Source organism: Sorex fumeus, unplaced genomic scaffold (genome assembly GCF_029834395.1).
Source record: "Sorex fumeus unplaced genomic scaffold, SorFum_2.1 ptg000265l, whole genome shotgun sequence".
NCBI classification, from domain to species: domain Eukaryota; kingdom Metazoa; phylum Chordata; class Mammalia; order Eulipotyphla; family Soricidae; genus Sorex; species Sorex fumeus.
In genome coordinates, this window is record NW_026606322.1 from 16,511,657 (window position 1) to 16,655,835 (window position 144,179).

Sequence of the window (144,179 nt, forward strand, 5' to 3'; positions counted from 1 at the left end):
TCATTCTTGTGTCAAATTTAAAGAACAGTCTAGGACTTTAGCCCTCAGACAGGGGTCAGAGATGTAGGTTTCTCAGCATTCAAAGTTTGCGGGGGGGGGGAAAAAAATGAAAGGATTAAGAGCTGGCCACAGGGCACAGGCTTGTGCCTGGAGTTTGATTTTTACCATCATAGGCATTTGATAACTCAAGTGCTCCAAGACCAGCAATTGACAAACTTCGTCTTTGCAAGGGCAGGAATTAAACCCAGATTTCATGCATTCAAGATGTGTTCTTCATCATTGCGGCACATCCCCAGACCAACAGGAAATCACTTCAATAACATTTTTCACTGCCCTTTTAGGATATGCCCATTTCACTGTGAACAGATTGCAATAATAATAAGAACTAATATTTGTTTACTGTGCAACAAACATACTGCTCTATGTAGCTGCGAAAGTGTAACTAATTAAATTATCAAACAATGTGGAGTTAATTTCCATTATTTGTCTTATCCCTTTTTACAAATGAGAAAATTGGGGCTTGGAAATGTTAGTTACTTGCTCGAGATTAACTGGTAGCTACTCGTGGCTGAAGCAATAACTTGCCCCTAGTTCAAAGTGTTCCTATACCGCATTTCCACACTGCACTTTCTCTTGATTGATTCAATACATATTAAGCCCTTAACACTGCGATAACTCCTGGAGATACAAATATACCCAGGGAAAAATTCATTTTCTTTTAGATAACATGACAGAAGGGAAGACAGCTTTGTCGAAAGAAAATGATATATTTTGTTAGCAGCATGAACAAAGTGTAATAGAAAAGGTAATTAGACGAGCAATGTGGTAGAGGGTTGTAATAAAGAGACGTAGGGTTCAAAAAGGCTTTGTGGAGGAGGTTAATTTTTATCTTGGCCTCAAAGGATGAATTAGAATTCTCTGGGCTGAGGAGAGAAGAAAACGTGGGGGAAGACCATACCATGCTGAGGGAACTGCGGGACGGAAGCATGGAGGTTTGGGGCGGAACATGCCTTAGATGAACTCCGTAGTGGCTGTTATGCCAAAGTTCCTCCTAACTCAGTGATCCATTACGGGACGAGGACAGAAGTTTATTTCACCACAATGGGTTGTGGGACTCACACAGATGATTCAAAGATAGTTGCATTTAGTCTCTAAAACTACATTCCAAAGGGTCAATTAAGATCATGCAAGATTAATTACAGTTTTACTTATGTTTAAAACAAAATGTGGCTTACAGATAAACAATAAGGCCTGACTTCAGTTACTCCCATACCCCCAACAAACAGGAGCACATTGTCTCTTTACCTAGCTCAGGGTCAGGTCATCCTCTCTGCCATCACTTATCAGCTCTGTAGCACTGTCCCCCCATTGTTCATCGATTTTCTCAAGCAGGTACCAGTAACGTCTCCATTGTGAGACTTGTTACTCTTTTTTGGCATAACAAATATGCCAAGGGGAGCTTGCCAGGCTCTGCCATGCGGGTGGGATACTCTTGGTAGCTTGCCGGGCTCCCCGAGAGGGATGGAGGAATTGAACCTGGGTCAGCCGCGTACAAGGCAAACACCCTCCCTGCTGTGCTAGTGCACAAGTAGTTGTAAATTCCAGGGTCTGTTAGGGATTCACCACAGGGTCTCTTAGGGATTTATACTGCCTGTATAGATGATTGCTCTTATGTTTGGGGGTTCTGACTCTTACAAGCCTCTAACCCTTTTTTGGTCCAACAGGGTATGGATGATGTTTTCTTAAATTATGAAATATTATGGGCTGGAACGATAGCACAGTGGGTAGGTCGTTTGTCTTGCAAGCGGCCAACATGGCTGACCGAGTTTGATTCCTCTGCCCCTCTCTGAGAGCCTGGCAAGCTACCTAGAGTATCTCTCCCGGATGGCAAGGCCTGGCAAGATACCCGTGATGTATTCGATATGCCAAACACAGTAACAATTATCACAATGGAGATGTTACTGGGCCCACTCGAGCAAATCGATGAATAATGGGAGGACAGTGACAGTGACAACATTGCTAGTACAAAATGCCTGATCAGAAGTTACCCAGGATCACTTGGGTCAGTGTGTTTAAAATACAAGTATCTTCAGCCCAAAACGAAAAAATAAAAGTGTTTGGAGACATCAAGGAGAGCGAAAATACTCATTTGCAATAATCAGACTGATGAATAATAAACCCAAACTTCTGATTTAGTGATGCTAAGAACCTCTGATCTGTCAGGTTAAGTTTCAGGGTTAGTTCAATAGCTCAGTGCATAGTTTCATAGTTCAGTTTCCCTTACTGCTGGATATTTTTCTCACATTTGAAGTTTCCTCTGACTTTAATAAATGATAGGGCCCTTGAGAGGTTTATTTACTTGTCCATTCATTCTTTGAACAATCATGTGTTGACTATCTGGTATAGATCAAGTAATAAGACATTCCTTAAACCTGATGTACATTTAACAGAAAGACCATCACATAAGCAAATGATTGTTATAATATCTGGTAAGTGATAGGCATCATGCAGGACTGAAAGTCCATTGAAGTGGTGCCAATCTCATACAAGAATTCTCTTGGAATTCACTCTTCTATGGAAATTTCAATGGTGGTCCACTTCCACAGATAAGAGCATCTGGGACTGCGCAAAACACGTGTGCAAACGATATCTGTTGAATGAAAAATTACTCCCCAAATGACATTATCAGTGAACGTTTTTAGACAGTATCATATAAATATTAACTTCGTAGTAAGATGTACATATAGTTTAAGGGGGCTGGAGTGATATAATAGCGGGTAGGGCATTTGCCTTGTATGTGGCTGATCTGGATTTGATTCCCTCCTCTGCCCTTGGAGAGCCCAGCAAGCTACTGAGAGTATTCCACCCACATGGCAAAGCCTGGCAAGCTACCCGTGACGTGTTCGGTATGCCAAAAACAGTAACAAGTCTCACAATGGAGACGACACTGGTGCCCACTCGAGAAAATCTATGAACAATGGGAGGACAATGCTATACAGTGCTGTAGTTTAAGGAGGAAGATCAAAAGTACACTTTTCCTTAAGATGAAGTGGCCGAGAGAACAAGTGATTATGGATGAAGAAAGAAAATTTCTGAGTATTTTCAGAGTGTTGGAGTCAGATCAATTTTGTCTAGTCAGAGGCCTTCCCTGAACTTGTGACTAAGTATCACTTTCCCCATCTATCAAGGGAAATGATAATAGTGATTATTTGGGGTTGTAAGTTTATTCACTTGTGAAGGGAACTAAAACATCATTGATGTAATGGGGTGAAAGAAAAAGTGAGGCCAAAGCAATAGTACACCCTGGTAGGGTACTTGCCTTGCATGTGGGCAGCCCTCCTCGCTTTGATCCCCAGCATCTCATAAGGATCGCTGAGCACTGTCAGAAGTGATTCCTGAGTGTAGTAAAGCCAGGAGTAAGCTCTGAGCACCACTGGTATGGTCCCAAAACCAGAAAAAAAAAAAAAAGAAAGACAAAGCGAAGAGAATAAAAGAAATGGACATGAATAAGACACTAATGGGAGAGATGAGAGAGAAGTGGGCATCACATATAAGCATGGCAGAGTCCTCATTATCCTTTTCTAATTTATACTATTTCTAATTTATACAGGGTCGGAGCGGATAGCACAGCGGGTAGGGAGTTTGCCTTGCACGCGGCCGACCAGGGTTCGATTCCTTCGCCCCTCTTGGAGAGCCCAGCAAGTTACAGAGAATATCTCACCCACACGGTAAAGCATGGCAAGCTACCCATGATGTACTCGATATGCCAAAAAAAAAAAAAACCCAGTAACAACACGTCTCACAATTTGTCATGAGATGTTACTGGTGCCTGCTCCTGCAAATCGATGAACAACGGGAGTACAGTGTTCTAATTTATACTAATTTAAAATATTTATTACCCATAGACCAACCCCAAAACATAAAGGTAATATGAGTCTAAGAATCCAATGAAAAACTCTTGAAAACTTTAAAAGAGAAACACAAATATAAGGTGGTGAGTGGACGAAGGTACCAAAGGTTAACTCAAAGATAAGGTAAAACCTTGAGAGTTTTCATTGAGTTATTCCCCCGCAATAAGCTTCCTCCTATCCCACAATCAATACAGATCCTAGCCAGATCCCCAAGAGTAGAGGTGGTCACCCAGATAGCCTCTTACTCACCTAAGGTAAGCCTAGTCCATTTTCCACACAAAGCTACTTAAGCTCACAGTCTCAGCAGCTCCCAGTATAAATCTGAGCACCACTAGATCTCAATCTCTGAAGATGGGGAGAGCCCTTCCCAATCACTCTTCAGCTTTTGGGGGGTCGGTTGGTCTCAGGGACAGCTGACAGCCTTTTTTAGACAGCCAGCTGCTCTGTGATACACAATGTCCCAAACGCTCCAAGTCTGGTGGGTGATTCTTTTGTATCCATATAAGCAGCAGTTGGAGGAGAATCGATCAGTTCCTTTGGTGGCCTGGGGGTGTCAAGCCTGCCATTCAAATCACTGCCACCATAATGATTAACCATTGTTTTAGTGCATATATCTGCCAGGCAATTGCTTTTCTTTCTTTCTTTTTTTCTTTCTTTGTTTTAATCATTAAAAAACAATCAAGTTTCACACTCGAGCAATGTTTGCTTCAAATCACATCAACATATTTATTAGCTCCCTTTAGCGCAACAGGAAGTCTTGGAAGAGGGGCTGCTTAAGATAACGTTCTGATTTTAAGGAATTGATGATGCTTTGGGGAAGAGGTTTACATGAAAAACAATTATAGGGGGAAAGTTACATAGTACATAAAGCACTACTTCAGTGTCACAGAGTGGCAATTTTACTTCCTGGATTTTATTACTGTGGGGATGGGGTGTAATAAAGGAGGCACCGCGGGTAGAGATTTGGAAGAGTGAGATATTGGAGCGGGAAACTGGCTTTCTTTTCTGGCAGGTAACAGAAAAACAACCAAGGGGGTGGACAGGATGCGCACTCCATTAGAGTGGCCGCCAGACCCTGACTTTTTGACAAGAGAGTCCATCATTTAGGATAAATGTTAAAGGTGGTTTTAAAAGGGCTTTTGCTTCGGGATGAAAGATGTGGTCCGGGTGATAGAGTGAGATATTCAAAGGTCTTGTCCGTGCTGTGGCTCGGAGCCACATTTTAAACCCGGTTTTCAAGTGGGTTGACCCAAAGAGCTCCCAGGGCTGCCCAAGGGAAGGTCGCAAACTAGACTCTTTGGGAAGGCTGTCTCTGGGGTGGAGAATTAGGCTGATCTTTGCATCCAAGCCCGACATCGGGGCGGGGTGGGGTGGGTGCAGGGGAGGGGGGCGAGCCCCCTTCTCAAAACGTTCTCTTTCTCTCGGATGGAACTTGTTTGTTTCGCCCTGTGCAAAGAAAGCAAACACCCAAAGCCACAGGCGGGGAAGAGGAACCGAAACTCGGCGTCAGCCCGGGAGGCTGTGGCTTGCAGCCTGGAGAGCGCGGGGGCCCTCCCGGTGCGGGGCGCGCTGAAGCCGGGTGCCGGGTGGGCAGCGCAGCCCTCAGCGGGAAGCCCCGGGGCCCCGCGCAGCGCTCGAGGGGGGGGGAAAGGGGAGAGACGCCCCCAAGCGGTGTGCTGGGGTGCAGTGGTGGTGGTGGTGGTGGGGTGGCAATCGGAGGAGGTGAGAGGCGGGCGAGTGGCGCGGGAGGGGTCGGAGCCCCGGGGAGAAGCGAGATCGGTTATAAGGAGGTGGTGGGGAGGGGCAGAAGTACCGGGGGGCGTGAGTTGCGCCTGGCGGGGATCCTCAGGCGTGAGCACGGGGCGTGCAAGGCTGCAGGAGAGGACGGGCGAAGGCGGGGAGAGGGGCAGGTGCCGGGAGGTCTGCAGTGAGCGTGAAGACACACACTCCGCCTCCTGCGGGGAGGGGAGCTGGGGGGTTGCGGGGCGCGTCCCTCCTATCCCCGACCCTGGGGTCTGACTGGCACCTCGGGCCGAGCAGGCGGGAGCGGGCCCCGGAGTCCGCAAGCGGGGAGGGCGCGGCGTCAACCGCCGCGATTGCGGCGGCGGCGGCGGCGGCGGCGGCGGCAGCGGGGCGGGCGCGAGGGCGCGTGCGCGCTTGCGCGGGCGGGGGTGACGGGAGCGCGCGTGCGCGCCGCCGGCCAGCCGGGGCGTCTGGTGCTGCTTGTGACGGGCGGCGGTGGCGGCGGCGGCGGCGGCGGTGGCGTCCGAGGCTGCCGGCTGCTGAAGGCTGCTCCAGACACCTGCGGCGGCGGCGGTGGCGACCCCGCGGCGGGCGCGGAGATGTGGCCCCTGCTGGCGGCGCTGTTGTTGGGTTCGGCGTGCTGCGGTGAGTGTCCCCGCTCCCGGCGCTGCGGCTGCTTGGCTGGCCGCCCCCGCGGGCCCCCGAGGGCGCCTCCTTCCTCGCCCGGAGCTCCAGGGAGGGACGCGGGCGGGCCTCGGGGGTAGCCGGGCGCCCTCTTCCCATCCCTTCCTTTCTCTTTCCCCTCCCCGGGGGCGAGGACGGGGCTCTTCTCTGATTCCCCCCCCCCCCGCTCCGCGATCCCCTCCGGACGCACAACACCCCGAGCAGGCTTCCCAGACGCGCACCTCTGCGCACCCACCAACCCGAGGCAGGAGAGGCGCGACGGGAGCGGAGGGCTGGCAGTGGTCGGGGACCTCCTTTTCTTTGCACCCCTCTCCTGCCTCCGTGCTTGGGGTGGGGGGGTGGTGGTGGTGGATGAAGGCGGGAGAGTGGGAGGGCCCGGGCCTCTCGGCGGTGGAAGTGCGCATTTTGGCCAAGTCTGCAAGACACGGTCTCTCCGGCGAGCCCCCCGCGCAGGAATATAGAAGTTAAGGACACAATGAAGTTTAATTTCCGACGCAGCGTTGAATCAGAGACTCTTTGGCCCCTGCTGCTTTGGGGCCCGAAAAAAAATCATCTTCCTGGAAACTCTCAAACCCTCCCCCGCCCCCGCCCCTCAACCACTTTAATACGTTGTGAATTGTGCGTTAAGCCTCTTCCCCCCACTTGATTTGGGAAGACCGATGTAGAAGAAGAAAACAAGCAGATCTCCTGTGAAAATGAAGACGACCCCACCGAGGATTTTATGTCTTGACGCCCAAGGCGCGTCCCCCCCACCTCCCGCCACCCCCCATCCCCCCCCACAGCTCTGGGAATCCATTTCGCTTGTTTAAAACGTGGACTTCATCAGTAGAAACTGAGGGAGGAGCAGCAATGTTTACGGCTTCACAGCGCCGGGGATGATTAATATCTACAGCGCCCTTTTGAACTTTTTGTAACGTTTAGAATTGAGTTTGGATAACAGTAACAGGCTGTTGCTCTATTAAATAGAGAATGCCAAATTGATTAGGTTTTAAATTGACGATCATTAAGCGTTCTGACTTCTGGCTATTTTCGAGATGCCCTTAAGACACTTTTCCCACTCTGAAACATCTGGTGTGGTGGAGCTGTTGATAGTCATTATTTCTGTTATCTAAAGGGTTGGTGTTAGGTAAGGTAATGTTTCCTGTCATTGTTTTTCAGGGCTTGTATCCATTACTATCATTTGTAGGTTTAAAAAAGAAAAAAGATGATGCTTCCAGAAACCTGTTGTGTGTTAAGAAAGCCTTCATTTACGCATTTGTAATGGGAAAATTCACCGATTCAGACTAGCGGTATCAAATTGAGTCTGAAGAACGGAAAAAGTGTAAAACCTGTACAGTTTCAAAAAACAGGGAGACTGTTTTCAAGTGGATGAGAAAGAACTGCTGGAACGGCACTTTAGGGGATAGGATTTCTATTAGGCCTCCTTTAGTAACATTTAAGATCATGTGTAATTAGCATTCATTTACATAAAATATTAATGCGCCCAAATCCCTACAGAAACATAGAATTCAGAATTTATGGCATGTTATTGTGCTTAGTAATAACCTGAAGAGAACGAGAAAATAGAAGCATTATATATTTGAGTTGTATGAAGTGTTGACTATAACAGTGTTTGTGCTAAGAGATAATACATTTTTTATCTTCTTCATATGTCATTTTAAAAGGACATGTATGAACAAATGTTAACAGTCTCAAAACACAAGTAATCATAAACCAAGATATTTGGTAGACTATTTAGAATGGTGAATAAGAAAAGTAAGTTGTGGATTAGTATGTTTATTTGGGTAGAAGTTTAATTTTGCTTTCAGTTGAATTGTAAATGACTCAGGGTTTTAAAAGAATTCATGTACTGTTAAGCCACTAGAGTTTCAGTTGCCCTTTGTAGTAAAAGAGGTTATCTAAAATTCCCCTTCCATCTAATAAAAACTGGCGAACTGCAGCCTCCTGTGTTGTTTAACAAGATGTAGAATAGATACTATGCTCCTTTCTGTCATCTCTTCCCCAATGTGTCTAAATATACCTTGTTTAAAAGCCCATCAACAGTTTTCACCGGTTTCACTAACTGGTAAATGAAACCTTGCTCAAATAAGGACCATGAGTGATATGATCTGCCTTCTCAGTGGCTGAATGGCATTTCTTTGTTCAGAATAAGCTTGAAGAATCACGAGTACAGATGATTAAATTAAAAAACACTTTTTGCTTACTTACGTGAAAATATTTTATTTTTTCCTAAAGAATTAACTGTTTTTAAACATAAGTTGCCATTTTTAAGGGAGTAAACGTCTATTTGAAAGTACTAATTTATGGACCTCCCCAGAAGTCTAGAGGCAGTATGTGAGAACACTACACTAAACGTCTGCCATTAGGACACTTGCTCATGCTGTCATCTGTATTTTGGCAGATGTTTTATCTTTGCCACTGAGTTGCTAATAGAGATTTGAAAGGGCAGGTTCTAAAGATGAAAAATAGATGTTTTCCACCAGTTTGATGTCAATTCTAAATTCAAAATAATCACAGTGGCTTCAAAATGAAGTGTGACTCCTTAATGTTTTTCAACTTTAGGTATTTTTAAAATATATATTAAAATTCTTTCTGTGACATAATTTTCAGGTAATCATCTTACCCATCTTGTAGGTTTTTACTGTCATGGCTCTTTATACAGATAAAAAATACTGTACTTTTGTATCTTCCTTCTTAATATAACACACTCTTGGGTTGCAATAAAGCTACTTTCATTTTGTGTACGAGGGAAGATATTTCTTCTGTGATAAGAGAGCAAGAAAAATAGTATAGGGTCAATTTTACTAAACTCATTGCAGTACTAAAGTAAAAAAATATGAAGCACTCGGGGAATTTGATTCTGATATTCCTAGCCTCAGACAACAAACCTGACTTCTCCCCACCTTTTTTTTTCTGCCTACTGTGGAGTTGAAACAGGAATTAGAAGATTGGAAAATATACCTTCTCCTGAATATTTTATTCCGTACCAATGGAGTAATGGTACAACACTCAGAATCTGGTCAACTTCAAGACTTGAGTTTTAGATTAGAATAAATGTGCATAGTTAAAAACATCACATGCTCTGGTTTAAAGGCAAGGAAAAGGATTTGGCAAGTACAGGGTTTCTCCAAATTACTTTTTCCATCCCAAGAAACTGAATGTATATGCTGCTTTGAGCACTTTATAAACCCTCTTTGGCATATGGACAAATTTTAGATGGTATGAATCTTAATAACTTACAGTATATAGAGATAAGGGTTTTTTTTAATCCTTTGGTGGTACTGGATATCATTTAAGAACTTGATAAGACCATGATTCATCTTCATTAAGAATGCATTATACTAGGCTAAGAAAGAAGATACAATAAACCATGATTGTTTATTATAATAACTAATACATTTATATATTACAATATTATTATTACTGAATTAAGACTGCCTTGCCCCCATGTAATTCTTGGTCAGCTAATTCTATTCTTAGAAGACTATTTTTCAATCTAGTGGAGGAGAGGGGTTTTCTTTGAATCCAAGCTAAACTATATATGGATATTCTGCTTAAAACCCTCCAGAACTGATTTGATATCGTTGAAGAGACAACTAAACAAATGATCCTTGTTGTCTCTAATTTTAACCCAATTCAGTTGAGATTTCAATTCTTTATATCAGAGCCTTGGTCTGATGGCTAAAACTGGTAGAATCCATTTCTGGAAACTCACTTTAGTCATGAGCTTGCTTCATTCACCTTTGTGCCTGCTGGGCTTCATAGCTTTTCCAGAACATCCATTCCAAGCAGATAATTAACTTCCTACTCTACTGTTAAAAAAAAAAATAGTGATGTGAGGTGTGGACTCTATCAAATTTACTTCCCACCTCTGTTAAATTTATCTATAATACCTAAGCAACCTTCAGCGCATTCCCCTTCCTCTCCTCATTTCAAGAGAATACCCATTCATCTTTCTAAGTCAGGATCACATGTCTATGGCTCTTTCAACTTGAATCATTTTGCAGGCCTGCTCAATTAGCGTCATTCTTTGGTGCTCTTATAACTTAGATCTTTCTCTCCTTATTGACTCTTTTTCAGCTTAACTTGCAGACATACTGAAGTTTTATCCCAAAGTAAAAGACAAGCAAATAAGAAGGGAAAAAAAAATCTTGCCCTTGTCCTTGCCTTCACACTCTGTTTTTACACTGCCAAGTTTATTGTTAAGAGAATTATTGCCTTTTCTTTCTTCCCTGCCATCATCACCCAACTGTAACCTGACTTTTGATCCCATTAGTCTATTGACATTGCTATTGCAATAAAACTAATGATGTAATTTTCAATATAGAGGTTGTTTTTACTCATCCTACTTAATATCTATTCTGCTAATAGTAAGATCTTTCTCGGTGTTGGCCATGTTGTTCTTTACTGCCTTACCCATTTCTCTCACTTCTTTTTCTTGCTATCTTTGTTTGCTTTTCTTTCAGATGTGCTTCATAAATATCTGTGTTCTTCAATCTATTCTTCTTTGGTACCTGTTCTGTTTGCAAGGATTCTCTGGGAAAAGTTGCTTATATTTCAATGACCAGCTCTATTCCGCCCCCCCCCCCCCCCACACACACACATCCCTGGTATCTACTGGACCTCTCCATATCATACTATAGGCCTACTAAATATTAAAAGTCCCTACTAAATGTCTTTCCTATAGTTAATCCTTAGCATAACTACTTATACATAGATATAAACTTAAGTAACAGCTCAGATTCTTCCTTCTCTTCTTCGTTTCCACAGTTGACTGATACTGGTTTTATCTCTTTGATTTCTGCTTTACTGTAATTTTGGGGCCTTCTCTAGTTTTCATTTATCTAGACAGTTACAATGATTTCTCAATGGATTTTGGTTACTCTTTTCCTCCCCTGCCCACAACTTACCATTTACACTACATTATTAATTTTTAAAATGCAAATAAATCTGAATGGTTTACTTTTTGTTTATGTTTTCAAGTCTAAACTCCAAAGAAAGATATTCAAGGAAGCCTTTATAATATTCTGAAAACTTTTTCTAGCCATTTTTCTGGAATTTGTTCATCTGGTTTATTTTTATTGTTTGAGAATTTAAAAAATTTCTTTAAAAATTCAAAATATCTACTTAAAGAAATATAAGTTGTAGAGCTAGAACAGTACAGCATCTGACATTTAAAATTCTCTACATTTATGGGACTGGAGTGACAGCACAGCAGGTAGGGCGTTTGCCTTGCACTCGGCCAACTCAGGTTCAATTCCCAGCATCTCATATGGTCCCCTGAGCACCGCCAGGAGTAATTCCTGAGTGGAGAGCCAGGACTATTGTGCATTGCCGGGTGTGACCCAGAAAGCAAAAAATAAAATAAAATTCTCTAAATTTACCAGAATGGAGATAATAAAGGAAGACTCAGTAAACTTGAAAATTAAGAATTACTATTTGGGGGCTGGAGAGATAGTGTAATGGTTAGGGTAAGACACTTGCCTTATATATATGTGGTTAACTCAAGTTTGATTCCTGGCACTGCATATGATCCTCTGAGCACTGCCAGTGGTATCTAAAAGACAAACAAATCCTCATTATTATTATCCCTGTTACATTTTGTATTTCTTAGTTACATTACTGCATCTTTTGGTCTCTTTTTCTTTTATAGAAGTCCCGGTAGTATTTCCCAGAAGCTTGGTTTGGTGGTGAATTCCTTTAACTATTGCCTGTTGGAAAATATCTTTATTCTGCCTTTGAATATGAGAGATAATGTTGCTGGGTATAGTATTCCTATTGGGAGATCTTTTTCATTCTGTACTTTGTGTGTATTGTGCCACTCCTTCTGACTGTAGAACTCCTGTTAAGAAATATGATCATCTTATAGAGAGTTCCTTGTTCGTGACTCTGTTTTTCTCTTGATTGCTTTAAGGATTTTCTGTCTTTAATTTTTGCGATTTTGTTTTTTTGCTGAGGGGTGGGACGGGGGGCACACTCACTGATGCTCAGAACTTACTCCTGGCTCTGCATTTAGGAATCTCCTGACAAACTCAGGTTACCATATGAGATGCCTGGATTGAACCCTATTGGCTGAGTGCAAGGCAAGAACCTTACCTGCTATACTATCTGCACTTCCCTCCCATTTTCCCATTTTAACTTGCAAGGCGTGCATCTGTTTAAGTTTATTTTGTTTGAACTTCATTGAGATTCTTGGGTATGGTATCTAACTTTCTCAATTTGGGGAATTTCTTAGCTACTATTCAAATAAAAATCCTACCCCTTGGGATATACAGTAACCAATGAAAAAGAACCTTGAAGTTCTGCTAATAGAAATGAGTCTCTCAGTGGGAGAGGAGGAAGTGGATTAGATAAGGTCTAGGGGCAATGGGGGATGAATACCTGCACTTTGGCTGGGTGTGGTGCAGTATCATTATATGCCAAAAAATGCTGATACAATTGTAAGTCATCTAGGTGAGAAAAGAGTATTTTCTCTTTCTTGGAAACCCCAGGATGTTACGTTTCAGCTCTTAATGCTCTCTTATTTAGCTCCTGTTGTCTTTATTCTTAATTATTTTCTCTTTTTTGTAGTTCTTTTTGAATGGTTTCTATTACTTCAGTATACACTGATTAAATTGTTGGCTTCTCCCATGAGCTATTAAGCCCCCTCTGTTGTATTTTTAAGTGTTTTCTGCTTTATGATTTTGTTTGAATTTTCCTCTGCATTTTTCTTTGAAGTCACATGGTCTTACTCAAATTCTTTTCCATGGATCTTGTCATTTCAATGAATATCGCTAGGATTGTTGTTTGGAAGTTATCTGTAGGTAGCTTCATAGCTTTTTTTTATGTTAGAAATTTCTCTTCTGTCTTCTTTATCCACTGATGTGGACATGTTTCTCTGTCTCCATTTTTGTATGTGGTACCCCATATCGGGCTGGAGTGATAGCATAGTGGGTAGGGCGTTTGCCTTGCACGTGGCCCACCCAGCCGACCTGAGTTCGATTCCTCCACCCCTTTTGGAGAGCCCAGCAAGTTACCGAGAGTATCTTGCCCGCAAGGCAAAGCCTGGTAAGCTACCCGTGACATATTCGATAAGCCAAACACAGTAACAACAAGTCTCACAATGGAGACGTTACTGGTGCCTGCTTGAGCAAATCGATGAACAACAGGAGGACAGGGCAGTGCAGTGCTACCCCATATCAACCTGGATAGGCTTCAGGGGTTAGAGTTTGGTTGAGCCTCTATGGTGAATAGAGCCTGTATGCCACATACAAGAGGGCCTGGCAATGACCTGGGACACAGTATCTCCACTGCCCAGCAGCCACTGGGCTACAGTTGGTTCCCCAGACCTGAATGTGGCTGCTGTTCTGGTGGTGACTAACTGTGCACTTTAGAACTGGTGGGAAGTATCACAAGCAGTGGGACCTTGGGGAATGCTTTGGGAGATCCACTGGGTACTTTCTTTCTGTAGGAATATGGTTTGCTTACTCGAAATCAGATGTGGAGTGCCAGGGGCCAGATCTATTTATCTGTCAAAAGAAAACGTACTTGATTGTAATCTCTTTGACTCTGGTAGCTCAACTAATTAATACTGGTGGGCGGAGCTATAAGTAGTCTCTTTTTGTGCATATTGAGACTCAGTGTGGCATCTGCTTCCAGGATTGCACAAGGTCATCTGGATGGCACCTACCAGCTGGTTGACCTCTGTTCACATCCTATATATTCTTACCTTCCATTGCAGTGTTGTGAGTATAGAATCATAAGATTGGGGTGCTGGGTATTCAGTGCATCCAGCTTGCTTTGCATTGTGAAGTTCTATTTCCAGTATCTCTGTTTCTTGCTGTGAGAGCTGTTTGTCAGGTCAGTTTCTCTGTTGGTTAATCCAATTTTTGGTTTGGTTTGCAACATCACAGGAGATGGTAAGCACAGGATCTTACCACTCCGCCCCATGATCTCACCTGATTAATCCTTTTCTTCTAGATATTCACATTTTTTTAAGCTCCTCCATACATATTTCTTACTCTGTCTATAAAATAACCGCTTTTCTTATCTACTCAACTTTCAAGGAAAAATTTAAACATTATGGTAATTACTAGTAAATTCATATATTTATTTTTTGTATTTGCAAAGATTTTTAAAATATTTAATTGCAGTTTAGTTAATATGGCTACAATAGTGTTTGACTTTGTAGTATTGATAGACGGTTACTAAGTATCACCATTACCAAAGTGTCATAACCCTCCACTACTGTCCTTATGTTACCTCTAATTCGATATTCATTCCCTGCAGTTTCTACCTCCACCGTTTATTGATAAATTTTGTAATTCAAGGCCAGGAATTTGTCATTGTTGATGCTGTCAATTACAGTATTTTATGCCTCTACATTTCATAGATGTGTGAGATAACCTGCTATTTGTTCCTTTTTCTTTAATACATATGATCATTTAATTCTTGAGGTACTCCAGCCTACAACTGACTTGATAGAGATTTTTTTCATTAAAATATGTAGCTTTATGATACCATATCAGGTAAGTGAGAAGCAGTGGAGGATTTTTTTTAAAGAAAAGGAATGTAACCTCTCTGATTTTTTTCCCCCATAATTTCCCCCCATTTTAATTCTTCAACATTTTTTATAGTCCTAACAGTATATTCTGTTATACCTGCTATGCCGTGTGTTTAACCATAGGATACCAAAGGAAAACATTGTCTTGGATTGTCCTGGTTCTAACTGAAAGATTAAGTAAAACAGTTACAGAATTTGAAAGTAAACACAGGCAAAAGACATGAACCAGAAGGCAGTGGGAGCAGTAAATAGAATGAATGCAATTCGGTAGTGATAGATAGGAAAGGAAACAGTATTGAACAGCTCAGCTGTGCTTTAACAGGAAGTAAATGTTAGCAAATACCATTTTTGTTAGCTACCATTTTTGAGTTTTCGCTTATAGATGTGAAAGGCATTGTAAGAAGAAAATCTTGTTCATTATTTTATTAAATCCTAATGAATCTCTGTGAGGTATATGCTGTCACTGTTCACACCTCATTAAGATGTAAACTGAAAGGACATGCCACAGCAAGAAGGCTGTGTCTTCACACATAGCTATCATCTATGGAACCATTGAGGAACATACACATCTTCAGGCTGGGTACCAGCATATGCAGGCTTGGCATTAAGGACATTGAGGGTGCTCATGGATTCTAAGAAGGTTATTATGATTGAAACTATGGAAATGATAGAGGTGGGACTGAGCAGTGTCCTGAAGGACCATCTTTGTATTGCATGCTAATTCACTTAGAATTTTAGCCCATGCCCACCTCCCACGGCCGCTGCTGTGTGGACTCTTTGGCCGATATAAATTTTGAAGTTTCTGTACTGTATGGCTACACATGTGACTGTGTGACACCTTCTAAGCAATAAACTGCTTAGTAAATTCTTAGACATGGACTTACCAATCCTGTGATAAGATATAACAATTTCACATAAGTTCTAGATGTATTGGTTTTAATATTTCAAATTTGTTGTTGAATCAGTATTGATTCTAAAAATGTACCAACAGTTGTGACTTTTTTCTACATTAAAAATAAAAAAATAAATAAAATTATGTATCTTTAAGAAAATAATTTACCTGAAATAAAGGAGGGGTGTTAAAATAGTGTACATTTGCATTTAGAACAGTTATTTTGGGAACTGTGTAAAATACATTGGGGCTGAAATGGGGAAATGATGAGTTTGAAGGCAAGGAGCTCTTTTGGAGGGTACATATTTCAAGGAAGAAGTAATGAATAGCTAATTGATTCATAAAATATATAAGAATGCCTTGGTTAAGCTTATCAAGAAGTCTCCATGGAATACCTGATTCTGGACTGCATGATTCTTGGTGCAGACCTAGTTGACTGGAAAATGGTAAAAACTTTAGGGAAGCCAGTGAGGATTTGGGAAGAGATTAAGGAAAGGGTAAATAAATTTTGAGGCATAATCATTTTGAAGTTATTATGATATGTTCAATGGAAATGCACAGCCAACAGTTTTGGCTTTCCAAGTTTCTGGTTAAGTAGATAGGGGAACACCATTTAAATAAAAAAGTATATAGGTAATTAAAAGCATAGAATGAGGGAAAAGAATCACTCAGGGATAGGACTGGGAGCAAGAGAGAATACTGGATATGAAGCTCTTAACATCACTAATACAGATTGTAAGTCAGGAATAGGTTTCAATAAAGAAAGAAAATTGGAATGGAGTGGACGCAGAGTTGAAGGAATTTCAGAATCAGGAAGTTTTGTTGAGGCCAAGGGATGAGAGCAGAAATAAGCTGGCCCTTCACTCAAGAACTATAGATCTAACCTAGAGAAGGAAAGACAGAGTGAAGCATGCACATTGCTTTTCATTAGGGATTGTTGGTGACTTTGGCAAGAGCTAAAGTAATAAAGAGGGGAGAGAGAGATGGGGTCAGAAGGCAGAGATATAATTACTGAATAGGAGTGAAGAAATGCATCTTGGTTTTTGCATTTTGATTTTTCCCTTAGGATGCCAGGGGGAGAGACTAACATTTAAAAATATTTTTCCAAAAGAAAAAAAAAACCCATCAACAACAAAAACACCAAGCCACCCTATATGAGGGCCAGAGAGAGAGAGAGAGAGAGAGAGAGAGAGAGAGAGAGAGAGACATGTGATCTAGCCTGGTTAGATCCCCAGCAATCTCTATGGCATCCCAAGCACCACCAGTTTCAATCCCTGAATCAGGAGTACACTGAGCCTTGAGCACAGCTTTGTGTGGCCCCTAAACAAAGCAGAATAAAAACCAAAGATGAAAACAAACCCATGTGAATGGAGACATTTTCAGAGATTGAATTTATAACGGGGAAAGTCCTTGAGATTGGTGGGTATGGGGACGGAAAGAGAGGCATTCTGAGATGAATTCTGAAGAAGAGGAACTGAGGGTGGAGGAGGTTTGCATAGCTTTTAAGAATATAAATAAGGACTGTTGGAAGCCTCTGACTTCTCAGCTGAAGTTCTCAATTAGCATTAAGGCGAAGAGATCTTTGTATAGAATAAAAATGCAGAAGAGTAGTCATCTAAGAGCTCTTACAAAGGAATTTTTTTTGCGGGGGGGGGTTGTTTTGGGGTCACACCTTGTTGCTTAGGATTGCACCTGGCTCTGTGCTCAGAAATCAATCTGGGCCATGTTCTGAGGACTATATAGGATGCCAGGGGTTGAACCTGACTTGGCAGCGTGTCAGGCAAGTGCCTTATCCACTATACCCTCTCTGGTCCTAGGAGAGAACATTTAAATGGAATTTATGAAAAAGTTAAGGTTGAAGTTCTGGATGTGTGGGACTGTTAATACTCTTTTGTTAGGTAGCAGCGAAAGATTGCTTTGACATCTATCGGACTGATTAGACTGCTGTACATTCTTCTTGTGTTTTGTTCATACAGGAAGAAAAAGTAGAGGGCTGGAGAGATAGTACAGGCCTTTCATGGTGCTGGCCCTGGTTTGATCCCTGGCTCCACATGATCTCTTGAGCACCACACAGAGCTACACTAGCACAGGATGGGGAGTTGCCCTTGAGAGCTATGGGTATGTCCCACCACTCCCCCAAAGTTGGCGTCACCCCACAAAATGAGAGTTATAGGCTTCCAGAATAATTTCTCCATTTTTCATTGTAGCTCCACATCCTATTGCAGTGTTTCAGATCAGGTAATATCTGTCGCATTTTAAATTTTCTGAGTAGAATTTGTTATGCTGCGTGTAGCTGCTTTCAGGACAGTGGCATAAAACGCTTTAAGTCAGTATTTTATATTCATAGAAATTGTTAGGCTCAATATTTTTGACATTTGACATAAGGTAATTTTTTCATTTGATTTGTTGATTTAACTCTTAACATAACCATGGTTATATTTTTCTATTCCTACCAGATTTAGACTACGGTAGATCTATCTTGACTATTAAACTCAGAGTTTCTTTATTCATATTATTATCTGTATTTCTTTGCTTCTTCTCTATATGTTAGTTTTTCATTCACTTTACTCTCTTAATAGATGGCAGTGTGCAAAAGAGAGAAAATCCAAATCAGATGATTCTGCTAGCTAGTAGTTTTTAGTAAATGTTTACAGGGAATTAAGTTATAGTTGTTAACTATGAAGAGTGATGAAGAGTCACTTTCCAACTCCTTATTTGTGAAAGAGTTGGGGCTACACTCAGCAGTGCTAGTGCTCAGAACTTACTCCTGGCTTTGTGCTTAGGGATCACTTTTGGCAGTGCTCATGAGACCATCTGCAGTGCACGAATTGAACTGGGGTCAGCCATATGCTAGGCAGATGTCTTCACCCCTATAATATCAGACTGGCCCCACATATATATTTTTAAGAGATAATTTAAAAAATTTTATTGATTCACCACGAGATATAGTTATAAGCTTTCATGTTTGAGTTACAATCACACAACGATCAAACACCCATCCCTCCACCAGTTCACATTCTCCACCACCAATATCCTCAGTATACCCTCACCTTTCCCACCCTCCCACTGCCTTCGTGGCAAACAATATTTCCCATACTCTCTCTCTGCTTTGGGGCATTATGGTTTGCAATGAAGATAATGAGAGGTTAGCATGTTGGGTCCTTTCTCTACTTTCAGCACACATCTCCCAGCCCGACCGATTCCTCCAACATCATTTTCTTAGTGATCCCTTCTCTATTGCAGCTGTCCTCTCCCCACCCAGGAGACAGGCTTTCAACTGTGGAGCAGTCTTCCTGAACCTTATATCTACTGTCCTTGGGTGTTGGTCTCATGTTATGTTATTTTATACTCCACAAATGAGTGTAGTCCTTCTATATCTGTCCCTCTTTCTGACTCATTTCACATAGCGTGATACTCTCCGTGTCTATCCACTTACAAGCAAATTTCGATTTTGACTCAGTTATAAAATGAATGTGTTTAAAAGATTTCATTCATTAGCAAGCAAACTAGCAAGTTGGTAAAACCTTGATTTTAATAAGAATAAAATAAGAATAGACTCATTGTAGGCAATAAGGGATGCTGAAATGAATTTCCTAATAGAGAATTGGTTAGTATCCTCAGGGCAATAAAATGTAAATTTTTGAAATCCTCTCCTCTACCTGGTAGAAATCAATTGAAGAACAAACCACTTTTGTATTTCTATGGACAGGAATAATTTGTATTATCATCCATTTTTCTGTAACTTATGAAATTATAAAATATAACAGAAATCACAGGCCCCTGTAGAATTGGATATTCCCAAAGCTTCTGTGAGACAATGCCTACTACATGAAAAGGGCATTCAATAATTTTTTTCCATTTTGAAATCATTCATGATATTTACAATTTCTTAAGTCCAGCATCATAGTATTTTTTTGCTTTTGTCTTTGTATCCACTCAGTACTTTTCTTAGGGGAAATAATTCACATACCCAAAGTTTTGAAGAATGCAACTGGAAATCCAGGTTTTACCCAGGGCTGCCTAATATTTGGATGGGCAGAAATGTAGAGACTGGGAAGAGTAAATTTTGGTTAGCTGCAAGCAATTTCACAGAAATAGAGTAATTTGGGCCTGCCAGGCAGAGTAGATACAGATCATTAAAATTACACATTATCTAGTTCTTAATAGTATCACCCTGCCAATTTATAGCATAGAATGAGAGAGCATTTGCCTATATGGTATTTTTTTCTTTTGATGCTCACCACAGTTCCATGAAGTTGCCCAGTCTTCAGTTTTGATCCTCTTAGAGAGAGTAAACCAAAGTTAACAATAGCTCAGTGAATTGCTTAAGGTTGCATACTGAAAAGTGACAGAATTAGTACTTAGTTTTTCTGAACATTATCCAGTTCAAATTGAGCAAACCATCCTAGCATTCAATTCAGTGGTCATTTGCTGAATAACAATTAAGTCCCTAGAATAAAAACATCCTGTCCCCCTGAGGAATTTAATTCCCAGTTTATATTAGAAGGAAGAAATCTTAGAGTTGATGTTTGACTTTCTATTATATTAGTATTTATATTATTTTCTAGACCTTTTAATGAAAAGCCAACTAGCTTAGGTGATTAATATCAACATAGAAAGTTGATTGTTGATTGGAGAAATGGAACACAGCTACACTATTTTTCACATTCATGCCCATTTTAACTAGTAGATAAATGGTTGCGGTTACTTTTCCAACCTTACGGGAGTTGATGGAATATATCCTACTATTAACAGTAACTGCTCATTGTTGCCTCTGATTACTTAGGTTTATTTCAAGTGGCTTAATGATTCTAGGAGAAATAAATACCTTTAATTCTTTGAAATTTGGAATATTTAAATTTGGGCATTGTTGTTCTGTAGTTTCAGGAAAATGTGGGGGTGGATAATACCTTTCCAGTGCATATAATCATTTATAATTCTTGCATGTGAAATTATTACTGACTGCACTTTCTGGGGAGATAGCCACAGATTCTTGGTTTTTTTTTTTCTTAGTATTCTTAGACTTTACATCCTAGTGTAAAGATGAGATGTGATTCATTAGATTTACTTATGTATTAAAGCACAGTAGAACCAACATCTCCTTTGGGAGCACTGTAGCACTGTCTTCCTGTTGTTCATTTGCTCAATAGGGCACCAGTAACTTCTCCATTGTGTGACTTGTTACTGTTTTTGGCATATCGAATATACCACGGGGAGCTTGCCAGGCTCTGCCGCGTGGATGGAATACTCAGTAGCTTGCTGGGCCTCTGACAGGGACGGAGGAATTGAACCTGGATCGGCTGCGTGCAAGGCAAACGCCCTACCTGCTATACTATTGCTCCAGCCCATCTACTTTGGTAATGCAACATAAAGATAGAGATAATTTTTTTTTTTGCTTTTTGGGTAACACCCGGCGAAGCTCAGGGGTTACTCCTGGTTTTGCACTCAGGAATCACTTCTGGCGGTGCTCGGGGGACCATATGGAATGCTGGGAATTGAACCCAGGTCGGCCGCGTGCAAGGCAAACGCCCTACATACTGTGCTATTGCTCCAGCCCCTAGATAAATTTTATATCAGCTTAGTTACTTCTCTTAGGGAAAAATTATGGAGGTATAGTCTAAATAGGATATTTGGTTTGGTTTCTTGTTCAGAATTTCTCATGACAAGAGCAATATGAATTTTGTATATATTTAATATAAAGGTAATTACTTCAAAGCTTTCAAAGCCAGATCCTGAACCTTCATGTTCCAGCAAGGTTGCTGAATTTATTCCCAAGATGCTTGGCACTGTATACTTTTCGTACTGAGGATGAATAAGAAAAAGTTTCATTGTTTATTAGCTGTGGAGGTTATTATTAAAGTAATTTGCTTCTCTTTTTCACCTTGCCAATTTTACTTATAGTTGCATTGCCATCTTAATCAAAGCTCGGGTCTGTAGCTCATAAAGATTTGTAAAATCTTACTAATTTCTTTAATGAAACATTTTTCTTTTCTTTTCAGGTTCAGCTCAGCTGATATTTAATACAACAAAATCAATAGAGTACACCATTTGTAATGAAACTGTTGTCATTCCATGCATTGTTACTAATTTGGAGCCAAAGGACATTGTTGAGATATATGTAAAGTGGAAATATAAAGGAAAACCCGTTTTGAGTTTTGATGGATCTAACCAGAAGACCCTTACCTCCAGTGGATTTCGTAGTGCAAAAATCTCACAATCAGATCTGCTGACAGGGATTGCCTCTTTGACGTTGGATAGAAGAGAGGCCGTTGTGGGAAACTACTCTTGTGAAGTAACAGAATTAGCCAGAGAAGGTGAAACCACCATAGAACTCAAGTATCGTGTTGGTAAGTCTTCCATAGAAACTGCCCTTTTGTTTGCCTTACAGCACCCTAGGCCATTGGAAAGGAAACAAAATGAAGCTAGAAACTCCTTTGAATCAAAAAGGAGACCCTTAATAATAAAAGTCTATGTAATGTTTAGCAGATTGAAGATTACAGATTTTATCTTGTATGTTTTTCTCCTTTGCCCACTTGACATCCTTTGTTGTTGAATTTGTATACTGTGTGTTCTCAAACTTTAGGCCTAAGGACAAATCTTTGGGAATAAATGGGGTCATCTGAGTCTCCTGGGATCATCTACTCTGCGTTTCTGTTTGCTGCCATAAAAAGTATTCTTTGACGTTACTTTTCCAGAATTTCACTCTTTTTTTTAACCTTACACTTTGAACAAGGGTTGGTAAGTCTTTGCAATGCTCCCTCTGGGAAGAATAGATTGAAGGAGAATCGGGAGATTAAAAATCAGGTCATCATAGATGATTCATTGAGATTTTCTGTGCTTATTAACCTCCAGTATGCTTTTCTGTGGCCAGTATCTGGGGGAGCTAGGGATCCAGTTAAATCTATTAGAATTCTACTTTGTTAGAGCCGCATAATCCTGCCCTTTTCCACAAATTAATTAGTGAATTGCATAAAGTAAAGTGTGCTGAAGTAAACACCCTCTTTCCCTCCTTCCCTCCCTCTCTTCCCTCCCTCCCTTTCTTCTTTCCGTCCTTCCATCCTTCCTGTTTTTCTCCCTCCCTCCCTGCCTTCCTCCCTCCCTCACCACCCTCCCTTTCCCTCTTTCCAGGTCTCTCCCTCCTGCCCTCTGCCTCCCTCTCTGTGCCAGATGATTTCTTCAACCGCATGCAATTGCACTCTGATTTTCTATTTTGAAAGCTCTATTTAGAATCACCAGACGTATTACTGATCTCAGGATTATACCACACTTTCAGATCCTCTGCTTTAGATGAAACCAGAAAAGTTAAATTGCATTGACTATTTGCCTTCTATTCTTCTAGTGCTCAGTGTTATGAAATGTCTGTTACTGGATAGAGGATGGGTATTTAGTTTAATGGAATATCTTGACATTGCTTAGGGTAGAAATCGGGATATCCAAGTTATTTTTTTTTATTCTGCAATTCAGGTATTTGCTTATATGATCTTGAGAAGCTGCTTCTCTAAGTTACCTCTTCTCTAAGATGGGGAGATGAAAATAGAGCTCTTCATTTATGTATTCTACTGCCTAATGAGTATCAAATGAGATCCCTTGTGAACAAGTTCCCTGAAAACCAGAGTGCTTTGCAAATGTTAGTTTTGTTCCTTGGGTGTTTATTTAATGAAGTGCAATATGAAGTTGCAGAAACTGGCTAGGGGTATTGTAGAAGGTATTCTTGAGCCGTGAGATGTAGGGAGAGATGATTTAGAGTAGACTGTCAGAATCTTAAAGGTTTGTTTGCTCTGAAATCTTTTGTACATTGTATCTTTTCTTAATTTGATGTTAATTGGGAATTAGGAACTTTTTATTTAGTGTACCTTTCAGCAGGGGTCTAATCATTCAGTCATCTGCACTGAGGGACTAGAATCAGATCATCTAATTGTTGATTTTAGTTCCTAGTTGAAATTATTCTGAGGGAATGTACAGTTTCATGGGAGTGAGAAACAAGATATGGGAGAGCAATAATTTTGGAATATAGTAGAGGTCACTGAAAGGTAAACTAATAAACTCAATATATGAGATAAGGCCAGAAGGTAGAATAAAGATGGATGGTAAAGGAATACCAGTATCTAAGATAAAGACAGTTTTAATTTCATGTGTTTTGTTTTCTCTGTATTTTCAAAGTACCAGGTGAAAATATGAGCAGTGCTAACCTTTTTATCCACTAGAATTCGAAAGTATTATTTTGTTATAGAGGAAGTAGAAAATTCTACCACAAGTTTCAGACATTTGTTTTTAATTTTTGTACCACTTTCATTTTTTTGAAATAATAGTAGACTCACAGTTACAGAGATAGAACAAAGAGATGGTGTGTACTTTTACTGCTTTCTCCCCAATGGTTTCTTCTTATGTAACTCTAGTACAGTATCAAAACCAATAATTTGACAGTAGCAGTATGTGTATATGTACATAGTTGCCATCACAGTCAAATACAGAAGTATTTCATTAAAAATTGCCCTCATGCATTATCCACTTAGTTATGCCCCCTGCTATGCTTAACCTGGAAAATGCTATCGCTATTCCATATCCAGAATTTTGTCATTTTGTAATATTATGTGAGTATATAACCCTTTGAAATTTCTGTTTATTCAAAGCTGTACCCCTGAGATTGTTGCCTGTATCAAGAGCTCTTTCTCCTCCTTCACAACTGAGCAGTATTTTTTAGTATGGGTGTATCACAGTGTTCATCTACTTTGAATATTTTCATTGTTTCCAGTTTGGGTATATTTAAATGAAACTGCTATCGTTATACACAGGTTTTATGTGGACTTTAGCTACATCCATGGATCTATTTCTTTCTTCAGGCATTTAACATCATCATTATTTTGCACTTATACTTTTAAAAATTGAGGTCATGTTGCTTTTCAGTATTTTATTTATTTATTTATTTAGCTTTTTTGGGCCACAACTGGCTGTGCTCAGAGTTTCCTTCTAATTCTGCATTCAGTAAAGACTCATGACTGCAAGGGGACCATATGGGATGCTGGAATTGAACTTGGGTTGGCCTTGTGCAAGGCAAGCATCCTACCTGCTGTACTATCCTTCCAGCCCTCAACATTGTATTTCATTTTAGGAGTAAGTTCAAAACTCTTCAAATGTATGCTGCCATGCCATATCCACCGCCAAAGTTCCTGCAGCCTCCATAGTTTCCCACTGGACTCTTTATCCTATGATCCCAACCCTGCACCCCAAGTCTTGTAAATTCACAGTCAGAATCAGTTTATTTCATTTTGGTTTGTTCTCTTTCTATGCTTTGCATCTTCATGTTCCACATATGATTGAAATAATCTAATATTTATCTTCCTTCTTCTGACTCACTTCGTTTAACTCTTCTATTCTGTTCATCTTGTCACAAATACTATAAAGTAGTATTCTATTTTATATCTATATATCTAATACCAACTCTCTCATCTGTCACTGCCCATGTGGATTGTTTCCAAAGTGTAGTTATTGTGATATTTATGCAGTGAATACTGGTGTGTATATTTTAATGAATTAGCATTCTTTAAATAAGATGCCCATGAGTGGAATTGCTGGATAATATATTCTATTTTTCATTTATTGAAAATTTTGAAGCTTGATTTTCATAGGGGTTGGACCAGCTGACATTCCTAAAAAGAGTTGATGAGAAACTTTTCTCCTTAGTTTCTGTCCAATTTGATATATGCCATTTTCACATGCATGAGGTGATGTCCCATTGTGGTCTTTGATTTTCATATCACTCATAATCGGTGATGATGAGAATTTTCTCTTGTGCCTGTTGGATATCTGTATGTTTTGTTTTAGTCTGTTAAGCTCTTTTGCATATATTTAATTAGAATTTTTTGTGTTACTGAGTTGGATGAGTTTTGTCATATGAATAATATGAGAATATTTTATCCCTTTCACTCAGATGTCTGTTTTCATTGTAGTGATAGTTTCTTTCACAGTGCAGAAACCTTTCAGTTTGCTTTGGTTCCACTTGTTTAATTTTACTTGTGTTTTCATACATTTGGAGTGGAGTTCCAAGGACATTACTGAGGCCGTCATTGTTGAGTATATAAACACGTTTTCTTCTGTGTACTTTAGGGTTTCATGACTGACTTCCAAGTCTTTAATCCGTTTAGCTATTTTTTGTATATGATAGAAGCCAGTGTTTTGATTTTATTCTTTTGTATGTGACCATCCAGTTTCCCAATGCCAGTTATGGAAGAGATTTTTCCTTTCTCCATTGTTTGCGCTTGTGTTCTTTTTTTTATATTAACTGCATTTGTATGGATTTTTTTCTCTAATCTTATTACTATCCTATTGATCCATGTGTCTCTTTTTCCTTTCAATACCAAGCTGTTTTGATTACTATTGGTTTATAATGTAGTCTGAAGTTGGGGCGTATGATAACTCCACTCCTTTTTCTCAATTCCTCTTTGACTCTATTTTTCATGGTTCTATACAAATTAAGTAATAATTACACAGTTTCCTTTAAAAATGCCTTTGGAATTTTTATCAGGATTGGTTGCATTGTATCTGAACATTGCTTTGGATAAAACAGACATTTTAATAATGACACTTCCAATCTATGAACACAGTATATTTCCCATTCTTTGTCTTTTTTTTGCTAGCAATGAATTACCATTTGTCATATATAGGTCTTTTCCTTCACTTTTTTTAACTGTAGGACACTGCTATTTATTCATCCATTGATTAAGCTGATTGACTTGGGCATGAACTCCACATTGCTCTTTTTTTTCCAGAATGTTTATTATTATTATTACTATTATTTTTAATCACTGTGAGATACAGTTACAAAGCTTTTCTGTTTGAGTTTCAGTCATACAATAATTGATCACCAAACCCTTCACCAGTGCACATCTTCCACCACCAAGTTCCCCAGTATCCCCCTCCCCAACCACCCCCTCCCCCTGCCTCTGTGGCAGACAATCTCCCCCATACTCTCTCTCATATTGCTTGTTATGAATAGGATAAGATGATGTGCAGCCACAAGAGCAGCTCCGTGATCCTGGAATTCTAAAATTTTAGATAATTAGAGTCTGGAGAAATCTCTTCAGTGAGTTGCTTGGTTTGGAGATTCTTTTGTATGTCTCCGGACGGATCATGGCCGGATCGTGGCCGTTAAGGAGCTTTAGTAGCAGCCAGGGGCAGTTTCCTTCACTTTTTGAGTTTATTCTTAGGAACTTAATTCTCTTTGATGACATTGTAAATGTAATTGTTTTCTTTGTGTTTTCTTCTAGTTGTTTGCATATAGAAATGCAGTATATTCTGTATATTGATTTTGTAGCTGTGACTTAACTGATTTATTCTTTCTAATTAAAAAAAATCTTTTGGGGGCTTCCCTAGAAGTGATCAGAGGTCTCTCAGCCATTCTTGTAATGATACTAAGCCAGTCAGGATAGTTTAATGCTAGGACCTGGTGATGTGGCGCCGCAGACATATGGTGGAGCTGGAGGCTGCCTCCAGGACTACATCTGGTGATACTCATCTCTCATTTTTTTTTAGTATAAACTTGAGGGCATTCTCTTTATATATGTAATTGGCACGTAGTGTTGAACTTAATTATTTTCAAATTTGCTTTCACTTTATTTCATCGCTGAATTGCTGGGGAAGACTCGGAATACTCTGTTGAGTAATAGTGGCGAGACTAGATATCCTTGTCTTATACCTGATTTAAAGAAAAAACCTTGTTTTTTTTCACTGTTGAGTATGCCAGTGTTAGCTCTGGTTTTGTCATATATGACCTTTATTATGTTACCCCATCTGTTTTCATCTTATTGAGTTTCTGTGATAAAAGGATGTGGGATGGTCCTATAGGTATAATATGAATTTTATCTTTCCTTTTGTTGATGTACTATATTACATTGATTGATACTTTATGTTGAAGTGGTCTTGTATGCTTCAAATAAATTCTACTTTGCACTGCTGTATGATCATTTTAATGTCCTTTTGATTTGTTTGGCTAAGACTTAGTTGATGATTTTTGCATTTTGTTTAGTAGAGGTATAAATCTGTGTTTTACTTTTCTGTGTGAAGTCGTTATCTTCTTTTGCTAATAGAGTAATCTCAGACTTAAAGAATGGGGTTAGAAGTATTCTCTCTGGGCCAGGGGTGTTGGTGTGCTAAGATGGTGGCCAGAGGCTAATTGTGGGCATAACAGCCAGTATGACTGGGGCACCCCAGATGGAGCAGGTGCAGTCTCCCTGCCTACTCCAGATGGAATCCCAGTGTCCAAGAGCTTTCACAAGCAAGGCCCAGGTATGCGGGTTCAAGACTAAATCTGCAGGCCGCATGGAGGCAGAGGACATGGACTGTCCCTCTTCGGATCACCATCCGCCCAGAAGACTGACTGTCACACCCACAATTTGCCTCCGAATGCCCTCTTAACACACCAACAGCCCTGGCCCAGAGACTCCAAATTGAATCCCAAAATGGATTAGTGCCATACAGAGATGTCTCTGGAACCCAGCCATTTACAATGTATAAATTTACATTTATAATTGCGGCCACACGAACTCTCGTGATACTTGAAATGAGCTATGGAAAATGTATTACCTAGCATCTGCCCTGGGCAGATAGGCTTGAATGGTGGTGGGAAAATTCGAGCAAAATTAATGCCCCAAATTAGAGAGAGAGTATTGGGGAAATTGTCTGCCATAAAGGCAGGGTAAGGGTTGTGATGTGTGTGTGTGTGTGGGGAGGGGGTTTTACTTGGGACATTGGTGGTAGGAAATGTGCACTGGTGGAGGGATGGGTGTTTCGTTATTGTATGGCTGAATCTGAAACAGGAAAGATAAGTAACTATCTCACGGTGATACAGTAAAATAAAAAAGTAATGTGGAGTTCAGGCCCAATTCAATCAGCTTAATCAATGACTGTACAAACAGCAGTACTCCTACATTATTTAAAAAAAAATAGAAGTATTCTCTCTTTTCCAATTTTCTGAAAGAGCTCGAGAACCAGTTTTAAGTCATCGTTGAAGGCTTAGGGAAAGAAACTCACTAGTGAAAACATTTAGTCCTGGGGTTTTATTTTTGGGGAAACAGTGCTCTTTCAGTTTCATTGTTCATAATTGTTCATTTGGGTTTTCTTTTTCCTCCTGATTGAGTTTTAGAAAGTTGTATGATTCTAATAATTTTTCCATTTCTCCTCAATTATCAAATTTGTTACTTCTCTTTCATTTCTGATTAATAGAGCTTTCTCTGTTTTTTCCTCAGTCATTATTTGTCAACCTAGCTACTACACTGTCCTCCCGTTGTTCATCGATTTGCTCGAGCGGGCCCAGTAATGTCTCCATTTTGAGACTTGTTGTTACTATGTTTGGCATATTGAATATACTCTCGGTAGCTTGCTGGGCTCTTTGAGAGGGGCAGAGGAATCGAACCTGGCTTGGCCAGGCTGGCTGCGCGCAAGGCAAACGCCCTACCACTGTGCTACCACATCAATCTAGCTAATAATTTATTTTTTTCTTATTTCAAAGGATCAGCTGTTGTTCTCACAGGTTTTGTGTGTTATATTTTTTTTCACTTCGATTTTTACATTTACTTCCTTCCACTCACTTTTCATTCAAATGTTGGTTCGATTGATATTTGTATCTTGATGTAGGCCTGTATGGCTATAAACTTTCCTCTTGTCATTGCTTTCGCTGCATTGCAAAATTTCTGAAATCTCCTATTTTTATTTTTGTTTATGATGTTTTTCTCTTTCGATTTCTAATAGTAGAATTTTGTTTAGTCTCCACATATCTGAAATACTTTTGCATCCTTTTTATAGTTTTTAGTTTTATACCATCATAATCGGAGAGCCCGGCAAGCTACCGAGAGTATTTGATATGCCAAACACAGTAACAACAAAGTCTCCAATGGAGACGTTACTGGGCCCGCTCGAGCAAATCGACGATCAACGGGAGGGCCTTTACCTTTACCTTTACCTACCATCATAATCAGAAAAGAATCTTTATATATAATTTCCATAGTCATGAACATTTGTTTCATATCACTGTATATGGTCTAGCCTCAAGAATTTTTGAGCATATTGCATCCCTCCCCTTTTTGCATTGCTTTTTGTGATTAAAAGAAAGATACCCAGATCCTCTGCACAAAAAGTTAATTGGAAGATGATTCTTCTATGGAATACAAATCTGTTGTGATAGTGATCCTGTGTACTTTGAGAATTTAGGCAATTGAAACCAGTTTTTATTATGTTGTGCTTTTTAATTTTCTTTTCTTTTTTTTTTTATCTGTAGGAGTACTGCTATTTATTTGCCCACTGATTAGGCTGATTGAATTTTGCATGAACTCCACCTTACTTTTTTTCCCCCATTTTTTATAATTTTATTTATTGAATCACCATGAGCGCAGTTACAAAGCTTTCGGGTTTAAGTCTCCGTCATACAATGAAACACCCGTACCTTCACCAGTGCCCCTTGCTTTTTAATTTTCAATGTAGGTCATTATCATCATCACTGTCATCCTGTTGTTTGTCAATTTACTTGAGCAGGCTCCAGTAACATCTCTATTTGTCCCAGCCCTGAGATTTTAGCAGCCTTTCCTTACTCGTCTTTCCCAAGGAATGGAAGCTTTTTCAGGGTCAGGGAAATGAGACCCATTATAGGTACTGGTTTTGGCATATCGAATATGACATGGGTAGCTTGCCAGGCTCTGCCCCTGTGGGCGGGATACTCTCAGTAGACATACACACACACACACACACACACACACACATACATATAAAATTTCTCTCTATGATCTTTTGCCTACTGTCTAAATCCCATCAAACATGGTTTGGTAATTATGGACAGTGGGTAGGAAGTGTGTCACGTGGCTGCTCTGGAAAGTGGCCTGGAGCTTGGTGGCAGTTGGATAGAGGAGGTCTGCTGTGGGGGCTGGGTTCCTTGGGGCAGGGAGGGCTCTCGCTCGCCCCCCTCTGGGGTTCCCCAAATGGAAACAGTCTAGCGTGGAGTCCAGTGGCATGGTTATGGGGATCTCCTTTTATACTCCTGTCTGGGAGGAGCAGCCGTGAGTTCTGGAGGATAGGGTGGTTGATGAGATTATCTGGTGCTGGCAGGGTGTGACTTATGGTTGTGACCCCTGGGTCACCAGAGACTGGGGGAAGCAGGCAGAGGATCTCTGCTCTCAGTCCAAGGTCACAAAGTTCCGCAAAACCTGGGTTCCTTGGGACTTCACTCCTGCATGAGGCTCAGCCCGAGTGTTCAGAAAGTGACCTGGAGCGTGGCGGCAGTTGGGAAGTAGAGGGGTAGTGGAGGTCGGCTGGGTCCCTTGGGGCAGGGATAAATGAAATAAAGAAATTGCATCATAGAGAATTCCTCTTAGTAGATATTTAGTAAGGTTGACATTCTTGGTACTTCTCTGCGAAGCTCTCAGATTTAATATATTCAGATATTTACTACTAGATACAGTTTTACATACCTTGATACTTTTTCCAGGAATGCGGTAGCTTGTTCCTTGGTCCCTGTTCTCTCTGAGGGAGATGAATTCACCCAGGAGACAAGTGGTAGAGTAGTGAGAGAAATTTCTTCTAGAAGGTTGTAGCTAGCTTGAGAGTGGATAGCCTCACTGAACCGCAACACAGGCTTGATCTGACCGTTGTTTTTCTTTGTACCCAGGGTTAGGTGTTCTATCATTTCCCACTGATGCCCCAATCTGTTAGCTTCCTGTTTTGTTTTTTGTTTTGCCTTTTTAGATCTTAAGATTCCACACCCCAGGGTGTCTTGGTTCTAGGCAGTTTCCCTGTCAGTGTCAGCCTTCTGGACAGCCCTGGGCAATCCCCTGTGATTACATAAACCTCCCACTCTTGCTCATGTCTGACTAACTGCCTACTCTAACAGAAGGAGCACAGGACTTGAATTTTAAAAGACTTTTCTATGTGTCACTGTTTTTCTAGTTTAAGAAAACTTGGATAAAGTAACTCTGAGTTTTAGATCTATAAAATAGGGTACTATTTTTGATCACAGAATTGTTTATGTAAATAGTACTTCACTTAACAAAGGTGTATTGAGGGCCAGGAGTGCAACTCAGCAATAGAGCACATATCTTGTACATGTGAAGCCCTAGGTTGGAGCTTCTGCAAAACACACACACACACACACACACACACACACACACGGATGCTTATTATGTGCCAGAGACTGTGCTCAACATTATTGATTTAGCAATGATTAAAATGTGATTCATGCATTCAAGGAACTAATCGCAATACAAATAAGACTAATAGAATAACCTAACATATGTTTGATCACATGCCAGATAGTTTCTGTACAGTGTACTGGTTTTACCATTTAATAGTGAGAAAGCAAGACATATTTAGGATATTGATATTTGTTCAGTGCCGGTGTCATAGTAGAACTTTAATTTTAATCTATCTTTAAAATCTAGTATTTTTTTCCCCACATAATATATGGTACTGTTTCCAAACAACCAAATTCTAAGTCTTAATAACAATAGCTACAAAGTTTTAAATTAATATTAAATTAATATTTTATAGCAATGATACAAAACTTAGAAGTTTAAGCTTTTACTGTCAGTGCTTTGTTCTAAAAGTTCAGTTTAACTCTGAGTTTCCATTTCTATCATTATCAACACATGTGTGTGTGTTCATAATATTCACAGACATTGCAGGACACGTGTTATTTTTATAGTGCCAAGGAATAAATAACCACAAAGATTATAAATTAAAACAATACTGTTTTCAATTCACAGTTTTGTAGGTCAGAGTTTTTGTTATGATGTGGACTGGTTTCTCCACTCAGTTTTACACAGCTAAAACAAGACGTGTACACTGGTGAAGGGAGGGTGTTGGAACATTATATTACTGAAGTCCAATCATGAACAACTTGGTAAATGTGTAAATCACTGTGATTCAATGAAAAATTAATTCATTTAAAAAATCAATAAATAAAACAAGACTTTGACCGTCCTGGGTCCTCCTCAGCTATTTGTGGTTTTGTTCCAAGCTCAGATGATTATAGCAGAACTCAGTTACTTGGGATGGCAAGACAGCTCCCTGTTTCTTTGCTGGATGTCTGGTAAGGACTTCTCTGATCTCCTGGTGGTTTCTTCCATTCCTTGTTACACTTCTGTATTTAAGACTCTTCTATATTTAAAGCCAGCAACCAAAATTTCTCTTGTTGAATCAATCCCTTCACATGTTGAATTTATTTTGCCCAGAAGATCTTCCATCCTTGTAAGGGTTTACTTGATTAGGTCAGTCCCTGCTCTCCCTAGGATAACCTCACTTTCTTAAAGTTAACGGATTTTTTAATTTTTTAAAAATATTTTAAATTTATTTTTTATTATTAGCATGAGATCACCATGAGATACAGTTACAAAGCTTTCATAATTGAGTTTTGGTCAGGCAGTGATCGAACATCCATCCCTCCACCAGTGTACATTTTCCACCACCAATGTCCCCCTGTTTTCCTCCCGCCACCTTCCACCCCACCCCACCCCGTGCCTCTATGGCAGACAATTTCCTTCTTACTCTCTCTCTACTTTTAGGCCTTACGGTTTGCAGTACAGATACTGAGAGGCCATCCTGTTTGATCCTTTATCTACTTTCAGCACAAATCTCCCATCCCAAGCTATCCCTGCAAACGTCATTATAAAGCCAACTCATTGACTTAGTTACAACACCAAAACCTCTTACGCCTCTTGTAACAACATAGTCATGGTAATGAAATTCGTCTTATTCACAGTGCTATCCCTCAAAGGAAGAAATATAAAAGGTTGGGTGCAATGGGAAGGAATTTTGTGGGGGGTGGGGAAGCAGGGCAAAATCCTGTTTATCATTACATAACTGTAGATTATAGCCTGGTAAAGATGACACATCAAAAAGCCATTACAGTTCTGAGATAGCAAATTAAAAAATTGGCTTGAATTTAGTCTTGTAAAGTTGTTGTGATCTTCTTTTGTGGAAATGCGTATTCTCTGAGTTTGTAGAGGTTTCCTATACTTGTGTTTGAATGAAAGGCATATTTATTGACACGGATGGTATTCTCTACTTTTGGGGGAACAGGGAAGGGGAGTTGGGCCACAGGTGACAGTGCTCAGGGGTTAACTTTTGGCTCTGTGTGCAAGGATCACTCCTTGCGATGTTTAAGGGACCATATGTAGCATCTGTTCTAACTGGGATCTGCCACATGCAGGACAAGTGTCTAACCCACTGTATTACTTGCCTTCAGTTTTTTATCTTACACTTGTTTACTCATCTTACACCTGTTTATTTTATTCACATTACCAATTTTATACATAGTGAAAAGAGAAATGAAGTCCTGGGTTTTAATCACACTTGGGACTGAACGTTCATTCGTAGACCACACTCTCTCAACGTCATTTCTTTGCCTTATGACTGACGAATTTTCTTGGAAACTGCTCTACTAAATCAGGTATTGGCAAAGAGTGTTCAACAGCCTGTGTGCCATAGCTTAGATGAGTAAGAGTGTGAATATCCTTCGAAGTCAATCCAAATCCTTTGTAATTCAGAAGTGGAAAAATATCTGATGTTGTTCTTAGTTCATTTTAAACTTAATTTCTATTTCTTTTGTTTTTGGGCCACACTCAGCAGTGCTCAGGGTTTACTCCTTGTGGGCTTGGGTGACCCTACGGAATGCTGGGGATCAAACCTGGGTCTGCTACATGCAAGACAAGTGCCCTACCCACTATACTCTCACTCTGACTCACTAATTTATTTTCTTAGTACCATCAAGCTTCAGGTTGGAATGACATCTTCTAAAGGTATTATTATCTCCCTGCCCTCTTGGGAAGCAGAAACTAAAGTCATTTGATAATACTGCCCTAACAAATTCCCCCTGGTGATTCTGAGATGGTCCAGTAACAAATCAGTAGCTTAATGGGCAGAGGAGAAGTTTAAACACTGGTTGTCCCCCCAACTCCTACATTTCATTTGGTTCCTAAAATATCCAGTGATCCTCGGGCATTAACAAATTACAGCAAAGTAAATTAGACCGTGTCAATAGGAGGAAGGGAAAGTGAATTCTAATGGAACTCTGAAGACATGATTTGGGTGTGGTGGGATGGGGACAATCTCCAAAACAGTGCTCAGGGATCAAAGTCCTTCCTAATAATACTCAGCAGTGCAGGCTAGATGGTTCAGTGCTCACACCTGGTGATGGTATCTTCTAACAGCCCCTGTACTAGGAGCCCCTGAGGCAGTACATGACAGGCATATGGAAACCAGGGCTGCGGTGGCAGGACTTAGGAAACCATAAAATGCTAGGGTTTAAGTCCAAGGTCTTATGCATGCCATTCATGAGCTTCAGCCCTCTAAACTTTTTCTCCAGCTTCTGCAGGAGTGATTTTCAGCCTTAAGAATCATGGACCACCCCATCATATCACCCATCCCCCAACACACACACACACACACACACACACACACACACACACACACACAGCATAGGAACATATTAAAATCCTGGAGTGGAAGATTGAGTATGGAGGGTTGTGATGTGTGAATAAATTCCCCCGGGTGATTCTGAGATGGTCAAGTAAATCCGATAGACAGAAAGAACTCTCTCTCTCTCTCTCTCTCTCTCTCTCTTTTTTAAAAATAGTGTAGTACTGCTATTTGTTCAGTCGTTGATGAAGTTGATTGAATTGGGCATGAACTCCACATGAACTGCTGGGCTGCTGGATGGGCGAGGTCCCGGGGAGGGACAGCCAGGGTCCTTTGCTGCCATGAGATCTGTAACCCGCATACCTGGGCCTTGCTTGTGGAAGCTCTTGGTCATTCCATCTGGAGTAGGCGGGAAAATGCACCTGCTCCAGACAGAAAGAACTCTTGTTCTGTAATCTCAACCTCTTCCCGCTATTTAAGTGACTCATTATTTTTCCGTAGAGACTTAGAGTCATCTAGTGGTGATCTCGTCCCTCTCAGCATCTAATGTGATCTATTTCTGTCACCCCCTTGGGTTATTCAGACATTGAGCACAATGAGGCACTAGCTTCTCCATGGATCTTTTTAAAAAAATTATTTGTTTGTATTTTTTTTTGGTGGGGAGGGGGAACACCCAGTGGTGCTGAGGGCTTATTCCTGGCTCTGCCTGCATTCAGGAATCACTCCTGATGCAGTTCTAGGGACCATATGGAATGTCAGGGATCAAACTCGGGGAGGTTGCATGCAAGGCAAAGTCCCTGCCCTCTGTTCTGTTGTTCTGGTCTTCTAGGCGGATCTTAATCTATTGTCAGGTACTTCCAGTTTCTTTCTTAAGTTAGGCCAAAATTTGATTCTGCAGTTTCTTAGTTGCTAGGAGAGATATAGTGTTTTCCTTTGAAGGTTAGCCTTCTCCAGCGTATAAATTCTTGTTTTTTTTTCAGCCATTACTCATGGTTTCAGCAACTCTGTTCTAGTCACTGTCCTTTGGAAAGGACACCATACATATTTTGGGTCTTTTAGTATGATTAGTAAAACAATTCTAGACTACATTTGTGGATCTTACCTTCCTGCTACTCCTAATTGCTGCTATAAACTTTGACATACTTTGCTTGTGTGATCTATTATCCACTTGTCTGCCAAAGATTTTAAATAATTGTTTTTTTAAAAAAAAATCTCCACTCCCTGTTACCGCTTTTGAAATAAAATACAAACTTCACTTTGAGCAATTGTTTAGATCCAGCATGATCTTTCCCCAGCATATTCTTTTCATTTCATCTTATATCATGATATTCTAGTCACTGTGGCCATTGTTTATTTGGTTACTTGAACTTAGTGTTGCATTGACATCGGTTCTTTCCAGTTTATTGGCCTGTTCTTTGTTTTGCAAGACTCAAGTCCATTTTCTCTTCCTAGAGACCTTTCCTTGGTCCCCATAAAAGTTTTTGCTCAACTCCTCCCCTCCTAAAGTTTGTGGCCTCACTGAGCTGCCTTATTATCTTTTGGACATTAATTATCAAGAAAAGTACTACACTAATGCTGGATTTTGAACAAATGTTACATAGTAAGTTAAAAATGAGCAGGCAGACCAGAATCTAAACATATCACCTAAGATTGTTTTGCTATGAAGATGACAGTGAAGATGACATTGGCAGCTCATTTTGAATTTTTTTTTTTTTTTTGGCGATGCTGGGAACTAAACCCAGGGTCTTAACACATGAAGAACAAGTGCTTTACCACTACGCTGTTCTCCAATTCCCTGTCAGCTCTTCATGAACATGAGATCAAATACTAGCCATATTTTCAAGGTAGAGTCCATAGGATTTGCTATCAGAACACATGGAAGTATCAGAGAAACTAAGGAGTCAAGAGTCAGTGATATTAAGCCTGAACACTTGGAAGTAGGGCTACCACTACGGAAATGAGGAAAAGATCTGTAAGGGAGGAGGGTGGGATACCAGGAGTCAATTTGAACATACAACTCTAGATCCTTAATTCATGGTGCCTTGTTTTCTCACTGTTAAGGAGGGGTTAATAATTACTTTGATAACAGTTTTTGGAATTTGAGAAGTTAATGTGTGCAACTTAAAATAATGAAGAAGTGGGCAAGGAAAAATAGGATGATTAAGAATAATCATTAGATCATAAAGCTTTTACCAAATCCTTGGGGCATTAGATGTGAAAATCCAAATATAATTCACAAAGCTTTTTCCTGTTAGGATTTTAGATCGACTTGAAATGTATTTTCTTTGATTTAGGGAGGTTCTTAGTAATATGATTAGAAATTAAGGTATTGATTCAGAATAACTGAAAATATTTATCTCTATGTGGCTCATGTTTGTAGCCACATGAGCACCAAAATAGTCCTCCTTTTCATTCATTCACTAAACTGTATTATGACTATTGGAACCTTCAATAGCAAAACCTATTGATTTCAAATCTATAATTCTGTCTTATATATAATTCTTATATATTATGTAGTTATATTCTGGGATTATTGTGACTATTTCTGATGGTTTAACTTTGCAAGTTGAGCATGATATAAAATGTATAGTTTTTAACACTAGATATTTTGGGTTGACAATAGATGGTCAGAGTAGTGGAGTTTTTTTTTTTAAAACATGAGATACATACTGATGGGTATTCATTTCAAGTCTGGTTTGTACATAAAATAGTAGAATTTTTTAATTTTATGTAATTCCCACTATACTTAACAAATAGTAGGTAGCCGAGACATTCTCTTTTTGAGTGACATTTAAAAAGTTCTGACATCTTGATATAGACCAAGTGTCATTGGAGTAAAGTGAATTCTTTTTTAAAAAATTATGTTATTAAATAATAGTGAGATAAACAGTTACAAAATTGTCCATGAAGGCTTTCAGTCACACAGGGTCAATACCCATCCCTTCACCAGTGTACATTCCCCATCACCCACCTCCCCGACCCCAGCTAGTCTGCCTCTATGTCAGGCACTTTTCTTCTTGCTCTCTTGCTCTCTCCCTCTCTCTTTCCCTCCCCCTTTCCCTATTCTTCTCCCCTTCCCTTCCCCCTCCCCTCCTACTTCTCTCTCTCTTTCTCTCCCCCCCCCCCCCACACCTTGGGCAGTATGGTTTGCGATGCATGTACTGTACAGTTATCATGTATATTCCTTTACCTACTTTCAACACTCAATTCTTGTCCTGAGTGATCATTTATAACTGTTATTTTCACAGTGGTCCCTTTTTTCTATCCTAACTGTCCCCACCCCCTTTCCCCCATTTGTACGATCTTCCAACCATGGGTTGTTGTCCTGTCCTCATTTCTATAGTCCTTAGATAATAGTCTCATACTGTGTTTTTTATTTTTTATTTTATTTTTTATGGGGCTGGAGTGATAGCACAGCGGTAGGGTGTTTGCCTTGCGCACAGCCAGCCTGGCCGAGACGCGTTCGACTCCTCCGCTCCCCTCAGAGAGCCTGGCAAGCTACCGAGAGTATTTAATATGCCAAACACAGTAACAAGAAGTCTCACAATGGAGACATTTCTGGGCCCGCTCGAGCAAATCGATGAACAACGGGAGGACACACACTGCGTTTTTTATATTCCATGAATGGAGAGCAATCATTCTATATCTGTCCCTCTCCTGACTCATTTCACTCAGCATACTTTCCATGTTCATCCATTAATAAGCAAATTTCATGACTTCATCCTTCCTGGTAGCTGTGTAGTATTCCACTGTATAGATATACCATAGTTACCTCATCTAGTCATCTGTTCTCAGATACTTGGGTTGTTTCTAGATTCTGGCTATGGTGAATAGTGCTGCACTGAATATAGAAGTGCAAATGGCATATTTTCTGTGTGTTTTTGGGCCCACAGAACATATTCCCAGAAGTGCTCTTGCTGGTCAAAAGGAAGCCCAATTTCTAGTTTTTTGAGGAATGCCTGTATTGTTTTCCAAAAAAAGCCGGACCAGTTGGTATTCCCACCAACAATGAATGATAGTCCCTTTCTCCCAGCATTTGCTCTAGCTCTGTTGGTTCTATTGGATGTGTGCCAGTCTGTGTTGTGTGAGATAATATCTCATTGAGATGATATCTCATTGTTCTTTGGATTTGCATCTCTCTGGTGACTAATGATGTAGAGAATTTTTTCATGTGCCTTTTGGCCATTTGTATATTTTCTTTTAGGAAGTTTTTGTTCGGTTTCTTCTCATTTTTTCTCCATATGGGGTTGGATTTTTTTCCTTATAAAGTTCTACCAGTGCCTTATTATATATCTTTGATATTAACCCTTTATCGGATGGGTGTTGGGTAAATAATTTTTGCCTTTCTGTGGGATAGCTTTGTATCTTGGTTACTGTTTCTTTGGAGGTGCAGAAGCTTCCTAGTTTTATGTAGTCCCATTTGTTTATTTTGCTTTTACTTTATTGGTCAATGGCCTTTTTTCTTTGAATATGCCTATAGCTTCAGTGTCATGGAGGACTCCGCCTACATTTTTCCCCATGAACCTTATAGATTCAGGTATGATATTGAGGTCTTTAATCCATATTGATTGTACTTTTGTGCCTAGTGTTAGAAAGAGGTCTGAGTTTATTTTTGGCAGGTAGCTGCCCATTTTTTCCTAGCACCACTTGTTAAGAGGCTTTTCTTGTTCTGCTTTATATTACTTGCTTCTTTATCAAAGATTAAGTTCATCATATATTTGAGAATCTGTGCCAGGATTCAACTCTGTTAGCTGAGTTCTATTAGTTGAGTTCAACTTCCATTAGTCTATGAGTCTGTCTTTATTCCAATGCCATGCTTATAAAATTACTACTGCTTTGTAGTACAGTTTAAGTCGGGGAAGGTGATGCTTCCCATCTTCTTTTTCCCAAGGATTGCTTTAGCTAGTCATGGGGGGTTATTGTTCCATATGAGTTTCAGGGCAGTGACAGTGACATGAGTTTTAGGAGTTTTTGATATGTTTCTTTGAAGAATGTAATGTAATGGATATCTTTATAGGTACAGTATTGAATCTGTATAGTGCTTTGGGGAGTATTGCCATTTTGATGATGATACTCCTTCCAATCTATGAGCAGGGGACGTGTCTCCATCTCCTTGTGTCCTCTTATTTCTTGAAGTAGTTTTAATAGTTTTCTTTATACAGGTTCTTACCTCTTTAGTTAAGCTGATTTCGAGGGACTTGATTTTCTGGGGCACAATTGTGAATGGGATTTTATTTTTAATTGTCTTTCTTCTCTTACATTATTTATATCTAAGAAAGCTATGGATTTGGGGGTATTGATTTTGTGTCTGGCCACTTTGCTCTATAAATCTAGTATTTGTAAGGAGCTTTTTTTTTAAAAAAAGAATCTTTAGTTTCTAAGTATCATGTCAACTGCAGATAGTGAATTCTTGACTTCTTCCTTTCCTATTTGGATGCTGTTGATATCTTTTTCTTACCTAATTGCTGTGGCACATACTTCCAGTACTATATTAAATAGGAGTGGTGAGAGTACAATCCCTCCTTCCCCATCTTAAAGGGAAGTCTTTTAATTATTCCTCATTCAGGATAATGTTTGCTGTGGGCCTGTGTTAGATGACTTTGACTGTATTGATTAAAACTCCTTTAGCTCCCATTTTGTTAGAATTTTTATCATGAATGGGTGCTGGATCTTGTTAAATGCTTTTTCTGTATCCATTGATATGATCATGTAGGTTTTACTTTTTCTTTTATTGATATGGTGTATTATGCCGATTGACTTGTGATTGTTAAATCATCCTTGCATCCCCAGAATGAATCCTACTTGGTTGTGGTTTGTGATCTTTTTGATCAGTTGTTGGATCCTATTGCTAGGATTTTGTTGAGAATCTTTTCATCTGTGTTCATTGGGGATATTGACTTATAAAAAGTATCTTTTTTTTGTGATCTCTGTCTGCTTTTGGTTTTAGGATGATATTTGCCTCATAGAAACTGCTTGGGGAAAAAAAAGGAAACTGTTAGGAATGTTTCTGTTTCATCCAGGCAACAACAGAAGATGGATAAAAGATCTCAGAATAGCTCAAGGGTGGGCAAAAGAACTATGAGATGAATTCAAGAGGAATAGTATAAGAGTTGATGGAGTCTCAGAGGGACAGGGAGGCAACTCCAGAGAGGTCGTAACAGTTAAAGAAATCATTGCTGAAAAGTTCCCAGAGCCAAGAAACCCAAAGGGTACCAGCCTAAAGAGACCCTAATAAAAAGACTCTTAAGACATATCCTAATCAGAAGTATGAATACCATATAGAGACACAATACTGCAGGAAGCAAGATCAAAGATGAAAATTTACATAAATTGGAGCGTCCCTTAAATTTACAGCAGACTTATCAGATGAAACCCTTGAGCCAGAAGACAGTGATGGGAAATAGTGAAAACAAAAAAAAAAAACAATTAAATGAATTCTTCCCCAAGAATATTTTACCTGGCTAGACTTTTAATTCAGATTTGAAGGAACGATACACAACTTCATGAATGAACAAGAGTTCAGGAACTTTATAGACTCAAAACTAACTTTAAAAGGACTGAAGGGGTACTGTAAGGCAAGGCAAAACCCACAAGTACAACAGACTTCTACAGAAAGATACCACAAAACTCCATGACAGTTATCTCTCTCAATGTCTGTGCACCAATTAAGTGACACAGAGTGACAAAATGGATGAAAAAAAAAGACAGACTCCAACATTCTGCTGCCTACAAGAAATACATTTGAATAGTCAGAGCAAACACAGACTCAAAGTCAAAAGTTGTAAAACAACTCTTCAAGCAAACAACTCCTTCATTAAGGCCAGGGTGACACAGGTATCTGATGACTTAGATTTCAGGCTGAAAAGGTTAGAAGGAACAGCAAAGGCCGTTTCTTAATAATCAAGGAATACATCAGGAAGAAATTACACTCCTAAACATCTATGCACCCAGTGAGAGACTAGCAAAAATACACTCCAGTTCCATTCATGCAGCAGCAATTGCATAACTTTATCTTTCCTAGGGGCCAAGTAATACACCATGTACTGTATATCCAGTCACCTGTTCTGGGTAGTTGGGTTTTCATATGTTGGCTATTGTGAATAGTGCTGCAGTAAGCATAGGAGTGTAAGTTTCTTTCCCGCATTATGTTTTTGGACCCCTGGAGTATTTTCTGAGGAGTGGAATTGCTGAGTTCTTAGTTTCTTTGAAGAATATTCATACTGTCTTCCTAGAAGGATGAACCAGTTGAGAGTCCCTCTAGCTGTGAAGGAGCGTCCTCCCACCCACGCCAACACTGGTTGTTGCCATTGTTTTTGATAATGCCACAGTGGCAGTCTCTGTGGTGCAAGGTGACACGTCATTGTTGTTTCAGTTTATATTTCCTTTATGTTTAGTAATATAAAGCATTTTTTCATATGCCCTTTGGCCATTTGTATTTCTCCTTTGAATAAGTTTCTTTTAATCCTTTTCCCCATTTTTGATGGACTTGGATGTTTTTTCTTGCAGAGCTCTACCAGTGCTTTATATGTCACTGTCCTCCCGTTGTTCATTGATTTGCTCAAGAGGGCCCAGTAATATCTCCATTGTGACATTCATTACTGTGTTTGGCATATTGAATACATCACAGGTAGCTTGCCAGGCTTTGCCGTGCAGGCAAGAGACCCTTGGTAGCTTTCTGGGCTCTCCGAGAGGGGCAGAGGAATCAAACCTGGGTCAGCCGGGTTGGCCGTGTGCAAGGCAAGTGCCCTGCCCGCTGTGCTATCGCTCCAGCCCCCAGTTTATTTTAATTTTTTATTGAATCAATTTTTTGTTGAATTCACTGTTACAAGGTGGCTCGTAATTGGGTTTCAGTTATATAGTGTTCCAGTACCCATCCCTTCAGTGAGTATACATTTCCATCACCAGTGTCCCCAACCCCCACCCCCCACCCCAGGCACCCCCCCCTCTTTCTCTGTCTCCCCCCTCCCTCCCTCTCCCCTCTTTTTCTCTCTCTCCTCTCTTACCCCCCTTTTTTGGACATTATGATTTGCAAGACAGGTACTGAAAGTTTATATGTAATAACCTTTTATATGTGTGTGTTGTGTGTGTGTGTGTGTGTGTGTGTATAATACAATCCCTTTACCTACTTTCAACACTCAGTTCTTGTCCAGAGTGATCATTTCTAACTATTATTGTCATACTGTTCCATTATCTATCCTATTAACCCTTTATGGGATGAATGGCTGGCTAGTCTGTGTCTGTTTTTGTATTCTGGTGATTATTTCCTTTGAGGTGTGGAAGCTTCTTAATACAGTTCCATATGTTTTTCTTTTCTTCCATTTGCATGGTCAGTGGTATTTCATCCTTAAAGATGTAGCTAGCTTCAGTGTCATATTGAGTTCTACCTATGTTTCCATTGTGTACCATATGAATTCAGGTTTGATATTGCAGCTTTGGCCCAACCCGGGTTTGATACCTCCACCCCTCTCGGAGAGCCCGGAAAGCTACCTAGAGTATCTAGCCTGCATGGCAAAGCCTGGCCACCTCCAGGTGGCGTATGCCAAAAACAGTAACAAGTCTCACAATGGAGACATTACTGGGCCTTCTTGAGCAAATGATGAACAATGGAAGGACATTGCTACAGTGTTATTTTTTTATATGAATTTTAGGAGTGGTTTATCTATTTCTTTGAAAAACATTATAGATGCCCTTATGGGAATTACATTGAATCTACATTGAATCTGCATAATACTTGGGGGGAGGGGTGTGGAGAAGAGTATTGTGATTTTGATGTTAGTTCTTTCAATCCATTATGGGTGTTTTTCCATTTCCTCCTGTCCTTTTATTTCTTTAAGTAGTGTTTTGTAGTTTTCTTTGTATGGGTCTTTCACCTCTTTAGTTAAGCCAATTTCTATGTTCTTGATTTTCTGAGGCACAGTTGTGAATGGGATTGTTTTTTAATTTCTCTCTTCTATTTCATTATTTGTCTACAGGAAAGCCAAGGACTTTTTCATGTTGATTTTGTAGCCTGCCACTTAACTGTAAAATCTATTATTTCTAGGAGTGGGTTTTTTTTTTGTAAACTTTGGGGATTTCTAAATTGTATCATGTCATCTGCAAATAGTGAAAGCTTGATTTATTTCCTAATTCTTGCCTAATTGCTGTGGGCAGGTACTTATAATACTATCTTGAGCAGAAGTGGTGAGAAAGGACAATCTTGTCTTGTGCCTGATCTTAGATGGAAAGCTTTTTGTTTTCCCCCATGGAGTCTAATGTTCACTGTGGGCATTAAACATTATACAGTCAACATTATGGCTTTGACTATGCTGAGGATGGCTCCCTTAGTTCCCATTTTTTAAAAAATTTTTATTAGTGAGACACCATGAGGTACAGTTGTAGACTTACAAATTTTTGTGCTTGGGTTTCAATTATACAATGATCAAATACCCATCCCTCCACCAGTGCCCATTTCCCACCACCACGGATCCCAGTATCCCTCCCAAGTTCTCATTTTTTTAAGCTGCCATATCACCCCCAGATCAGGAGCCCAGTAAAACACCTACAAGACTTCAGCGTGACTGGTCTCGGTCCCATCTCAGTTCGCTATACTCAAAATGTTGGAACTCAGCCAGGAAGCCATACTTTGAAGGCACCATATTTACCCCAGGTCAGGACCTGTGGGTATTGTGGCTGCCACCACCGCAGGCAAGATCCTAACTCAGCCCAGGCTAAGCCTGGCTCTACTCCACCCTCCAGTCTGAGATCTCAAAGCGTTGTCTTAAAGCCTTAAAGCCCTTTTAAATTATTAAGTTTGTTATCAGTCATAACTGTCCTGTTGGATTGGATGCTGTGTTGTACTGGAGTAACAGTTGAAGATACTGGGAAAATCAGGATTGTAAATTAAAGTTGAGTTTAAACAACAGTGACGCCAATCTCAGCTTCTATGCCATACTCCCCTTTTACAAATCACAGGTTAGGTAACATGTAGTAGAAAACATTTCATTTTCATTTCATCATCCTGTTATTCGTCGGTTGCCTCGAGCAGGCCCCAGTAACATCTCCTTCATCCTAGCCCTGAGATTATATTCAAGGCTCTTTAGGAGAATGAGACCCATCATTGTCACTGGTATTTGGCATATTGGGTACGCCACGGGGAGTTTGCCAGACTCTGCCCTGTGGGCAGGCTACATTTGATAGCCTGCAAGTTTGTCCAAAGTAGGAATGAGATAATAAGATGTCATAAAAAGATGTCTTGATAAGATGTCGCGCGGCCGCAAATGTGGCCGCGCGGTTCCAGTAGCTGTATTTTATAGCCTCTGAGTCTTGGCCGTTGATGGGATTACACGGCGCCAGGGGGCCAGGTGGTGGGTGTGACCCCCACCTACTGGAATTTGGAGGATCTGGGTGGAGGATGCTCGACTCCAATCCGAATAGGCTTGGAGATCTCGGCCCCCGAACCCGCATGGCTTTGTCCCTCTGCCAGTACCTTCATGTGTGCGGAGAGTGGTCTCAGCATGGTGGTGGCTGGTCCTGGAGGTCTTCGGCTGCTGGAGCCCTGGTCGGGGCGGGGAGGAAAGCTCAACCCGCTCCCCTCCAAGGGGCTCCGGTGAGGAACAGCCAGGCGCGGGGGCAGAAGACTGCACTGGTCTCGTCCGGTAGCTGGATTTTTTAGCCTCTGAGTAGAAAACATTTAAACAAATTTCTGTTTTGTCATCTGTTACTAATTTTGATGGGGATAGCCTTAATTATTTTTATATTTCGTCTCCACAGTAAAACAATGTCGATCATTCATTGGCAGGACCTAAAAGGACTTTTATAAATATTATAAATATTTTTATAAATATTAATTGTGGTTTTTTTTTTCCTCCAGTGTCATGGTTTTCTCCAAATGAAAATATTGTAATTGTGATTTTCCCGATTTTGGCCATACTTCTATCCTGGGGACAATTTGGTATTGTGAGTAAGTATTTATATTTTTATTTGTATTTTAATAATTAAATGTTTGCTTCCTGGGACTAATATTATTAAAATACATTAAACTGGTAATATATAAAGCGTGATAATGTGATAAATAAGGGCTATAAGGTCTTAAAATACTTCCTGAAATGTATAATCCCTCTTAAAATTTTCTATAATCACTTTTAATACTACAGTGTCTTTAGCCTCATAAGAATAAAGATTTCTACTAGTACCTCAAACTCATGTATTTTAATATTTACAGAGCATTTGAATACATAGTACTCCTTTGGTAAGAAATACAATATTAAAATAGAATTCTATACTTTGGGACAGTAATATTTCTCTGTCTTCCCATTTGAACAATTTCATATGCATGAGTTCATCCCTGGGCTTCCACTAAACCCGAACCAGGTTTTGTCTTCCATATCATCTGTCTCTGCAACCTCGAAGCAGGTAGCCAGGAGAGAGGTGTTTTCTTTGATCATGTTTTTCCGTATTAACCACATGACTGAACTTCTCAGAGAAGATCTTTTTTTCCCTTTTAATTTTTTTTAATGAATCATCGTGAGATACAGTTACAGATTTACAAACTTTCATGATTACATTTCAGTCATAAAATGATCGAGTACCCATCTAAGCATGTAGCCAGGAGAGAGTTGTTTTCTTTGATCATGTTTTTCTGTAATAACCACATAACTGAACTTCTCAGAGTAGATCTTTTTTTTCTTCTTTCTTTTTTAAAATTCTTTTTAAATGAATCATCATGAGATACAGTTACAGATTTACAAACTTTTGCGATTACTTTTCAGTCATACAATGATTGAGTACCATCAGTGCCCATTTTCCACCACCAGTGTTCCCAGTATCCCTGCCATCATGCCCCCCCATCTCCCACTCCCCCCACCCCCCATCCCCTCTTTGGCAGGCACATTCTCTCTCTCCTTTGGGGTATTATGGTTCACACTACGGGTACTAAGTGGCCACAATCATGTTCAGTCCATAGTCTACTTTCAGCACACATCTCCCATCCTGAGCGAGCCCTTCAAGCATCATTTACTTGGTGGTCCCTTTTCTAAATTCTCAGAGCAGATCTTAAGACTGTTATCAGACTGAATGTCAACCCTGGGTATCAGTTGAATGGTCACTACTAGATAAGTGTTAATATGCGTACTATAACCAACTTGGTGTCAGAACTTGTTTAAATTAGTGAATTTCTGAGTTTGTTCATCTCTTTATAGCTCACTGAAATAGGCAGTTGATGATGGCCCCTGAACATTTTCTTTTAAGGAAAATGATAAATAAGGCAGATTTCAATTAGTTTGATTCTGCAACCTTCAGAAATGTGAACACTAGCCAAATTTCGTAGTAAAATGGCCTACTGTGTGTTTTACTTAGGAGCTTAACACCTATATTCTTATGTATAAAACTGGAAGGACCATGCCTACATCTAAGCTCTACTCACTTAGGACCTGCTTTGTGATTTTAATGCAGTTTTAAGCTTTTATTCTGAAAGGTTAAAAAAGAGTGGAGAAGGCTAACAATGGTTATTGTGAAGACATTTCATAATTTTTTCAGAACAGTACCTAGAATTTCTGGGGGAAGTTTTCATAGAATTTTGTTTACCCTTGTTTATTAGGAAAGTAACAGATGTATAGCATCAGGACCTTCCAGTCTTCACTAATGTCAGGGAAAGCTGTTAACTGCATTTGAGCCTTAAAGTCTATATGAAATTATATGACTAGGAAGTTGCCTTTTATTTTTTTTAAGTTCATAAAATTATTTGAGTAGCATGATTTTTTGCATTTGATTGAAGTGTGCAAATCATGCTATTACCACCAACCTCTTTCTCTACTGGAGTAAAGCAGAATTGAGTTTGTTCAACCCCAGACATTTTAAAGAAAAATAAAATAAGCTTTATATGTTTTCTGCCTTAAAAAGATAGTAGTTTATACAATGTATAAATTTATGAATAATTTTTTAAAAATGAAATAAAATTGATGTGTTCTGGTGAATTTTAGGCTTTAACTTTTTTATTTGGTCCATTTTGTTTTCTTTCTTAAAATTGAAGCGATAGCACAGCAGTAGGGCGTTTGCCTTGCACACAGCCAACATGGCTGACCCGAGTTCGATTCCTCCGCCCCTCTCGGAGAGCCCGGCAAGCTACTGAGAGTATCTCGCCCGCACGGCAGAGCCTGGCAAGCTCCCTGTGACGTATTCGATATGCCAAACACAGTAACAAGTGTCACAATGGAGATGTTACTGGGCCTGCTCGAGCGAATCAATGAACAACGGGAGGACCGTTCTGGTGAATTTTAGGATTTTAGGCTTTAACTTTTCTCTTTTATTTGGCCCATTTTGTTTTCTTTCTTAAAAATGAAAACCGTAATAGACCCATATAGCTTACTTGCTTTTGCTTCCTGATTTAACAATCATATTTTCAGATATCTTTTTATAGCTGTCTATGCTTTATTTGTGTAAGTGCAATATAATTCATTTAACTCAATTCTTGTTGTATATAAAGGTTATTTCTATTATTTTAATACCGTGAAAGTCACTTCTAAAGATATGAAAGACTGGAAATTGCAGAGATATTTTAAGGCTCTTGATACATAGTGCCATAATGCTTTCCAGAAACATTGTATCAGTTACTGCAGATGAGAACCTCTTTTACTTCCAATGCTGGCACCACTTTAATTCTAAAATCTTTGTTAATTAATGGGTCAAAAACATAATCTTCGGGGGTACCGCCAGCAGGTCAGTCTGTACCTGTGAGGCGAGTGTGGCAGCAGCCTTATGGTGCCTTCAGACTTCCAGATACCCCAAAATTGCTGCTGTGCCTTTTGCCAGACCCCAAAAACTTGGGGCGAAGTTTAAAAAAAAAGCAAGGTGGAGTTCAAGAAAGTAAACAGCCAGAAGTTAGGTATGTGGGACACACACCCACAAACCACCTCCAGCTCAGCTATGTAACTGGAGACAAGGCCTCTCTGGTTCCTGATCGAACTGCTTAATGGCCATAATCCCAGAGACTCAGATACAAATCTTGGAACCCAGTGGCTTTTGGCAGAAATGCATCCGGACCCTGCAGTAGGTTACTGTTGCCAGACCATCCCAGGAGTGAAAGAGTACTGTACCTCCGCTTGCTCCTCCTTGGTGGCTCACTGGCCACCATCCTCCAGAGGCCATTGGACAGACAGGTTTGGGCCCGCAGTGATGAGACACGCGGGGCCTCACAGGATAGGGGTGGAGTTGGCCCTTTTCTCCCTGCCCCAACGAGACCCCAACGTCGCCGCCCACGAGTGGCCTGTCTGGCTCCTGATCAAGCTGCTTAATGGCCATGATCCCAGACACTCCGGAACAAATCTCAGAACCCAGCAGATTTGGGCAGAAATCCCTCCAGATTTAATTGTTAAAATTTTGGAATTCCAAAATTGCATGGCGACTACTGTGGCCATGCGACATCCTATGTTATTCATAACCAGCAATAGAAAACAAATTGTCTATGGTTGCCTTTTTGGCAGATCTGAGTACTGGGGTAAAATCCCAAATAATAATGGTGGGTCTGGTGTTGAAATGGGTCTGGTGTTGAATGTAATCAAAGTAAAGAAAGAATAATGTGGAAATCATCTGCCCCACTGGTAGGGAGAGGGTGTGGGATGGGGGCATAGTGGGGTTACTGAGGTTTTTGGTGGTGGAAAATGAGCACTGGTATTTCATTGTATGACTGAGACTTAAAACTGAAAGCTTTGTAACTGCTCTCACAGTGTTTCAATAAATAAAATTATACAAAAGGGGAAAAAAAGCAAGGTGGAGTTCATGCCCAATTCAGTCAGCCTAATCAGTGGCTGAATAAATAGCAGTACTCCTACATTAAAAAAATAATCTTTTAGTTTCCCCTTTTGTGTTAGTGAGGCATTGAATGTTATCTTTTTCCCATTGATTTTCTATTGTTCAACTTTATATTTGTAGCATCACAATTTTTTTATTGAATCACGTGAGATACAGTTACAAACTTCCGTGATTAAGTTTCAGTCACGCAATGACTGAGCACCCATTCCCTCCACCAGTGCATATTTTTCACCACCAATATTCATAGTATCCCTCCCATCACCCCCACCCCATCCCACCTCCTGCCCTCTGTGGCAGGTACATTCCTTCTTTCTCTCTAATTTTGGGCATTATGGTTTGCATAACAGATGCTAAGAGGCCATCATGTTTGGTCCTTAGTCTACTTTCAGCATGAGCGATCCCTCCAATCATCATTGACTTAGTGGTACCTTCTTCATCCCAACTGCCTTTTCCCCGGCACATGAGGCCGATTTCCAAACCATGGAGCCATCCTCCTGGCCCTCATCTCTACTGTCCTTAGGTGTTAGTCCCATATTATGTTACTTTGTATTCTACAAATGATTGCAGTCATTCTGTGTCTGTCCCTCTCTTTCTAATTTTATTTAGCATGGTATTCTCTGTTGTCCATCCACTTTTATGCAGATTTTATGATTTCATCTTTTCTAACAGCTGCATAGTATTCCATTGTGGAGACGTACCAAAGTTTCTTTAACCAGTCATCTGTTCTCTGGCCCTCAGGTTTTGCCTCAATTCTGGCTATTGTGAAAATTACTGCAATCAATATGCAGATATCATTTCTATTCTTTTTTTTTGCATCTCCAGAATATATTCCCAGAAAAGGTATTGTTAGGTCATATGGTTGGTAGGTCTCACAATGAAGACATTACTGGTACCCATCCGAGCAAATCGATGAACAATGGGATGACAGTGACAGTTACAGGTCATATGGGATCTCAATTTCTAGTTTTTGGAGAAATATCCATATTGTTTTCAAAAAAAGGCTAGACCAGTCCACATTGCCACCAACAGTGAATGAGAGTCCCTTTCTCCCTGCATCTGCACCAGCCCTGATTGTTCTTGTTCTTTTTTTTTTTCTTTTTTTGTAGGAGTACTGCTATTTATTCAGCCACTGATTAGCTGATTGAATTGTGCATGAACTCCACCTTACTTTTTTTTCTTTTTCCATTTTTTATAATTTTATTTATTGAATCACCGTGAGAGCAGTTACAAAGCTTTTGGGTCTAAGTCTCAGTCATACAATGAAACACCCGTACCTTCACCAGTGCCCTTTCTCCACCACCAAAAATCCCAGTATACCCCCATCCCACACCCTCCCCCTGCCTGTGGGGCAGATGATTTCTACATTACTTTCTCTCTACTTTGATCACATTCACTATTTCGACATCAGACCGACCATTATTTAAGATTTTACCCCAACACTCAGATCTGCTGAAAAGGCAAGAATAGACAATTTGTGTTCTAGTGCTGGTTATGAATAACATATGATGTCGTGTGGCTGCAGTAGGGCCATGTGGTTTTGCAATTCTGAAATTTTAACACTTAAATCTGGAGGGATTTCTGCCAAAAGCCACTGGGTTTAGAGATCTGCTCCTGAGTCTCTGGGATCATGGCCATTCAGCAGCTTGATGAGGAGCCAAAGAGGCCGTTCGTGGGCGATAACTTGGGGTCTCATTGGGGTGGGGAAGACAGGCCCGGCTCCACCTCCCCCCCCATCCCGTGAGACCCAACAAGTTTTGTCAACTGCGGGCCCAAGCCTGACTGTCCAATGGCCTCTGGAGGATGACAGCCACCAAGTCACCAAGAGGGAGCAGGCGGAGGGACAGCACCCATTCCCCCCTGGGGTGGCCCAGTGACAGTAACCTACTGCGGGGTCCGGACACATTTCTGACAAAAGCTGCTGGTTTTCGAGATCTGTTTCTGAGTCTCTGGGATCAGGGCCGTTGAGCAGCTTGATGAGGAGCCAGAGAGGCCGTTTGTGGGCGATGACTTGGGGTCTCGTTAGGGTGGGGAGGACAGGCCCGGCTCCACCTCCCCCCCATCCCGTGAGACCCAACAAGTTTCGTCACTGCGGGCCCAAGCCTGACTGTCCAATGGCCTCTGGAGGATGACAGCCACCAAGTCGCCAAGAGGGAGCAGGCGAAGGGACAACACCCTTTCCTCCCTGGGGTGGCCCGGCAACAGTAACATACTGTGGAGTCCGGATGCATTTCTGCCAAACACCACTGGGTTTTGAGATTTGTTTCTAAGTCTCTGGGATCAAGGCCATTGAGCAGCTTGATGAGGAGCCAGAGAGGCCGTTTGTGGGCGATGACTTGGGGTCTCATTGGGGTGGGGAGAACAAGCCCGGCTCCACCCTCATCCCGTGAGGCCCTGTGTGTCTCGTCACTGGGGGCCCAAATGTGACTATCCAGTGGCCTCAGACAGATGGCGGCCACTGGGCTGCCAGGGGGAACAGGCCAAGGCACGAAACCTATTCCCACCTGGGTTGGCCCAGCACCGGTAGCCTACTGCAGAGACCAGACGCATTTCTACCTAAAGCCACTGGGTTCTGAGATTCGTTTCTGAATCTCTGGGATCATGTCCATTAAGCAGTTCAATCAGGAACCAGAGAGGCCTTGCCTCCAATTATATAGCTGAGCCGGAGGTGGTTTGTGGGTGTGTTTCCCACATACCTAACTTTTGGCCGTTTACTTTCTTGGTAAACTTTGCCCCAAGTTTTTGGTGTCTGGCCAAAGGCACAGCAGCAATTTTGGGGTATCTGGAAGTCTGAAGGCACCATCAGGCTGCTGATGCACTCGCCTCACAGGTACAGATTGACCTGCTGGCGGCACCATACCCCCTGTTCTTGTTCTTTTTAATGTGTGCCAGTTTCTGTGGTGTAAGATGATATGTAATTGTTGTTTTGATTTGCATCTTCCTGATGATTAGTGATGTAGAGCATTTTTTTCATGTGTCTTTTGGCCATTTGAATTTCTTTTTTGAGAAAGTTTCTGTTCATTTCTTTTCCCCATTTTTTAATGGTGTTGGAGGTTTTTTTTCCTCGTAAAGTTCTACCAGTGTCTTGTATATCCTGGATATTAAACCCCTATCTGATGGACATTGCGTAAATGATTTTTCCCATTATGTGGGCTCTTTCTGTATTTTGGTCACTTTTTCTTTCGAGGTGCTGAAACTTCTCAGTTTAATTAGAGGTCTGAGTTCATTTTTTGCATGTAGCTTCCCAGTTTTCCCAGCACCACTTGTTGAAGAGGCTTTCCTTGCTCCACTTCACATTTCTTGCTCCTTCATCAAAGATTAAGTGATCATATACTTGAGTGTTTGTCAGAATATTCAACTCTGTTGAATGTTATTTTTAATACTTCTTTTTATTGGTCCTATTCTAAAAATCATGCTTCTGAACATAAAGAAACAATTTGGTGCCAATTTCTTACTTTAGGTTCATCTTAGAACAAATAGAGGGTGTGTGTGTGTGTGTGTGTGTGTGTAGGTTGTCCTTATATATTTGATTCAGTCAAGGTTCACATTTACAGATATTTATTTATAATCTAGAGACATAAACAAAGCTCCCGGAAGCTCAACATAGGCAGCCACGCGGCCTCTTAAAATCTTAAAATCTTCTCGGAGAACCTGGCAAGCTACTGAGAGTATCCCACCCACATGGCAGAGCCTGGCAAGCTTCCGTGGCATATTCGATATGCCAAAAACAGTAACAGTGATGTGTCTCATAACCCTGACCCTGAAAGAGCCTCCAATGCAGTACCGTTGGGAATGGCAAGTAAGGAAAAGCTGCTGAAATCTCAGAGCCAGGACGAATGCAGACATTACAGGTGCCTGCTCAAGCAAATCGATGAATAATGGGATGACAGTGATAACGGTGACAGTCATTTTAATTAAATATTTGTGTAACTCTTGCTCTATATGATGGGCGTTGTACAAAGTACTCTAAATCTGAAGTTTATTTTGAGAATTGTGCTTCCATGAAAACTTTAAACACTTTTTAAGGTAAAACCATATCTGGATACCCACACTGAGTAGATTAATCTTAGTGATAGAGCAGAATGTTGAACTAATTTGTTTATTCAACAAATACCTATTCACTGGGTTCCTGTTGCTTTCTAAACATTGAACATTGGCCCATATAGAAGCTGTAGATATGCAAATGAAACATATATTGCCCCATGGCTTTTTGACACTCCAATTTCCATTAAGACATATAAGAGGGCATGTTGTATGCCTCCTGCCTTGTCTTTGGCATAGACAAGCATCTGAACCTACTTTGCTTTGGTACCCTTTGTATGAAGTCTGCTTATGGTGGGATAGGGTGTGGGACAGGTGTTCCATAAAGCAGGAAAACTGTCTCTGTTTTTCACTTATTTAATTATCTGTCTTTTAGAATGTGGCTTCCTCTGGTCCCCAAAGTATAAATAACAACTCAGACTGATGACTTTTATTTTCTAGATTTCTAGTTCACATAAACTTTTCTTAATAGTATTTGTAGTCTGTATTTGATCACAGTGAGTGGTGTGGGATTCTAGCTGTGCATGAATCAGTCGTTTTGGTGGTCTTTGTTAAAACCTGACCTTCCCCTCAGCTGAAATTCAGTAAAAACAGAAAAGTTTTTCCTCCTTTTAAGGAACATTTCTTTATTCCATAGCTGTAAGTTGAACTGAATCTCATGATACCTGCCATTCATCCCTCAGCCCAAGGAGGCTTCTGAGTTCTCAGGATTTGGTGAGCCCTTGTCCACATGTTAAAGACACATGTCCCTTAGAAGAGACCTTTATCTTTAATATAACAACGTTTTTTGTGGGGGGGGGGGCATTCAACAGTACTCAGGGTTAACCACTGGTTCTACGCTTGGGGATCACTTCTGGCAGTGTTCAGGGGAGCAAATGGGATGCTGGTGCTGGGGGTCAAACCCAGGTTGGCTGCATGCAAGGTGGGCCTTCTGTACTCTCACTCTGGCCCATACTGTACCAAAGCTTAAGCAAGAGTGTTGTGCTTAGTAGCAACTAAGAGATTACTCAAATCACTTAACCATAACCAATGAACAAATCTCTAAGCACTTTGTTTTGCTATGTAAACTATACTGACTCATGGTTTCCTCTCTGCTGTTAAATTACTGACTGATTTTCAATGGAGAGTTCTCAGCAAACTTTTAATTGAACTGTCATTATAACCCATTTTGGTCATCTACCTACCCCTAGGACATAAAAACACCCCCAAAAATACATGTGCACACCAGTATTCATTGCTACACTCAGTACAATAGCTAAGATGTAGAATTGACCTTGGAGTCCACTGACAGATGAGAGGATTATGAAGATGTGATGTATATACACAATGGAATACTATTCAGCTCCAAGAAATGATGAAATCATGCAGTTTGCTGCAACTTGACTGGAACTTCAAACTGCAACAGATTGGTTGTTGAGTGAAGTAAGCTAGAAGAAGGGCAAACAGAACCATCTCTCTTATCAGTGGTATATAGAATACTGGGTGAGGAGTTGTAGTAAAAGAGGGATGCCTAGATCACTCTTGATCCCAGTATATGGAGCTATGAGAAAGACAGAGAAGGAAAGAAATCAAGTGAGGAAGGAGAGAATGAGAAGTAATGGGTAAATAGGCATCAGGACTTAAGTTGTATCAGTGGTATGTGTGAGTAGTATAGCCATATATCCAAAACATAGATTAAACAAGGGCTGGAGTGATAGCACAGCGGGTAGGGCGTCTGCCTTGCACGCAACCAACATGTCCAACCCCAGTTCGATTCCCCCGCCCCTCTCGGAGAGCCCGGCAAGCTACCGAGAGTATCTCGCCCACACGGCAGATCTTGGCAAGCTACCCGTGATGTATTCGATATGCCAAACACAGTAACAACAAGGTCTCCAATGGAGACGTTACTGGGCCCGCTCGAGCAAATCGATGAACAATGGGAGGACAGTGACAGTGACAGATTAAACAAAACTGAAAATATGAGACCTAAGCATTAACCAAAACTTTGTAATGTGCCTGTCACGTTGACAGGCTGGTGTAGAGTGAGGGTTGGGCTAGGGAGGGAATCTGGTAACACTGGTGGAGGGAAGCTGACAGCAATGGTAGGCCTGCTGAATAATTATATGCCTAGAACTCAACTCTCAGTAACTTTGTAAGTCATAGTTCTTCAATAAAAATAAATGACTGGTTTTCAGGGTTTTTCCAATGCAAGAGGTACTTTTCATTATTTAGATCAGTGATACCTCATTTCAAGTGCTACCCATTAGGACCTATAGTTCCTGAAGGATTAAGGTTTAACTTCCTATCAAGAGCTGGCTAACAGGGTCTGGAGCTATATTATAGCAGGTAGGGCGTTTGCCTTGCATGCAGCCAACCGGGTTTCGACCCCCAGCATCCTTTATGGCCCCCCGAGCACCACCAGGAGTAATTCCTGAGTGCAGAGCCAGTAGTAACCCCTGAACACTGCTGGGTGTGACACAAAAAGAGCTGGCTTACATTCTGAACTTCTGTTCTTACTGTCCTTCCATCGGACTTTTGTCTGCAAAGTTTTCACTTTATGCAGAACAAAGTGACCATAAACTTCATCCTATAAGTCTGCAATTTCATAGTAAATATAGAAAATTACTCTTTCTCTATGACCTGCATAATGGTTGTCAAAACATTAGATTTCTCTTACTGGCAGTAATAGCTATATTAGGAAATGGAAATATAGTAAAATATATTTAATGCACTATAATGAAAACATTGAAAACACTTCAGATTAAGGTGTTTAGCAATAGTAGCTTGAATATTATTTGCCTTATTTTCATATGCATTTGGTTGAATACAGAACACGCAACTTTCCTATGGATAGTTATGTAGTAATTTGTGGACTTAAGAGATAGGAGTGGATTTTGCACCTTAGGCAATTATTCAGGTCATAGTTCAATTAAAAATTGAACTATGTTTTGGAGGGTCTAGCGTAATTAATGAAATTATGATAACTGAAATTTATATGTATCTGGATCAAGAAATTTCAAGTTTGTACATTTTCTGCATCTTTCATTCTCTTTTTTGGAAGGGGCGAGATTTGGATTATATCCAGTGATGTTTGGGGGTTACTTCTGGCTCTGCACTCAGAAATTACTCCTGACCATGGTTGGGTGCCATATAGGATGCCAGGGATTGAACTGAAGTTGGCAACATATAAGGCTAGTGTCCTGTCCACTGACTCTGTCTCTCGGTCTTCATCTCTATCTCTTTCTGTGTCTCTGTCTGTCTCTATTGTTTTTTTTTGTTTGTTTGGGGGGTCCTCAGTTGGCAGTGCTCAGGGTTTACTCCTGGCTCTGTACTTAGGGATCTCACATGGCAGTGCTCAGGTGACTATAGGTCATGCAAGGGATTGAACCCAAGTGCCCAGTGCATGCTTTACCCTCTGTACTGTCTCTCTGGTACCATCTTTCATTTTCTTTTCTTTATAGTCTCTGCTCAAGATTATTCCACAACTATTTTTTGGTAGCTACCCAGGGCATTTGATTAGATCAGGACTTCTTAATCTTTTTCTACACCCCTGAACACAGAGTGGGGAGTCATCCCCAAGCACTGCTAGATGTGGCCCAAACCACCATCACCCCTAAAATTATTTCTATTTTTGACCTTTTTTCTACTGATGACCCAATAATTTTTGCATGATCCTGGGTATTTAGGTAAAAAAAAGGTATAAAAAGAAATCATTTGCTGATAATAAATTTATTTGAAAACAGATTTTAAATAATGTAATTACTCCATACGGGATTGTAACTAACAGCAGTACATTTTAAGCTGGGTATTAGATGTATCTGTACATAGTATTGTTGGGTAATTCAAGGGGAAAAAGTCTCCATCACAACAGCCTTGAAATCCTAAGTTCTTTCATGAGTCTAGTCATGAGGACAGACTTACTTTTACAGTGATTGTGCCAGGAGAGACTGTTTCGGGGATAGGGGGCGGGGATTTCTCTATCAAGTAGAAAAAATATTCTGTAAAAGTGAGCACATATACACATATACTAACTTTCACCAGGAAATTTCTATCTAAGAAATAAAATATCATCACAATAACTATTACAGAGAATCATCCTGTTTGATAACCTCTGTTTTTGTGAATTCTGTTTTGTAACCTTGAACTTCTAGTACTTTCCCTTGGTCTTTTCATCTTTTATCATTTAATATATTCATATACTGATTTCAGGAGTAACTGAACAAAAACTATTACTCAGAAGTATATATTTTATTGTAGAATTATATTTACCTTTTCTTTAACCCATTCCAAATTTCAGCATTCTAACTTCCTGTGTGTATTCTGAGGTTAAGACTACTAGACCACGGAACCAAGGAAAGGAAGTTTTTACTTTAATCTTTTATATTCAGAGTCCTTGCTGAACAAAGCCTATGTTCTTTTATTTCTGGGTACTAAAGACTGGTATTGTGATTTCTAGCTAGTATTCATTTTGACAAAGTTTTTCATCAGAGCAAGTCAGATAGAACATAGAGATTTAATCACATTATTTTACTTGGCTTCTAGCAAGTATTCAGTTAATAATTGGCATTAATATTCATTTTTCTCCAGCATACATTTCAGAAAGTCATTTTTATTGTTTTTTAATGGGCACACTAAATATTTTTAAATAGTAATTTAAATTTAAGTAATTAAAAATTTGAAATTATAATTTCATCTTTAAAGTTAGCAGATGTGCTTTATTCTTTTGTCAAAGACAATGCTGAACTGCATCTCAACAGATACTAAAATAATCCTATAATTAGTTTCCTAAAGTTTCAGAAAATGGCACCGTAATGATCAAATGAAATATGTTCTCACTTTGATTTATTCTTGATGCATTCTCCCTCATGGATTAGCCCTTCTCTCTCACCACTCACTGGCAGGTTACTTAGTAAAGGTCCATTTAAATATTTTGTCTTTGGGCACTGCACTACACTGCACTGTCCTCCCATTGTTCATCAAGGCTCAGTAACATCTCCATTGTGAGCCTTGTTGTTACTGTGTTTGGCATATTGGATATGTCATGGGTAGCTTGCCAGGCTTTGCCGTGCGGGCGAGATACTCTCAGTAGCTTGCCGGACTCTCCGAGAGGGGCAGAAGAATCGAACCTGGGTCGACCGGACTGGCCGTGCATAAGGCAGATGCCCCACCACTGTGCTATCGCTCTAGCCCATCTTTGGGCAAGCAATGGATTCTTAGTTACTTGATTTTTGTTGAATAAATTGTAGTCTGTATTGACTTGTATTAGTTTATCAGCCCCTCTCTTTGGGTTATCATGAAAACTAATCTGATATATTTTATTTCCAAGGTGAACCTTGAAGTTTCCAGTTTCACTAGATTTCATCAGCCATTTCAACCTGAATTCTTTCTTTTATATGCTTTTTATCAGTCACAAGAGACAAGAAACCCTTACTGGAGTATCTATTCCAGTAGTAGATGTTTTTTCTGGTGGCTATGGAGATCCATTACTTCTTCATCTCATGAATGTGAGAAGTTAAATACATAAGTGAGTCTCTCAAGGCTAGAGGGGTCCCATCTTTTACTTAACTGGGAGGGAGTAATACATCCTGTTATTCCAGGCTCCGCCCAAAAGTGTACATACTTACACATTCGAATATGAGAGCATTGAAAAAGGAGCATTTGTCTTTATTCACTGACAGTTCTTCAAAGAGAGTTTCATATAATGGTTGGCCGATATAATGGATAATTAGTTATTGCTGGATAAAATCTACTTGTACTTTGATATGGTTGCTATAATTTGAACTGATAAAAAGGTCTACCAATGTTTTGATCTTATTTAATATTGCAACAAATTGCCAAACTGTCTTCCAAAGTACTATTTTGTATCGTCAAACTTAGAAACAACTCCACAAGCAAGCCCCTGCCCCCAGTATGCAGGTTCCAGGACTAAATCCCCATGCCACATGGCAGTAGAGGACTCCAACTGCCCCTCCCCATCCCATCCACCCAGTAGACTGGCTGTCACGCCCACAATTTGCCTCTGGGTGCCATCTTAGTGCATCAACAGCCCTGGCCCAGAAACTCCCAATTGAATCCCAAAATGGATTAGTGCCATACAGAGATATCTCTAGAACCCAACCACTTACAATTTAGACATTTACATTTACAATTGAAGCTGTGCGAGCTCTCATGATATTCAAAATGAGCAATGGAAAATATATTATCTAGTATCTGCCCCTGGCAGGTGGGCTTGCACAGTGATGGGAAATTTCGAGCAAAACACAATGCCCAAAATTATAGAGTATTGGGGAAATTATCTGCCATAAATGCAGGGTGAGGACTGGGATGTGCGTGATGGAAAATGTGCACTGGTGGAGGGATGGGTATTCCATCATTGTATGTCTGAATCGCAAACATGAAAACTTTTTAACTATCTCACCATGATGCATTTATAGCACTGTATCACTGTCCTCCCGTTGTTCATCGATTTGCTCGAGCAGGCTCCAGGAATGTCTTCATTGTGACACTTGTTGTTACTGTTTTTGACATATCGAATACGTCACAAGTAGCTTGCCAGGCTTTGTCATGTGGGCGTGATACTCTCTTGCCAAGCTCTTCCCTGCGGGCGAGATACACTCGGTAGCTTGCTGGGCTCTCCAAGAGGGGCAGAGGAATCGAACCCGGGTTGGCCCGGGTTGGCCGCGTGCAAGGCAAACGCCCTATCCGCTGTGCTATTGCTCCAGCCCATGGTGATACAATTAAAATGAATAAATAAAACGAAACCAAAAAACTTAGAAGCAACCAAAATGGGATTTTAGTAATTGGATGAATAAACTGCAATACACATCAACAATGAAATACCATACAGTGCTTAAAAAATACATAAAAAAACATGAAAGAACTTTTAGTACCTATTACTAAATGAGAGAATGTGATCCGAAGAGTTTATTTAACTATAAATATATATATTTCGACTATATTGTTTCAGCTGTAAGAAATTCTGGAAAGGGCAAAACTATGGAGAAAATGAAAGGCTGAGTGGTTGCTAAGTGTGGAGTGGGAGAAGAGATGTATAGTGATGGATATAATGATATTTGTTTCTATAATGATATTTGTTTTTATAATGATGGATATTTGTTTCTATGTCTTTGTTCAAACCCACTTGTACAATCCTAAAATTAAACCTTAAGATAAAATGTGAGCCTAGCCTTGCATGATTGTGGTCGTCAGTCATGCATGTGGTCTTCAGCTCTTCCTTTGTGGAAAATAATGTTCACAATTGGGATGATATAAGCTACTTGTGAGGCCAGGGGGGTCTATAGGGGTTTTCTTTGCCCTCCCCTTCAATTTAGTTGCAAGCCCAAAATTATAATTAAAAATGTGTATAAAATATAAGTACTGTTACCTTTCATTTTGTGTATTGATTTCAGTACTTATTGCTGAGGGAACTCTTTTAAAGAATCAGTATTTTTAGTTATGTAGATTATTTGACAAGCATACAGAAAATTATGCCAGGAAATAGGACAAATCTAGTGTTAAGACACATTATCTTTATCTCAGTGGAAAGTGTTTGGGAAATTTTGGTAGGTTTAATAAGACCAAATACTTTTATTGACGTACAAGAGAAGATGACCTGTTAAAGATGTTTGAGATTATTGGTTTTGTGGCTTATTCATCCAGTTCGCAACCATATAGCTGCATTAAAAAAAATGACAGGGCTGGAGATTAGTACAGTGGTTTTAGTTTTTGTCTTGCATGTGGCTGACCCTGACTGGATCCCTAGCACTGCATATGGTCCTCTGAGCCTCCCACCAGGTGTGAGCCCTGACCACTACAAGGTTTGACCCCCCCAAAAAAAATAAAAACAAATTGACACTGGGGTTACCACCAAAAAGCTACTCTCTCACCTTGCTGAGACCTGCTAACATGTTTACTCTGCAAGCAAAAGAACTAAATCTAAAGAAGCTTCTTAAAGAAGGTTCACAGACAAACCAAACATGGATGTACTCTTATGTTGCCTAAGGACATATTATTTTTATTACCTAAGGTCATTTAAGTGGACCCCAGTAATTGAGATGTTTACTTTATTAAAAGGAAGAATTTGTATTTGTATAGCTTTTTACAGATGTTGTGATTAAACCAATCAACAGCAGTGTGTCTTATATATAAGTAAGGGTTTCAAATATAGTGATTCTATAGTAAAACACTGTCAACAGTAGTATTTTGTGATATATGTATATATATAATTTTTTTTGCTACTGTTAGGCATTATTTTTTCTCCTATATTCCTTTCTAAGCCTTGAAGAGGTTGAGTTTTGTATCAGTTGAAAATGGTATAATACAGCCTTTTGGCATGAACTTCTACTGTACTCTAAGGTGAATTCTTGCTGTCTGATCTCAGTAGCACTTTTTTGTACTGAGTTAAACCTTAAAGAGTCTTCTATGAATGTTTGATTGATTGCGAGGTACATTTGAAACAGCTTCTATTTTATAATCCTTTTGCAGAACTTTCAAGTTCTATTTAGATAACAATATACCTGGGATTAAAATGGAAAGCCTGACATGTGTCTTGAGAAAGTTTCTTTTTCTATTTGTGTCTCTGCCTTTTGTCACATATACACTGAATATTATTCTACTCGATTTTGAGCCTAGAAAATAGGAAAGCTCTGGAAACCTGTGCCCTCTCAGAAGGCAGAAACCTTACTGAGTCAGAGGTATGTGGGTTCCAAGGCTATATATATTGTATGAGAGCTTGGGGGAACGTGCCATATGGTCCTTAGTCTTTTCTGATAAATGTAAATTTCAGCTTAGTTTCACCATCAATTACCGCTTTAAGCCTCCTTCTCCCATGAAAGAAAATTAAGTGAGAGTATAGTTTAAAATATGAGTAACAGGGGCTGGAGCGATAGCACAGCGGTTAGGGAGTTTGCCTTGCACGCAGCCGACCTGGGTTCGATCCCTGGCCTCCCATATGGTCCCCCACGCACCGCCAGGGGTAATTCCGAGTGCAGAGCCAGGAGTAACCCCTGAGCATAGCTGGATATGATGCAAAAAAAAAATGAGTAAGTGGAGATTTTAAAGATCTTTGGGTGCCTATTACAGCACGAACAGCATAGCTCTAGATTATAAAAATAACTCAGTTACCTTTGGCATAGGCTTCATAATAATCATTTATTTTTCACTTATTTGAGTTATCGTTCTCCCCCTCCCCCCACCTTCCCTTCTCTTTGATGCTGCTGGTGTGATAACCAGGGATCATACCTTTGGTTGTGGTAATTGCATCAAGCTCCCAGGACATTCAGTTGTGCTCTCACACATTCTGGTTGTAGCTGCTGTGGTGCTCACTAATATGCTCACCAGTTGCGGCACTTCCTTTCCACAGCATACAGTGTGCAGTGCTTGCCAGGTATCACCTACACACTAATTAGGGGGACTTACCCACGCCAGACTGTGTGTCAGGAACTTCACACTCTGTTGGACTGCCCAGGGTCACAGTCAGCAGAGTCTCTAGGACTGTGTTCCCTGCAAACGAGTGGGACCAGGGAGTGAACTCACACTTGAGAGACACGTGTTTTTAAGGTGCTGGACCATCCCCTGGACCCAGGAAAGTATTTTTCTTAAAAAATTTTTAAAATTTTATTTTTGTGGGGGTTCTTTGGTGGTGCTGAAGGACCCCGATGGCCATGCCTGAGAGTATTGGAGGCCATGCAGGGCCTGGGCAGAGTCCTGGGTTCCCATGTGCGCTGCTGCTGAAGCCATATTCCCAGTCCCCGCCCCCCTTTCTTCTCATTTTAGTTGAAGCCAATAAGTGTTAAGTATAGTTTTGCGTGATTTAGGTGCCCGTTAAGACCCGTCATGGAGAAACACAGCAGTATTTCAGTATGCATTCTGCCTTGCTGCTCACTCTTTTTTTAGATTTACTTTTAACAACTTTCCTGGTAGAATTAAATTTGATATCAACTAAAATAGAACCTCCAAAGTGAATATAAGAAAGGTAAATTTTTTAGGTTTATGTGCTGAATCAGTGTTTCTCAACATTTTTTTCCCTACCATGGTCTTCCCCTTGCAAACATTTCCTTTCTGTGAACTCCCCACTCCCCCCACAAAGTTGGACTCCTAGTCTTAATGCTATGGCCTGAGTTTACATATTCATTTTTGTACTCGTGGATATTCTGGGCTCCATGGAAGGCCATCTGGTACCAAGTTCCCAGTTGCGAAGTGCTAAGTTACTTTATTCTTTCAGGGAAGGAACATGATATTTGGCAGTAGAGGTGGTCTCAAAATCAGTAGCTTGAGTGGGCCAGAGTGATAGTACAACAGTGCTTGACTAGGATGCAGACAGCCCGAGGTTGTGAGCCCAGCACCCTCTCTTACTCCCTCAGCCCTGCCAGGAATGATTCCTGAGTGCAGAGTAAAACCTAAAGTATGCACACCCCACAACCAACTCTGGCTTTGGGTGAGCATAGTAACCGTGTCTGTGAGCAGCACCAGCAGGTGTACCTCCCCACCCCCGGAGCAAAAACAATAGCATGTATGGTGAGTTCCATTGAGTATTTATAGTTTATTTCCATGCACTTATTTTCATTGAGTCTGGTAAATGTTTTTCCTCATTAAGGTTTCAAGAGGGTCTGATTTGGACAGATAGACTCGACACATGCTTTGCATGCAGAAGGCTCCCGTTTGAATCCTGGCACCACATAGTCTGTTGAGCACTACTGGAATTGACCCCTGAGTACAGAAATGTGTGCCCTCTCTTTGAAAAATACACATATTTATGATTCTTGACAAATTTTATATGCAGTAGATAAAAGTTCTCTCTGGATATTATTGGCAGCCATCTATTTCTTAACAGCACTATGCATGTTAATTGTAAACTAGAGGCAGTTTTGTTCCTCCAGACATTAGATAGAGTCTGGAAACATTTTTGAGTGATTCAACCAGTGGATTATTAATCACTTAATCACTTAACTTCCCGTTAGTCGTCGATTTGCTCGAGCGGGCACCAGTAACGTCTCCATTTGTCCCTGTCGCGTGCTAGTGTAGCCCAATGGCATCTGTTCGCTCCGGGAACATGAAGGGCCTCAAACCGATCGTTCATGATCTTGACGAAGAAGTCTGACCATCTGGTAGGTGGGCGGCCACGCGGTCTTTTGACATCCCGAGGAATCCAATCAGTAACAGCTCTAGTCCAACGGTCGTCTTTAAATCTCATTACGTGACCAGCCCATCTGATTTTCGACACCTTGGCAAATGAGACAGCGTCCCTGATCCTTGATCGTCGACGGATGTCAGAACTCCGGATTCGTTCTCTCATTTGAGTGAAACGTGATATTCCAAGCATAGCTCTTTCTATTCTTCTTTGGGAGACCTGAATAGCGTTCTCATCTTGTTTGGGTAGGGCCCAGGTCTCTGAGGCATATGCTAATGCAGGAAGAACAGTGGAATCAAAGAGATGTGCCCGGAGCCGGAGGTTCTTCGTCCTCTTAGCTATTTCTTCGACGTTCTTGAAGGCGTTCCAAGCCGCTCTCTTCCTCCTGCGCAGCTCGGGTGCCAGGTCATTTGTCATGTTGACCTCTCGACCTAGGTAGACATAGCTGTTGCATTCGGAGATGGTCGTTCCATTGAGAGCGAATGGGGCGTCAGGAACAAGACCGTTTCTCATAAACATTGTCTTCGTGAGATTCAGCTGTAGTCCTACCTTTCCACACTCACGGTCAAAGTCGGCCAGCATTTGTGCCGCTTGGCTGATGTTTGGTGTTATTAAAACAATGTCATCAGCAAAGCGGAGGTGGTGTAGTTGCCGGCCATCTATCTTCACTCCCATTCCTTCCCATTCCAGTCGTCGCATGATGTTCTCGAGGGTGGCACTGAAGAGTTTTGGTGAAATGGTATCACCCTGCCGCACACCTCTCTTGACATCAACGATCACTTCTTTGTAGAATGGTGAGATCCTGGTAGTGAATCTGCAATACAGCTCACGGAGCATCCTGATGTATTGGGCTTGAATGCCCTGATTGGCTTATTAGTGGATTATTAGTGAAAACTAATGCAGGGGGCATTATAGAGTGCTAACAGGCATTCTATAATGCAAGAGCAGCACCCCAGCCAAGATTTGTCTGGCTCCAGATGTTAATAACGCCTCAGTTGAGAAAGAACAATATGACATAAAATGTTAGTAGTTCAGTGGTATAGTACCTGATCTGCGAGTTTGAGACCAAGAGTTTGATTCCCACAGTGACCCACATACACTAAGCATAATCCCAGCAGTGCTGCCAATTGGAGTCTAAAACTACAAGTATGCAAACGCTGCAACTAACTGTATGGTGAGTACAGAAATCACGTATGTGAGCATCATAACTGGTTGCAATCTTTAGTCATTGCAATAACAAAAGAAGAGGGAAGAAGGGAAATTTGAAAATATGTAATCAAACACCCCAAATGTATTTAACATCCATGCTTGTACTTTCATGATACTCATCCACTGACAACAGAGATTTGAGATGACTTAAACTGAGAATAGCAGAGTTGTTCTTCAAAAGTTATTCAATGATATACTAAATTATCAAGTTTCCTTCTGTACTATTTTAAGTTACAGAAATGACTTCGCTTCTTGCGCTTGAGTTCATATAATTCTGTATTGTTTTCTTCTAGCACTTAAGTATAAATCCAGTCATCCAAGGGAGAAAACCATTCTTTTATTTGTTGCTGGACTAGCTCTCACTATAATTGTCGTCGTTGGAGCCATTCTTTTCGTCCCAGGTAAGATGTACAGTTACTATGGTGGAAGATTGATGCATTTAAGAGCTTGCCTGGTTGGAGAGTAAGAAGGAGTCATTGGTATCCTAAGGTCCCAGTAACAAAAGAAAACTTCCTACTGTATTGGAAACCTTAAGTCTTCAGTAGCATTGCCATCAGGGCCATTCCCTCGCCTGAGAGTCTAGGGTTAATCAGTTCCTTGCCTCTTGGAGCTTCTGCTCTTAGCTGGCCATTTTGGCAGCTCCTTGGCTTGTGATAGTGTGACTCTAGTCTTTTCTCCCATAGTATCATTGCCTCTTCTTCCTTCTGTGTCTGGGTCAGTTCTCCTGCTCCCTCTCTTTTACAGAGATGCTTTTCATCACATGTAGGGACCTATCTCGATAATCCAGAATAAGTACATCCTTTCAAGATCTTGATTTATTCCGTACCGGATAGATTGTAGTGTGGGCACACAGCCAACTCTGGTTCAACAACCAATACACAATATGGTCTCCCGAGCTCCACTAGGAATGAACCTTGAGTGCCAGAGTCAATCCTGAGCACTGCTGACTGTGGTCCAAAAAGCATAAAGAACAGAAAAACAAAAAAAAAACACTCAAAGATAGTAACGTACTCATATTTTTTGCTTTTTAATATAATATGTACTCTCTTGTCATACAAACTGATATAGATTACAGGCATTAGAAGATAGATCTTTGGGATAAATTGAAGTCCTTACAAAGGTGGCCTTCAATAGTTAAGAAATGGAACAGAAAAACAAACAAAAAACCACTCAAAGATTTTGGAGGAATGTTGACACTATAGTATGGTAGATATGATGTAATAACTTTGTATGCCTAGAGCACAAATATTTACACCACTTATTTGTTTGTTTATTCTCTCATGGTTCTGGGAATAGAACCCAGAGTTACACTTACAGAGAATCCAGAGTTACACTTACAGAGAACACTTACAAAGCAAATGTTCTATTGCTGAGTGACCTCCCTGGCCAACACAATTGTGAACCATGTTACCTCCGACCACCTCCACCAGCACGAACACACACACACATACACACGCCCTACACGGAAATAGGACTTACTGGAAAACACCTCTGTTTGAAATATCATTTGCATCTGGAGGTTGGGAATGGGAATGGGAAATGAGGGTAGCACATGGAAGCAGAGGTGGAGATGAGCCAGGCTACAACTGCAGGACATAGAATGCCATTGTTATTTTGCACAGTAGAAAGTATCGTATTCAGGTAACACGCACTTACAACCCTCTACAACTGGAGTTAGTACGGGCATGGGGTAAAAGGAGAGGAATTCAGAAGACAATTTTCAAGAAAAACTGTTTTGACTTTGCTTTTAGCAAATGAAGAGAACAGAACAGATGTTCCAATTTCTCATCTGGAAACCTATAGTTGGGAAGCTATGAACCTAATAAGACAGCAGAAACAATTTAAAGTTTTAGCAGGTAGAGATTAAGATACTGATATTTCAATATTTTAAGTTTGATTTTTAATCATAAGAGTGTTGCCACTTATTTTGGGTGAAACCTTGAGAAAGAATAGGCACACCTTCGATATATCATGGGCCTGGGTCCCTATTGTCACAATAAAGCAAACATCACAGCAAGTCAGTTATGTGCACTATTTTACAATGCATCCCAAAGTTGTATTCGTAAGTGTACAGTAACATTATGTCTGGGGAAAAATTGTAGTTGCCTTAATTAAAAAATATTTATCTTAATGATCATCACATGCTGTTGGGGAAAAGGCACAGATAAACTTGCTTAGCATAGGGTTTTTACCACAGACTTTCAAGTTCTAAGAAATGTAATATTTATGAAATCCAATAAAATAAGTTGTGGTAAGATGAGACATATCTTCATTCATCTTTAATACTTTCATAGTTTATACAGTTAATATTAATACGTTTAATAAAGTAAGTGCTTTCACTTCCTATATAATCAGAAATATATAGAAGATCATTTTGATTCTTTTTACTTACTAACAGGTGAATATTCAACAAAAAATGCTTCTGGACTTGGTTTAATTGTAATTCCTGCAGTGATACTAATATTACTTCAGTACTGTGTTTTAATGTTAGGTGAGTATCTATGGTAATAGTATAATCTTGTACACTTTTAAAAATTTATATATAGCATTGTGGGGTCAAAGGCATAGTCCAGTGGGTAAGGCATGTGCCTTGCATTCAGCCAATCTGCGTTCACTTCCCTCCCAAGCCTGCAGGAGTGATCCTGAGTGCAGAGCCAGGAGTGAGCCCTGAGCACTGCTGGCTGAGGTCCAAAAACTTATTTTTTTTTTAAAAAAAAGCATTGTTAGGAACTACAGATTTAATACTGGAATTAAGATGTTTGTACATAGCTGATCTCAGCTAGATCCTCAGGACCACAAGATCTCCTGCAGTCTTGGAGTATTGTTCTGGAGATCCCCAAGCTGCACTAGTTTAGTCTCAAGGACCCCCAGGCCACACCAGCAGGTGTGGCCCCATAGTGGGGCTGAGCAGCTCTGCATTTCAATCCCTGCGTTAAATCACAGGCCCTGTTGGCAATCACCAGGAGGAGCCCTCAGGTCTCTTGATTGTTGCCTGGATGCCCCCTCCCATAATCAAAAATAGCATTTTTAGCTAAAACATATTTTTTATATAATAAAAGTTTATTGAAAGGGGCTCAAGTGATATTACAGTGGGTAGGGCATTTGCCTTCCACACAGCCAACCGGGTTCGATTCCCAGCATCTCATATGCTCACCCAAGCACTGCCAGGAGTAATTCCTTAGTTCAAATCCAGGAGTAACCCCTGTGCATCACCGGTTGTCACCCAAAAAGCAGTAAATAAATAAATAAAATTTAGCAAAAGTTTATTAAAAGATTTCCCCAAACTATTCTTAGTGATGGGGCTGGAGCGATAGCACAGCGGGTAGGATGTTTGCCTTGCACGCACTCAACATGGCCGACCTGAGTTCGATTCCCCCACCCCTCTCGGAGAGCCCGGCAAGCTACCGAGAGTACCTCACCTGCACGGCAGAGCCTGGCAAGCTCCCCGTGACATATTTGATGTGCCAAACACAGTAACAAGTCTCACAATGTTACTGGAGCCGCTTGAGCAAATCGATGAACAATGGGAAGACAGTGCTGTTCTTAGTGACATTTTCCCCTTGGATTGACTTTAAGTTAGCCTGTTTTCAAGGCATGCATTTATTTTATAAAAAGTCTTTAGTGCTAGGAGGTAGGGCATTTGCCTTGCATGCAGCCAACTGGGGTTCAATTCCCAGCATCCCATATGGTCCCCCAAACACTGCCAGGAGTAATTCCTGAGTGCCGAGCGAGGAGTAAACATTGCCAGGTATGACCCAAAAAACCAAAAAAAAAAAAAAAATCATCTTTATTCATGTTATATGTTATTTAGTACATTTGTTTCCACATGATCTCTTAATTATTTTAATGTTCATATTTAAATTTTAATTGTTTTCAATTTTTTTGGTACCCACTCAGCAATGCTCAGGGCTTACCCTGACTCTGTCCTCTTGGATCAGGGAACCGTTTGTGGTGCTAGGGATCAAACCGGGTCAGTTGCATGCTTGGCAAATGCCCCGCCTATTGTACTATCATTCCAACCTCATTTCAGTTTTTTAAATTCTAAGTTAAGCATGATCTCTTGCTATGCTAATATGCCTTTCTCTTGAAAAAATTTAAGAAAAACTAGTTCTACAAATAGGGCTATAAATCATAAAGGTAAAAAAAGGTAAAGGCCCTCCCATTGATCGTCGATTTGCTCGAGCGGGCCCAGTAACGTCTCCATTGGAGACTTTGTTGTTACTGTGTCTGGCATATGAATACTCTCGGTAGCTTGCCGGGCTCTCCGAGAGGGGCGGAGGAATCGAACTCGGGTCGGCCATGTTGGCCGCTTGTAAGGCGAATGCCCTACCGCTGTGCTATGTTGTTTCAGTTATTGGTCAGTTTTACCATTTTCGTTTAGACATCCAGTCTATAATTGGTGTCACTTTCAATGTAGTTTGGGAGTAAACGATTAACATATCTTTCATATAAGAGTATCTTTTTCTATTTGCTCATTTAGCTCATGGCCATAGAGCCTATATCTATTGCTGTTCATCGGAAAGTTGTTCATTCATTATTAGACAGAGGATCTAGATGTGCAAGTTAGAGGTTATCATGTTTACAATGGCATGTTTGGTTATTGACTCCCTCCACTAAAACAACCTTGTGTGGCGCATCAAAGTCATGCTTAATAGTCATTCATAATATAAAGTACAAAAATTTGGTAAAAGCAACAACATTGTTCCAAGATTTTGTCTTGAGACTTCCTGTCCAGCTCAGCTCACTGTAAAAATAAAGGATGGCTGAATATACCAATCTGGAACTAACATCTATAAAAGGTAAAGCTTTAGATCATTCAGGAAGTACCTGCTGTCTGACAATGAATTATAAAATACTGTTAAGGCCAGAGGTTATTATTCTTGATAATAGAAGATAAGTTTGGGAATGATTACTTCCTTATGATTCTCACCATGCTTTTTCCTTTCTCCAGCTATTGGGATAACCTCCTTTACCATTGCCATATTGATCCTTCAGATGCTGGGCTATGTGCTCGCTTTGGTTGGACTAAGCCTCTGCGTCTCAGGTAAAGGTCATACTGTTCTCTAGTACAGAATATTTTCCTCTCTCTGTCTTTCTTTCTCTGATGCTATCTTAGGTTCCTAGCAAAATCGAGTGGGAAGTACATATCATATCCCCCCCCCACCGCACGCACGCACACACACACACACACACACACACACACACACACACACACCCCTACTCTGCAATCTTCTCCACTATCCACATCATCCCCCAGAGTAAAACGTTTGTTACAATTGTTGTAACAAATAATAAATAATAGTATTAATATACCATTTTTATTCATGGTCCATGATTTACATTACTGTTCACTTGATGCTGTACATTCTGTGATTATCACATGTATGTGATTTTATGGATCAGAGACATAATATCATACAAAAAAAGTTAACTGCACTAAAAATACTCTATGTGTTAACTATTCATCCACTCTTTTTATGCCTCTGATCAGTTTAGTCTTTAGAGTTTTGTATTTTTCAGAGTGCCTTGTATTAGGAATCATACTACCTTCTCTTATTTTTTTTACATAGCAACATGAATTTAACATGAATTTAAGTAACATGTCTTTTTCTGGCTCTTTTTTTTAAAGCACTGAATAATACTATATTATGGGATCACGCCACTCTTTATGTAGCAAGTGAGGGGAATATCTTGGCTGCTTTTGATTTTCATATTTTAAATAAAACTATTGTAAACACTCATGTGCATGTTCTGTGTGGACATAGTACTATTGCTAGATTGTATATTAAAATATGTTTAGTTTGTAGCAAGTTGCCAGACTTTTCATAGTAGTTGTACCATTTCACATTTCTTTAATCAATGCATGGAAGTTCCTATTTCTTCACATCCTCGCCAACTTTTGCTGTTAGGAGCTTTTTTTTCTAACTCTGATTTTTCTATACTGAGAGTATTTTTTATATTACAGAAGATTATAATTATATAAAATATTTTAAAAGTATGATTGAAAATAATTATTTTCCACATTGTTATGACAATTTGGCTTTCTATAAATTGTTCTAGCTGCAAAACTGCCATGTCTATATTTTTGTACAAACTTTTTAAAACATTCAGACTCTATGACCAGAAAGATAGCACAGGGGGTAAGGTAGGTACTTGCCTTGTTATGGTCAACACTTGTTTGACTACTATTACCACATCTAGTCCCCCAAGCACCCAGGGCCAAGGTTTCTTGAGCACAGAACCAGGAATAAGTTGAGAGCTGTCGAGTATAGTGCAAAGAACCTCATCCCTGAAAGGAAAAAGTCATCAGGTTCCAGTGATTGGAGCTTTGGACTTTGTTACACACTGTTATACGTATTTGGCAAGTTGTGGTGTGATAAATGATCTGCAAATAAAAACTTTTTTCTTTTAATTACTGGAGTCATTTTGCTTACTGAAAAGACACATAAAGACAAAATTTTTGTTTCTTGATCATTGAAATTTATTTACATAAAATGTATTGTTTTTATATTCTTGTTAGTGACTTTGGAAAATAGTGCTGTCTTGGAGACTTGCAATGTACAATTTCACTTCTTTTCACAGAGTGCACCCCAGTGCATGGCCCGCTTCTGATTACAGGTTTGGGTATTATAGCTCTAGCAGAATTACTTGGATTAGTATATATGAAATTTGTTGGTAAGTCAACCTTATATTTTATTAACCTTTCCTAAGAATTTTAGATAAATAACTTTGAAATGATTTTGAATGACTCTTTAGTTAAGAACCAAAAAGCACATTAGTAACTCTAAAATGAGAAGATATAATGAATGCTACTATATTTTTGTATAATTAAGTTAGAATGAATTGGGAGTAATAAAAGGGGAATATAGTTATATGATCAGTGAAAAGTTAAACTATTCATTAGATTTAAAATAAAGGGCTTTATGTTATATATATATAGATTTTGTACTAAGTAAAAGAGATTATTGAAGATTTATTTTAATTAACATGTTTTAAAATGGACCATTGTTTATATAATAGAACTCCTCTAAACAAGTTATCAAAATTTTATTATAGTGTCACTTTTATTGTAGTATCCTTTGATACTTTGAAATATCTTTTAGTGAAAACCAATGAAATCAGACATTGATTTATAAAATTTAGTCTTTTATGATACTTAAAATCTATTTTCAATATGTGTGGAATTAATTTATTCTTTGTAAAACTTGTATTTAATATGCAAAAATTTCAGAAAATGGATTTCTATATAAACTTCCATTTCTAATGCATCCTTACAGATATGTTAATAGTACCGAAACTATTAATAGTGTCTATCACTAGACTGGTATATTGTTATACTTAAGATATAAGTATGTTCCCTAGTACTTAATCTTTGTCTGCTTAATCACCCTTAAAGGAAAAGTACTTTGTTAAGCAAAACAAACTCTTAAACATTTTTTAAGTTAATGGAGGTAAAAGAAATCAGTATTTCACTTTTCTTTAGGTATGAAAAACGTGCTTCTGAGAAATAATATAAACCGTCAATTATTATACATTAAATGATTTCCCATATAACTGATACAGCAATTTCAAAGAAATTAACATTCATTTCTCAACATGCTGATTATAGTTTAATTCTATTAAATATTTTTGTCCCTCTTTAATACAACCCATTCTTAGTTTCTGTGTTCACCCGTCAGTTGTTTTCTCAATGAAATGTTCTTAGTTCATGACTCAAAGCTAATGAAATAAAATTTAAGGCTTCTAAAGTAGAATAGTATTCAGTTAGTAGCGACTATGGGCATCACATTATGAATGCTGATACATATTCTATTTTTGTCTAGTCTTCTAATCACCATTTGCTTGGTTCTCGAAGATGGCACTTCTAATTATGTTGCTCCCTCTGAATATTTGAGAACAGTGTGTGACCTTCAGTATCCATACAAAGCAATGCAGTATTAGGTGTCTTTGACTGATGGTCAGATCTGCTTCTTTTTAATCCCCTTATTATCTGAGTTATCCTTCTTGTATTTCCATGTTCCACATGCCTTCCACATCGAACCAATCATGATGTCACTACAGTTGCCAGTAGTAAGTCTAGAGTGCTGATTCAGGTGGAAATAGACATAGTTTAGCACTGACCTTTTGACCTTGTTCTCCTTCCCATTGCTTACTCTCTAAGAAGCCTGTCAAACCAAGATCATTACAGTGGCCTCACATTAAAGTCAAACCAAAGAGGAATCCCGAAATGTTCTCAAAGTTATTTTTCTTTTTCAATAGTTTAGCATATATATATATATAAAACATACTGAATATTTAACTATATAAATACTAATATATCTTTAACATATATATAAGTTAAGTATTTAGTCCAGTTTTGTCACCATGTTAAGAATATTCTAAATTAACTTTTCAAATCAACTTGTCAGAATACAGAGAAACACCTTCGGTCAGTTGAAAGGGAAGAAGAGAAAAGGTACAGGAAAGCTGCTCTTTAGATAATGTGGTAGATTAGGAAAATTAATGTGTTTTTGTTAGATAAGCGGAATGTCTACATGGAATATAGGTAACATTAAGGTTGCAGATTTGAGCTTTTATGTAGGAAGTAAAAATTGTGCTTCCAAAATACTTTTTACTCCATTGCAGATGTTCTGTTTTGGAAATAGCTACTGATTGTCTTCACTGAACTGCAATAAACATCTCTGATATTAAAAAGTAATAATTAATACTCAGACTAACTCTTTAAGAATAAACTAATGTCCCAGTGAGAATATTAACAGAGTATTCATTATTTTCCCAGTTTAAATTTGCAGCCTTAATTGTTACTGTAAAGAGTTAGATTGCAACTTTCATTTTTTATGGCCCTTAAAAAAACTATAATGAATTTCTTTGTAGTTTATTTTTTACTGAAAACATCTAATATTTAAAAAATGAAATTGGGTTTGGAACAGTGACTCTAAAAACATGATAGATTATTTAAAAAGGACTCTTAACTGGTCGGGAGAGATAACAGAGGTGTTAAAGCACTTACCTTGCATGTGGGTGACCCCTCAGGCACAAAGTTGGACACCCTAGCACAGATCCCCAAGTCTTGCTGAGTGTGGAACAAAAACAACAGTGGAGTGGGGGATGTGTGGGAGTGTAGGAGGGAACTATAATAAAACTCACTACTTTGTGCTTACCTTTTACCTACAGTATTTATGTTATGATTGATTCTGCCTTCTTATGCTGAACAAGTAGTAGTTTTTCAAAACTACTACTTGTTCAGCATAAGAAGGTAGAATCATATGTTTATAAAAATTGACCTACCAGTCAGAAACCATATTTACTGTATTTAAAATATTTTAGAATGACTTTGAATATATCGACATTTTACACACACACACACATACACACACACAAATACATGCAGATAGATATGCAATTAAGTGATATTTTCTTGTCTCATGATGAGGACAAATGAGTCTTCTTGTTGGCTGTCAATAAGATTCATCTGTCTTCCTTATGTTGGCTGTCAGTGCTTTATGTTCATGGTAGCAGCAGATAAATTAGAGTCACGTTTTTGTCACATAGGTCATAGGCCCATAGAAGAGGAATAAATCAAGCAAAATTAACTTCTACATTGTTTAGTTTTATAACATTGGGGGATCATAGCTGACTGGTGTCCTTTTGAATCACCATTTTATTATAGATCTTTATAGATCTCTTCTCTTTTTGATTCCAGAATGAACTAGCCAAGCATGACATTCTTTGGATCTGAGAATTAGAACCTAAAACTATTCTTCAAAAAATATTCTGAGCGTATGAAAACAAACAAACAGTGCTTTGGCAGTTCTCAATACTCATCCTAAAAAGGCTTTTAAGATTTTGGTCCTAAGTATAGTACAGAATTAGGGTACATGAGTGAGTTTTCTTTCTAGCACCTCATGATCCCCCAGTCATCTCTGGCAGGTGCAGACCTGGTGGTTCCCAGCACTGTCAGATGATCCATGGATCATATCCTGGCATCCAGGGCCCGAGCAGCATTCTGGAGCCTTTTCATTGAACCATCAATCCACTTGGTCAGAAATCACTGATGAGGGCTCCAGGTCTCCTCAGCCTCACTTGGAAGCTCCCCCTTCCCCATATTAACCAAATAAGTGAGTCAAAGTTTATCTCTGATCCTCTCCATTCTGAATCAGAAACTAAAGTAACTAGTCAGTTCTCTTTTTTTTTTATTATTAGTGAAACACCATGAGGTACAGTTGTAGATTTACAAATTTTTGTGCTTGGGTTTCAATTATACAATGATCAAACACCCATTTCTCCACCAGTGCCCATTTTCCACCACCACGGGTCCCAGTATCCCTCCCACCCCCCATCCTGCCTTTGTGGCAGGGCATTCCCTTTTGTTCTCTCTCTCCTTTTGGGTGTTGTGGTTTGCAAAAGAGGCATTGAGTGGCAATCATGTTTGGTCTATAGTCTGCTTTAAGCATGCTTCTCCCATTCTGGGAGGATCCTCCCAACACCCTTTATTTGGTGCTCCTTTCTCTGTCTGAGCTCCCTTTTCCCCTAGCCTGTGTGGCTGGCCTCCAAGCCATGGAGTAAACCTCCTGGTATCTCGGCTCTTCTTGGGTTTTAGTCTCCTATTTTGTTACTTTATGTTCCCCAGATGAATGCAATCTTTCAATGTCTGTCCCTCTCTTTCTTCCTCATTTCGCTTAATATGATACTTTCCATGTAGTACAGTTCTCTTTTTTTCTTGATGGATAAAATGATATGGGCTTTGAGTTAGTGGAGGTAGATTGTATGTGCACCAAACTATCATGATAATTCCCTTATTAAGTTCTGCAGTTTGGCTTAGTTTGAGAGAACTTTGAATGTGACTTCACTCACATTCCCTACCCATTTTATCCATGTAAGTATACAAAATGGTTTTCTACGTATTTGGTTTTAAGGACCAAATAATTCTCAGGAGTTTCCAGTAAAGGGAGGTGTATTTCAAAGCAGCAGACACCAAGAGATGGAAACCTCTTAGGAGTAACACAACTGGGTCTCCCAGAAAGTGGCACAGTAAGTTGTTAAGGAACTGTAAGAACGCAATGTGTTTCTTCAGCACTGAGTCCTCATGTGGCCCTCTCAGTAGCAAGAATCTTTTCCTGTTAGTTACTTTCTTTCTCCCTTTTCAGGTCCTTTCCTCCTAGGCAGCTAATTTAGCCTCCTCTGTGCATCATTACTTCAGATTTCATTTACATCTTCACAGGGATAGCTTTTCTCACCTGTAGCTTAAAGCTTTGCGTTTCCCCATCCTTAGTTTCTTTTTCACCTTTCCTTTCCCATCACCTCTTTTCCAGATTGGTTTTTGTTTTACCTCTTCATACTTGGCAGGACTGTTTCTGGCAAGTCAGTTGCCCTTTTCCCCGTTTGAGGCAACCTTTGGGTTAGGTTGCATCTTAGTTTCCCATCAGTTTTGTATGCTAGATAGAGTTGATGGCAAGGAATCTTAATGAACAAATAGCAGAATACACCAAAGCAGCTCTGGAACCTGCCCTTATCTGCTTGTACGAGAATCCAGGGCTCCCACCCACTCCAGAGGCCAGTGCAATTCACAGTACTATCTATTAGTGTACGCACCCTCTGCATATTGATTCACATGTTGCTGACTGAAGGTTATTTGAGGGATAGAACTCTGATTCTGTATTTAAGAGTTTTTTCTTCTTGGCTACTTTGGCGCTCTTTTTGTTTGTTTTTATTTTTGTGAAAAAGTCTCTTCACACTAGAACAACTCCTTTCCCTCTTGTCACTTTCTTCCTTCATCTTCTATAACTTGTTTATTTATATGCAGTCAGAAGCATAACTCTGATGAAAGCCAAGGAGTATATAGAGAAAGGCTTTCCTGTGGCTAATTCGAGCTACCTAGGAATAATTCTTTAAATTTGGGGTGATCTCTAAATATTTTCTTTAGTTTGTCTGTCTGGAGCTTTAAAGACTAGATAGATAGAAGCACTTAAAAAGACTGGGGTCAGAGAACTGGCTCAGTGGGACAAGTGAGTTCTGCATGTGGGAGGCCCAGGTGCCATAGCCTGGACCCACGTCTGAGTACTGCCCCTGAGGACTGCCAGGACAGACACCTGAGCACAGAGCCGCAAGTAGCCACGAGCACTGCCTCCAGAGGTAGCACAAATTTCCTTCCCTTATGTAATACCTAGAAGAAAACTAGGCTACAAAAATGAGCTAAGCATAGGTCATGAAGTAGAAGTGGCACTGTGGGCTGAGTAGGGAGAGATAAAGTCACTGTGGTAGAAATGAGGAGAAGATAACATTTGCCCCGTCCCATCACAAACCTAAAAATTATATTGAGAAGGGCTATATTGCATGCAGAAGTGAGAAAATCAGTATATTATTTAATGTTGGTGATAATTAGCACTTTATGCTATCAATGCATGTAATCAGAATTTTTGTGTTTTTATAGAGTAAGCTGGAACTCTTTCAGTGGAGTTTTTGATACCTCTAGCATTAGCCCTGATTGTTTTATCTTAAAATTGAATACTATACTGCATTAGTTTTTCTTATTTATTAACTCTTGTGTTTTATTATACCAGCTTCCAATCAGAAAACTATACAACCTCCTAGGGTAAGTTCAAATTCTTAATGGATTGGGAATGATAATTTGATTGTTTAGACTGAAAAATGGTAATTGAAATATTGAGTTGAACTGTTTTTTCTTATTGTACTATTAATTTGCATTGAAGTTATTTTGTGACCTGTGCATGAATAGATTTAATTCTATTTTAAAATTGGTGTTTGTTTTCTTAATAGCAATGAGATAGAATAAATGATTGCTTAAGATTGTGTTGACTTCTGATACACGTAACAGGAAAGCTTATATGTAGGAATGTTGGTTATTATCTCTACCAAAGGAAGCTGATTCTTATATATTGCTGCATCTGTTGATATATTTGATTTGTATATATGACATGATATTGTGTGCTCAAAAATAACAGACTTAATGTCAAATTGATATACTACATTAATAAGTATAAAATTGCTAGAAATATATATTCTGAACTATGATTAATTTTCCTTTATCCCTGATATTATAAGCACTTTTTCTTCCTCCAAAGTACATTGTAGTTTCCATTATACAGTTTCCTAAACCCCCTTCACCCTCTCATGGTTGGTTTTGGATCATGATCTAGGTATAATCTGAACCTGGCCCCATAGGGCAAAGAGAGACCAAGGGAAAAGGGAAAATCATTCCATATTACTAGTTGTAATTTAAAAACAAAAGAGATTACATACAGGCTTTATCTTGGGCCACATTACAAGTTGTTCTCCCTCCCTACCTCCAAAAACTTAAAAGTTTATAAAGAGATTTTTAACTGAAAGGGTTGTCTTTTCTTTTCTTTTTTGTTCTTTGAGGTAATATAAATTTATAACAATAATAAATTTCAGGCACACAGCACAGGTATGCCCATAGCATACCTGAAGATCTATCACCGTTATCTATTAAAAATCTGGTTACCATCCATCAACAGTATACCCCTTCTGTTTATTCTGCCGCCACCCTGAACCTCTCTTCAGAAACCACCATTGTGTTGTAAGAGTCATGAGGATTTGTTGGATTTGTTTGTCCATTTGCTCTGTTTCTTTATCTTGAACATGAATGAAATCCTACCGTATTTACTTTTCTCCTGACTTCACATTCTATAATCTCAAGGTCTATTCATATTGTTGAAAGTGGCAAGTTTTGTTTCCTTGTTCCTTGCCACAGCTTCTTTATCTTTAACAGGAGGAGGTAAAATCTTACTGGTTTTTAATTTTGTTTCCTAAGGAAGAGCAATGAAGAAATCTCTGCGTGTGTCTTCTATAGTCTATGTCTTTTTTTTGGTGAAACACTTATTTAGATCCTCTGTCCATTTTTGTATCGGGTTGTATTTGTGTTGTTCTTGAGTTATATGACTTATTTACATGTTTTGTATATTAACCCCTTTTCTTATTTGTTTGTAAGTATCTCCTATTCAGTAGTCTTTTTTTGTCTTATTAATACACTGTGCAGAACTAGAGTCCTGTCTCTTTCTTTTTCTTTTTGTTTTATAGTGGAAATCAGTCCACAAAGGCATCAAGACTGATGGCCAATGCTTGTCACCTCTGTTTTCTTCTGTGTGTTTTATGGCTTCAAGTCTTATGTTTAAATCATTGATGCATTTTTAATTTTTTAATTAAAAAATGTGTTTCCCCCTTTTCGTGCCCCCACTGTTGTTGCTGCTTGTGTTGTAGTCGTGACGAGCCACACTGGGGGGTCATACATCAGGTTGGGGTATTGTACCCTGACGCTGGTGATTTCGGAGGCTGCACTGGTTTCATAGTGGTTCTTACACATGGCCTCACCAGAAGTCACACTCTGTACTTGTTGGTCCTCATGCATATTCTGGTTGTTATTGCTAGCCAGGGGTCCCCACAGATACTTGCTAGGAGTCGCTCTTATGTCTGTGTGAAGAAGTGCTCATACATCTTTCAGTGTAGTTCAAACCACCAGGCTTTGGTGCAGCTGGGAATCATTTTCAGTGCCAGGCAGGGGTCATAGTCAGCAGAACTACAGGGCATAAAGAGCAAAGGTGTCTGGATCAAGTTTGACACATGTGACAGCACCAGAGATTGAACTCAAGACCTCATGTTTGCAGTGCAGGTGTTCTCAACCACTGAGGTATTCCCCAGAGTTAACTTTTTAATTTTTTGTAGATGGTGGGAGATTATTAGCTAGTTTGATTCTTTTGTATTGTGTAACCAGTTTTCCTAGCACTGTTCTTGAAAAGATTTTCTTTCTTCATTGTGTATTACTGGCTGTGTTGTCATAAATTAGTTGCCTATACATGCAGAGGTATTATTTTTTCCTGGGCTTGTGATTCTATGCCATAATTGGTTTGCCTGTTTATATTCCAGCAACAGTTTTGTCTTATTTGAATTCAGGAAGCTTGATACTTCATTTTGGGTCTTTTTTCCCCTTCAGAATTGTTTGGCTCTAAGGTTTTTTATGGTTCTGCACAAATTTTAGAATTTCTTTTTTGGTGTGTGTGTGTGTGTGTGTGTGTGTGTGTGTGTGTGTGTGAAAAATGCCATTGGCCTTAATAAGGATTGCACTGAATTTGTGTATTTGGTAATTTGCCCATTTTAACAATAGTGATCTTAAAGTCAGTGAGAATGTAAAAGTCTCTACATTACTTTGTGTCATCTTCCATTTCTTTCCAGTGTATAGGTTTTTTTCTTTGTTCAATATATGTCTAAGTATTATATATTCTTATTGCAACTATAAATGATATTTTAGTTCATTTCCCTTTCTGCTAGTTTATTGTATCTAGAGCAAAGGTGCCTATAATTTTGTACATTGACTTTGCAGCCTTAAACTTCCTTTATTTGTTTTTTATATCCAGTAGGTCTTAGTGGTCCTTAAAATTTTTGGTGTATAATATTATGCCACATACATATAGTAACAGTTCTATTTCTTCCCCCCCCCCCAATTTTGTTTTATTAAAACACTGTGAGTTACAAGTTATTCTACTTCATAACTCATGGTGGATTTTTGTTGAATTTTTGACATACAATGTTCCATTGCCAATCCCACCACCAATGTCAACTTCTCTTTATCAGTGTTCCCAGGACCCCTCTCCTAACCCCATCTCCAGCCTGACATCTTGCAGGCATCTTTTATATTTGTTTATTAAAGTTTGGGTTTCATGATTTCAGTGTTGTTGACTATGTAGTTTGGACATTTAGCTCCGTCATTCCATAACACCACCGATGTACCTGAATTCCCTTTACCCCTGCTCCCATTGCTTCTCACCTGTCTCTTCTCCCCTTCCCCTTCACTCTATTTCCTTCTCCTTCCTATACTCTGGGCCCAAGGGTGATCTGGAAATACACACTTAAACCGTGGTATGTCCTTATCCCGTGACTCTAAATACCCCACATACAAATGACACCATCCTGTGTGTGTTCTTCTGGCCTACTTCATTTAGCAAGATACCCTCTGTTCCCTCCATGTTGCAACAAATTGCATGATTTCATCATGCCTTACAAATACCTAGTATTCCACTGTGTATATAACCACATCTGCATGATCCACGGATCTGATATTGGACACCTAGGATGAGTCTAAATCTTAGCTGTTGTACTGAGTGCTGCAATGAATAATTGTGTGAATATGTTGCTCTGAATGAATGTTTTTCTGTCCTGGGCATCAATGCCCAAAAGTGGAATTGCTGGATCATACGCCAGCTCAATTTTAAGTTTATTGAGAATCTTCCATAGGGGTTGGACCAGACAGCATTCCCAGCAGCAGTGGGAAGTACTGATCTGCATTGGTGTAGATGTGGTAAAAAAGGAACTCTCATCCACTGCTGGAGGGAATGTTGTCAATTTCTGCATTCCAAGTTGAATGTATTTTATATATTTTATTTGCCTGATTTCTTTTACCAGAACATCCATTATTTTGTTAAATAATAGTGATGAGTGCTCATTCTTCTCTTGACTCTCATCTTAGAGAAAAGCCTTCAATTTTTCACTCTTGTATATGACATTAGCTGTGGGCTAATGTTATATGACCTTAATTATGCTTATGTATACATGGCCTTAATTGTGTTTTAAGTATATTCTTTGTCTGCCCACGTTGATTTTTATTATGAATGGATCCTGAATCTTACTAAATATTTTTCTGCTTCTATAGAGATGATCCTATCTTTCTTTTTTATGTGATATCTTATTTTTTACATATGCTGAACCATATTTGTATTAATGGAATAAATCCCAGTTGATCTTGTTTTTTGATCTTCTAATGTGCTGTTGAGTATAGTTTGTTGATATTTTATTGGGGATTTTTGTATCAGTGTTCACCAGAGATTAATTAGGATTTTTTGAGGGTGGTGCTTGATCATATATATGGGGGAAGGGATAGTGGAAGGTATCTGGGTGTGTGGTGCAAATTTTGCCTGTGGTATCAGAGTAATCATGATTTGTAAAAAGAATTCAGATCTGTTCCCTCCCTCCCCCCCTTTTTTTCCCTTTAGAGTAATAGAAGGATATTTGGTAGACCTTTTCTAAATGTTTGGTAGAATTCAGCACTGAAGACTTCTGGACTGGTACTGGACTTTTTAGTTTGAAGGAAACTGTCTGTTTCTTTGTTATCGGTATGTTCAGATTTTCTTATTCCTCTTGATTTCATCTAGGAAAGAATATAGTTCAAGAAACTAAGCCATTTCCTCTGGGTTTTCCAGTTTGTTGGCGTACGGATATAGTTGTGTGTTTGTGGTGATACTGATTTACAAGATTGTATATGTTTTAGTGGTAGACTTTCACACGTCTCCAAAACATCTGTAACCAAACCCAAATGCCAATGTCCTTTGGCAACCATCCACTGAACCTTTCATCATTTCCCCTGGCCCTTTGTCAATTAAGCTTCTATAGTCAGAGATCAAGTATGTGTTTTGGCTTCATCTATTCCCTTACTTTGTATCTTAGTTTCATTTGATGAAATGTCCATGGTACTGCTCTAACTTCTTAATTTCCAGTTTGGGGTTCTTATTTTGTTTGGCAGCTGCACCCAGAGGTGCTCAGGTCTTTTTCTTGGCTCTGCATTCAGAGATTCCCTCTTGGCAGTGCTCAGGGAACCATATGGGTTGCCAGGAATCAGGGGTTAAACCCAGGTGTGCAAGTCATGAGCCCACCTTTCTGTACTATCTCTCTGGCCTTATTTCTGATATTTTGATTTTCTCTTTTGGGTCAAGGAGCATACCTGGACGTGTTCAGGGCCTGTTTGTCACTCAGGAGTGACCCATAATGTTCTTAAGGGGACCATATGTGATGCCAGAGATTGAACCAGGGTTGACTGGATAAAAGACAGGGACCTTCCATTCTGTATTATGTCTTTAATCCCCTTTCTTAATGAGTTTAGCTAAAGTTGATTTAATTTTGTTGTTTTAAAATACAGCTCTTTAGTTAATTGTCCTTTTTATTGTCTTTTTAGGTTCTTTTTATTCATTTCTCCTTGAACTTACTACTTTTTTCTTTCTATTGAATGTATACTTTTATTTGTTCTTTTCTTTCAGTTATTTCTTTAACTATTAAGTTAGGTTGTTTATTTCAGTCTTGTTGAACAAGATAAGCCTGCATTGCTATAAACTGCTTTCATGGAATACTGCTGCTACACCTCAAAGCTTGTAGTACATATTTCAAGCAGGTTCTTTTTGAGGCATGGCGAGATCCCAGTGAGAACTGAGTAGATCCCCCTCACCCCAGGAATAGAGCAGTGCCCCCTTCCTAGACATCTCACCGCAGATTCCAATAGATGGTCCCTAAAGTGAGATGGGACTTGGTGATGTCTGCAGCACAGGATACTGGTCTGTGGTGAAAGCCTAGGCAGTGGCCGTTTCCCTTCACTTCCACATCTTTATGTTGGTGATTGTATAGCTTAAGAATAGAAGGAAGTTGATGGGATTTTGGGAGGTAAACTAAATCAGAAGAGGGGGCGTTCCGGGCTCGTCCTTCATGCCTCACCGAGGCCACAAGTTGCCCCCCACGAGCAGCTCTCCGGCACTGCCATGGCTCCAGAAGCATAAGGACTTAATGCAGCACCCGGCAGTTTGTGGCAGTAAAGTGAATGGACTATGCGTTAATCCATGCCACCATGCCTGCCTGGAGGGAAAAGGAGGTTGCTCCCTTCTGCCTTTTTTCCTCTGAACAGCAAGATGGCAGCCGCCTCGGAGCTTTTTGGAAAGCCAGGTATGAGCCGGTCATGACGGGGGCGACTGAAACCTCATGGGAAGGGGGGCGTTCCGGGCTCGTCCTTCACGCCCTACCGAGGTCACGAGTTGCCCCCCCACCCTGCACGAGCAGCTCTAGAGCCACAGAAACCAGTCTTATAATTATCTGACTCTCGGCAGAAATACGTCCAGGCTTAATAAGTAAAATACCAGAAATCCAGAATCACGCGGCCGCTATTGCGGCCGTGCATCATCATTTGATTCTTGTAACCAGCTATAGAAACAAATTATTTCAGAATATCTTTTCAACAGGTCTGATTTGGGGGTGTAAACTCTACATAATGATAGTGCATCTTTTGTCGAAACAGTGAATCTAATTTAAGTAGATAGAGTGTTAACTAGAATTCATCTGCCTCACAGGCGTTGGGAGGGTTGGGAGGGAGGTATATTGGGGTTCTTCTTGGTGAAAAATAAGTACTGGTGAAGGGAAATGTGTTTGATGATTGCATGACCGAAACTTAAACCGGAAAGCTTTGTAACTTTTCCCACAGTGATTCAATAAATTAATAAATTTTTTAAAAATTAGAAATATAAAAAAAACTTAAGTCAGAAGAAAAAATATATGCATTGGATGGTTTCACCAACTTGTGCTGTAGAAGAATGCAAAATTGATTAACAGACGAAATAGAAATAAACCTATGGGCGTTGACAGCAGATCTGAGATTACCCTAAGGGGAAGGGCATGGCAAAAAAAAAAAAAGTGGGCAGGTTTTCTTTGTAGAAAAGCTAAACTAAAATATTTAAGCAGAAAAATGCCTTATAAGAACTGGACATTCTCTTCCTGACTTTAATATAATTACCTGTTCATCCAATATGACCTAATGCCCATATGCCAGTCAAATGAAAGTATTTCATTTTGTTCAAAGCAGATTAGCAATCGTGTATGTAAGTATACACAAACAAACTTCCATTTTCTTTTTTTATTAATTCTAATGCCTGCAAGTTTTAGAAATGATGAAACTTCCATCCCGTTGTATTTTCCCTTTTGCCTGGTTTTGCCTTTGAAAGTGGACCTCTTTCTGTCTGCTTCTCTGGGATATCTAGTAGAGTACTCAGCTTCTTAGTGTGGCAACCTGGTTTGCGTTGCCACAAAGGAAGCATGATTGGGCCAGATGTAGTATCTACACTAAACAGGGCATATTTCAACCCTCACTCAAAGGGGACAGTCTATAGGATTACTCTGCAAAATTTTTACCAATGAGAAACTCCAGTAAATGACCCTAGACTTCTTAGGCAGTTACTTGGGGATTGTTTAGAAATCATTTGACTGTTATTTCTTCATTATTCGGTGACTTACTTCAAGGGAAAGCCTGGCAGTAAGTCATTCCAGGTGCAGTGGACCCCACTCTTTCTCTACGCCCAATTCACTGTACTGAAGGGTCATTTACCAAGGTCTCCCAGGTGGGTCCAGATATCTTCAAAATATCTCAGCCCAAGAAGCTTCTACTCATGGCTCATGATTTAACACTCATCTTACCAGAATCTAAGTCATGGGTTTAATTTCTTTATAACTTCCCAGTTGTCAGCACAGATGGTTATCCATCAAGATTCATGAGTTATTAGCAGCCAGATTTCCCTACCCACTCACCTCTGGATAAAATGTTCTCTGCATTCTGCTAGGAACAGTTACTCTGTGGGATATATCAGGTCTCTGTGCTGTTGTAAAGCTGGAGCCAAAACTCCTAGGAAATTCTCCCTTTTCGTGTCAACCTCAGTACCCATCCTGTGCCATCCTGAATCATAGGGACACTTAACTTAATGATGGCCCTGCTTGAAGGATGCCCATAGAGTGCAAACTGCTTCTTTCTGTATTTTTGCCTTCTTAAAGGCAACGTGATGCTCTGATCTCAATCCCATGTCTCTGGTTTCTTTACTAGGTGGCATAAGGTTGTCACTATGCTGGGCATGAAATAAAAGACCAAAGGTTTGCACTATTTTACTGTTAGAAGTTCTTAGAACTTTATTAGAAGTTGCATTTTGTAGATAATAAATTTGTATGTGTCAGTCACAACTACTGGGAGAATTCACATCTTAGTCAACCCAATGATAAAATGGAACCAAAAAACTACTATGCATGTGCCTTGAGTTTTCTGTGGATTTACCATCTGCTCACTTTTCCACAGAAGTTCAAGGAAAGTCTTCTGTATTCTGCAGCAGGCGTTAATACACTCTCACTCTCTCTCTCTCTCTCTCTCTCTCTCTCTCTCTCTCTCTCTCTCTCTCTCACACACACACACACACACACACACACGCACAGACACACAGACACACATACTTAACACACATAAGAGCACACTGTATTTTCTTTTGGGGGATAATTTCATACAATTACATTGTAAAGAAATGTGTTACCACTTGATTCTTTCAATTAAATGTAACATAACAAATATACCTAAGTAAATTAAAATGTTCTGTTTTGATTCATTCGGATTTGAGGAAAATTCATCAAAAAATAACAAACAGTTTAAAAATGGAGAATATAGGAAGAAGAAAAAGATATAGAATGATCTTTCTCATGTGTGGAACTTCTTTGGAGGAGGGCCACATTCAGAAGTGCCAGTGCTTATCCCTGTCTGTACTCTAAGGGTCATTCCCACCAGGCCCAGGTGGACCATATTGGGTACTAGGGGTCAAGTCCCGGTTAGCCACATGTAAGGGAGGCCTCCTTCCTGTTCTGTTGCTCCAGCCGCTCACATGTGGGATGTAAAGGTACACAACAAGGTAGCCACAAAGGTTCCAATGCAGCACAAGAGGACAACTGGTCCACACAATTTTGTTGGGGCAAGGGCGGTTGAAAGGGCATTGGGGTCCTTGGCAGAAGGACATCCGTACACAGGTGTTGGGTGTGGTGTTGGAATTAAGTTGCGTGGGTAACCATCACTAACTGCTGTAAATCTTAGAACATCAGTTGATTTCATAGGTTCCAGTACCCAGATAGCATGTATGCTTGCAAAAGAAAACGAAGACTTGGAGCTCTGGAGATGGCTCAGTGACATAAAGCATTATTCTTTCATTTCAAGACGTGTGACATAGAATCTATATGAAAAGAACACTGGTTTAATTGAGGCGCTCTCTGCTCCTATCTCTGGAAATAAATTTAAGAAGCTCTCATGCTCTTATCCCTGGAAATGAATTTTATAGATAATATATTTGTAACTGCAAGCTTACTCGCTTGCACTTTTCAACAAATGAACTCACAATTCTATTAAAATAGAAGAGTTTCTTTAAAAAAAATAGTTTGTCAGTTGCAAGTAGAAGAGCTTCTGTATCAGTATTCTTTATTTCCTGATGAGAAAAATGTTAAGTGGTGCTCACACGCATGTTCCTGGTAGTCAGGATAAAAATTCACATTCAGCTGTTCAAATCGGTGCTTTCTTTTACTACATACTGATTCTTTAAACTGTGGTTTAGGGTGTTCTAGGTGATAGATCAGTGGCAGAGATCCTGCCTCGGGGCCAGAGAATTAGGACAGTGGGTTGGGCACTTGTCTTACACGTGGCCAGCCTAGGGCTTGATCCCTCATATTCCATATGGTTCCTTAGGCACTGCCAGATGGGATCCTGAACATAATGCCAGCAGTCAGCCCTGAACACTGTTGAGTTGGATACCCCTCCAGCCTGGGCCCAGCTCAGTCCCAGAAGCTCTGCTGTTGGGGACCCCTGAGTGCTGCAATGGATGTGCAGAGTGTCTCTCTCTCTCTCTCTCTCTCTCTCTCTCTCTCTCTCTCTCTCTCTCTCTCTGTCACTCTCTCGCTGTCTCTCTTTCTCTCTCTCTCACTGCTTCTCTTTCTTTTCTCTCTACCCTTTCTCTCTCTCTCTGTCTCTCTCTGTCTCTCTCTGTCTCTCTGTCTCTCTCTCTCTCTCTCTCTCTCTCTTTCTCCCCCCCCCCCCCCCCGTACCCAGTGATGCTCAGAGGTTATTTCTTTCTGCATTCAGGAATTATTCCTGACAGTACACGGGGACCATATGAGATATCAGGGATTAAACCCAGGTCAGCTGTGTGCAAGGCATGAGCCCTTCCTGTTGTACTATTGCTTCAGGCCCTGTGCACAATCTCTGACCCATCCCAACCAGGTGAACACCTTGTCTCGGAGTTTGGCCCCTTGGTGATCGTATGTGAGTACCACAGCAACTCTTGTAAGCACTACGATCTGCACAAGCTCCACAGTTTGAAGAATGCTATCCATGATGAGCACATTTGCATACACTGTAAATGAGCTGTATTGTCCCCAGCGAACACTGTAACTGAAAAACTTTGCAACTTAAAAAATGGAAACTCTGAGATCAGGAGTGCAGCCCAGCAAGTGCTATCACTAGACTGATCTTGTGTGGCTCTGCAACTAATAGCTAAGTATGACTCCAGTGAACACTGGAACCAGATGTGCATATGCCATTTTAGGCATGTACATGATCCCTGGTTGTCAAAACCATCTCCACCACCATGAAGGGAAGGGGTGGGGGGGGGGGGGGAATAATTAAAAAAAAATGCCTTAAAAAGAGACTGATTGAGGGCAGGGGGATGTTGGCCACATTCTGTGGTGCTCAGTGCGCCTGATTCTGTGCTTAGGGATCACTCCTGGTGGGAATTGGAGAACCATAAGTGATTGCAGGGATTGAACCTGGGTTGGCCAGGTACAGCTACAACTAAAACAGGCACCCTACCCACTATACTAGCTCTCTGACCCTAGACTTGGGTTTTAATCAAATACATGATAAAAACAAAGCACATGATTTTTTTTAATAGAGTTCACCCTCAGTGGGTGAATCAAATTCAGGTCCACCCTGGTGCTAGGCATGTCACTTGAGCACTCTCTGGGCTCCAGTGTTGTCTTTTTGTTTGTTTAAGCCATAGTTTACATGAAAGGTAAAGGTCCTCTGATTATAATTTCCTGATAGTAGCAGACCAGTAATCTAAGAAACATATCCTTTCAACAGAGAGAAAACCAAGCTAAATAAACCTGTATCAATATCAGCTTGATTGTAATCAAATACCCTTTTTAGGATATTTTCTTCAATTTTCCATACATGCATACAAACACATTGACTGATTCAAAGACCCCATAGATTTTATTCTAAAAATGAAGACAGGCAATTAAGTGCCCATTCAAATAACCAAAGACTTACTACTAACAACCTGAATCTTAAGGACTATCCTCCTGCAACCCCCACCCCACCCCACCTTAGTTCTATGGGCAATAGTTTGGTTATCTTGTTGATTGTTCACTTTACAATGACCAATTCGATTGCAATTTTAAGCAGCAAAGGAATGTAAGTTTTGTCCTAAGGGCTTCAGGATAATTGCTATTTAAAGAATTTTTTTTCCCCATCACTTTCCCAGGCAAGCTATTTCTTAGAATCCTAACTGGGCTTGGACCACGATTTGCAGCAATTTTTTTTTAATTTTGTGAAAGAGTGCACTCGAGGTGTTTAATTGTTTTTTGAGCTGTTTATTTCTTTAGTAGGGCCACTCCCAGTGGTCCTTAGGGGACCATGCAGTGCCAGAGAATGAATGAATTCAGGCTGATAGGCATATGCTGTCTTACCTGAACCTCATCCTTGGACTCTTCTCCCTGCTTTTTAACTTGTTAGTGTCAGCTGGGTGCTGGAAATCAACGTGCCTGCCCATGACTGCAGCCAGCCTCCTGTAGCAAACATTTCTTTGTTTGCCACAAGACACTGTGTACAATTTCTCAAGTGAGCACCATAAGGAAGCTCCATTCTCCTGATGACTCATAAGCTTCTGACATACAGACTTCTTACATTTCTCTACACAACAAGGTTGATGGCCAGTATAGGATTGCCTCCTCCAGTGCCTCTTTTCCAAAGCCAGGCACTTGCTTAGAAATTATTTACCACCCAGACGTATATAAAAGTTGATGACCAGCACAGATGTTCATTGATATTTCTTTCACAAGGCCGGTTTCTTCAGTCTCCCGGATGGTTCAACTAGTCACAACCTAGGTGTTATTGGAAACTGGTTCCCATGTTTGGGGCAAGGAGAGACTGATGACAAAGATAGACCACTGTGTATTTCAGGTGGCAGCTTAGGGCACCAGCAAGATGAGCTTGGGGCAGTTTTCCTTACTGTGCCTCAAATACTCAATACTTACAGGAAGGTTTTTTTTACTGTGTTCAATCACATTCATCCTCGGTATGGTCTTAGCAAGACATTTTGTTTCAGGAATATGTCCGTGAGTGGTTTTTGGAGTGAGAAGACTAGTGAAACATGTGGGAGTGGAACCTTTTTTAATAAAAAATAAAATTATTTTACCCTTATACCTTATATATACCTTATATATACTGCATTCGATGCTGCACGACATCTTATTTCCTTTCCTTTGGAGAACCTGGCAGGCTACCAAAAGTATCCTGCCCGCACGGCAGAGTCTGGCAAACTTCCCGTGTCGTACTCAATATGCCAAATACCAGCAACAATGATGGGTCTCATCTTCCTAATCCTGAAAGAGTATTGAAATGGCTCTTTTAAAATCTCAGGGCTAGGTAGAAGGAGACGTTACTGGTGCCTGCTCGAGACAATCGATGATCGTGATCGTGATCATGACCATGACCTCATATAAGCACTGTGGTTTACAAAGTTGTTCATTATTATTTGTTACAGACATTCAATAAACCAACACAAATCCCACCATTGCACCTTCCCACCACCATTATCTTCATTTTTTTCCAACCATCCCTTAAAGCCTGCCCCTACATTGGGCCCTCAATAATTTAATTTATATTGCTTGTTATAATTCGCTAAAAGAGTGATCCAAAAATGTTTCCTTATAAGATAATTAGTGAAGATTATGTATCTCACTATGGAGCTATTAAGACTTGCATAAGAGATTTCAAAGGTGTTGTTACAGGTTAAGCCTTTTATGTTGATATTTTGTTAATTGAGATTGGATGCCTTCTACATTACGTCCCATCCAATCTGGTTTGCTACTTCTGGTTTATCATTGTTCTAGAATTTGAAGTGTCAATCCAGAAGGTTCAAAGTTTTTAAAAAGGTGATACAACTGCAGTTAATTTTTTAACTGGGTGTTGTTTGGTGGTGTGTACGTGACTGCTGTGGCTTCTGAAAATATAGGGAGATGGGGTGGGGGTGAAGGGAGCCCATCCTCACCTCCTTGAGAGCCTAGAGATTTCACTAACAAAACCTGTATATCCGAGTTTTTCGACAGATTAAATTTCTGGATGAGGCTTTTTTGGAGCAGTGCAGTTTGTCTCTAAGTCACCGTCGCTGTCACTGTCCTCCCGTTGTTCATCGATTTGCTTGAGCGGGCCCACTAACGTCTCCATTATGACAATTGTTACTGTGTTTGGCATATCGAATACGTCACTGTGTGGGTGAGATACTCCTGGTAGCTTGCTGGGCTCTCCAAGAGTATGGCAGAGATTGTCAGGACTCTATTTGGGCAGGTGCTGGGCTTACCTGCTCCCCGTAGGTGTCTCCTGGGTGACTCAGCCTTGCATGTCATCTGGAAGAATCTCTGCATCTTGTTGATCTCTCTCAAGATTTATTTATGAGTCTCTATCGTGGCCTGTGACAGAGCTTACATGGCGCTGGCGGTGGTTTATGGACGTGACTCTGGACTCATCTCCCAGGTTCATCTCCCATGTGGCAATGTGGCCTTCCCCATTACATGGGGGATATTTTACAAGAACTCCAGTGGCTGCCTAAAACTTTTATCAGATACAATTTTTTATTCATACTATTTTTCCTATGTATGTGTACTTCTTGGAAATTCTTTTCTTCATTTTCTTTTCAAGTTTTTTACATTTTTATTTATTGAATCATAGTGAGATGCACAGTTACAAGGTTGTTCATGATTTGGTTTCAGTCATTTAATGTTTAAACACCCATTTCTTCACCAGCCTAAATTTCCTAATACCAATGCCCCCAGGTTCCCTTCTCTGTTTCTGTGTCTCAGTCTCTCTGTCTCTGTCTGTCTTTGTCTGTCTGTCTGTCTGTCTGTCTGTCTGTCTCTCTCTCTCTCTCTCTCTCTCTCTCTCTCTCTCTCTTTCCCCATTTTAGAAATTTTACCTTACAAATTAGGTACAGTGATTAGCAACAAAATAAAATAGAACAAGTGCAACAATATCACTATAATTAAAAGTATGCAAATATGGTATCAAGATATCTTACTGTACATAATATTTTCGGAGTGTGAATGAGTAGATGTTACCGAAACTATTAAGTCTGAACAGGAGGGACTACTGTATCTTGAATACCTTTGTAAAGGACTATTGTATCTTGGAACCTTTGTAAACTATCTAAGAAAATTCCAAACAAAAGCAAATTTCAGAAAGAAACGAAGAGGGATTGATGAGGCAAATGGTTTTCTAAAAATCACCTTTATGAATAGAAGCATTATGGTGGCCAGCCCATTAACTGTTCTATGGAAAGAAGATCTTCAAAGAAAAATATTGTACTCATCTCTCTCTAAAGGATTAGTGAGGGCTCCATCCAGAATGTCAGAAGCAAGACTTCTCTCTCTAAAGTCCAATATTTGTAAGTCTCCAACTGTACCTCATGGTGTCTCACTAATAAAAATAAAAATTTTAAAAAAATAAAGTCCAGTAAGCTTCAACAGATAGGTCAGAAATTCAGGTGGCAGCAGGAGAGGAGCAGTGATTTGCCACTTGTGTTTATTCTGAAAAGATTGGTGCTTTGGGGACATTGATCACGCAGAGCCAGCAATCTTCACTGTGCCTCTTTTAGAGATAATCCAGCCCTCGGGCCTTTAAATCCTAACACATTTCCTTTCCCTGTAACAAAGTTTGATTTGCATGACTTAAAATGATTCTGCTTTGCTCACCTCTCTTGTTTATCGATATTACTAATATCGTATAGTGTTGCTACTTATTTTTGCATGCTAATGATTTTTAAAAGTTAGGATTACTTGAACTGAGACAGAATGGTGTAGGGAGTTCGTATAGAAAAATGTATCTTGAGAAGAATAATAGCTATTATTGAACTCTTAAGTAGATTTGGCAAGTTTTGCTTTTTTAACCTTTGCTGTCATATTTTTTAAGACTCTTAAGGTTCACTACTTGCTGTATAGTTTGAATATTAATGTTTATAGTTTTTAATATAAAAGGATATGATATAAATTTCTATTATGTAAATATATCTTAAATGTTTTCCAGAAAGCTGTAGAGGAACCCCTTAATGGTATGTGGTTATTACACACTTGCATATTCTTTTTAATTCAGTACCAGATCGTAATTTGAACTGGCCCCCAAAATAGTAAAAATGCCTTAGGAAAATCTTGGCCTTTTTTTTTTAATTAAGCTTGTCTTGAGTGTTTGATAGTTAAGAGTATTTGCCTTTGTAATTTTCACACCTCTGGAAAAATACGCTCTTTTTTGTGTTACACAAGGAGCTTGCACTCAGCCAAGTTATCTTTGGATGAGGAGACGATTGCCTTTTATAATGACCAAGATGAAGTGTAACACCTCTCGATAGAGAGGGATCCCAAACAGTTTCATATGCTCATACGTAAAATTTCAAGACAAGCTTTTGCCACAGAGTAAGACCTAAACATCTTACTGTCACTGAATCCTAGTCTTTGTATTTTCAGCTGACTTTAAGTTTCTGCTGTGGAGTATGCACAGCAAGGCTCTTGTGGTCAATTTATAGTCTTAAATTTAACTTGGCTTTATAGTTGTAGAATAGTTGTCATGATATTAGTGCATATTCATTTATTCACGATATTAGTCCATGATTGTTTATTTAGAAGTATTTCTAATCCTGTGGCCTTACTAACTGTCTGCTTGGCTTGTTACTAATTCTTAGCATTTAAAGAGCCAAAAGGAATGATGAATGAAGGTAAGTACAAAATGTACATACAATTATAGATTGATTAGATTATGAATATTGAAAACAGAAAATGGGCTGAAATTTATTTTTTAAATAAAAAATACTTGAATACAAATAACTACATAAAAGGGACACTGTCAAGTCATAAAAGTATTCTTCTAAGCATAAATCTTAAAACTTACAAAACTGGTCATATAAAATCTGTAGGATGTATCACTAATAGAATTCCCATCATACTGCAAAGAGAAATTACAGCTGTGTGAAAAACTTTATAGACGCAGTGGCTGCTGATTGTAACTTTCAGATGCTTTTTAATAAGATTCTTAGATAATCTGGCCCAAATCTTTATCATGTTGACAGAGTTTCTTTTGTGCTTGTGTTGGTTGTTCTAGTCAACCCAAAGGGACCTAATATCTCTGCTTTTCCTAAAAGAAACTTCGCTCTAACCTTCGGGGAAAGAATTTTTAAAAAGAAAAGGAATATTTAATTACTCCTGCATTTGCTTCTTTATTTTAGACTCAGGACTTAGAGCTCTTGGATTTTATCAGATATTTCAAAGGCATTTTATTGTTTTGTAAAGATAAATTAGTCTGAGATATTGAGTGCTCATAGCATTCATTTTTGATTCATTTATTGTGATTTTACTCAATAAGTTTTAACATGCTGTGATGTTAATTTTGTCAACATTTTAATAGCTGTGTTTTTGATCTTATCAAAAAATGTTTTTATACCTTTTTATGTACAGTCATTCTTTGATCATGTAAATAGTTCACTTTCTATTTTACTGTTTTCAAGTCCCTTATGTACCTGCTTTCCTTTACAGCAGAATGCAACATTTAGCTCAAGAGATTATAGTCCTCTGAGTATAATTAATTTTTTCATAAGATTAAAAACATGCCAGTTGTGTATTGCTGAAATACATGCTTAGGCTTTAAAACATGCTTAGGATTTTTTATACATAGATCATAAAATAATCCCAGCCTTTATATTTCAGAAATGCATGTTTTTTTAAACCAGCACCTTTCTCTAGAGAAATAATTGTAATTGTAAGAAAAATCGTGCCTTAAAAGGGGGAAAATATGTATTAAAAAGGAATTTGTACCTGAAATTATGGTACGATTCTTCCATGTTGACACACTGGTATTCTTTTTTGGTTTTGTTTTGGTTTTTTCATTCCTTTTTCTCTTGCGGTATCATTCTATATGATACGAAGACACTAACCTCCATTTTCAGAAAAAAAATAAGTCCGAGCATCTTAAGTACATCTTCCTTTTTAACTTTCTCTTCTGGAGTATCTTCTGGGAACATTGTATCAGTGTGTATGTATAGATAAACATTGTACTTTTGTGTTCATAGCACCTGAAATCTGTATTGACCTTTGAAATTCTCTTAGTTTTGCTAATATTCATCTTTTCGAAATTCAGTAAATTATCATTTTTAGAAGTCTGTGTGGATGTAGCTTCTCTTTGACAACTGCTCAAAATGTGGTGTGTCTGCCTTGGCAGTCAGTGAGGGTCACCTCCTTCCCAGGAGCAGTAGCGCCATGTCCCCTTCCACTTGGACCTCATATCTGTTTATTTCACTGCATTAAGTGAATACTGTAGATACCAAGTGAATGGGAAGGAATATTGTGTTTCACGTTGGAAACACGTACTTCCCTATGATACTTTCCCTGTGATACTTCAGCAACTGGAGATGCTCACACCTCGCTGGTTTCTGTTCTCATTTGGTTCTCATTTGCCATTGTACCTTTCATTTCCCAAAACTAAACAGACTCTCAACTTTATAAATCTAAGATTAAATACTTTTTTTTAAAAGATGTAGAGCAGAAACAATTGAAGAAAATTTTACTGGATCAACTTGTAAATGGCATAAAAAGTAGACATGAATAGTGATCACATGTTCATTTTTTTGATTTTCCAGAGTAACTGAAGTGATGGACTCTTCGGAGATCAGTAAGATGTGAAAGCACTCGTTGTATTTAAGCACCATGGCCTTGATTCACTGTTCAAGAGAAGACAAGAAAAACAATGGTTTTTATTTGTGTGGGAGAAATAAATCAGTGACCTTTAAATGATTGTTACGGTTAAGTTTTTTATTCAAAGTATCTGTAATTTAGTTAATAAAAGAACTATGATCCGTAGTGTGTACCCAATTGAGATTCAGTTTTTTGTTGTTAATTTTTACTCAATTAGGGTCAAAATGGAGTAGGCAACTTCCAAGAATGATGCCTTTCGCATCCAAGGTCCTCTTGACTCTTGTGTTCACCAGTTTAAACTTATTCAAGGGGAACATGACCTGGCACTAACCTGATGTTACCCAAAGCTGTCTATGGAAATAGTGACTTCCACTGAACAGTAGCAAACTCGGGTTTGCAGCACCTCCAACAGTTGTCTTCGTTGAATAAGGTATCTGCCACCACTGGGTCGAGGACTCGGTGAGTAAGCAAGGACGGGTATCTAGTTGGAAACATGTTATCCTTCATGCAGTATGGTTCTGGTGGAGGCCATGGTCTTCATTCTTGGGGGTTGCTCTTGACCCATTCTTCCTTCAGCTTACAATGTAAGAAGAGATCCTTTTCTGATTTAGGGTAATTTTATTGATGTGTTTTTCTTTTATTCACACAACTTTAAGCCCTGTCTTGTCCTCCTTTTTTTTTTTTTTTGGTTTGTTTGTTTTCTTGGGTTTTTTTTCTTTTTTTTTTTGCTTCTGCTGTACAAGATGTAGCACCTTTTCTCCTCTTTGAACACGGTCCAGTGACACGGTAGCATCGTTGCAGAAAGGAGCCAGAGAACTATGTTCACACGTTTCAGTAAAATAATGATGGTTGTAACATACGTAATTCCCTTCCTCTGATTTGAAGGCACAATCTACAGTGTTTCCTCACTTCTTTTCTGATTCGGGGCATGAAAAAACAAGATTGAGAATTGAACTATGAGTCTCCTGCATGGCAACATAATGTGTGTCACCGTCAGGCCAACAGGCCAGCCCTTGAAAGGGTGGTTTTATTACTGTTGTATCTATGTTGCATGATAAACACTCATCACCTTCCTCCTGTAGTCCTGCCTCGTACTCCCCTTATTCTAAGATTGAAGAGTTAAACAAACCCACACGTTTCCTTCCCCATTAGAAGAAAAATAACATCCTGACAGTTGTGATCGCCTGGAGTACTTTTAGATTATTAGCACTTGTTTTCCTCCTTTGTGGGTGTGTGTTCGTATGTGCACATGTATAAGATAGGCACATGCATCTTCTGTATGGACAAAAGTGGGGTACCTACAGGAGAGCAAATGTTAATTTCATGCTTTTAGTGAAAACATTTAACGACAAAGATCTTTATTGGGTGGAATTATATTTGATGCAAATATTTGGTCACTTAAAACTTTTAGGTAATTTGCCAAGCTTTTTGATTGCTCACTTATACCCTCTAAAAATACTAATTATTCTTCCTGTTATGTAATAAGACATTCCTATTTGTAGTTGCATTACTGATAGTTATTTCGTAGTCCGCTGAATGTTCTCATGTGCCTCTTTTATGCCAAATTAACTGTTACATTTCATGTTGTGGGACCAAGTGGTTTGCCTGGGCAAACCGCAATTTATGATCTGCTGATGCCTCTCAGAAACTGAACACATAATCAAGACAGCTCTTTAAAAAAATAAAAAATATGAAAAGTATTTTTCTTCCCTAAAGGTGTTGCTGTCCAAAAAATATTAGGTATAGAGGGAACTGTGTTTCTTTATACAAACAAACCTGATGATTTCTGTTGCTCTTTTTCTTCTAAAAGTATTTCTATTTTACTAATATAATTTGTTATTTAAGAAACCAGTTTTAATGAAAGGAGGAAAAGCAGATGCACTTGAAAAATTCTGAATTTTTATTTATTAGGAAGAAGTAAGCTCTGAAAGTCTTTATAGTCTAACAAACTTTTTTATGAACTGAAAAATTATACCTTTTAATATGTAGTAAATTCATTTATTTAAAGTTCAGTCTTGGGACTGCTCCATCCCTTATATTCTCTTAATGCTGCCTTTCTTTAGAGGCATTCACTGCCCCAGACAACACTTTGAGGTAGCAGGAGAAACGCCAAATTAAATCAACTCTTGCTCTTACAAGTTGTCAGCTTCTCTGGAAAAGGGACCACAGCAATAGGAGCTCTCTTGCTTGAGCCTCCTTGGGGCCATTTCATTCTTTTCAAATCAAATTTGTAATGGCTCCCTATTTTCTGTCACACCAAATTTAAATTGCTAAGAATTTTTTGAGCATCATATACGTGAGTTCCCAATCTATTTTTCTTCTCACTAGTTCCTTTTTTTCCCATGACTATTCCATTTGGTAAGTTATTACAGTTGCAGAGTGATACCATTGATAATTTTTACAGCAAACTTTAATTCTTTCTTGGTCAGAACAAAATATCCCACTCATTTAAAACATCCACCAGCCCTTTCTCCTTCACTGGCTCTCCTTTGTAACCTAACAACAACTGCTAGGTCCTTCTTTCATCTCTTACCTTGCTTAGAATTTATTGTGTCTCTTCTTAGAAATTTTGTCTGTCTTGCTTCTCCCTCTTGCTTTTAAAACTCCGCCTTAGCAAGAGCTTTCTCTTACTGCAGTATTTTGCATACATTAGCCATTCAGTACATAAGTTTGAAGATTGAGAGCTGTATGTAAATTTCCCACTATTTTTAATAAGGTGAGCTAGAATTAATTCCTTCCTCCTCACACCTCCTTCCTTCCTTCCTTCCTTCCTTCCTTCCTTCCTTCCTTCCTTCCTTCCTTCCTCCCTCCCTCCCTCCCTCCCTCCTTTTTTCCCTCCCTCCCCACCTCCTTCCTTTCCTCTTTCCTTCCTTCCCCTGAAAATCTTAATGGCTGGTTATAATTTTCACCTGAAAATTTCAGATTTATTCTGCTTCAACTTCTGAGAATATCAGAAATAAAATGGGACTATCCCATTGTTGTTGTTCACAGAATTCTGTAGTAAATTTAGTTAAATGACCCATCAAGTTGTAGTTTAAGTTAATGAAATTCAAAAAGGGATAAGTTTATACCATTCATCTCATTAGTAATAACTTGAGTTTGTATCACCTTCTAGATTTCTCTTGTCCTGAATTGGGTATTCACAAGTGGAGATACTGTAGTGTATATACAGACATACTGTTGATTTGCCTGTCCTTAGAAACTGAAGAAATGATTGTTAGGCATCCTTTTTCTTTTTATTGTGTTTCATTTGCAAGTTTGTTTAGAATAGTTGATTTTTACATGTGTCATATTTTGAAAATCACTAACTGTTATCACCCACTGAGGGTCCTTTGTTATGTCATTTAAAATGGCTAATAGGAATAATCCAGGTAACTTTAAAAAGGCAGTAAAGTGGAAGTTGTCCTGCCTTTGGCTTTTGACAGCTCTTAACAGTTTAAGACCAACTTTCCCCATTAAATTTAGCCTTTTGAAAAAAAAGAGAGAGCATTTATAATAAGATTCTCCATAAGGCAACATCAGTGGAATCTTAAAAGTGTCGTTATCATGGTTGGTAAGAGAGGTGAAACTTTATTTTTTATTAGATGGAGCATTATTTACAGAAAGCCATTGTTGAGTATTAAGATCCCATGTCATATAAATATCCATTAACCATTCTAAATAAAGAAAACTCCAGTGTTGCTATGTGCAAGATCCTCTCTTGGGGGCTTTTTTTCCATAGCAATTAAAGGTGTGCTATTTGTCAGTAGCCATTTTTTGCAGTGATTTAAAGACCAAAGTTGTTTTACAGCTGTGTTACCGTTAAAGGTTTATTTTATATGTATTAAATCAATTTATCACTGTTTGAAGCTTTGAATATCTGCAATCTTTGCCAAGGTACTTTTTTTATTTAAAAAAAACAACATAACTTTGTAAATATTACCCTGTAATATTATATATACTTAATAAAACATTTTAAGCTATTTTGTTGGGTTATTTCTATTGCTTTATCAGCAGACCACAAGTCAGTTTCCAAGAGATTGTATTAATAGATCTTCAGAATGTATTTTAGGCAACAACGCAAAAGATGACTATTAATATATAAATTCTTTTAAAAATGATAATGCTCAATAAGCTAGTTTATCATTAAGGCAACGTTTTAATTAAAATTTTCAGGCATGGGAGCTAGAGACAGTACAGTTGATAAGGCACTTGTATTACATGAAGCAGGCCTGGGTTTAATCCCTGGCACTGCATTTGGTCCCCTAAGCTCCATAGCACTGTAACACTGTCTTCCTGTTGTTCATCGATTTGCTCGAGCAGGCCCAGTAACGTCTCCATTGTGAGACTTGTTACTGTGTTTGGCATATCGAATACGTCACGGGTATCTTGCCAGGCTTGCCATGCGGGTGAGATACTCTCGGTAGCTTTCCGAGCTCTCCAAGAGGGGTGGAGGAATCGAACCTGGGCCGTCCCGGTCGGCTGTGTGCAAGGCAAGCGCCTTACCCACTGTGCTATGGCTCCAGCCCCTAAGCTCCATAAGGAGTAATCATTGAGCACAGAGCCAAGAATAAGCCCTGAACACAGGCAGGTTTAACCCAACTTCCCCCCATCCCCCAGTTTGGGGCAGTTTAGTGTGTTTATTTTCCCCATGGTACGGTGAAAACATCACATAGAGTCAGGCTGACTTTCCTCATATACTAGTAACTAGTGGGGGACCTTGGCAGGGCTCTTGGTATGTGACTCAGTATTTCCTTTTAGCTATAGAATCAGATGAGCATCTTCCCCCACTAAATAGATGCTTCTCTATTTAGGTTTGGGGGGTAAGGTGGGGGGTCACACATGACAGTGCTCCAGGTCTACCCTCAGCACAGTAATTGGATGTAAGCTCCCAATGGTGCTCTCGAGGACCTTGGAGAGGACAGACCATGATGGTGTCAAGGATCAAATTCTGGGTTCCTGCCTGAAAAAGGTGTGCTCCAGCCCATGGGCCATTTCTCCACTGGTTCTCTATTTTAATTGACTCAGGACTATTTTGATTGCAAAGAAAACCTAAAAAAAAATGCAATTTCTGGACTTCAGGGTGTCATAAGGACCCACCGTCCAGCATTCAGTTTCACTCTCCACATTGGGTTAAATGATAGCAAACTGCTGACTGTAGTCCTGAGCTCACCTCCCAGGTCCTGGAAGAGTAGAAGGAATAGAACGGAACACGTGTCTCTCTCAGTGAGCCCATCCACCCCGGACTGCACCACAGCTTCTAGGTGGTGTGCCACACTGAGGCCAGTGTCATCATTTGCACCTGAAATAGACGCTGTAGGATCCAGAAGTGTGTATGTGTGGGCGGGGGAGGATGTGCTTGAAGCAAAATTAGGGGGTTGTTGAGAAGATGTTACTAGATTTAGGCATAGGATGCATAATCCGTGCTGCGTTCCTTGCAGGTACGTTACTCCGGGAGTCTGTATTATATGTGTGATTGTACAGCATTTGAGCAGAAAATAATGTTTGGCAGCAAAATATCATCTCGTTCCTTACCTCATAGGCAATTTAATTTTTATGCGTTTATGAGGACTTTCTCGTTCTCAGCAGGAGTAACTAATGGAGTTCAGAAAGCATTTAAATGGCCTACCTCCTGCACTGAGAGCTGCTCTGTAGCACAGAATTCTACTCAACCTGATTAGGACTCCTGCAGAGGGTAGGCTTCCAGATGCAACAAGATCTTGGTTTTTGTTACAGCTTTTACAACTCAAGGCCTGAGGTTTGACAGCGTTAGGAAATAATAGAGTAAGGTAACACTATCTGGGAAGGACATGACTTCACCAAGAGCTCAAGGGTTTAAGCAGAGTTGGCAATGAGGTCCTGCTGGAAATCTACACACCCCGTGTTTGGGGGGTTTTTTTGTGTGTTTTGGTTTTGCTTACATAAACTTGATACTCAAGCAGCCATCCATGAAATAAGAGGGAAATGAAGTATTTTACCCTGAGTCATGGATAATTGGCCTGATTATTTAGTGCCGAAGATAGCACTACAGATGACATAGATGTGATAGTGATTTAATCATTAGAACTCTACTTATTTGGCAATTGTTTATTTAGTTATTTGACTCGAAGGCAATGACTTTTCAGCTTTGATGATAGCCCGTTGTAGAAGAAGATGAGACCTATTTCCAATTTGGATGAAGAGAAATGATTTGGTAGGGAGTCCAGTTTGGAGAGAAATTATTTCAAGTTTTGAAAACTACCATCTTGAATTAATTTTGATGCTAGTGATGTGGGTGGGGTTCCGGGTGACTTGTGTGAAGCTGGAGGGAGAGAGGCCACAGCCCCTAGAAGGGAATCCACCTTTCCTGTCTACCTCTGGCACTCAGGGACAGTTGAGGAAATCTAGGGCTGATCAGACTGCTGTGGACCTTGCTCTCTGCTGGAGGATAGGTCAGTCTGAGACTTTGCCCAAGCCTTTTGCTTCCCTGCATTTCCCTCACAGAAAAGAATTTCAGGAGGAGATGAGAAGTCAGGTCTTACAGATTTTATTTGGAAGTTCTGAGGAAGGGAAAGGGAGAGAAAGGCGCTTGAGAGGATGCAGGCTTCTCGACAATGGAGCGAGCCCCAGTACACATCCCAACATTAAAGTGTGAAAATGTTCACCTCCAGGGGCGAGTCAGGTGACACTAGTGCTCGAGCACCACATGCACTTGGCAGCAACACATGGGCACAGGCAGCGCATGAGCACCGACAGGTATGCGCCCACTTCTTTGTTCACGTAGGCTTTTTATGAGGCTTTAGCTGTCCCACAAGGGGCTTTCTACCTAAGTGTCTGTTGCTAGGGTGTTTGCCAAGGGGGTAGACTTGGGGATAGTTAATGGTTGGTCGTCCTGTCTTTGGTGTTTCTTTCCTGACCTTTATTCCTGCTGAAGCTTCTCTTCAAAAGAGGGAAGAGGGTTCCAGCCTTCTCTGGGTGTGTGCTGGAACCAGGTAAAGGTCTATCAGGTCTGAGCTCCTCTGTGCATGAACTTTTTTTAGCAGCCTTAGGGCTAATTTGCTTTATCACTTTCCCAAAACTCATGCCAAGGTTGGGAGTGGGGTTCCTGCTTGCCTGCCTGCCTCCCTGCTTCACTGGTTTTGCAGACGTGTGAAACTTGCTCTTGGTCTCATAGAAGTTGCAATTTCATGGCATGGCACAGGGCTCTGGGAGCCTCCCCTTAAAATAATCTAGGTGTTTGGCTCATCCCCCACTGATTCCCTCCAATGTGAAACATAACCATCTTGTTATTGTTACTCTGTTTTGTAAATACTATATTGAATATTGATCTTCCTTTCACTACAAGAGATCCATGACGAAAAATTAGGGAGTGGCTTGTAATATAATAATCCCCCCCTAGATGGAAATGTTAATAGTGATCTTGATCACGGGCCTTCCCCAAGAAGCACAACTAGCATTTCACTTTCTAATTTTCTTTGGGTTTCCTATGAAATCCATCTAAATCAAGCTGACAACATATAAACTTATCAACTACCTAAACGAGTAGATTGTGTGTGAAACGTAAGCATGTTTGTTTAACACACAGTTTCCTGTGAAAGTGCCCTACTTACTTTTGAAGAAATAGTCATTTAGCTTTTTAGATCAACACATTGTTTTTTTTTTTTAATTGGGGAGATACCAAGTGTAATAAGCTGTATTAGAGGTAAAGTGAACCGTGTTCTTAGTATTCATTGTGTATGCAGCAGACTGAGGAAAGTATATGCTTCAGCTAAGGGCGACTGGAAAGTCCTGGTGCCTTTGTCACCCCCTGCTTCACCTCTTTCTCAGCAGGTGTCTGAAGAGCTGCCCCACTGCCATGGAGAGCAGGTGGCTTGCCTCCAACTCACCTCCCAGGCAGCTCATTCCAGGAATATTTCTCACCAGGGAGTTTCCACCCCCTGCTCAACCAGTCATTTTTAGAATGTAATGTTCATAAGCCTCACTTTTGCAATTTAAAGGATGCATATATTTGGTTACCCAACGAAACCTTTGTGGCATGTTATCAAGTGTTCAAGTCTCACTGTTGAATTGCTTAAGTACACCTCTTTGAATTTTAAAAAGGTTACTGTCCTGAATTCTGTAGAGTCCAAGTCACTCCGCATGTTTACCTACCTTCCTACCGAGATGTCAACAGGCCAATAACAGTAAATAATACAAAATATACTCGGGCAGGGAGGGGAAGGGTTGGAATGGGGATTGGGGGGAAATAATGAGGATTTTGGTGGTGGAAAATGTGCATCAATGAGGGGATGAGTGTTTGATGATTGTATGGCCAAAGCTCAAACATGAAAGCTTTGTAACCGTATCTCACGGTGAATCAAAAAAAGGGCGGGTGGAGGGAATAATAATAAAATAATAAAATAAAATTAACATTCTGAATAAAAAAATAAGTGGCATTCATACCCAATTCAATCAGCTTAATCAATGTCAATAAATAGCAGTACTCCTACATTATAAAATTATATATATATATACACATATGTGGGCTGGAGCAATAGCACAGTGGGTAGGGCATTTGCCTTGCGCACAGCCAACATGGCCAACCCAAGTTCAATTCCTCCGCCACTCTCGAAGAGTCCAGCAATCTACTGAGAGTATCTTGCCCGCACGGCAAAGCCTGGCAAGCTACCCATGATGTATTTGATATGCCAAACATAGTAATAACAAGTCTCACAATGGAGATGTTACTGGTGCCCACTTGAGCAAATCGAGGAACCATGGGAGGACAATGCTACATATATATATATATATATAATCATATATATATATATATACACACACACACAAACATATATACACACTCTGGATCAAATGCAGGACTATACATGCAAAAACATTAAGTATCAATATTCTCGTTTTCATCCTTAGAAAGCTTTCAGAAAAGTATAAAATCTTTATGAATTATTGGATTGCTACATTGTGGGGTATTTATTAATTGCCTGTGAGAATTGTTCTTGAAATTATACTCTTGCCCAATTCAGCTTTTCAGATTATCCACGTTTAGTAAAATTCAGCATTATTTTTTTTATATCTCTGAGTAAAATCTTGTCTTATTTTTATGTCTCTGAGTAAGCATTCAATATAGTTTCCTGGGGCCCAGAGAGAGAGTATACATAGTTAAGGCACTTGCCTTACATCCTCCCAACCCTAGTTCAAAACCGAGCATATGGCCCCCTTAGCACTGCCTGGGGTCACTCCTGGGCACAGAACTAGGGATAGCCTTTGAGCACTAAAAGGCCTTTCCCTATCCACCCAATAGTACAGTCTCCAAAAATACATTATATAAAATATATATATAAAATATATATAAAATAATACACTCAGCTCCTGGGAGAGAACAAGACAGAGTCTCCTACCCTATGCCTGACTGTCTCCACCAGGGCCCAACAGCTGAAGACCACCGAGGCCCAACCAAGGCCTTGCTGGGAGCACTCTCCACACACTTGGATGAGCCTCACGCATAAAAGAACTGACAGAGGAACCCAGGTGTGTGGGACCCGGGGCTGAGATCTCCAAGCCTGTACAGTTTGGGACTGGACCTGCCAGTAACTAGACAGTTACACCCACCAACTGCCGTGTAACTCCAACAACGGCCAGGATCCAGAGATTATCACACTCAGCTCCTGGAAGCTTATCATCTTATCATCTCATTCCTAATTCGGTCAAACTGGCAGGCTACCAAATGTAACATGCCCACACGGCAGAGTCTGGCAAACTCCCCGTGGTATACCCAATATGCCAAATACCAGTAACAATGATGGGTCTCATTCTCCTAACCCTGAAAAAGCCTTGAATATGGCACTTTAAAAAAAAAAATCTCAGGGCTAGGACGAAGAAGACGTTACTGGCACCTGCTCGAGGCAATCGACGAACAACAGGGTGGTCGTGATCGTGATCGTGATAAAATATATAAAAAAAATTTTTAAAAATTTACATCGCACTGTCCTGTAGCACTGTCCTCCCATTGTTCATTGATTTGCTTGAGTGGGCCCAGTAATGTCTCCATTGTGAGACTTATTGTTACTGTGTTTAGCATATCAAATACATCACAGGTAGCTTGCCAGGCTTTGCTGTGTGGGTGAGATACCCTTGGTAGCTTGCCGGGCTCTCCAAGAGGGGCAGAGGAATCGAACTGGAAAATGCCCTACTGTTGCGCTGTCGCTGCAATATATATATATATATATATATATATATATATATATATATATATCACAGTCCTCCGGCCAGGTTAGTCTTCCTAACCCCACAGGGTCCTAATCTCGTCATTACTTTTGGATCATGACAGCATTTGTCCACGATCATACCCTCAACTTATAGTTGAGTATTGTGACTCTTTGACCTGGCCTATTTCGATGCCAAGGTAGCTCACAGTTTGGCCTGGGTCCATTCAGTTTCTCGTCAGGACCCTGCTTTTGAGTGCTAGGAACTAAGGGCAACTGAGTCAAGGAAGCAGATGCCCAGGAGTAAATATTATTCAGAGTCAATCAACTTCCAAGTTACAAGAGCATACATAATATTAACTGTCTTCCTGTGTCCATACAGAAAGGACATTGCTTTAAGGTAAACTATGTAAAAGACATAACTTGCAAGTTCAGTGTCCTTAGAAAGATCTGATCTTACAAACTAACAGAATCTGATTAGGGGGGGAAGTGATTTACTGGTTGGGGAGGAGAGCACAGAGAAGAGTTTACAGATAAGCACAGAGGAATGGGAGTAACTCAGGAACACTGTGATGGGTGTAACCCAATAAACCTAAGCTCCCTGTGGCAAGGGAGAAAGGACAAACCAATGTTATCCTACGGACTAAAGGGTGTGACAAATACTTACTAAATCAGCCTTGACCCTCCTGGTTAGAATCATTTTTTCTTTAGTGAATGGTTAGCCTAGAGTCAATAGCCAAACCAGTTTCGCTTCCCTCCTCAAAGGGAACTGGGATTCTCCAGTGGAGTCCTAGTGTGAAGTGAAGGCAAGATCTCAAAGCAGATTTTCTTGAGTGACTGGGTCCCCTGGGGGAGGGGCACCCGGTTTCATTAACATGTATTAATGAAGCCACTTGAGCCATCTCCTTATTTATATGACTTCATTCACTTCCTCAAAGGATTTAAAGGGCTGAGTTTGTGACCGATACCCGTCACCAGAGCAAGAGTTTTTTCCATCCTCACAACCTGTCAGCAAGCTCAGCCAGCTGTTCAAGGAGAGCAGAACAAAGATGGGGAAATGGAAGCCCCCCTTAGAGGTCACGAGTTTAATTTGTTCAGATAAAGAACACTTTTGTGTCCCTCCCCCCAAGCAAAGCCACCCAATAATGGTCACAATATGCAGAGAAGGAATTTCTATTTTTACAAAATCTGAGTCAACACATTCCTCATGCCTGGAGGACATCCAAGCGAACCTGGCAGTGACATCCTCAGTGAGGAAAACCTTTCCTGAGTCTCCCTTCTCTGACCCTCCTGGGTATTTTTATTCTTCAAATGTGAGATAAATATAAGGGTGGTGGCTCCAGGTGAGGAGAAAGAGCAGCATGAGTTCTTCAAAAGTCTCAGTGCTGTTAAAGATTTTTTTTAAGCTGTTGCTAAATGTAACTTAGAGCTTCAAAGGGCTTTTATAAAATGAAATCTTTGCAAGCAATAGTAAAGAAACCTAGAAACACCTCAGGGGTGGTGGTTAGAGGCCTGTCACGGATTTAAATCTAATTATTAGCCTGGAAGTAAAGAAGAGGAAGAATTGGCCAAGTATCAGCCTGGAAAACAGTAATAACCATGTTCAGCAGCCCCGTCATTAGTGCCTGAAAGGAGAGTTTGGCACGTTTTTCTCACCCTTCAAAGAAGGCCACAGAGGTATGTTTCTGATAACAGTTTCTGTTTCCCACGGAGGAAGATGCCTCCTGCAGAAGTCATTTCCTCTGAGCGACCCCCCTCCCCATGACCCCAGAATCTACCCCCAATCCAGGCTCTTAGAGCTAGAGCATAGACTGACTCAGCACCCACACTGCCCTCTTCCCTGCCTCCTCCCGAGGTGAGACCATGTGCTTTCAGCCAAAAGCCTCCATGCCTCTAGGTCTCCATCTGTGAAATGAAGATTAAATGTGAAGATTAAATCACCTAATGTATGCGAAGTACTTAGCACAGTGCCTGGCTGATAGAAACATCCAGGAAGTGGAGGCTATTTCTCTCTTTCGTTTCATTAAACATTGGCTGAGGAGGAAATAACTTAGCATGACAGTCTAGAGATGAGCATAGTATAGACGAGAATAAGTGTTTTCCCATGTTGGGTTATTGCCAAAGAAGTAAGTAATACCTAAAATGACTGGGTGTATAAAATGATATGACAACCTCAGCTATGCTGCAGACAAGTTCAATCCATGCACGATATTCTCGTTAGGATGCTGTCTGCTTCCCTTTCTGAACACTGGATAGGAGCTGACATTAGAGATAGTCATTGGCTAATCCTAGTCGCCCTTTCCCAGAATGCAGGAAAAAGGAAAGGAAGCAGTTCTTCCTTAGGTCGTGAAATGGTTCTTTGGAAGCCCTTTTCTGTCCTCATTATTCAGTTCATCCATTTGTGTCAGTGGCTGATCTTCAAGGCTCCTATAAATGTGTTAAGTGCAGACTCTCCAATCACTCTAGGTAGAATGCAGTGAAAAATTTAGGTTAATAACCAACAGACTTTAGGTTAATAACCAACAGAAACCAAATCCAAGTGTATGTGGATTGAAGATGGATATTTAAGGTATAAACATATTATTTCATAATTGAAAAAAGGTATAAACATTTCATAATTGAAAAAATGGAAGGGTATGGAAAGGCTTAGATTATACTGTAATCTGTCCTCTCCTCTCTAAAATGATTAGCTTTTTTTTCTGTCTTCCTGGATAGCTGTAAGAAAGCGACAAAGACCTTTAAAGACATGCTATCTAAAGCTTGCTACAAGTGGTGGGGAGAGGGCAGTTGAGAAAGAGAAGAGACCACTATGACAATGATAGTTGGAAATGATCACTCTGGACAGGACTGAGTGCTGAAAGGAGATTAAGTGATAGGCATGATATCCTTTTAATACCTGTGTTGCAAACCATAAAGCCCAAAAGGAAAAAAGAGCGAGAGAGAAGAAAAGTGCCTGCTATAGAGGAGTACTTGTGTGGGGATGTTCAGTGGCGGAAGGGAAACTGGGAACATTGATGGTGGGAAATGTACGCTGATGAAGGGACAGGTGTAGGAACATTACATGACTGAATTCCAATCATGAACAATTTTGTAACTACCTCATGATGATTCCATTTTAAAAACTCAAAAACATAAAGACATGCTATGAATTCATAGCTTCTGTTTGCTTCTCTGCCTACACTCACGATAGTGGATGGTGTCGGGTTCAAGAGGGAAACAAAAGCCAAATGAGGTTATCTGTCCTCAGTCCTTTTATGGGAGTGCAGGAACTTGCCTTACAGAGTGTTTGACAGAAGGCCTCAATTTAATTTAAAGTCCTCATTTTCTACTGAAACTTGAATGCTTACAATGTTAATTACTTCCCATAAAGAAGGAAGCTACTCTTCTGTGTCAGTGTTTTCATTTCTGACTCTTCAGTAGGCCAGAGATATGTAGTAAATCAATATGTCACAGTCCATTAAAAGATACTTCCTGTATATGTGTCCTGGGTGTTGAGAAATGTAGTGAACTATACGGGTGCCTTGGCTTGGTCTGTCCCCCCGTCCATCTCTGAGAGAAGAGAAACTTATGTAGAGAGCCCATCACAGTACCTTAATTATATCCAAAAAAGTAGGCATTTGTGTTCTTTATTAAAAACATCACAATTCTGTGCTGCCACATGCAGAGAATCTTATAGACACCACCCCCTCATTTTTTTCCCTCCAAACCAATCCCTTGCTTCTGCCTAAGAGTACAATGTGAATTCTGTCATTATCAGTGAATTTTCAGTAAGAAGGATGTTGTGAGCAGTGAAAAGTATAAATAAATTTGTTCTACACTGAAATTAACTTTGGAACCAGGAAGATAAACACAGCACAGGTAATTACATCCAAGACAGATTAACAAGAATGTTGTTCAATGAAAAGAAAAAAATTAGCAGCATTAATGAAAATTTAGCAATTTCTCAGTGGGACCAGTAAATAAATAAATATCTCTATATGTCTAATTAAAAGCAAGACCTAATTATATCTGCTTCTCGCTGAGCTTCTTAAATCAAGAGAGTCTAGTGTTAAATGAGAAAAATCAACTCAGGACATCTTGTCATCTGTGTTTAATCAAGATTTCTATCTCATATAAGCTTTCAAGGCAGGTAGTAGCAAGGGTATATTTAGAAGTCTCATGTGAATTTCCATGGCTTCCAGTTTTCAAGTCTTTAGATCTTCAGTGTGGCTATAAGCAACTCCTACAAGTTTGGACTGTGAAGCCACTTTCCCTATTTTGATGAAAAAATGCCAGAGTAGGCTAATAGCTGGAGCTACAGTTAAAAGTATTAGTATGTTATTTTCTTTTTTTTTCTGGTAAGAAAAGTGATCTAGAAATGCTCAGCAAAACATCTCTCGTTTGCTTCTTTTCAGCTCAATTACCTGCCCTGGTCCACACATCCTGGTAAAATGCATTAAGGATCAGGTGTGGGGTCAAAGAAAGATTGGGATGGACTGCATCAGCTTGCTCTAAATACCTCACAGGTGATTTTTCTAAGTTGTTTTCTCTCCATCCAAGTGACTAAAAAACAAAAAAAATTGGAATGATTTCCCCCAGATCTCTCTGTCCCAGGTTGCTAGGGGGTGGGGACAAATAGGATAGAAGGTACCTGTAGGCACCTAGGGAGTTCTCAGTGGGGAGCTGGAGTGGTATAAAGGGGATCCTGGGGAGCAGGGGTGGGGGCTGCTGCATAGTCTCTCCAAGTCATAAGTTTTGCCTTGACTGAATCTTTTGTCGCCTCATGTCCCCTCACTCAACTCAGGACTGGTGAAAAGACAAGTAAAATAATTGCCACATACTTCAAAATTCTTGGAAGAAAGATGCTGTGACATGTTAATCAAAGTTCCTTCTTACTTCCTTATTAAGTATGCAAGCCTCCTTCTCTCCTTCATCCCACAACTCTTTCCTCGTCTCTCACAGAGTTTTCATCACTCATTGGCACTTAACCCAGGGAGATCACATTATCAGCAGCTCCTTCTGAGCATTTGCTCGGCGCTAGGCAAAGGCCTAGGAACAGCGTGGGAGGACCAGGCAGACGCAATCGTTTCCAGCTGGGCATGTAATTTAGTAACTCTTCTTTTTCCGGAGTCTTGACCCCTGAATCCTGACATGCATAGAAGAAGGAAAGAGAAAATAATAATCACACCTTCCAAAACTTTTCAGGACACCATGAGATAAAGAACATAAAAGGCTTCCAGTGGAATATAATTAGGAGAGCAAAAAATGATGCTCCCTCCACCCCCACCCTCTTAGGCCAAAACGAAATTTTAAATCCATCTCCATTTCTTAAAAATTGGGAGTGGGGGCTGGCACAGTAGCACAACAGGTAGGACGTTTGCCTTGCACACGGCAGACGGGGATTCAATTCCCAGCATCCTATATGGTTCCCTGAGCACCACCAGGGATAATTCCTGAGTGCAGAGCCAGGAGTAACCGTTGTGCATTACCAGGTGTGACCCGAAAAGATAAAGAAAAAAAATTGGGGGTGGGAGGGGCCCAAGCTGTGTGTTGGTGCCCAGCGCTACTCTCAGTGATTCTCGGGCTGTCAGCTCAATGCTAAGGCCTGAGAATGCAGCTGCTCAAGCCGTGAAGTGCCTGGGACTGAGAGAACCTCACCTGAAGGTGTGGGCATGTGGTGCCAGGGATTGAACCTGGGTGATGTGCATACAAGACATGCACCTTTACCTCTACACTATCACTGTCCCCTTGACAACCTTTTCTAAAGAACTGTTAGATAGAGTTGAAGTCCTTGGTTTATAATTCCTATTTTTGTTGTGATTGCCAAGGACCAAACCCAGGGACTCAATAATGTGAAGGTTCCACTCTAGAACTGATCGGCCTTGATTTGAAACGAGTAATTAATGTAGCCAAAATAGCTCAGCATTAGAGCTAAAGCTTTAGATAGAAACAAATAGCTCTTGGGGCAGGCATTGCACTCAACCAAGCTGGATTCGATCCCAAGAACCAACTGCATATAGTCCCCTAAGCATCGCCAGGAGTGATCCCAGAATGCAAGCCACAGTATGCTCTGAACACTCTTGGGTGTCACCCCCAACCCCCAGAAAAAACAACTGTCACTGTCCTCCCATTGTTCATCGGTTTGCTCGAGCTGGCCCAATAACATCTCCATTGTGACAATTGTTACTGCGTTTGGCATATGAAATACGTCCCGGGTATCTTGCCAGACTTTGTTGTGAGGGCGATATACTCTCGGTAACTTGCCGTACTCTCCGAGAGGGGCAGAGGAATCGAACTCGGGTCGGCCATGTTGGCTGCGTGCAAGGCAGACGCCCTACCTGCTGTGCTATCACTCCAGCCCTCCCCCAGAACAAAACAGAACAAAAATATAGAGAGCAGCTCACGAGTTAGAGATCGAAGGGTAAGCAATTCTCTCAGCTATGCTTTCCCTGACCAGATGCTTTATTCCATCAGAAGACGTGAATCTTTAAACCCTAGTGAAGCCAAAATTACCTTCCTGGATGAAGGAACTCCACAGAAACTGCTGGAAATTCTTGTAAATGTGTTTGCCAGGCCTCCCCACATGTTGGATTTGCCTGATGTGACCTAATAAGCTCCCTGAGCCCTGGGCCAGCCCAAACCTGGGTTATAAACATAGACCCTTTCCCAGGCGGAGCTTTGATGAGTTCTCACATCTGCAGGAACTGGAGAGTGTTCTAAATTTCCCTCATATTAGTTTGCCCTCTAGCTGCTCCCAGTTCCCCCGGGGCCCAGCTACGAAGTCCAGCCATTTCAGCAATTCCAATGCCCATTTATCCTCCCTGAGTCTGGAGAAGCCGAGAGCACATGGTGTAGGCAGGGGCAGTGCCAGAGGGACCAGGCAGGAGGCCCAGCATTTCATCCTTTTGCCCTCCCTGATGAGCTGTGAGCTGGGAGAAGTCGCTGGGCTTTTATGCATGGCAGCTTCTTCATGTGTAAAACGAGGGGCTTGGCCTTGACGGCCTCTCTCCCTAGAACTCACTTGGGACAGCAAGAGAGTGTTTTGCGGGGGCTGGAGCGATAGCACAGCGGGTAGGGGGTTTCCCTTGCACGCAGCCGACCCAGGTTTGATTCCCATTATCCTATATGGTCCCCCAAGCATTGCCAGGAGTAATTCCTGAGTGCAGAGCCAGAAGTAACCCTTGAGCATCGCGGGTGTGACCCAAAAAGTTTTTTAAAAAAGGGTGTTTTTTCCTTTAACATTCCACCCAGAGAGAAGCAGCAGCCAGTACCCCAGCTCTGGCCTCAGTGTCACTCACTTCTCTGTTCAGCCCGCGAGACTCAAGGCTCCTGTCAAGGTCAAAGACAGGCAGGAGCTTCCCAGTCACGTCATAAGGTGAATAACCTGAAATACCAACTTTGGAATCACTTGGCAGGAATCCTTCAACATTCAGAATGTGATGATGCAGAAGGTGGGATGCAAAATTCACAGACAGGTGGATTTTATTTGGTGTGCCCAAAGTTTTAAACAATGTGTTCACCATTAAAAGAAAATACCGACCCCCCCCAAAAAAAAGAGAGTCTCTATTTAAAAAAAAAAAACTGCACTTCCCGCTTCTTTAAATAAGAAAAGTAGAGCATGCCATGTGTCTCCATAACCCTCACTCCCATTTCTGAGGACACAGATATTCTCCTGAGGCTGAAGCATGCATGCCCCAGTGCTCTGCTGCTCCTTCCGTGCTTGCTACATGAGCCTGAATTTTAGAACTTTGCTGATAGTAGAGAAATCATTTCTCTGTGCCAGGGAATAGTAAGAAAAAAAAAAAGCAGATGCCCAGAGACTGCTTATGTGACCAGCAAAAAGAGCAGGCATGGGGCTGGAGCAATAGCACAGCGGGTAGGGCCTTTGCCTTGCACGCGGCTGACCCGGGTTCGATTCCCAGCGTCCCATATGGTCCCCTGAGCACCACCAGGAGTAACACCTGGGTGCGGAGCCAGGAGTAACCCCTGTGCATCGCCAGGTGTGACCCAAAAAGAAAAAAAAAAAAGAGCAGGCACCTTTGTGGAAGTGAGATGCATGGCTCTATCTGGCGTGCAAAATCTTAGCATGCCCCACACTCATTTTCGTCACCTCCGACTCCTTCCAGGCACTTTTACTTCTTGCCCCCACTGTGGGATAATTGGAGGAGGATTGGAATCTGCATACAAACTCCCTCAATAGTCTGTAACTTCCATTCAGCCTTTCCTTCTCCAAAATTACCCAAAGCTACGAGAGCTTGCCGGACACTTTTTGTTGGCAGGAGATCTGTTACCTTGAGTCCTCCTTGGCTTCATCACCTGCAGCATTTTAAACAAATCTCTTGTCCATCAGTTTTCAGGCAAGTAGGAATTAGAAAAATAGCCTTTAGTTTGTTGACTGAAGTGGGTTATCTCTTACGATCATTTCTGTATTTGACTGGGATGCAGACGTTCAAGCTCAGGCAGGTAAGAAATTTGCTCGGAAGGGGGAATTCTGGAATCTACAAGCCTAGACTTGGCTCAGGAACCTTTCTTAGCTCCTTTCCAGGAGAAGGCAAGGTGCCCTTCCCGATTCCCCCAGTACTCCTGCAATATGCAGACACAGGAGCCCTCACGCTGGGAACAGGCCAGCTCCCCCCAGCCTCTCCCTGTGTCACCCCCATCTAGCAGATGGGGCAGTGCAGGGCCAGGAGCCAGCTGATGTCTGTGTGCGGCGGCCTGCTGCCTGCAGGATGGCCACTACGGTCCACTGCCAACCAAGGCTGATCTCGAAGACCTGCACCCTGGAGTCAGCAGAGCTGCTAGCTGCGAGTGGGCAAGGAGGGACCAGGAGCTCTTTGTTTGTTTTTCCCTTGGACACCAGAGCCACCTGGTTCCTAGCAGGGAGGCCATAGGGAAAAAAGTAAACACTTACTCCCACCTCTGAAATGGAACTGGACCTGCTCTGCTAGGGTGGAGCAGATAATAGGATGTGGGGAGAGTTTATAATCATCTCAGAAAAGGAGTCATTCCCAGCATTGGTCTTGATGGAACAGAAGCACAGTCCTAGGTGTGTGTGTGTGTGTGTGTGTGTGTCTGTCTGTCTGTCTGTCTGTATGTATGTATGTATGTATGCATGTATGTCTATGATGGGGGATGGCCATTGCTCTTCTGTCACACTGCCTCACTCTTTGATGGGAGATTGGGGAGTGAGCATGGTTCAAAGGACTGGAGCATATGCTTAACATGGAGGACTCTCCAGCTTTGATCTCTAGCATCACATGGGTCTCGAATCACTGCCCCTGCCTGAGCACCTTAAGGTGTGGCCCCCATTTTTAAAAAAGCATTCCTTTATGAACATCTATTATGTGCTGGAGCGATAGCACAGCGGGTAGGGCGTTCGCCTTACAAGCGGCCAACATGGCCGACCCGAGTTCGATTCCTTCGCCCCTCTCGGAGAGCCCGGCAAGCTACCAAGAGTATTCGATATGCCAGACACAGTAACAACAAAGTCTCCAAATGGAGACGTTACTGGGCCCGCTCGAGCAAATCGACGATCAACGGGAGGGCCTTTACCTTTACCTTTACCTTATTATGCATTAGGTATTCAGACCAAGAATTTCGCCAGCATCTGTGGCTAAGGCAATATGCTTTGCAGAAGAACTTGTGTACCGAGCATGAATGAGCTGGATCTGGAGAAACTCCAGAGAAAGTTCAGCGGCAGCAGTGTCTGGGATGCTGACTCAGCTATAAAAGCTGCCAATTCACCTGCTACAGACTAAATGTGTCCTTCCTCCATGCTCCCTCCTCCCCTACTAATTTACAAAGTGAACTCTTAACCGATGTGCTGGTATTTGCAGGCAGGGTCATTAGGAAGTGTTTCTTTTTAGATCAGGTAATGAGTATAGAATATGAAAGAATTCAATGTATTATAAAATGAGGAAAGTAGAGTCTGCAAACCAGGAGGTGGTTCTCACCAGACCCCCAGCCCCAGGCCCCTTTTCTTCGGACTCCCCAGCCTCTAGAACTATGGAAAGTAAAAGTTTGTAAAGTCACCCGAACCCTGGCATTTTCTTGTGGCGATTATATGGACAAACTCTATTCTTTGTCCATATAATTAGCAAATTATCACTTTGTAAAATAACCAACAAACCATAGGTACCAGTCAAAAGATTGGACTAAAAACTTCCACCCCTTTTCTATGCCCAGGGACCTCTGGGAACCTCTCTGGCTTTCAGGAAAAAAAAAATGGCACAAACTTGCACTTCCACAATGTCCTAGCACTGTGTGTCATTTCATGTAAATCACAACACCCAACAGTGGGTTTCTCCAGACCTATTTTATCCATAAGCCATTGAGGCTCAGCGAGGATGAGAGCATACCCCAGGTCACCCAGATGGCAATTTAACAGCAAAGCTTCACCCCACTTATTGTTGGCTTGATGCCCTACTTCTGCTCTCAACAGCTATGGCCAGGAAGGCTATGCTGGAGAAATCCTTTTTTGTCTAACTGTTGAATTCACCTTGATCTTTGGAAGCATTTAAAAACACCTCCAAACCTGGCTATTTGGAGCATATTCCTGTGCTTACTTCTTGTGTCAATAACTTCTTCCTGACAAGTGACACACAGTTGCTGGTGATAAGACCAGATTAACCTACTTCAACTTGATGGCCAGACTCTGACAAACCAGGAAATACAAAATATATAAGGATCAAAAACCAGTTACACTGAACATAGTATTTTCTTTTAGGAAAACCTCGGATCTTACAACCAGATATTTACTATAGCTCCAGAAGAAATTCCTCCTTGATTCTAAGATATATGGCCTAGATCCATTGAAATCAGGATTTGTTGGAAATTAAATGTGTAATTTAATGTTGCACAGTCTTCTCTTTTTCTCCCCCTAACCTAAGTCATCACTGACCTTCAAATCAGAACTCAAAAGCTGCAGTTCAAAAATCATGCATTGTAAATCCAATAACATATTAGAAAGAGAAGTTCAAAAAGAAAGTGAGAGAGTAAACAATCCAAGTAATAATAAGAAATTGACCCAAAAAACAGTAATTAATTTTATATCCCCATCACTACTGTGCAATATAATTTCTATACATGTTTGTTTAAAAAAAAGACAAATATTTTAATAAAATTACTATATTTTTTCATTAAGTAAATTTTTATATACTAGAGTACATATAAACAGGTTCCTCCAATCCCGAGCTTCAGTATTTTCAACTCTTGTTCCATCTTGCTTATTCCCCTCACTGCCTCTCAGCCACACATCAGCAACTCCCTGAAGCCAAGGCATTTCACTAGTAAACTTTCTTTGTGCACTGGTAAAGGACAAAGACTATCATTTTTTTTTAATTTATTTATTTATTTATTGAATCACTGTGGGAAAGGTTACAAAGCTTTCAGGTTTAGGTCTCAGTCATGCAAATATCAAACACATTTCCCTTTACCAATACTTATTTTTTACCATGAAGAACCTCAATAAAACCCCACCCCCACCCCTCCCAGTCCCTGTGAGGCAGATGAATTCTAGTTAACACTCTATCTGCTCTGATTAGATTCATTGTTTCATTAAAAGATTCACCACTTCATCTGCCTCACAGGGACGGGGAGGGGTGGGGGGTGGGGTTTTATTGGGGTTCTTCATGGTAAAAAATAAGTATTGGTAAAGGGAAATGTGTTTGATATTTGCATGACTGAGACTTAAACCTGAAAGCTTTGTAACCTTTCCCACAGTGATTCAATAAATAAAAAAAAAATAAAAAAAAAAAAAGGGAGGGGACTTGGGAAAATACAAAAAAAAAAAAAAGATTCACCACTATTATTTAGAGTTTACCCCCCCCCCCCAAATCAGACATGCTGAAAAAGCATTGTGAAGTGATTTGCTTTCTACAGCTGGGTTCAAGAATTAAATGTTGGTTTTGGAATTCTGCTATTTTACTTATTGACCCTGGAAGTATTTCTACTGAAAGTCAGATAGTTAAGAAATTGGTTTCTGTGCTCTGGAGTTGTGGCCGTGCTGGAGAGCCGCTCGTGGGGGGCAACTGGTGGCCTCGGTAGGGCATGAAGGGCGGACCAAAACGCCCCCCTTCCCATGAGGTTTTAGTCGCTCGCACACCAAAGACTATCATTTTTACTAACAGTAAAGATATCATTATCCTCCCTCAAATAATCAGCACTAGTACTAAGTTATTTATGTCTTCCAGTATTCATTTAGAATTGACAATTTCCTGATGATCCTATTAATAGTCTCTCTCTCTCTCTCTCTGTTTGGGGGCGATCCCCTGTAGTACTCAAGGTTACTCCTGGCTTCTGTCTTCTCTGTGTTCAGGATCACTGGCTTTCTCTCTTTTTGTGTGTGATATTTGATTTGTCCCAGGATTTAAATAAGGCCCACTCCTTTATCCTACTTGTTGTTGAAGGTCCCAAGTCTCTTTAGTAGAATTTCACATAGTATTGCAACCCAAAAGTGTTGGTATTTAAAATGGTTCCTTTTCTCCTACATTTGCTACAAAGCAGTAATTAATGTTGGGGATTGGTGTATACTTGATGTGGATATACTTCCATCAGCAGCTATAAAATGCTTTCTTGATTCTCTTTGGATATTTATTAGCTATTTACGATGATTACTGAGGCCATAACCAGCACTTTGGAAATAACTACCCACCTTTACTAAAACTTCCCTCAATATATACTTTAAGAATCTGAGGTATTGCTACCATTTACTTCTTAGTTGCTTTTGATTGCCAAGAAAAATAATGGTGTCCCTTGAGTTGGTCCAAATAACAGGAAGTTCTCATTTAGTTAGTCTTCGGCAGTAACCTAAGAGCTCTATTCCTAGCCAGTTGGGCAACCAGAACCTTCTGAAATCAGGCAAACTGTGTTTCAGTTCAATCAGAAGCAGCAGCATGAAGGGGGTGATGGGGATTATAGGAATCACTCCTACAAGATTTTGACTTACAGTGGTGTGAAGTGTATCACTAGAATACTTGAATATACTCATAACCACGGAGCGATAGCACAGCGGGTAGGGCGTTCGCCTTACACGCGGCCGACCCGAGTTCGATTCCTCCACCCCTCTCGGAGAGCCTGGCAAGCTACTGAGAGTATTCGATATGCCAGACACAGTAACAACAAAGTCTCCAATGGAGACGTTACTGGGCCCGCTCGAGCAAATCGACCATCAACGGGAGGGCCTTTACCTTTACCTTACTCATAACCACAGAGCAGGGTTTCCATCTAACACCTGCTCCAGAATCAGGTTTGGACCCCATCAGCAGCATGGCACTTATACCTTCCACTACTTTTAGCACAAAAAAGGACTTGTGACGTTTGAGCAATAGGTCCCCCCCTCTGCCCACACAATCCACATCTCTATCAGTTATAAGAGTCCGCTTATGTTCCCTAGTTCATCCATCATGTTAGGGCCCGTTTCCCATATGGAAACTCAAACCGTGTACACACTGAGCAATAAGAGAAATAGGGTCCTTATAGGGGTTCGGGGCAAAGAACCAACTGTATGAACTGAGTTGGAAATTTCAGCTGTGCCTGAGCTGCTATATGGGCTAGTGATTATTAGTATATCTCAGTCTGGCTCCTTTTTGCCTTCTTCAACTTCTTTTCCAATAAGCAAGAGCTTTACTATGCTTCTCTCTGTAGATAACTCTGAGTGAGACAGGCATTGGCAGACTCAATACACCTAGAAGTTCTCAAATATTGCTGGCCAATGTCTAAACTTTTATCATAATCAAAGCCACACAAACATGTAGTTGAACAGGTGTGTGGGCCATGCTATACAGAGATATACAGAAACACACATCCATAGTCATTCATGGTAAAGTTTCACATTTCATCCTCAAATCTTTCTGTATTCTGAGATATTTGGGTTTTTTCTATTCTATTCTTTCATTTAAAAATGTATGGTTGTAAAAAATAAATAAATAATAAAAATGTATGGTTGTGAACCACCACCATGCTGAGACCACTCTCTGCACACATGAAGGTACCGGCAGAGGAACAAAGGCAAGCGGGTCCTGGGGCTGAGATCTCCAAGCCTACTCAGATTGGGGCTGAGCATCCTCCACCCAGATCCTCCGAATTCCAGTAGGCGGGGGTCACATCCACCAACTGGCCCCCTGGTGCCGTGTAATCCCATCAATGGCCAAGACTCAGAGCCTATAAAAACCAGCTCCCGGGTGACATCTTATCATCTCATTCCTACTTTGGACAAACTGGCAGACTACCAAATGTAACCTGCCCACACGGCAGAGTCTGGCAAACTCCCCGTGGCATACCCAATATGCCAAATACCAGTAACAATGATGGGTCTCATTCTCCTAAAGAGCCTTGAATATATAGCACTTTCTTAAAAATCTCAGGGCTAGGATGAAGGAGACGTTACTGGGGCCTGCTCGAGGCAATCGACGAATAACAGGATAGTCGTGATTCGTGATTCGTGACCCACTAAACTGATTTCAAAGCCCACGGATGGTTTATAATTTTCATCTTGTAAACTGCAGCGAACTCAGAAGGTAGTGATGTAAAAGCATCACAAAAAAATTCCTGGGGCAGAGATTGGAGCCAAACTAAACAATTGAAACTGGAAGATCCTGGAGTCTCATTACACTGTGAATTTGATGAAAAAATTTTTTAAAAAAAGTACTCGTCACATTATGGGGCATGACTATTTCTACCCTAAATGTTCAGATAGTCCTTTGGTTGTAATTTGTGCTCAGGTGCATGGGGGAGTAAATCTATCAGGGAGATAGAACCCCACTGGGCCCTGAGCGCCTCCTGAGAGCTGGCTCTCCTTTTGTTGCTGTGATGGATCTGCTCTTCTGAACAATAACCATCCATCACATGCACCCAGTTCTATTTTTCTAGCTCAGCAGGCCATGCTGTGCTCTCTGGAGCCACAAAGGGGAGAAAATATTCCCTCCAACACTGTTACATGATGAATTCTTTCACCTCTACATAAAGCCCTGTTTGCAGGACTGGGCTTTGTGACTATTTGAATGTCCCAACTATGACAGGAGAACTGGGTTGAGGAGCAATAATGCTGCTGCTACAGCCAACACATTGCTTTATATTTTTCACCTCTTTCTTTAGAGAATTCCAGGAGCATGGGGAGAGGGAAAGGAGAAAAAGAAAGCCCACACATTACCAATAAACTTATCCTTGAGATTAAGCCACTTTCTCATATGGTATTTTCACAACATAAATTTTTTACACATTCTGCTTAGATCTGGAGATATTTGGGCAGAAATCAAATTTCCCTCCGGCTTTTATTCGGCACTACCCTTTACATACACACACACACACACACACACACACACACACACACACAGCTAATTTCCTACTTACTAGAAACAGGAAGGTTTTTTTCCAGAATATGATCAACTTACAGGTGTTGGTGTATGAGTTTAATAATATCTTTGGTAACTAGGAAGGAAGAAAATAATCCATGAATCATGAAAAACCTGAAAAGATTATTCTGATGTTTGTTTATCTTGAAGTAAATTTGCAGGGAAATAAAATCACTGGCTGCTAAAACTGCACACTCACTTCTTTTGTATGAATTAATTATATTTAACTGCTCTGTAATGTCCTGATTAATTATTTCCTGTTCCAGTCGGTTGATTGTGCATTTTTGATACGAAACCTGCATCGTGATGAGAATCTTGGACGTATTTCTCATCTTGCTTGAGGCCCCTGTAGAGCTGATCTGAGCAGCTAGCTTCAAAGGAGGCCTGTGTCTTCATCAACACCCAGGAGGGCCGTGTCAGCCAAGCAGTGCCAGGGCAAGTGTATTTCTGCCCAGGGCATAGCATCAGTACTTATGTGTAGGTGGCAGTGAGCTGGAGAACTTAATCTTTACCCTTCGTGGAAAACATGACTTAGACTGTGCACAAATACTGGATGCCTCAGTATAGCAGACTTGTACTGAGTATGTGTACTGAGTATCAGGGCTCTGTTCCAGGCTGGTCCTAGAGACAGAAAATGCTGAGGGTATCAGTTTCTTGTTCCTGCTATCACAAATCAGAGTGTGTAAAACAACACCCATGTATTATCTTACAGTTCTAGGTGAGTCAGAAGTCTTTAAATCAAGATTTCAGCAGGGCCATTTCTTGTGGAGACCAGGTGAAAAATCTAGTTTCTTGACTTTTCCTGTTTATAGAGGCTGCCATATCCTTGGCTACTGTCCCCACTCTCCAATATCAAATCTCTCTTACTTTTGCCATTGTAACCCTTTTCCTGCCTCCCTATTCCCCTTATAAGCATTTACATATACTTCATGATAATCTCTCCTTCTGGAGATTCTGAATCCTGTAATTACCTTGCCATATATAGTACAGATTTTTTTTTTTTTTTTTTTTTTTTTTTTGCTTTTTGAGTCACACCCGGTGATGCTCATGGGTTACTCCTGGTTCTGCACTCAGAAATTACTCCTGACGGTGCTTGGGGGACCATATGGGAAACTGGGAATCAAACCTGGGTCAGCTGCATGCAAGGCAAATGCCCTACCCGCTGTGCTCCAGTCCCTAAAGTAGATTTTTAAACTGTCCCAGGACAAGGCCATTATTCTACCTTCTACAGGAAGGATTTAATCAGACCGAGAAGAAGTTGGTGTAAGTCAGGCCTGAGGCTGGACATGAGAACATGGGATGGCATTGGTCCAAGCTCACACAGGCTTCAGCAAAAAGCTGGAGCAGAAGGCAAGTTTGCGTCTGACTAAGGTAACTTCCGTCAAACCCCAAAGTCAACCTACTCTTTATCTGAGAAGAAGTTGCTTTTCACTCAGCTGACCTGCAAATCACACATGAAAATGTTATAATGACTCAGGAGACAGGATTAGTTGGAAAATATGGACAAGAATGAGGATAATAGAAAAATGTTACTAAGAATCATGGATGATGGTACACCTAGAGTTAAGTTGCTAAAATCAACACTTTTTTTTTTCAAAACTGATGGCATGAAGGAATTACTCAAGCTACATTTGCCATTTTAACACTTAAGGGAACAGTACCAAGACTACACTACTGCAAGGTCCAGGGTGGTCAGGCCCATGTCAGCCCCTTTCCCTGACAAACCAGAGACGCACATCAGACCAAGAGCCAGAGGTCCTTAAATCCCAGGTCATGTATCTGTTCTTTCTGCTGATTCCAGTCTTACCACAAACGAAACCCAGGGATAATTGGGCTTCCCAGGGAGCCCCCCTACATGGGGAGAGGACGGGCTGTCAATCTCTGGTCTGCGTGACAGATCAACTTGGTGTCTCACAGAAAATTAACAAACTGGCATGCAGGCTTGCATATATTAATGCCTGGGGAGATTAGTTAGCATGAGTCAGCACCTCAGAGCTGTCAATCTCTAGTCTGCGTGACAGATATATACTCTAATTTCTGGGGGGAAATTAGCAAACAGCTCTGCTGCATTATATTTATTAATTAAGGCCCTAAGAGTTTAGTGAGCACAAGTCTCTGGCTCTCCTCCCTCACCTGCTCCCTACCCCCCACCATCTTTAACCCTCATTCTGAGTCATAGCCCTTGCACATCTGCAGTGGGGGCACATTGACACAGAACACTTCAGAAAAGGCGCTCCTGGAGTTGTGCAACCCTGTCCTGAATAATTCCCAAGTATTCTTCAGGTTAACTTACAGACCTACTTTCAGCCAAAATGTATCTCAAAGGTCAGAGCGCCAGGTTATATGTGCAAGACCTCAACTTCAATCTCCAGTACCACCAAAGATCCCTGAGCACCTCTGGGAATAGCCTTGGTGACTCTTCTCCAGATAGAAATAGCACTCTGGGTCCCAGCATCAAACTGTTAGGTCTATACACCTGGACCCTTCACTGCAATGCTGGGAGGCCCCTTGACATGTTAAAAGTCATTTCTTCTTGGAAACCTGCTCATTATCCCTCATGACTCTTCAGACACTCCTCTTTTATGCTCCAAAGATCCTGCACTTGCCCCTCTAGCCTTGACCCTCTTTGACATCTATATCACCATCACCAAGGGAGCTAGGTTTGCTTTATGGATCTTGGGTGCTCAGGGTCTAACAGATCATAGACACAAAGAAGGCACCCAAAAAACAGTGTTGTGCAAGAAGTAGATGCTGAGTCAATAGCTGTTGGCCAAAGAAATCACTGGATGCTGTGCTGACCTCTGCTCGTGCCTTCTTTTCAATCCCTAGTGAGTGAAAAGTGGATGCTAACACACCAAAAGATTCCACAGTAGATACTGTAAATTAAGGGAAAGGTCACATTGGCGATAAGCGAGAATGCCTTTGTGGAGTTAGCAGGCAGCTGTCTTCCCAAGAGCAATGGAGAGACAGCCCATTAGGATCGACTGTGACAGCACAAAGCTGCACCAGTGACAGGTCAGCAATGAAGCATTGCTAACAAACAGCCGGACGTTTCTATTTGAATGTCCTGACATTACTGAGACTCAACAAGTTCCTAAGCAAGGCCAGAGGCTTTTGAATCTGAACTGCCAAATGTTTCTCTTTGGGGGTGTTTCCCAGGATGTTGACATTGGAATCATTTAAGATTCCTCTTTCCTTAGAGTTCACACCAATTAATAAACCAACAACCCATTTGGGTTTCTGCCAGATGGCTGCCTTTATTCTGATTATTCTGATTCCATTCAGTCGTGCACAGGGGCAACTGAAGCAGTGGCCAGTAGCCAGACTGTCTTTCTGGTTTCTGACCTTATCTTTTCTTACCTAATTCTGTGTCTTGAATCCTTTGCTTTCTTTTCTTTCCTTTACTTTGCTTTGTTTTCTTACGTGAGCCGCACCCGTGGTGCTCAGGGCTTACTCCTGGCGATGTGTTCAGTGATCACTCCTGGAAAGGCTTGGGGAGACCATATATGCTGGGGATTGAACCCAGGTCAGCTGCGTGCAAGGCAAGCAAGCTACCTCTCCAGCACACCTAGCATTGATTTTTTCAATTTTTTTATTTTGTTTGCTTTTATTTTGTTTGGGGCCACACCGAGTAGCACTCAATGATTTCTCCTGGTTTTGTGCTCAGGGAATCTCTCTTTGCAATGGGAGACCCTATGTGGTGCCAGGGATCAAGCCCGGGTTGGCTGTGTGCAAGGCACTGTATTTTTGGCCCATGATTTTTTTTAATAGCAAACTCACTCAATGACACTGAAATCATAAATGTCAAACTACAGCCACCACATTTTATAATGTGCCTGTCATGGTGGCAGACTGCAGGGGGTGGGGGGTGGGGGGGATGATGACATGGGAATACTGCTGGAGGGAAGTTGACACTATCAACAACTTGTTAATCATGGTCATTTAAATAAAAGTTGGGAAAAAGAGATATCTGAAATGATTCAGGTCTCTAATTTCAGATATTAAAAAAAAAACAAACAGAAAATTCTGGGGTTAGAGAGGTATCCAGAGCCAGGCACTTGCCATGCACACGACCAACTCAGTTCCCAGCACTACATCAGGTCCCCTGAACACCTCTAGGAATGACTCCTGAGCACAGAGTCAGGAGTTAGTCCTGAGCACTAATGGGTGTAGCTCCAAAACTAAACAAAAAGCAAATTCTAGAGACAGAGGACGGGGTGAATATGCTGCCTTAAAACACAGCTGATCTCTATTGGATCCCTGAAGCAACACGTATGAGCACTGCCAGGGATCACTACTGAGCACTGAGCTAGGAAGAGCCCCTGAGCAACCTCTGGGTGTGGCTCAAGAAACTGAAAGAAATTAATTAAGCAAAATTTACGTAGTGTCTGAGTGATGGTGCAAGTGATAGAGCACACGTGGGACACATGAGAGGTGCAGAATTCATGCTTCAGCACCAAATGGCCCCCAAGAACTACTAGGTAAGGCCCTGGTAAAGCACCCAAAACCGACCACCCAGCACTGTATTACTAGACTGAGTACCATCAGTCCACACAATCAAGTCAAGAAATATCAGAAGGAGCCTCACTTACTTACTTATTTATTACACACACACACACACACACACACACACACACACACACACACTTCAACTCTTTAAACCTTACATATCTCTCTTTTCCCTGACTCTTTGTCAATGTATGTGTGTTTGAGGCACAGCCTCTGTGTTCCCTTTAACCATCCTTATCACCCGCTGTTTCTCACCTGAAACCCTCATCCTTCTCACTTTAGAATATGACCCTTTTGATGTGTTTCTTCCCTGATACTGTGGGAACTCTTCTGGCACTCTTTCTCCCATTTTAGGGCCAATCTGTCTTTCCCAGCCCAGCTGAAGTTCCAAGACATTGTGTTTCTTTTGAGGGTGTGCGGAAGAGGGTACATCTGGCTGTACTCAGGGCTTACGCCTGGCTCTGTGCTCAAAGGTCCATCCAAATATAACTACTGGTGGGGTTTAGGGGGCCATATGGGATGCAAAGGATCAAACCCAGGTAGGCCCCATGCAAGGCAAACACCCTACCCTCAGTACTATCACTTTGGCCCCTTCAAGACTTTTTTTTAAAAACTTTCCTTAATAATTTCACCCACCTATCGGAACAGTAGAGCAAGTTCAAGTGATTTGAATTTTCTTTTGGTGGGGGAGACATCCATTGTTGCTGAGGGGTTACTGCTGCCTCTATGCTCAGGGGTCAATCCTGGTATGCTTGGGAAACCATGTGGTGTTGGGAATCAAACTTGGTCCCCCACCTGAAAAGCATGCAAACTAGTCATCTAAATAATCTCTTCCTGTTATCTGTGTTTTGCAAATATTTAGACCACTTTAATTTTTGCCTGGAATGTAGCTCAGTGGCACACCACTTGTCTTGTGTGAGATCCTGGGTTCTATGAAAGAAAGAAAGGAAGGAAGGAAGGAAGGAAGGAAGGAAGGAAGGAAGGAAGGAAGGAAGGAAGGAAGACCCTAGACTTTCTGAAGTCAACATTTTTAGTGCTATCCATTCACTGTGGCACTTATTTATCGGCTGCCCATGCCTCTATGGTATTCCTTTTTCCCCATCAGGAAGATGGACTTTCGAAGGACAAGGAAATGTATTTGAAACCTTCTGTAGTCACCCTAACATTTCACTCAGCTGAGTGTTTAAAAGGCTGTAAACAAGGGCCACGAAGCTAGTTCGTAGTGGAGCAAGTGCTTGGCATGTGAATGTCCTTGAGTTAAATCCCCAGCTTGCCAGGCTGCTTGAGCACAAGAGCTGTGTTTCTGTTGTCCCCTGACCCAGCACCACCTAGTGAGATAGTCAAATGACTTATTCCCCAGGAACAGCGGGGGTGGGCCTTGTTTTTCTTAAACAAACAAACATTGTAGAACTGTAGCACTATCCTCCTGTTGTTCATTGATTTGCTCGAGCAGGCACCAGTAATGTCTCTATTGCCAGACTTGTTGTTACTGTTTTTGGCATATCAAATACACCATGGGGAGCTTGCTAGGCTCTGCGGTGTGGGCGGGATATTCTCGGTAGAAAGAGGGCTTGCTGGGCTCTCTGAGAGGAGCAGAGGAATCAACCCAGGTCGGCCGCATGCAAGGCAAACACCCTACCCGTTGTGCTATGGCTCCAGCCAAACAAACAAACAAAACCCCCTAGATTTAAAACACACTCAACAATATTTGTACTGAATAAACTCAGGAGAAAGTGACTCATGGCATATGTTACGAAATGACAATAAAGAATAAATAATTTGGCTACAGATATTTTAGATCATCACTGGGTGACAAAGTGACCCAACCCAACTTCCCAGTGTCAGATCAGTCAGTCTCAACCTGACTACTCGACTCTCTTACGGAGGGGATGTCTCCATCCTTAGAAAAGTTGATGACTTGACTCTGATCAACAGCAGGCTAATGAAGTGAGTTAAATAGTGGCCTTTCCAAAAAAAAAAAAGTATGTCCACCTTTTTCAACCAACCCATAACCTGTGGCTAAGAATTAATTTGCAAATTTTTTTTTACAGAGCTAATAAAGGATCTTGAGACGAGATCATCCTAGATCACCATAACAGGCCTTAAATACAAAGGTAAGTGTCCATATGAGGTACAGAAGAGCAAAAGGCACAGAGAATATGGAGGCAGAGATGAGAGTCATGCATGCTGCTATAAGCCAGGAAACCTCAGTAGCCCTTGAAACTAGAAGAGGGGTGGAAGCAAGGATTCACTACTTGAGCCTTGAAGGAAGCATGACCCTGCTGAAACCTTGACCTGGTTGTCAGATGTCAGGGCCCTGATTTGGTAATGAACCCCCTTCCTGGTGACTTTTCAGCTTTTTCTTTTTGTTTTGTTTTGCAGGGACTTGGATCCAGTTCTCAGTAGGACCCAGGGCCTCTTAGTTGATTCTTGGCCAGTCAGGCTAGAAAGTTGAATACTGGGTCCAAGGATGCTGTACTTCTCATCTTTCTTTTTTTTTTTTTTAAGCCAACCAAGCTCCTGAGAGGTTGCCACTGTACCCTTGATATGATGCATGCAAATAGCAGTTACTTCTTAAAAGTGTTTCCTGCGAGACTGGAGACATAGTATGAAGGCTAACAAATTTTTCCTTGAGTGAATTGATCCTCGGATTGATCCTCAGCACTGCATGGCCCCCAGAGCACCCTCAAGATGACTTATAACTTGATATAGCCAGTGCTGAGATAATGTTCACAGGTACAGGGTGCATGAAACAGAGAAACACTTGGCCAACGGGTGTTGAAAGTGGGGTGGGATGCAAAAGAAAGAGGTAAAGAGCTTCTGCATGGTTGGGGCTGGAGTGATAGCACAGTGGGTAGGGCATTTGCCTTGTACACGGACGACCTGGGTTCGATTCCCAGCATCCCATCCCATATGGTCCCCCGAGCACCCACTGCCAGGAGTAATTCCTGAGTGCATGAGCCAGAAGTAATCCCTGTACAATGCCGGGTGTGATCCAAAAAGCAAAAAAAAGGGGGGGTGGGCTTCTGCATGGCAAAACAAATAAACAAACAAACAAACAAAAACCAACCACTGGCTAACGCTAAAAGACAGCTAACTGCTAACTGAATGGTAAAAAAATATTTGTATTCAACACATCAGATAAAGGTTTGATATCCAGGATATGAAGTATTCAAAAAGATCATCAATAAGAAATAATTAAAACCCCCTATCAATAAATGGGGAGAGGAAATAAATAGATACTTCTCAGAGGAAGACAGGCCAGTAGGCATATGAAAAAAAAATACTCAGCATCATTTATCATCAGATAAGTCAAATCAAGATGATAATTAGATATTATCTCACACTAGTGAGAATGGCACATATCAAAAATAGTAGAAACAATCTGTCTTGGTGGAGATGTGGTGAAAAAGGAATTCTCGTCCACTGCTGGTGGGAATGTTGACTGGTACAACCTCTGTGGCAAACAATATGGAGAAATCTCAGTAAACTTAGAATTGAATTGCCATATTACCCAGCAATGCCACTTTTGGGTACCTATCCCCAAGACATAAAACACTCTCTTGAAAGTACATTAGCAAGAAAAAAAAGAAAAGAAAGGAAGGAAGGAAGGAAGGAAGGAAGGAAGAAAGGAAGGAAAGAAGAAAGGACATTAGCACATCATTATTCCTTGCTACCCTCAGTACAATAGCTAAGATGTAGAATCAACCTAGGTATCCAACAATGATGAATGCATAAATGGATTATGAAGATGTGGGATATACACAATGGAATACTATTCAGCTGCAAGGAATGATGAAATCATGTTATTTGCTATAACCTGGTTGGAACTTGAAGATATCATTGTAAGCCAGAAAAAGAAAGACAAACACAGGATGATCATACTAATCCGTGGAATATAGATTACTGGATGAAGAAATGTACTGCAGTAAAAGGAAGATGCCTAGATCACTCTTGACCCCAGTGTTTAGAAGAACAGAGAAGGAAAGAAATCAAGGGGGGAGAAGAGAATAAGAAGTAGCTGGTAAACAGACACTGAGCCTCAATTATACCAGTGATATGAGTGAGTGGTAGAGTCATATATCCAAATCACAGATTCAACAAAGATAAAAACATGAAACCTAAAAATCAACCACTGAAACTTTGTAATGTGCCTGTCAAATTGATAGGTAGAACAGGAGTGGGGCTTGGGATGGAGAGGGAATCTGATTACACTGGTGGGGGGATTAGTATTAAATTATTGTATGCCTAAAACTATCAGTAACTTTGTAAATCATCGCTCTTTAATAACAATTAAAAAACAACAACAGCAACAAAAGGAAGATGTAAGGATAGGGAAAGTAAAGGAGAATATTCAATTCACAATAGCAAGAATCTGGAAGCAACCCAAATGCCCAGGATCAGATGACTGGATAAAGAAATTATGATATATCTACACAATACAGCAATTTTGAAAAAAAAAGGAAGTCATGAAATTTGCTGATACATAGATAAACATGAAGAGTATCATGCTGAGTGAAATGAGTCAGATGGGGAGAGATAGACATAAAATGATCACACTCACTTCTGGGATATATAAAACATAGTATGTGAATGTTGGGTATGGAGCAGGACATGACAGACTTCATAGCGGACTCCATTCCTAAAACCCCTGCTCCATGCCCCCTTTTTGCATTCCCCAGTCCCACATGTTGTTTTTCTAAATAGTTTGTAGCTCTCAACAGTCTGGTTCTCTCAGGATTGTGACCCCTCCCCCTACAAACACACCCAGGCCTTGGTCTTCTGCAAAAGAGGGACATCTAGGCTGATAACTCAGCCTTGGTTCTCAGAATATTCGACCTTGGCCAATAAGGCTCTGCTGTCCACTATCTAGAGAAACTACCTGGACAGCACAGGGGAGGGGGAACTACCTCCAGGGTAGCCTAGGAAACAGATATAAGGCAAACTCTCTGCAGTTGTTCATTATGCCGTTTGAAATTATGCCGAAGCTTGCTTTTTTACTTATGTTTTTCTCTGAACTTCTAAGCACGGCTATGATATAAGCATTAACTATAAAACTTGCAGCTCCTCCCTTGCTCACGTTCTTGCTTTGGCCTTCGTCCCTGAGAGCTTGACCCCAGCTAGCTGGCTTGAATAAACTCCGCTTGTGTTTTGCATTACTGGCTGGACTCTGTGGTTTGGAGAGGGGAAATTATCAACCTTGTACCCTAACAGTGGATAATACTGAAAGACAATAGAAACAAAGGCCAGAAGGACTGGTCCTTAGTAGGAAGGGCCTGGGGAGGATGGTAGGACAGAGAAGGGACTACAGTGATAGTGGACGATGATCACTCTGGAAAAGAACTGGGTGCTGAAAAGAGATAAAGTGATAGGCATGATATGCTTTCAGGAACAGTGTTGCGAAGCACAGAGAAAGAGAGAAAGAAAAGGAAAGAAGGAAGGAAGGAAAGGAGGGAGGGAGGGAGGGAGGAAGGGAGGGAGGGAGGGAGGGGAAGGAAGGAAGGAAGGAAGGAAGGAAGGAAGGAAGGAAGGAAGGAAGGAAGGAAGGAAGGAAGGTGTCTGCCATAGAGTCAGGCTGTGGGGGGCTTGGTGGGGGCAGGAAGGAAACTGGAACAATGGCAGATGGAAGATGAAGAGATGGGTGCTTGAACATTGTTCTGTTAGGGCATGGCTCTGGATCTCTGACCGCAGACAAGGACCACACAGGAATGCCATCAGCAAACAGGCAGTTTTATTAAGCTGGATGCCCAGGTCCCGTGTGAGAGGCCAGACCCCGACCCAAGGTACAGGGGTTACTTATATAGGCACAAGTCGGCTTTTAGAGCAGATTTGAAGGTCACAATTTACGTAAGTGCCCACTCCAGGCTTCACGTGATATCCGGGTCCAAGGGCTGAGCCCGGACCCGTGACAGTCATCTGTTTCATAGCTCAGGGGCCCGTACATTGCTCCCAGAACAAGCAGATAGTAGAGACCTGAGTGGAAATTTTACTACCTTCATTGTCCTTGGCCCAGTCCGAGGATGTCCTGTCCTAACATCCCCCCCCCCCCCCTTTTCTTTGTCATTTCTCTATGCCCAGCCTCTAGACTGAAGAATTTCCTTCCTTAGGAGCTGCAGGGGATAGAGGCTGGTATTGCTGTCTTAGAACCAGCAGTTGAACTGCATTAACGTGGTCCCTAACAAATGCTACTAGCTTGTTTACAATGCACGATCCAACAATAAGCAAAACAAAGAAGAGAATTAGCGGTCCTGTGAGTGCAGACATGAGGGTGTCCCGCCAAAGGGACTGGTTGAACCAGGACTAGAAACAATTTTCCTTGGCCTCCCGCTCCTTTTTCTGGTCTTCTAGTCCCTCTCTGAGCTTGGTCATGGAGTCTCAGACAACTCCACTGTGTTCTGCATAGATGCAGCACTCTTCCCCAAGAGCCGCGCGTAGTCCCCACTCTGGAGGAAGAGCAGGTCCAGTCCCCTACGGTTCTGGAGGACTACCTTCAAGAGAGAAGTCAAAGACTTTTCCAGATCACTTTGAAATGGTCCGACCCCGGAGGAGTAGAAAGTCCTTTTTGACTCTGTAAGAACAGAGTTGTTTGCTGTCTTAAAAAAAGAGTTAAAGCAACAGAAACCAGAGCAACACTGGCCAATTCACAGACTGGGGGAAGGCAATTAATTCTGCACTTTGAGCTGAGGTTCCCCTTAGTAAATCTCTGGCTTCCAATGCTCTGATCAGACTAAGTGACAGCATGTACAACATTGAGTTCCTTTATAGGTCAGGCTGTTTACTTACAGCCAGTAAACCAAGTTTTATCTGAAATTCCCGAAGGGGTTACCTTTTAGATCAAGATTAGGATACATTTATTCAATCACCTCTGTAGAATTAGAATCTGATTTTTCCAAGAAGCAATTTACAGAAATATGGTTTCCTCTCCACCTTCATTTTAAAACTTTGCCAGAAAGCTTAACAAACCTGACTGTCCTTTTGCATAAACACAGCAAGATTAGAGAACTCTCCATTTGGGATGCCCATTATTTACTGCGAAGTCCTGGGGGTGGGCTAAAGACAGGAGACACTCCAAACAATGGCATTAATCTCATCTGGCATGTCAGAGTTACCCAGGCCTGGGCATAAGATGTTCTGCGGTGAACTGCATGACCTTGAGCCTTCAGGTTGAACTGGATGTGTCTTTGGGCCTCATTTTAAAGTAGGCCCAGACTGAGTTAGTCATTGCAGAGTCCTAGATTCCTCCATAGCAACGATGATTTCCAGTCTTTCCTTGAGCCAGCCTGCCTGTAGGGTTTTCCTGCGGTTTGTAGGGTACTTGAAACAGTACCTGTTAAGTCCCTACTCCTGTCATCTAGACAGATCCCCTGACTGTTTCCCTGGCAGAGGGCTTTGGGGTCCCATGGCTGGTTTTTCTTGTCTGCATGAGGGGTAGACCCTACTACAGAGAGGAGAGACTTATCTGGATTTATGCAAACCAACATAGTGCTGTGAAGCATTAAAAACATACACAAGAGTGGCCGAGATTAGTACCAGGAGTTTATCTCCATAGCTTGGAGGCCAGCCACACATTCTAGGGGAAAAGGGAGCTCAGATAGAGAAAGGAGCACCAAATAAAGGGTGTTGGGAGGATCCTCCCAGGATTGGAGAAGCATGCTAAAAGTAGACTATAGACCAAACATGATTGCCACTCAATGCCTCTTTTGCAAACCACAACACCCAAAAGGAGAGAGAGAACAAAAGGGAATGCCCTGCCACAGAGGCAGGGTGCAGTGAGGGGTTGGGGGGTGGGATGGATAGTGGGACCCGTGGTGGTGGAAAATGGGCTCTGGTGGAGAAATGGGTGTTTGATCATTGTATAATTGAAACCCAAGCACAAAAATTTGAAAATCTACAACTGTACCTCGTGGTGTTTCACTAATAAAAAAAATTTTAAAAATAAAATAAAAATAAAAACATATTGAAGGTACAAAAGAAGAGAAAAGCAAGTGCTTCACCTTACTCACCGTGAGGTGTAATACACCCATTTGCTGTGGGTCCTAGTCAAAGGAAGCTTAAATCTGAAGAGATAAAGCATACAGTTTAACATCATGTTTAATTCATTCAATTCCATGTTGAAAACCTTGACTTCCCATCAATAAGAGCACTGTACCAGAAGTCCAGTATACAGTATCCTTTTCATAGATCTTGCCAAAAAGGTACCAGAACAATTCTGCATATAATTTAAAGAGTTTATTATAACAAAACAATTTGATCAGTTCCTTTTCTTAAAACACAATCTCAAACCTTCTACACATTTCTCTACATTCATTCTGTAACTTTTATTCATTTAAAAATCAACTTCACTTTAACAGAATTCCTTTACTTTTTCCCACTGATATCTTGATATCTCCGTCCATTATCTTTCTGACTTAAGACACATCTATATTCCTAATAGTCGTCCCACAAGTTTAAACTTTTATTTTACTGACCTTAGTACAAATGATCTCCAAAAGTTTGGACACTAGTTACCAATTATCTCACTTAACATGGCAAGCTGGATTTTACAGTCTCTGAATCTTGGCCGTTGATGGGATTACACGGCGCCAGGGGGCCAGTTGGTGGGTGTGACCCCCGCCTACTGGAATTTGGAGGATCTGGGTGGAGGATGCTCGACTCCAATCCGAGTAGGCTTGGAGATCTCGGCCCCGCAACCCGCGTGGCTTTGTCCCTCTGCCAGTACCTTCATGTGTGCGGAGAGTGGTCTCAGCATGGTGGTGGCTGGTCCTGGAGGTCTTCGGCTGCCGGAGCCCTGGTCGGGGCGGGGAGGAAAGCTCAACCCGCTCCCCTCCAAGGGGCCCAGGCGAGGAACAGCCAGGCACGGGGGCAGAACCCCGGACGAGAACAGTGCAGTCTTCTGCCCCCGCGCCTGGCTGTTCCTCACCGGAGCCCCTTGGAGGGGAGCGGGTTGAGCTTTCCTCCCCGCCCCGACCAGGGCTCCAGCAGCCGAAGACCTCCAGGACCAGCCACCACCATGCTGAGACCACTCTCCGCACACATGAAGGTACTGGCAGAGGGACAAAGCCACGCGGGTTGCGGGGCCGAGATCTCCAAGCCTACTCGGATTGGAGTCGAGCATCCTCCACCCAGATCCTCCAAATTCCAGTAGGCGGGGGTCACACCCACCACCTGGCCCCCTGGCACCGTGTAATCCCATCAGCGACCAAGACTCAGAGACTATAAAATCCAGCTCCCGTAACTGCACGGCCGCATTCGCGGCCACACGACATCTTATCAGGACATCTTTTTATGACATCTTATTATCTCATTCCTACTTTGGACAAACTTGCAGGCTATCGAATGTAGCCTGCCCACAGGGCAGAGTCTGGCAAACTCCCTGTGGTGTACCAAATATGCCAAATACCAGTAACAATGATGGGTCTCATTCTCCTAAAGAGCCTTGAATATAAACTCAGGGCTAGGATGAAAGAGACGTTACTGGGGCCTGCTCGAGGCAACCGACGAATAACACGATGATGAAATGAAAATGAAAATGAACATGGCAAAACTACTCTGCAGTACCATTTCAAAAGCATCACATCAGTTCTATAGATATTTAAAAAGGTTTTAGAGATGCTCACAACTAAAGTTCTTACAACATATATTCACTAGGCAAAAGTTCACTTCACATTAGAAATTAACCAGGAGACATCTTAGAATTCTGATTTCCAGGAAAACACAGATATAAAGATTAAAACATTCATAGATTATCATGAAACATTAAGGCTTTAACACTTGTGTACAAAGCTCTCTGAAGATCAGGGCTAGCTTGATACTTGGTGACAAGGCTTTGCATGAAATAAAGTTATCAAAATAGTAGCATGTACTTTCAAGCACTGGACAGGCTGATTAACAATATAATTAGTAAATTTTCCCACATGTTTTAAACTAACCCATTACTTTTTGAACCTGTTTTTATGTCAACTCCCAAGATTTTCTAGGTCAAATATTCTAATAATCCAATGCAGATACAAATAGGTACATTGATATAACAGCATAAAACCTTTGAACCACCAATTTTTATAAAACCTGATAAAATCTTCTTTGGCTTAATTTCAATTGTTCTTGTACCTTAGCTGTTTAAAATCATGAGCTTTCTACACCAGATACTTTTAACAATTCCACAAGAATATAAACTTGCTTTCAGACACAGAGAAAGCCCTTTGAGTTTTTACCAAACTTTTATATTATCATAGAAAATAGCACTTGGACTGTCAATGTTTATGGAAACATAAGAAAACGTTGTTTATTTTGATGCCTTCTGTACATCTGTTGTTTGTAAAACAGCTAAATTCCTCATTACAATTGGCTGAGACTTGCAAGATTGATGCTTTGCATTCTCTGCACTTTATTTCACTTTAGTTTCAGGGTCTAGTCCCACAGCTCTTCTAGATAGTACAGATTCTTAAGTTCAAAAGGATTTCAACTAATAATAATCATATAATCATTAATGTTCTTCTAACAAGAAATTTAGATAGAAAATTCTGCTTTCTCTGTAGAAATAAGAAATTCTGATAAGAAATCTTTGTTTAACCCTTGTCTAACAACTGCATTTCTTAAATCACTGGGTTGCATATCACTGACTTCTCTAGAATTTCTACTTCTGATTTCAGCCTGGTTCCAACACTCGAGTTTTCCATATAGAGAGACAGACAATGAACTGACTAAGAACACCACATGTGCATGTGCACACATCTGTAGTTGATCGATCGATCTGTCCCTTCAAAAACAGCAGGGAAAAAACTGATGGATTGAGAAAGGAAGGGACAGTCCCCAGGGCAAAGAAGTCTCATCAGCCCATCAGCTGATTGGGAACACTGCTCCCTGCCTCCCAGCCTGACCAGCCAGCTACCATATTTTGGTCAAGGTCAGCTCTGAGGCAGGGAGCCAGCATCCTCCAATCAGACATGGGGATAGACTGCCTTAGTGACACACTTCTTTGTTTCTGATATTAAACAGTTGATAGTATAATCTTGCATTTTCCTGCCTCCTCTGCTTTGATAATCCTATTTCTTTTGTTACCTGCAAAGATCTGACTGCAAAATGATCTGGCAATGCAAACTGCCACTCACTGGCCATCCCTCCCCACACTCTAGCTTATGTTCAGGCCATGTGATGTTACAGAGATACTCCTTATCTAAACTACCTAGTTGGAAGCTTCTCGGATGATTTAATAAGCAACCCAATGAAGAATCTTTAGGTATCGATGTGGAATTTTCCGTATTTTCTATTGCAAGCAATAATCTATGAAAAAGGATGGTTCCTTGGCAAAACTTTTCTCCAGGTCTTTCATTTTGGCCTCTCCCAAGGGGACTCTAACCCCTTTGGCCGCTCCCGAGGGGACTCTAACCCCCCATAAATTGGCCTTGACTCAGAGGCTTATTGGATTTGGACTGTCTCCACCAATGGCTTCTGCTTCCACTGCAGGCGTCCCTGGGCAGGCCTGGCATCAGGCAGACCCACAGCTGTGTGCCCGAGCTGAACCTAGTGCTGTGGTCTTAAGAACTCTGCTCCTTAAAAAACAGTTCTGCCTTTCTTAGCTTGCTACCTCTTCCCTGTTTTTTGCTGGCTTGCTGCTTTTCTCAGGCCTCTTACCTGCCTTTTACCGCACCCCCCCCCCCTTTTTTTTTAAAAATTTCTATCTTACATCTGCACTGCCTTCATTAGCATTTCAATTGACCTCTAGCTGATCTTCTGGTTAGACTGAGACTGGGTGAGGAAAAGGATTTTCTACCTAGAAATTGATCTGCCTTAGTTTCCCAGAGTCTTCTCACGAGTGGGCTTTCCTCCCATTCCTCCCATAGTAGATGGTGACACAAAACAGACAAAGGAGGGGTGCCTCTTTGCAGAGACCATTTAGATGCTTGCCTGGTCAGTGAAGAACTTAGCCTTAGTGGTTCAGCATTGTGACTTGTGACCGGCAGCTATGCCAGTGCCACACTTGACCATACGTTCTCCATGGAATTGCAGGCAGCCCACTTGAGCTCCGTGACTTCAGAGGGACTTTAAGAGTGCCGGGTCATGGAGCTACAAAATCATGGCTGATAGGAAGACCTATCAGGGTGCTCATGCACGAATACATTCACACAGAGGTTATCACATTCCTCCCCCATTCCCCCTAGAGATTTCCAAGGGAGCATACCTTCGCAGGAGATTTTCCATAGATTACCTCCTTCCTCATGGATTTCTTCCCTGCATCATGCCCTTCGTGGTTGTTATCTGAATTCCCAAAAGAGGGCCACTCGACCTAACAGAAGGTATCCAACTTACTCTTCTTCACCACCTTGCCTATGTTCTGGGCCTTCCTTTGAACTTCCATGAAGTGACCTAGAAGCAAGGACTTCAGGGTTGACTGGTTCTGCCCTATAGCTCAGAAAAATATAGCAACAACAATCCCCACCAGCCCCAATATCACAAAGCTTAAAATAACCACACACCCCAATCGGCCACACTCGCTAGGACTGGTCCTTTCTTCACTCACGCTGATCTCACACTCACCATTCTCACTCGCACAGAGGAGTGCGAAGTTGTCCAAATGGAGTCCACGTGGTCTTCAGGAAGACAGGATTGAGAGGTATGGTGTCTTCGGGAACCAGACTTCTTTCTTTCTTCTTTTTTTTTTCCTTGGGAAGACTCTAACCTCCACCTGCAGGTTTCCTGGGGGATTCTAACCCCCTGGAGGACTCTAACCCCCTTTCCCTGGAGGACTCCAACCTCCTTCCTGGGAGACTCTAACCCCTTGGAGGACTCTAACCTCCTGGGAGGACTCTAACCTCCATCTGCAGGTTTCTCTAGGGGGACTCTAACCCCCTAGTCTCCCTACACTTCTGGTACCCGTCTTTCCTACCTGTTCCTCGGGCCTGTTGCTGCGAATGGAGATCTCACTGGGGACTCCAAATGTTAGGGCATGGCTCTGCATCTCTGACCTCAGACAAGGACCACACAGGAATGCAATCAGCAAGCAGGCAATTTATTAAGTTGGCTAGCCACGGTCGTGCACATGCACACAGTGACGCCGAGGTCCCGTGTGAGAGGCCAGACCCCGATCCAAGGTACAGGGGTTACTTATATAAGCCCAGGTCAACCATTACAGCAGATTTGAAGGTCACAATTTACGTAAGTGCCCGCTCCAGGCTTCACGTGATATCCGGGTATGAGGGCTGAGCCCGTACCCATGACAGTCATCTGTTTCATAGCTCAGGGGTCCGTACATTCCTCCCGGAACAAACAGATAGTAGAGACCTGAGTGGAAACTTTTCTACCTTCATTGTCCTTGGTCCAGTCCGAGGCTGTCCTGTCCTAAGAGTACACATAAAATTCAATCATGAAAAATGTTCTATCTCACAATAATTCAATTTTTTAAAAAAGAAAGCCAGGGAAGGGAAAGTAGAGTATTCATGGAAGACTTGTGAATTGAGAAGACCCTGAATTGAGTCCTGCAGAACCAAGAGTTGGCTGAGTGGGGAGGTGGGAGGAGACCCAGGGCAGATGGCACAGCCCAGCAGACACTGGTAACAGAAAATCAAGTGTGCAGCAGGGGTGCAGAAAGTCAGATGTGGAACAGGGCAGGGCTAGGGGGGTGGTAGGCCACATTGACAGGCTCTTTTTTGGCAAGTGGTTGTTAGCTGGGGTCAATAGGGCATGTACATTTCTTGGGTCTTGGTTGTCACTATGTCTGAGAGGGCTTTCTTTCTGTTTTTTTAAAATTATATCTTTCTCCTCCTCCTCCTCCTCCTCCACCTCCTCCTCCTCCTCCTCTTCCTCCTCCTCCTCCTCCTCCTCCTCCTCCTCCTCCTCCTCCTCCTCCTCTTCTTCTTCTTCTTCTTCTTCTTCTTCTTCTTCTTCTTCTTCTTCTTCTTCTTCTTCTTCTTCTTCTTCCTCCTCCTCTTTCTGCTTCTCCTCCTCCTCCTCCTCCTCCTCCTCCTCCTCCTCCTCCCCCCACCTTCTTTGATAGTCTGCTACTTGGTAGTCTTATTTGATAGTTTGCGTATAAGGATACTGAGTATTCTACAGTGGATATAGATAATCCCAAACAATAGAGAATTTTTCTTCACTCCCAAACTTTCTAAAGAAACCATTCCCTGTAAGGGAAACTTGCTGGTGTTCTCAGGAATCCACCAAAGAGGACTGAAGAGGGAAATGAGACCAGCACGCTGACATTGATGTGGAGCTGCAGGTCGTGACTTTTGGAAAGATGAGCGTGGAGATGAAGAAAATTAAGGAGTCCAGTGCAGAAAAGGTGTGAGGAGGACGTGAAGACCTGAGGCAAAGAGGAGAGGATGATGGAAGGCAAATTTGAGACATTAAAGTAGAAATTGTAGAATTTTTGTTAGGTTGCATCAAGTTTTTGCAAGGTGTTTTTAAAATTTATTTTAGGCACAGTGGTTACAATGTGGCTAATGGTAGGGTTTCATGAATAAAACAATGCAGTGCCACACCCTCCACTAGAACGTCAGCTTCCTCCTCCCTTTGTCCTAGGGTCTCCTTTCCTCAAGTTTTTTCCCTTCCCTCCCACTTGTAAACTTCCTAATGAAAACCAATTCTCAGTTTCTAGTGCCTTCTTGCATTTAAATTTTTCTTTTCTATGATTCTTTATATCCAACATATGAGGAAAATCATGAAAACTGGTATTTTTATTGTCCCCCCCACACACACACCTCCATCTCAATAGTCCTAAATTCCCCTTGATAGTATTTTTTTTCTGGATCTCAGTTTGATTTGTTTTTCTGTTCGTTTTTTTTTTTTGTTTGTTTGTTTGTTTGGAGACCACATCCAGTTATGTTCTTGGCTCTGCACTCAGGGATCATTCCTAGTGGTGCTCAGGGGACCATAAAGGGTGCTGGGGAGAGAACTTGGGTGAACCAAGTACAAGGCAAGAATTTTACCTGTTGAACCAGCTTTCTGGCTCTTAATTTTTCCTTTTTTGTTTATCAAAGTACCATTAAATCAGAGAATGGCATTTTTATTAACAGCATTGCAAGTCAACATCTATATACACTGTTTTGTGTTCACTAGTAATGAATTTGCATGGGAATAACAGTATATTCATATTTCCAATACTTGATATTTGTAAAATTATTAAGAGATTAACTAGAATTTAATCCTATATAGGAAACGTTGCACTGAGTAGCCTGTGAGAGCAAAGTCTAAAGGCCCATTAGTTGATTCAAGCCTACTAGCACTCAAAGGACACTGTAAACATCATAATCTCTAAGCAGAGTATTTTCCAACAGGCTAACACAAGGGGATTTCCACAGGTGCACAGTCTGAAGCCTAGAAAATGACCAGTCTCAACCTAAATGGATAAGATGCTTATCATTTAGTGTCATTTCACAAAATTTGGTTCCCCTAATTAAAGGTTCAAGGAAGCTCTTGGCCTTCAAATAATGGGCTTTGTTTGCAAATAGATTATTGTATAAAAGAATATAACTCAGGTGCTCAGGTTCAGGCCTCTTTTATCACAAAGAACTAGGCTGTTCTTGTAAAAGAAGCAGCTGGACAAAATGAAGCATTAAAATTGTTTAGACACTATGACTGGAGTAGATGAACTCTTGGCCTTTGAAAGAAGAATCTAATCTCAGAAAGGAAGTATTCTATTTTAAAAACTGTTTTCTTTGTTATGTTACCTAGTGTGGCATGACATATCCTCCCTAGGTAGATATTTCCACTGGCTCATGTTTGGTTGTAAAAATAAATAACTTTGCTTCCGTTTGCAGGGAAGAATAAAATTTCCAGGACTGTTAATTCTTTCCTTTTAGTGACTTCCTGTCAAGAACTCCCAAGTGTAGGAGTCATCCTGATATCTCAATTTGATAATTCTAAAAGGCAGGGGCCAAATCTACCTGCTATTAAATCCCCAATAGCTAACACACCTCCTCGCACTTAGTAGGTGCCCTGCAAATATTTTACTTAAAAATAAAAAGTCTTCACTCCAGTGCGTGAGGGAGACAGCAAAAAAAAAGTGGTTCTGTGGTTGGCCTGGTGGGTGACAAAGATAAAAGTCGTAAATTGAAGATTAGGAAAAAGAAGATACTTTGGTCAGTCTCCATTTCCTGGGTTGAAAAGAGAGCCTGCATGCTTGGGTCTAAGTCCTTTCTTTCAACACTGACTTCTCCCCTGTGAGTTTCTTTATCTGGGTCAATGTAATAGCCGGAGTTCATAAATGGAACTTAAGCTGGATGGGAAGACAGATCAGGCTCAAATGGGGGAGAGAAAAAGGAAGACACACTAGGTGGTAGAAACGATCGGAGCAAATTCACAGGAGCAAAAAGGAGCATGGGACTCTGGACAGAGAGGAATTTGATTTGCCTGTTTAGGATGGATAACAGGAATAAAAGGAGAGAGAGCGTTATGGTAAAAAAAAATTGGGTCAAAACATTTGCTAAGGCAGGAACAGATGATGTCACATAAGATCATAAGATTCTCTGACACTGAGTCTGTGCTCTTAATGTCCTAATTTTACAAAGGAGAATGTTGAGGCACAGAGAAGTGAAAGAATACACCTAATGGGGCTGGAGCAATAGCACAGCAGGTAGGGCGTTTGCCTTGCAGGCGGCCGACCCGGGTTCTCTTCCCAGCATTCCATATGGTCCTCCGAGCACCAGCAGGGCTGATTCCTGAGTTTAGAGCCAGGAATAATCCCTGCACCCAGGTGTGACCCAAAAAGAAAAAACAATACATCTAAAGCCACATGACTTTCAAGTGTCAGGTTTATCAATGCCACATGGGCAATGTGAGTCCCCTGTTATCTCCAGTATGACAGGAGCATAGGGCTGCATGCACCAGTGAAGTGCCTGTTCTATAATGGTCCTGCCAGATGCTTTTTCACATGACTTGTTCTTTTATTTATTTATTTGTTGAGGGTGGGCATTTCATATCTAGTGTTGCTCAAGGTTTATTCCTAGTTCTGGACTCAGGGATCACTCTCGACAGTGCTTGGGAAACCACATGTGATTCTGGGGAGCATGACCTAGGTATTTGCTGTTGTCTTGAGTGTCTTCATAGTTTTTGAACCAGGGGATCTACATTTTTCCTTTGTAATAGCCTTGCAGATTATAATAATGAAGCTGACCACAATAACAGTAGCGCTGTAGCGCTGTCCTTCTATTGTTCATCGATTTGCTCGAGCGGGCACCAGTAACATCTCACAACAAATTGTGAGACTCGTTACTGTTTTTGGCATATTGAATACATCACGGGGAGCTTGCCAGGCTTTGCCGTGCGGGCGAGATACTCTCGGTAGCTTGCAGGGCTCTCCAAGAGAGGTG

General features: G+C 40.8%; 1 protein-coding gene across 2 annotated transcripts; it reads left to right on the top strand.

The window, feature by feature from the left end:
• Positions 1 to 6,148: 6,148 nt before the first annotated feature.
• Positions 6,149 to 97,058, top strand: CD47 (CD47 molecule). 2 transcript variants are annotated; one of them, XM_056109206.1, is made up of 11 exons: positions 6,149 to 6,299; positions 21,772 to 22,119; positions 46,017 to 46,106; positions 66,599 to 66,706; positions 68,704 to 68,796; positions 71,257 to 71,349; positions 72,888 to 72,980; positions 78,866 to 78,897; positions 94,231 to 94,255; positions 94,880 to 94,912; positions 96,827 to 97,058. In XM_056109206.1, exons 1-11 carry the CDS (start codon positions 6,254 to 6,256, stop codon positions 96,829 to 96,831), a joined length of 966 nt encoding a protein of 321 aa, XP_055965181.1. In that variant the 5' UTR covers positions 6,149 to 6,253; the 3' UTR covers positions 96,832 to 97,058. The 2 variants fall into 2 exon arrangements, with proteins under 2 accessions (XP_055965181.1, XP_055965182.1); XM_056109207.1 differs by lacking the exons at positions 94,231 to 94,255; positions 94,880 to 94,912.
• The last annotated feature ends 47,121 nt before the right edge of the window (positions 97,059 to 144,179 follow it).

Coding starts and splice junctions, on each gene's coding strand:
- CD47 (XM_056109206.1), top strand. CDS start 6,254: ATGTGGCCCCTGCTGGCGGCGCTGTTGTTGGGTTCGGCGTGCTGCG. Junction 22,120..46,016: donor AGAACTCAAGTATCGTGTTG/GTAAGTCTTCCA, acceptor TTTTTCCTCCAG/TGTCATGGTTTTCTCCAAAT. Junction 68,797..71,256: donor GTACTGTGTTTTAATGTTAG/GTGAGTATCTAT, acceptor TCCTTTCTCCAG/CTATTGGGATAACCTCCTTT.